This window comes from Leucoraja erinacea, chromosome 14 (genome assembly GCF_028641065.1).
Source record: "Leucoraja erinacea ecotype New England chromosome 14, Leri_hhj_1, whole genome shotgun sequence".
NCBI lineage: Eukaryota > Metazoa > Chordata > Chondrichthyes > Rajiformes > Rajidae > Leucoraja > Leucoraja erinaceus.
The window spans coordinates 10,305,133-10,408,149 of NC_073390.1; the positions used below are offsets into that span (position 1 = coordinate 10,305,133).

The 103,017-nt window shown below is 43.0% G+C and overlaps 1 protein-coding gene and 1 pseudogene across 2 annotated transcripts; both read left to right on the forward strand.

Annotated features, from left to right (window-relative positions):
* The first annotated feature begins 31,376 nt into the window (after positions 1-31,376).
* meltf (melanotransferrin) lies at positions 31,377-100,625 on the forward strand. 2 transcript variants are annotated; one of them, XM_055645576.1, is made up of 16 exons: positions 31,377-31,751; positions 39,584-39,741; positions 45,643-45,742; positions 46,338-46,523; positions 49,374-49,530; positions 50,006-50,073; positions 54,085-54,272; positions 60,680-60,854; positions 68,908-69,059; positions 75,011-75,107; positions 79,925-80,119; positions 81,843-81,999; positions 90,903-90,967; positions 93,553-93,740; positions 97,051-97,240; positions 99,803-100,625. In XM_055645576.1, the coding sequence occupies exons 1-16, from the start codon at positions 31,703-31,705 to the stop codon at positions 99,865-99,867; spliced, it is 2,190 nt and encodes a 729-aa protein (XP_055501551.1). In that variant the 5' UTR covers positions 31,377-31,702; the 3' UTR covers positions 99,868-100,625. The 2 variants fall into 2 exon arrangements, with proteins under 2 accessions (XP_055501551.1, XP_055501552.1); XM_055645577.1 differs by having other exon boundaries at positions 39,587-39,741.
* LOC129703841 (U1 spliceosomal RNA) lies at positions 64,782-64,911 on the forward strand (annotated as a pseudogene).
* Positions 100,626-103,017: the final 2,392 nt, after the last annotated feature.

Genomic DNA, 103,017 nt, shown 5'->3' on the forward strand with positions numbered 1-103,017 from the left:
TGTAAGAGCAGTGAACTTAGCCAAGGCAGTATACAAGAGTTGACATATTTCTGACACTACACTGTCTCCTTTAAGTTTCAAGTTCTTAAGAATCTAACTTGGCCTTAAAACGCTGTTGTCCTGGCGGCCGCACTGGGTCGGTGATCGATGATGGCAAGGCTCATCCTGGCCTGACGATGCTGTCAACGATGTACAGGAAGGAACTGCAGATGCTGGTTTAAATCGAAGATGGAGAGAGAAAAGCAGGAGTACCTCAGCGGGTCAGGCAGCATCTCTGAAGAGAAGGAATGGGCGACGTTTCGGATCGAGACTCTTCTTCAGACTAAAGACGTCACCCATTCCTTCTCTCCAGAGATGCTGCCTGACCCGCTGTGTTCCTCCAGCTTTTTGTGTCTATCTTCGATACTGTCAATGACATCCACCACTGCTCTGCCACCTCTGTGCCGCTGCAGGTCGCATCCAATCTGCATGCTTGTGTAACCTCCGTGGGTCCTCCAGCGACGCCTGATCGATGTGATTCCCCGGCTGCTGCAGGGCCACTCCACCAACTAAAACTTGGCCCGCGAACATGCCGTCTACTTGCCTCGCACCACCATTCATCCGCGCATTGGGGCGTCTTCTGCTGATGACTTTGGACCTCTCGGAGTGCCGATAATGCATTCACTCTTCATAGTCGATTTTTTTTGTTTGTTCGAACAAAGGCAAGATTTTGATTAGCATTTTTCAAAAAATATGAGCAGCAAGCCAACATAAACAGCTGTGGCCATGATAAATAATATCGGAGTTCCTCACTTTTATAAAGACTATATCAGGTGAATGTCAGCAACTTTCTGTTTCACAATAGATTCAGGTAGGCTGGATGATAGGGAGAAGATTAATTAATAAAAGGCATCCCAAAGTTCTGGAAAAATGCAGCATTCAGAGGAAGAAGAAAAAAGGGCTTTTAACTCAAGTCAAAAGTAAATACACCAGATTATAGAAATCTGCAAAAAAACAAAATGTTGGAAATATTTAGCAGCCGGGCAGGATCAGAACAGAAAAGAACAATAAACATTTCAAACCGGTGACATTTAGTGTCATAGAGTCACAGAGCATGGAAAGAGATCCATCAACCCAACAAGCCCACACCATCCAACATGTCCCATCTACACTAGTCCCACCTGCCTGTCTTTGGCCCATATTCCTCTGTCACACACCAGGGGAAATCATGCTTGATTAATCTGGAATTTTTTGACGATGTAACGAGGAAAATGGACAAGGGAGAGCCAGTGGATGTAGTGTTCCTGAACTTTCAGAAAGCATTTGATAAGGTCCCACATAGGAGATTAGTGGGAAAAATTAGAACACATGTTATTGGGGGTAGAGTACTGACATGGATAGAGAAGTTGTTGCAGACAGGAAACAAAGAGTAGGGATTAACGGGTCCCTTTCAGAATGGCAGGTAGTGACTAGTGGGGTACCAGAAGGCTCGGTGCTGGGACCACAGCTATTTACAATATACATTAATGATTTAGATGAAGGGATTAAAAGTAACATTAGCACATTTTCAGATGACACAAAGCTGGGTGGCAGTGTGAACTGTGAGGATGATGCTATGAGGTTGTAGGGTGACTTGGACAGGTGGGTGAGTGGGCAGATGCAATTTAATGTGGATAAACGTGAGGTGGATAAACGTGGCAAAAACAGGAAGGCACATTATTATCTGAATAGTGTCAAGTTGGGAAAAGTGGAAGTACAACGAGATCTGGGTTACTTGTTCATCAGTCACTGAATAAGCATGCAGGTACAGCGGGCAATGAAGAAAGATAATGGCATGTTGGCCTTCATAACAAGAGGAATTGAGTACAGGAGCAAAGACGTCCTTTTGCAGTTGTACATGGCCCAGGTGAGATCACACCTGGCATATCGTGTGCAGTTTTGGTCTCCAAATTTAAGGAAGGACATTCTTGCTCTTGAAATGAAATGAAAGAAATGATTCAATTTATTGTCATTGTCAGTGTACAGTACAGAGACAACGAAATGCATTTTTAGCATCTCCCTTGAAAGGGAGACACAGGGCGTTAATTGCCTGCGCGGGCCGTAACAGGGAGTGCATCGTAGGGAGTGAGCGTAGGATGTGGATTCCTGGGCGGGACTGTCATCTGTTGAGAGAATGGAGCGACTGGGTTTGTATACACTAGAATTTAGGATGAGAGGGGATTTTATTGAAACATACACGATTATTAAGGGATTGGGCACGCTAGAGGCAGGAAACATGTTCCCAATGATGGGGAGTCCAGAACCAGGGGCCACAGTTTAAGAATAAGGGGTAGGTCATTTAGAACGGAGATGAGGAAAAACGTTTTCACCCAGAGAGTTATGAATCTGTGGAATTCTCTGCAGTGGAGGCCAATTCTCTGGATGCTTTCAAGAGAGAGTTAAATAGAGCTCTTAAAGATAGTGGAGTCAAGGGATATGGGGAGAAGGCAGGAATGGGGTACTGATTGTGGATGATCAGCCATGATCACAGTGAATGGCAGTGCTGACTCAAAGGGCTGAATGGCCTACTCCTGCACCTATTGTCTATATAACTATCCTATCCGTTTACCTGTCTAAATGTTTCTTAAATGTTGTGATTGTACCGGCTTCAACTACATCCTGCGGCAGCTCATTCTATATACCCACCACCCTTTGTGTAAAAATAGTTACCCTTCAGGTTCTTATGAAATCTTTCCCCTCTCACCTTAAACCTGTCCTCTGGTTCTCGATTCCTCTACCTTGAGCAAGAGACTCTGAATTTGCCTGATCTATTGCTCTCACAAGTTTGTACACATCAATAAGTTCACCCCTCATCCTCCTGCACTCCAAGGAATAGAGTCTTAGCCTGCTCAATTGCTCCGTATAGATCAGGCCCTTAAGTCCTGGAAGCATCCTCGTAAATCTTCTCTGCACTCTTTCCAGCTTGACAATATCTTTCCTATAACATGGTGCCCAAAACTGAACATAATGCGCTAAATGTGGCCTCACCAACGTTTTATACAACTGCAATACGACCTCCCAACTGCTATGTACCATGTATTTACATCCCCAGAGATGCTGCCTGACATGCTGAGTTACTCCAGCTTTTTTTGACTGATGGCCAAAGGGCCAAAAGCCTTTTTGACCATCCAGTCTATCTGTGATGACATTTTCAAGAAATGATGTACCTGCTCTCGTAGATTTCTCTGCTCTACAACACTCCCCAATGCTCTACCATTCACTGTGTAGGTTCTATCCTGTTGGACTTCCCAAAATGCAACACCTCACTTTTCTCTGTATTAAATTCCATCAACCATTACTCAGCCCACCTGCCAAACCGATCAAGATCCTGCTGCAATTTCTGAAGACCATCTTTACTGTCTACAATACCACCCACTTTTGTCTCATCCGCAAACTTGCTAATCATGCCATGTACGTTCTCATCCAAATCATGGACATAGAAAACAAACAGCAATGTGCCCGGCACTGAACCCTGAGGCACACCACAAGTTATAGGCCTCCAGTCTGAAAAGCAATCTTTCACTATCACCCTCTATATCCTTCCATGAATCCAATTTTCTATCTGTTCAGCTATCTCTCCTTGGATCCCATGCACTATAACCTTCCAGAGCAGCCTACTTTGCGGAACCTTGTCGAATGCCTTGCTGAAATCAATAATTTTGATGAGAAGCAAATCAATGTATCAGTATTCTATAAACACTTTGTTCCTACTGCGTCAGAAATTTAGCTTCACCTTAGTGGCAGCGAAAGTTCCAGAAACAATAATCCAGGGCTGCCAACGTTGGGTGAGAGTTGAGAGTGAGAAATTGCGAGGGAGCATAGCGACCGGGGGGAGGGGGGGGGTGTTGAAGGGTTACGGGCCGTATCCGGCCCGTGTGTCGTATGTTGCTGAACCCTGTCCTAGATGCCTGGCCTCATTATGACCCCCCCCCATGTTTTACAACCAATTCACCTGGTTAGTTCTATTTCCGACTGCTTCATGTTGTCAGCGGCTGCACATCCAACCAAGAAAGAGAAGAGATGCGACGTCACTCACAGCCGCCAACTGACGCTCTTCCACAGACCGCACAGATCGCTCTGATGTGGTGCAAATGAGACAAACTGTGCAGGGACTGAAGACAGCGTGAGAATTATGTCATCAGCGTGTGAATTGGCTGAAATGCGAGACTCTCACGCTCAAAGCGTGAGAGTTGGCAGCCCTGTCTAAGGCCAAGATGTGACAACAGACACACAGGGAGACACATACACAAAGGAAGACACACACACACTCACACACACACACACACAGGGACACACACACACACACACAGGGAGACACACACACACACAGGGAGACACACACACACACACAGGGACACACACACACACACACACACACACAGGCAGACACACACACACAGGGAGACACACACACACACACACAGGGAGACACACACACACACACACACACACAGGGAGACCCACACACACACACACACAGAGAGACACACACACACACACACACACACACACACAGAGACACACACACACACACACACACACACACACACACACACACACACAGGGAGACACACACACAGACACAGACACACACACACACACACATAGGGAGACACACACACACACACACACACAGACAGACACACACACACAGAGAGAGACACACACACACACACACACACACACAGAGGAGACACACACACACACAGGGAGACACACACACACAGGGAGACACACACACAGGGAGACACACACACAGGGAGACACACAGACACACACACACAGGGACACACACACACACACACACACACACACACACACACAGACAGAGAGAGAGAGACACACACACACGCAGGGAGACACACACACGCAGGGACACACACACGCACACATAGGGAGACACACACACAGGGAGACACACACAGGGAGACACACAGGGAGGCAGACACACACAAGCGCACACACACACACCTTTCCTTCCCCCTCCCTCAATCCTCCCCTTCCTCCCTCCTGCCCCTATCCCCGCTCTTTCTCCCCCTCCCTCCCTCTTTCCTCACCCTCCCCCTTTCTTCCCTTTCTCCTTTCCTGCCTTCATCCCCTTTCTACATTCCCTCCCCTTGTCTCTCTTTGCCTCCACCCCTCTCCCTCCCCCTCTCTCTCTCTCCCCCCCCCCCCCCCCCTCTCTTTCCCGGCCGTCTGGCAGGCACGGTGCAGCGTGGATTGGTGGCGCTGGCGCTGCCGTGTGAGTTGAAGGGCGGGAGGGAGGGAGGCTGCAGTGGCGGCCGGCTGCGCAGCGCTCACAGTCGGCGCACAGATGCGCTGACACCCGGCGGCTGCACATCCTACCAAGAGAGAAGAGACGCAACACCACTCCCAGTCGTCAACCGACTGTGCAGATCGCTGTCATGTGGCGCAAAGCGACAAACTGTGCAGCAAAGATCATATAGCTCTGCTATAGGATCCTTGCTGTGCAGGGACTGAAGACAGCGTGAGAATTCTGTCTTCAGCGTGAGGGCGTGAGAATTGGCTGAAATGAGTGAGTCTCACGCTCAAAGCGTGAGAGTTGGCAACCCTGTAATCACAGAGAGAATTATCAGTCACTAGGATAATTGTGGATTGGTTAGGGAAAACAGGCTTGGATGTATTAAAGGCAAATTGTATTTAACTGGCTTGGTAGTGTTATTTTTTGATCAAGTATTGGAAAGAATGTGTAGGATAGCGTTAGTGTACTGGGGTGATTGCTGGTCAGCACAGATTCGGTGGGCTGAAGGGCCTGTTTCCATGCTGTATCTATATAACCATATAACAATTACAACACGGAAACAGGCCATCTCGACCCTTCTAGTCCGTGCCGAACACGTATTCTCCCCTAGTCCCATATACCTGCGCTCAGACCATAACCCTCCATTCCTTTCCCGTCCATATAACTATCCAATTTATTTTTAAATGATAAAAACGAACCTGCCTCCACCACCTTCACTGGAAGCTCATTCCACACAGCCACCACTCTCTGAATAAAGAAGTTTCCCCCTCATGTTACCCCTAAACCTCTGTCCCGTAATTCTCAAGTCATGTCCCCTTGTTTGAATCTTCCCTACTCTCAGTGGGAAAAGCTTATCCACGTCAACTCTGTCTATCCCTCTCATCATTTTAAAGACCTCTATCAAGTCCCCCCTTAACCTTCTGCGCTCCAAAGAATAAAGCCCTAACTTGTTCAACCTTTCTCTGTAACTTAGTTGCTGAAACCCAGGCAACATTCTAGTAAATCTCCTCTGTACTCTCTCTATTTTGTTGACATCCTTCCTATAATTGGGCGACCAAAATTGTACACCATACTCCAGAATTGGCCTCACCAATGCCTTGTACAATTTTAACATTACATCTCAACTTCTATACTCAATGCTCTGATTTATAAAGGCCAGCACACCAAAAGCTTTCTTTACCACCCTATCTACATGAGATTCCACTTTCAGGGAACTGTGCACAGTTATTCCCAGATCCGTCTGTTCACCTGCATTCTTCAATTCCTACCATTTACCATGCACTTCCTATTTTGATTTGTCCTGCCAAGATGTAGCACCTCACACTTATCAGCATTAAACTCCATCTGCCATCTTTCAGCCCACTCTTCCAACTGGCATAAATCTCTCTGTAGACTTTGAAAATCTACTTCATTATCCACAACCCCACCTATCTTAGTATCATCTGCATACTTACTAATACAATTTACTACACCGTCATCCAGATCATTGATGTACATGACAAACAACAGTGGACCCAACACAGATCCCTGTGAAAAGTTACAGTGTTAATCCCACTAGTCACTGGCCTCCAACCTGACAAACAACCATCCACCATTACTCTCTGGCATCTCCCATTCAGCCACTGTTGAATCCATCTTGCTACTCCACCATTAATACCCAACCATTGAACCTTCTTAACCAACCTTCCGTGAGGAACCTTGTCAAAGGCCTTACTGGTCCATATATACAACATCCACTGCTTTACCCTCATCAATTTCCCGAGTAACCGCTTCAAAAAATTCAGAAGATTAGTCAAACATGACCTTCCAGGCACAAATCCATGTTGACTGTTCCTAATCAGACCCTGTTTATCCAGATGCTTATATATATTATCTCTAAGTATCCTTTCCATTAATTTGCCCACCACTGCCGTCAAACTAACAGGTCTATAATTGCTTGGTTTACTCTTAGACCCCTTTTTAAACAATGGAACAACATGCGCAGTACGCCAATCCTCCGATACTATTAGCTAGCATTTAGTCTCAAACTTCCAACCTACCCGTTTACATATGTTAGACTACAATTGTACCCTGGTAGAACCAGTCAACAGGCCTGTCAGCGCATCTCATCCTTGCCAATCAAGGTTATTATACCATCTAAGCTAGTTACATTTGCCTATATTTAATGTCTAAAGTCTAAACAGAGAACAAAATAGTAGAATTGTTTTCGGTAGTGGAGTGAACTGTACAGTGAGTTTCCAGGGGTCAGTCCTGTAACCACAGGTTTTTTTTAGTATAAATGATTTGGACTTGAGTGCAAGATTTTCAGATCTACAGATAGCAAAAAAGGTACAGTGAACAGTGAGAAGAATTGTATAGACTTAAGGAAGATGGTGGAATAGAAAGAAAAGTTACAGATGTGATAGTGAAGTGTTAATTTTGGAAGGAAGAATGAGAAGAGGCAACATAAACTAAAAGTTATATTTTTGAATGGAGAATAAAACATCGAAATCTGATGGCATATATGCATACTTCACAGAAAGTGCAGGGCAGGTTGAGAAAGTGCTTAAAAAAGCAATGAAATCCTAGGCTTTACAAATAGTTATCACCCAAAACTGGAATACACAGTCATGTTCTGGGCACCACACTTATTTACCTAACATAGATCAGAAGGAGACCATTTAGCCCATCAGGTCCATGAGACCTCCTACAGAGCAATTTCACCTGTCTCATTCTCCTCCCTTTATTTCGCCACAAACTTGCAATTATATAGTCTACGGGGAATTTACAGCAAGTAAACAAGCTCCTAACAATGGGGTGTGGGAGAAAACCAGAGCCCCTGCTGAAACCACAGTGAAGATATGAAAGCTTTGGGAAGGTGGAAAAGAGGTTATGAAAATTATTTCAGGGATGAGGATCTTGAGTCGTGTGGATAATTTGAGGTATTTAAAATCATGAGATATATAGATGGAGAAGATGAATATAAACTGTATCCCTTGGTGGAGAGATCAAAGTTTAGCAGAGAGGTAAAAAAACTAGAGCTCTATAAAATCAGGGTGATTGGCAAAACACCAGAGCTATGAGGATGATGTAGAAGGATGAGCCAGATTCTTCCAACAAAGAGCTTGTTCAGAAATGGCTTCTTACATGCTGTAACCATTCTGTGTTTGTCAGCATAAGCCCACCCCTCGGTGGACACATTGATAAAAACAAAAAAACAATTTTGTTTATAAGAAGAGAGGTGCTGGGCAGAATGTTAGAATCTAAACCCATTTTTTCTTTTATATAGGGTATGTGTGTATAGAGGTTGGGAGGTCATGTTGCAGTTGTATAAGAAGTTGGTGCGGCCACATTTAAAGTATTGTATTCAGTTCTGGGCACCATGTCATAGGAAAGATGTTGTCATGCTAGAAAGGGTACAGAGAAAATTTACAAGGATGTTGCCAGAACTAAAGGTTATGAGCTCTAGGGAGAGGTTGAGTAGGTAGGGACTATATTCGTTGGGAACACAGGAGGATGAGGGGTGATCTGATTAAGTGTATAAAATCATGAGTAGAATAGACCAGGTAGATGCACAGAGTCTCTTGCCAAGAGAAAGGTGAATCGAGGACCAGAGGACAAAGGTTTAAGGTGAAAGGGAAAAGATTTAATAGGAATCTGAGGGGTAACTTTTTCGCACTAAGGGTGGTGGAAAAAGCTGCCAGAGGAGGTCGTTGAGGCAGGGACTATCCCAACTTTTAAGAAACAGACAGGTACATGGATAGGACAGGTTTGGAGTCAAACAGGGACAGGTGGGACTAGTATAGCTGGGACATGTTGGCTGTTGTGGGCAAGTTGTGCTGAAGGGCCCGTTTCCACCCTGTGTCACTCAATGACTCTATGACCATTATTACATAAAGTCATTTTGTACAGATTTAATCAACCGTTAGCAATTGTTCTGTTCACTTGACGTCTAACAAATAGAATAGTTTTGCAATTTAGGTCCGGCTTCGTACTAACAAATATTTTCTCAGCTAAGTAATAGGGTTACCCAGTATATGTTTTTGGGTACTTGGGTGTAGTCAGCTGACAACTTATCATGTTTCATGTATGAGTTATAACAAACTTTAACATGCGATGCGGCATTCATTCTCACCTTGAAATTAAAATGCTTTGATTTTTGCTCACTGTAATTGTACATACTATTAGGTGATTTCTAATCACTCTCCACAGGCAAGATGACCAGCTTTTCCTGTTTATTTATTTTTTTCCCTTAAAGGTGAAATAACTTTAAATTATAGAACCCAAAGCACAATGAAGGCTTAAGAGGGAGGCCTCAAGTGGGACACAGTAACTGAGCTGGAAAAATATTCAAATTGGAAGAAATAAGGCATTTAGGTAGGTGAGAAAGAGTTATTTACGCTGATTGTAAGTGCAGTTTCTGGTCTTAAAGCGTTAGGAAAAATTTCCTTTACATACATTATTTCAGAGACAGTACATTGTTTTTAAAAGTCAAACAATAACAAAAAATATTTTTATATTACAGATTTCATGCTCCATTCCAGCCATAGGCATTAATCTTGTAATGTTAGTGAGCCGGAATGACTAATCTCAATCCTGTATGTATTAATGTACAACCTTCAGTCAGAGAGAATAGGGAAAACAGGTCACTGAGCTATCACAATGGATTGCTTTGTTATTTAAAGAAGATATTGCTGTTATCACCTGCAGTTTCCTTATATCACATTTCTGTGTGAAACAGCTGAGGAAAATTTAATTAAGATTAAAGAATATTCTTTGTTCTTTCTCTTGTTCCTTGTTATTTTATAAAATTATCAAGAAAGACCAGGGATGCTGGAAAATTGACGATTAACCATGGGGGCACACACTCACCACCTCCCACACAAGCAGGGGAGGGGGAGGAGGGAGTGGGGGTAGAGCGGGTGAGAGGGCGAGGGGAGGGTGGGTGTTTAGGGGGTGAGTGTGGGGGGGAGGGGGGTAAAGGGATGGGGAGGGAGATGGGAGGGAGAGGGGGAGAGAGGAGGGGGGAAGGGGGAGAAGGGGGAGATAATGGGGGGGAGAGAGAGGAGGGGGAGGGGGGTGAGGGGAGGAGGGGGTAGAGAGGGGAGGGGGGGGGGGGAGAGAGAGTAGGGGGGAGGAGAGAGGGAGGAGGGGGGAGAGGGGTGGGGAAAGGAGGAAGGGGGAGAGGAGGAGAAGGGGGAGAGCAGCAGGGGGGTTAAAGGAGGAGGGGGGGGAGAGGGTGACGGGAGCCGTGCGGGTGAACGGGCTGCGAGTGAGCATGCTGCGGTGCCCACGGTGAACGGGCTGCGGGGCCCACGGTGAACGGGTTGCGGGGCCCACGGTGAGCCGGCGGTGGAGATTCGAGGGAGGCCGCGGGTGGGCGCGATCTGAGGACAGTTAAAAGCAGCAAAGGGCCGGCCGATCATGGCTTCCGCGAGGGGAAAGCCCACCCACCTGCGTGAGAGCCGGTTGAGTACGAGTCAACTGCGAGTTGGGGGGGGGGGTTAACGTGTCTCGCAGCTCGTGCAAAAACAGTGCCCAGCAGGCTGCGCTTTGAAAACTGTGCACAGCTGGCCGTGAGGAGCAGAGCCATTGTGACGTCATCAGATCGTTAGCTTTAAAAAGTATCTCAGATTAGTGAACAATTTTAATTAAAAAACTCAAGAAATAATGAATCAAATTTTCAGATGAGGAGATTTTTGAGATCATGAGGCAAATCTCTATCTAAATATGTAAAAATTTCACCGTTAGCGCGTTGTTTTTTCAAGCAGATGTGAATCTTAGACACAGAAATAAATACACACACAAATCCACACACAAATACATCCACATCCAAGATCAGCGTTTTATAAGTATACTAGACTAAGTGGGACCCGTTGGGTCCCATGTTCACACGGGAGGGCTGGTATCCCGACGCAATATTCCACCTCTCAAACAATTCCAATATTAGTGGCCAGTGGGGGGGCTTTCTGGAGCGCTGGTATGGGTTCTTGGGGTGGCAGCTCAGTCCCTCAAGCCTGATCTGCTGGCAGCTCACTCACGGCTGGTGGGCTGGCAGTTGACTCATGGCCATTTCGTTGAAATTCCATTTCAAGCAGGGTGCAAGGCCACCAAATTCAAATCCATTTTCCTACCATTTCAAGCAGGGTGCAAGGCCACCAAATTCAAGTGCAGTTTCCTACCACTTCAAGCAGGTTGCAAGGTCGCCGAATTCAAGTAGTTTCATACCTCTTCAAGTTATGTTCGGTGGGCGGCGCGACTCTCGTCAGCAGCGGCCTCTGCAGTCCGTCTGTCTTTTTATTATTTTCTGTTTCATTTAAATGTAGTTTTTAATTATTTTTTGTCGGGGGGTATGGGGGGGGGGGGGGGGGGGGGGGGGGGGGGGGGGGGGGGGGGAGGGGGGGGGAAACTCTAAATTCTTTCCCCTTCACGGGAGACCCGACCTTTTCTTTGTCGGGTCTCCATTGTCGTTGGGGCTGCTACGTGGAGCGGCCTCCAGCAGGAATGACCTGGGGCTCCAGTCACGGAGCTGCGGACGACTCACCTTCACGGAGCTGGCCGAGTCCGGAGCGGTTGGAGCTGTGGTGGAGCGCTGCTGTGGCCCGACCCCCGGAGATTCGGAAGCTCCTACCGCAGGTCTGTGGACAGAAATACCGGGAGCCCGCGGGTCCCTGGTGGGAGACCGCTTTTCGGGGCTTCTGCAACGGCGACTTCTCCCGCCCGAATGCGGGGTTGAAGATTACCTGGAGCGGGGCCTTACATCCCTGCCCCGCGCGGCTTGGAATTGCCGCGGGACTTTGTGAGCGCCCGCCGGGGCTCTAACACCAAGAGCCCGCCGGGGCTCCAACACCAAGACCCGGTGCTTGGCCTTGCATCACCCGGCGTGGCTTTAATGGCTGCGGGACATTTAACATCGTCCGCTGGGGGATTTGACTCTGTCTTTGACTCTGACATGGGGGGGAGAGGGGAGTGCAGGGGAGAGATATGTTTTTTTTTTGCCTTCCTTCACAGCGAGGAGAAGATGCGCTGTGAAGGATGTTTGTGTAAATTGTGTTGTGTCTTGGGTCTTTTTCGTTTTGTATGTATGACTGCAGAAACGACATTTCGTTTGGACCTTAACGGGATCCAAACGACAAATAAATTGTCTTGTATTGTATTGTATTGTAAGCAGGGTGCAAGGCCATCAAATTCAAGTGCAGTTTCATACCACTTCAAGCTGGATCCAAGGCCACCAAATTCAAGTGCAGTTTCATACCACTTTCAGCAGGGTGCAAGGCCACCAAATTCAGTACAGTTTCATGCCACTTCAAGCAGGATGCAAGGCCGTCAAATTCAAGTGCAGTTTCATACCATTTCATGCAGGGTGAAACCACCATAAAACCCACACAAAACACCAAACTCACAGTTCAGTAGACATTCAGTGTGTTCAGTTGATTCACAGCTCAGACAGAGTCGTGACCTCTCCCTCCCCATCATGCAGAGCCTGAGCCACACCCACACTTCTGGGTTTTATAACCTCTCCCCCTCCCACCGGAAAAGGTGTGGCCTTCAAGGCGTGATTGACAGGAGATAGATTCTCAACATTTTTTTTAAACACTAATAACACTTTTATTTTTCATGGATCGGAAGAATTCTCTGCACTTGCTCAACAGAGGGGGACTGAGTAAGATGGCCAAAAATCACAGCCGTAAGTGGTAGCGTTTTATCTAAAATCAATGTACTGTGCAAACAGGAAATAAGTGCATTTGCAGTAGTGCCCTTTAACTTCAAGTCAAAGCACCCAAACCGCCATTTGCAGTAATTAGTGCCTTTCAACTTCAAGCCAAAGCACCCAAGCCACCATTTGCAGTAAGTAGTGCCTTTCAATACAATTCAGTCAAACAATAACAAAAAAGATTTTTATATTATAGATTTCATGCTCCATTCCAGCCATAGGCATTGATCTTGGAATGTTAGTGAGCCGGAATGACTAATCTCAATCCTGTATGTATTAATGTATCACCTTCAGTCAGAGAGAATAGGGAAAACAGGTCACTGAGCTATCACAATGGATTGCTTTGTTATTTAAAGAAGATATCGCTGTTATCACCTGCAGTTTCCTTATACCACATTTCTGTGTGAAACAGCTGAGGAAAATTTAATTAAGATTAAAGAATATTCTTTGTTCTTTCTCTTGTTCCTTCATATTTTATAAAATTATCAAGAAAGACCGGTTATGCTGGAAAATTGACGATTAACTCTAGTGCACTATATTTAGTGCCTTTATGTCCTACACGACCAGTGAGACCCGTTGGGTCCCATCCCCTCAACGCGCGGTCGTGGGGGGGGGGGCATGGGGGCACACGTTCACCACCTCCCACACAAGCAGGGGAGGGGGAGGAGGGAGTGGGGGGAGAGCGGGTGAGAGGGCGAGGGGGGAGGGTGGGTGTTTAGGGGGCGAGTGGGGGGGAGAGGGGGGTAAAGGGATGGGGTGGGAGGTGGGAGGGGAGAGGGGGAGAGAGGAGGGGGAGAGAGGGGGGAAGGGGGAGATAATGGGGAAAGGGGGAGAGAGAGGAGAGGGAGGGGGGGTGAGGGAGGAGGGGGGAGAGGGGAGGGGGAGGAGAGAGAGAGTAGGGGGGAGGAGAGAGGAGGGGGGGAGAGGGGTGGGGAAAGGAGGAAGGGGGAGAGGAGGAGAAGGGGGAGAGCAGCAGGGGGGTTAAAGGAGGAGGGGGGGAGAGGGTGACGGGAGCCGTGCGGGTGAACGGGCTGCGAGTGAGCATGCTGCGGTGCCCACGGTGAACGGGCTGCGGGGCCCACGGTGAGCTGGCGGTGGAGATTCGAGGGAGGCCGCGGGTGGGCGCGATCTGAGGACAGTTAAAAGCAGCAAAGGGCCGACCGATCATGGCTTCCGCGAGGGGAAGCCCACCCACCTGCGTGAGAGCCGGTTGAGTACGAGTCAACTGCGAGTTGGGGGGGGTTAACGTATCTCGCAGCTCGTGCAAAAACAGTGCCCAGCAGGCTGCGTTTTGAAAACTGTGCACAGCTGGCCGTGAGGAGCAGAGCCATTGTGACGTCATCAGATCGTTAGCTATAAAAAGTATCTCAGATTAGTGAACAATTTTAATTAAAAAACTCAAGAAATAATGAATCAAATTTTCAGATGAGGAGATTTTTGAGATCATGAGGTAAATCTCCATCTAAATATGTAAAAATTTCACCGTTAGCGCGTTGTTTTTTCGAGCAGATGTGAATCTTAGACACAGAAATAAATACACACACAAATCCACACACAAATACATCCACATCCAAGATCAGAGTTTTATAAGTATACTAGACTTAGTGGGACCCGTTGGGTCCCATGTTCACACGGGAGGGCTGGTATCCCGACGCAATATTCCACCTCTCCACCAATTCCAATATTAGTGGCCAGTGGGGGGGCTTTCTGGAGCGCTGGTATGGGTTCTTGGGGTGGCAGCTCAGTCCCTCAAGCCTGATCTGCTCGCAGCTCACTCACGGCTGGTGGGCTGGCAGTTGACTCATGGCCATTTCGTTGAAATTCCATTTCAAGCAGGGTGCAAGGCCACCAAATTCAAATCCATTTTCCTACCATTTCAAGCAGGGTGCAAGGCCACCAAATTCAAGTGCAGTTTCCTACCACTTCAAGCAGGTTGCAAGGTCACCGAATTCAAGTACAGTTTCATACCTCTTCAAGTTATGTTCGGTGGGCGGCGCGACTCTCGTCAGCAGCGGCCTCTGCAGTCCGTCTGTCTTTTTATTATTTTCTGTTTCGTTTAAATGTAGTTTTTAATTATTTTTTGTCGGGGTATGTGTGTGGGGGAAACTCTAAATTCTTTCCCCTGCACGGGATACCCGACCTTTTCTTTGTCGGGTCTCCGTTGTTGTTGGGGCTGCTACGTGGAGCGGCCTCCGGCAGGAACGACCTGGGGCTCCAGTCGCGGAGCTGCGGACGACTCACCTTCACGGAGCTGGCCGAGTCCGGAGCGGGTGGAGCTGTGGTGGAGCGCTGCTGTGGCCCGACCCCCGGAGATTCGGAAGCTCCTACCACAGGTCTGTGGACAGAAATACCGGGAGCCCGCGGGTCCCTGGTGGGAGACCGCTTTTCAGTGCTTCCGCAACAGCGACTTCTCCCGCCCGAGTTGCGGGGTTGAAGATTACCTGGAGCGGGGCCTTACATCCCTGCCCCGCGCGGCTTGGAATTGCCGCGGGACTTTGTGAGCGCCCGCCGGGGCTCTAACACCAAGAGCCCGCCGGGGCTCCAACACCAAGACCCGGTGCTTGGCCTTGCATCACCCGGCGTGGCTTTAATGGCTGCGGGACATTTAACATCGCCCGCTGGGGGCTTTGACTCTGTCTTTGACTCTGACATGGGGGGGAGAGGGGAATGCAGCGGAAAGATATGTTTTTTTTTTTTGCCTTCCTTCACAGCGAGGAGAAGATGCGCTGTGAAGGATGTTTGTGTAAATTGTGTTGTGTCTTGGGTCTTTTTCGTTTTGTATGTATGACTGCAGAAACAACATTTCGTTTGGACCTTAACGGGATCCAAACGACAAATAAATTGTCGTGTATTGTATTGTATTGTAAGCAGGGTGCAAGGCCACCAAATTCAAGTGCAGTTTCATACCACTTTCAGCAGGGTGCAAGGCCAGCAAATTCAGTACAGTTTCATGCCACTTCAAGCAGGATGCAAGGCCGTCAAATTCCAGTGCAATTTCATACCATTTCATGCAGGGTGAAACCACCATAAAACCCACACAAAACACCAAACTCACAGTTCAGTAGACATTCAGTGTGTTCAGTTGATTCACAGCTCAGACAGAGTCGTGACCTCTCCCTCCCCATCATGCAGAGCCTGAGCCACACCCACACTTCTGGGTTTTATAACCTCTCCCCCTCCCACCGGAAAAGGTGTGGCCTTCAAGGCGTGATTGACAGGAGATAGATTCTCAACATTTTTTTTAAACACTAATAACACTTTTATTTTTCATGGATCGGAAGCATTCTCTGCACTTGCTCAACAGGGACTGAGTAAGATGGCCAAAAATCACAGCCGTAAGTGGTAGCGTTTTATCTAAAATCAATGTACTGTGCAAACAGGAAATAAGTGCATTTGCAGTAGTGCCCTTTAACTTCAAGTCAAAGCACCCAAACCGCCATTTGCAGTAATTAGTGCCTTTCAACTTCAAGCCAAAGCACCCAAGCCACCATTTGCAGTAAGTCGTGCCTTTCAAGCCAAAGCACCCGCCATCATTTGCAGTAAGTAGTGCCTTTCAACTTCAAGCCAAAACTCCCAAGCCACCATTTGCAGTGTAGTGCCATTCAGCTTCAAGCCAAAGCACCCAAGCCGCCATTTGCAGTAAGTAGTGCCTTTCAATACAATTCAGTCAAACAACAACAAAAAAGATTTTTATATTATAGATTTCATGCTCCATTCCAGCCATAGGCATTGATCTTGGAATGTTAGTGAGCCGGAATGACTAATCTCAATCCTGTATGTATTAATGTATCACCTTCAGTCAGAGAGAATAGGGAAAACAGGTCACTGAGCTATCACAATGGATTGCTTTGTTATTTAAAGAAGATATCGCTGTTATCACCTGCAGTTTCCTTATACCACATTTCTGTGTGAAACAGCTGAGGAAAATTTAATTAAGATTAAAGAATATTCTTTGTTCTTTCTCTTGTTCCTTCATATTTTATAAAATTATCAAGAAAGACCGGTGATGCTGGAAAATTGACGATTAACTCTGGTGCACTATATTTAGTGCCTTTATGTCCTACACGACCAGTGAGACCCGTTGGGTCCCATCCCCTCAACCGCCTCGGGGGGCGGTGGGGGGGGGGGGGGGGGGGGGGCATGGGGGCACACACTCACCACCTCCCACACAAGCAGGGGAGGGGGGAGGAGGGAGTGGGGGGAGAGCGGGGTGAGAGGGCGAGGGGAGGGTGGGTGTTTAGGGGGACGAGGGGGGGGGGAGAGGGGGGTAAAGGGATGGAAAGGGAGGTGATAGGGAGAGGAGGGGGGAGAGAGGAGGGGGAGAAGGGGAGATAGTGGGAAAAAGGGGGAGAGAGAGAGGAGGGGGAGGGGGGTGGGGAAAGGAGGAAGGGGGAGAGGAGGAGAAGGGGGAGAGCAGCAGGGGGGCTTAAAGGAAGAGGGGGGAGAGGGTGACGGGAACCGTGCGGGCGAACGGGCTGCGGGGCCCACGGTGAACGGGTTGCGGGGCCCACGGTGAGCTGGCGGTGGAGATTCGAGGGAGGCCGCGGGTGGGCGCGATCTGAGGACAGTTAAAAGCAGCAAAGGGCCGGCCGATCATGGCTTCCGCGAGGGGAAGCCCACCCACCTGCGTGAGAGCCGGTTGAGTACGAGTCAACTGCGAGTTTGGGGGGGGGGGGGGGGGGTAACGTGTCTCGCACCTCGTGCAAAAAAACAGTGCCCAGCAGGCTGCGCTTTGAAAACTGTGCACAGCTGGCCGTGAGGAGCAGAGCCATTGTGACGTCATCAGATCGTTAGCTTTAAAAAGTATCTCAGATTAGTGAACAATTGCAGTAAGTAGTGCCTTTTAACTTCAAGCCAAAGCACCCAAGCCACCATTTGCAGTAAGTAGTGCCTTTCAACTTCAAGCCAAAGCACCCAAACAACCATTTGCAGTAAGTAGTGCCTTTTAACTTCAAGCCAAAGCACCCAAGCCACCATTTGCAGTAAGTAGTGCCATTTGCAGTAAGTAGTGCCCTTTAACGCAAGCCAAATCACCCAAACAATCATTTGCAGGCAGTACCTTTTCACTTCAAACAAACCATATTTTCATTTTCAAACGACATTAAGGGGACTCACAGTTGAGTAGACATTTGTTAGTGTTGCTCAGAGCTCAGAGAGACGTGACCCTCCAGAGATGCTGCCGGTCCCGCTGAGTTACTCCTGCATTTTGTGTCTATCTTCAAATGACGTCACGCGCTCCAGACGGCCAGACGGCTGAGTCGCGCGTCAGTCACTACCAGCCTGTCGCGTAAATGACGGTCAAGTGGGACAGGCTCTTAAGGTGCCACAATATTGAATTTCTCACCTACGTCCAACTGCCTCTCCTCTTATACCCATAAAACCCATTTTTAAGCAAGTTTCCTCCGTGGCTTAGTATCTACTACCACTCCTCTATATGCTTATTTCCCATCCCCTAGTCATCTACTCTTTTATACCGATTTTTTTCCTCTTATCGTCTTCCCTTCCCCCGTCCCTTTACACCCATATCCTCCCTTTGATTTACATTTCACTTCTCCTCTTCACTTCCTATCTGACAGACTTTATCTCCTTTTCACATCCTGAAATTTGTCACTTTTTCCACCCACCTGCCAATCACTAGTACCTAAACATTCTCTACCACAACTACATGGAACTCCTTGTGATCTCAAACTTAGGACACTCTCGTGGTTATGCTGATGCATCCAGTTCAACCTCCTTGTCGATTCCTCTGATGATACATGAATTAAACAAAAATGAGTTAAAGCGTTGCTTTATAATCATGACTTATTTTGATGTATTTTTAATATGAATTGTACAGGGCAGCATTAATTCTTTGGAATGCCAGAGGTTGTGGAGTGGCCTGATAGGTATATAAAATTATGAGAGGCATTGTTAAGTTGGACAGTCAGAACCTTTTACCCAGAATAGAAAATCAGATGCTCGAGGGCTTAGTTTTAAGGTGAGAGGGGCAAACGTTTAAAGGAGATGTGCAGGGCAGGTTTGTTGCATGGGGGGGGAGGGGGGGTGCATTAAATACATTTAAGAGACTTTTGAATAGGGATATTGAAATGCAGGGAATGGACAGACATGGATTATGTTCAAGCAGATAATGTTTGATCTTGGCATCAATTTCAGTATAAACATTGTGGGCCCAGCCTATTCCTATGCTGGTCTGTTCTGTTCTATGTTCTATGTAAGTGCTGACACAAAACTTCAAATTTAAATAAATTAAAAACCAATTCAAAAGCATGACGGACAGTAATCTACTCCATCACTGGGATTCAGATCTTTATCTTCCTAAGTGGATGAAACTTTTGAATTTCCACCATAGGTCCCCACCGCTATTCTTTTTTTTCTGCCTCTTTAAAATCTACCTTTTCCTCATAGCTTTTGGCATTCTATCCAAATCCAAATATCCCCATTTCTGACTTGATGTCAAGTTTTGTTTGATGGTTAGCATTAGTGATCATTTAGCAGTACTAGTTAAATAAAGTTTTTGTTCCTGGAAACAGATGATCTGCATTTGTGAAAAATCTATAGATCACTAAAAGTCTTAGAAGGGCTTCATTATTTTCCTGTTAAGAACAATTATATCTTAATTATTGTAGTTCATCTTTATGAATTTCTTATTGTCGTTTGGCACTCAATCCAGAATTTGAACCAAAATTAAAACACAACTATCGATCACTGCTCACATTGCTTGGTATCAGAAAGGCAGGATGGCTCATTGACAGAACTTAAAATGGATATACTGAGCCGCAAATGAAAGATACTCATAAATTCAAGCAAAATAGTACAAGCAAACAAATTTGTCATCATTCAGCAATAATATTGCAAAAGCTGCAATGAATGTTTTCAAGTGTGAGTGACTACATAACTCTTAAATATTGCAGACAGACACAAAATGCTGAAGTAACTCAGTGGGTCAGGCAGCATCTCTGGAGAAAAAGGAATAGGTATAGCATGCCAAACAATTCATTTTCTGGAAAATATATCTTACCAAATATCTCTCTGCATCTGTAATGGTCACCATAAAATTACCCATGAAGCTCAGAAATGTAATTTATGTAAGAACGGCTCCGGCTTAACCCTTAGCTGCCCCCTTAAAAAGTTTAGCCACTCATTTTTCGGGGTAATTAGGATTAGGCGTTAAATGATGACTTTGCCAATGATATCCCATTAATGAATAAGAAATTTTGAAAGTACTAGTATCTGACATTTGTGCATGATAAAATCTTTCTTTCCATTTTCTTTTCCTTTGCATCCTTTTCTGAGGCCAGATATTCAAAAACAAAAGTCTGGATAGGTACATTGATGCTTAAATCAAAATAAGAGATTGCTTCACATGATCTTCCCTCCCAGCTGTTTCTCTCTGTAATATAGAATATTTGTCCTGACAATATTCCATGTTCAATGGTAAATATGGAAACATTGTTTCAGTAAAGTGTAGACAGAAGCATAAAACAATAAATCAATGGAGTGTCAAAAGTCAAAGTCAAAAAACGGAAAAGTGTGAAAAAATAGAAAATGGGAAGGATGAAAAACAGCTCAACTATAAATTGGAACATGTTTGAAATTAAAGATTTAGCTCAGAAATAATGAATACAATGTTCATATTTCTTTTCCCAGAAGAACAATTACATTTGGAGGTAACATTTCCTCGGATCAGCAGAAGTTGAAAGAAAAGTTACACAAGGATAGAACGGCATATAGATCAATTACAGATATGGATTGAAAAATGGCAGATGAAATTTAATCTGGGCAGATGTGAAGTGTCGTGCTTTGGGAGGTCAAATGTATGGGGAAAGTGTACAATTAAGCCACATGCCTTATCAACATTGATATATAAGTGTTAAGAGGGTGCAGATTGGGTGCAATTTTTATAAAAAAACTCTGAAAAGTGGCAAGAAGGAAATAGATGGGTCCCTTCTTCAGATGATCGGGCATGGTATGGGGCTTGCCTTCATCAGTAGGGTTTCGGGGACCTATTTGAGTATAATAGTCTTGGGTGCAAGTCTATAACACTTTGAAAGCGGCAAGAAGGTAGATGGGTAAGGCACTTTGCTTGCCTTCATCAGTAGGGGACTTGAGTATAATAGTCAGGAAGTCATATTGCGGCTTTATAAAACTTTGGTAAGGCTGCATTGGAAGTCTAATGGTTACTCCGTTGCAGGAAGAATATGGAGGCTTTGGATAAGGTACAGAAGAGGTTTAACAGGATGCTGCCTGGATTGAAGGGTATTGGCTATAAGGAGAGGTTGGACGCACCTGTATTGTTTTCTCTGAAGTGTCAGAGGCTGAGGGGAGACCTGATAGAAATATATAAACCAACAACAGGCATAGAAAGGGTAGATAGTTAGGGGCCTGTCCCACGGGCGACCGAATCCGTGAATTCTGGCGAGGTTGCCCTCGACTCATACTCGCAGCATGGTCGACACGAGGTCGTAGGAGGTCTTCATAACTCTCCTTCATGCTCGAGAGTGGTCTCCGCATACTCGAGGCCTCAGTTAGGTCACGGCATTTTTTTCAATATGTTAAAAAATGCCCGCGAGTAAAAAAAGGTCGCCATGGAAAAAATCGATACTTTTTTTACTCGTAGGTTTAGTCGTAGTAGGTCGGCATTTTAGTCGTAGGTAATCGAGGGTAGTCGAAGGTAGTCGTAGATAGTCTTCATCATAGTCGAAGGGAGGTCGAAGGAGATCAAAGGAGGTCGCCTACACTCTCCACTATTCGGTGTCCAATTTTCCCGAAGTTAGTCGTAGCTAGTCGAAGCTAGTCTTCAACATAGTCGAAGGAAGTCGAAGGAGGTGTTCAACGTCATTATTTTAAACTATTCTAAACTCGCTAATTAGGTCGCCCAAGTGGGACAGCCCCTTTAGAACCTTTTTTCCCTGGGTGGAAATATCAAAGACTAGAGGACATAGATTCAAATCTAAGAATGGGAAAGTTTAAAGGATATGTGCAGGGCAAATATTTTCACACAGAATGGTAGCTGCCGGAAAATGGCTGCCAGGGAGGGTGGTGGACGCAGATACGATAGTGGCGTTTTAGATGTGTGGAGAACGATGAGATATGGATCGCATGCAGGCAGAGGAGATTAGTTTAGCTTGACATTATGTTTGGCACAGACATTGAGGGCCAAAGTATCTGTTCTTGTGTTGTACTGTTACATGTTCTATGTTCTAATTGTTCTTGCAGCTGTCACTATGCTTTTCTGCAACAACATACAAAGCCAGCATCAGAGGTTGTCAGACAACAGAGGAAAGTTAAAGTGACAACAGATAGCTCAAAATCACTATTGTGGATGGAATGGAGATGTTGGGATCATATGAATTGCAAGAGTTTCCTCTTTGTCCGGGGGAACAATAACTTCAGTTTAGTTACATCAGCTTATTCAAAGTGTCTTAAATTTCAATTCTGACACTTCATTCCATCACTTCTATTCCTTCATTATATCCCAATTCATCAGTCTACTACTATCTTGGCTGCTAATGCACTCTCTTTCCTTATAATTCTTCAGCATGTTGCTTAACTAAAACAATATCCTGTCATGATTTATTTTGTATATTTTTTAATCACTTTTCAAATTAGTTTAATTAAATCACATGAGCCCAATTTTTCAAATTTGTAAAATAGTCTGACTCTGATATATGAATTTGCCTGTCCTCTCTGCGTTGGAGTATAGGGTGTCTTGGATAATGCCAGTGCATTCCAATTAAACCTTGAGTTTTCAAAATAGTGTGGTACAAAGTCAATCATTAATTCTCCTTAGCAATGGATTTACAATAAAGACAAATATCTGTTTAAAGTTTTTCCTTTTGTGTTTTGATAGTTTTTGTTGGTATTTAGAAATGAATAAAACTCATGGTTGTAAAATAGTAAGAGCAACATATTGTAATTTTAATTTGAGACTGTAAACTCATCCCATCTAATATAATTGGGATTAAAGTATACTGTCAGTGTTTTCATCACTTTTCACTTTATCTTTAAAGAGCGTTATTATTAAACTTAGATGTGGAGCTTTGCACAAAAGCTTATTCTGTTCAGTATGTCATCATATCATTTGCGTTTTAATTGCTTGGCTCGCAACCAGTTTCTGCAAAAACAAAAGCCTCATTCTTTCTGTAGTTAAACCTATTGAAGCAGTCGAAAAGCTATCCTTGACTACCTTAATTCATGGTTAGTTTAGAGATACAAGTCTTTCGGCTCTCCGAGTCCATGCCGACCAATGATCACTCGCCCACTAGTTCTATCCTACACACTAGGGACAATTTATAGAAGCCAATTAACCTACAAACCTGCATGTTTTTGGAACATGGGAGAAAACCAGAGCACCCGGAGAAAACTAGTGCAGACACAGGGAGAACATACAAACTGTACAGACAGCACCTATAGGCAGGATCAAACCCGGTTCACTGGCGCTGTAAGGCAGCAACTTTACCACTGTACCACTGTGCTGACCTGTGTGTCCCATAAAATAATCAAAAATGCCATTCTGGTTATCTAAACCAAGAAAGTTACATAAAGAATATGCAAGGCACATTCTATACAGATGAATTGTAACATAGTTAACTACATTTCTTTTTTTAACTGCATGTTCTTTTTTTCATGTTTCCTGAGTTTCATTCTTGTTCAAGAGAAATAAGGCTGTCCTTCTCATATTTGCTCAATTGGTCAGGAGATTAATTTGACCATTGTGCAAGACATTAGAAGGTAAGGCTGATTTTTTTCTCCACCTCAAGCTAAATGATGAGTTTGACCATAGATAAGTTAAAAATCCAAGAGCAGATTCCAAAGTACAGCAGTAAAACACCTGTTGCTATATTTACCAATGGTTTAACTTGGGTTTATCTATTCCTAAAATATGTATTATAACACTATTTTCAATTACCATAAATCAGTTTGAAACAAATTTCAATGAAATAAATGTGGATAATGCAAATTTATATATAAACACTATTCAAAGTACAATAAAAATTGTGAATTTAATACTGTGATGAATGCCTTAGAACATATTCTTGCATTGCAAATTCAAAAATGCCGATTATAAAAGTGTACAAAATTAACAAAAATATTTCTAGGACGGATGCCTTGACAGGAATAATTAAAATGTCCAACAGATGAATCTTAACCCCTTATCCTAAATACTTGTCAATTTAACCCAGTTTAATTCCAAAGACTTAATGATAACTTAATTCATCTTTCTGAGTTGAATTAGTTAATCTGGTGGGTTTTATTAGGATTAACGCAACTGAATTCTCATCAGGATTCAGAAAGTTTACACAATCAATTAATTAAATTTGAAATGACAGATACATGGCAATTGTGCTTATTTTTGCTGTACTAAATGTGTTGAATGCTAAAAAACAACTGTTGGAGGAAATCAATGTCCTGAATGCAGGGTTTCAACGCGAAACATCAACAACCCTACCCTCCCTCCCCTTCCTGCTACGGATGCAGATTGATCCTCTGAGTTCAAGTCAAGTTTATGGCCTTATGTACAAGTACAGTGAGGTAGAGAAACAATAAAAATTTTGCTTGCAAAATGTTGTTGCATACTTAGAGAAGCTCGCAAAATCATGAATTATACATAAATTATACGTAACATTCTGCAGGATGGAAAAAAGAAAGAAAAGATTTGTAATGTCTAAACATTTGTGCAATAAACGGTGACACAGTGGTGCAGCGGTGCAGTTGCTGCCTGAGACCTGGGTTCCAGCCTGACTACGGGTGCTGTCTCTAAGGAGTTTGTACGTTCTCCATGTGACCGCGTGGGTTTTGTCCGGGTTCTCCGGTTTGCATTTTGCTTCAGTTTCCAACATCTGCAGTATCATAGTTCAGTCTTTAGTACTAATAGCCTCTCAAGCCCTTGCAATAAATGCAAGACCAGCCAAAATCCAGTTCAAAACAACATTAATGACTTCTTCTCTGACCCCTCTCTGACATTCCTCATATGGTTTGGTGGTAAATATTGTTTGATAATTTCGCCTATGAAATAATGAAGGATATTTTAGGTAATTAAAATTGAGATGTGATTTTGATTGCTAAAAGCAAGTTGATGGTTGCCATCAAACACAATGGTGCAGAAACAAAGAACTGCAGATGCTGGTTTATACCAAAGATAGACACAAAGTGCTGGAGTGGGCCAGGCAGCATCCCTGGAGAATAGGGAAGGAGAAAAAGGACGCCCATCCTTTTTCTCCAGAGATGCTGCCTGACCTGAGTTACAAAAGTGCATTTTACTGTTGCTAGAATATCAGGAGCATGTAAAGGCAAAGGATTCTTTGGATCACAAAGAAATTCCTCCTGGTAGCGGACAATTCTGCGAGAGTCTGCACGGAGGGACAATATCCAGGAAGATGGATCTTGGGGATGAACGCTATCCTCTGCATCTCTGGCTTTCAACACCAGTGCAATCTCAAGCATACTCAGCACAGATATGAGACCCATGCATGCAGCAGAATAGTAGTGTAAAAATGTCCTCTCAAGAGGTGATTTTCCTGCCCTTGTTGGTCCAGGGAGGGCATTAGTCATCAAGAAGGATGTAGAAACCATTATTATGTGCTACATGATGCGATATCTAGCAAACCGGTGCTGGGGAAAGAGAAACAACCTGATCCAGAGTCTGCGGATTATAATACAGAGCTTGAGGATACAAAAATGCTGTCAAAGGATGTTCCTGCTCAAAATCTGCTGCTTCATCTTCCAGATGAGTGGCAAAGGCAGACATTGGCCATATGATATAGAGAATGATTAGCAATATCTCTGCAAAATAAAGTTCCACAAATCTCCAAGTGATCCTCTCCACACCACTGTTTTTAACCACCATCCATGCTCATCACCAAACACATGGGACTTGGTGTCAGCACTCATCTCTGCAACTGCATCCTCGACTTCCTGACCAACAGACCCCCAATCAGTGAGGATAGGGGGCACGGGCACATAGGGCTCTACAAGGATGCATTCTCAGCTCCTTTCTTTACCCCTTGTAGACCCATGACTGTGCAGCCAAGTACAAATCCAATTCAATGTACAAATTCACAGACAACACCACTGTTGTGGGCTGGATTACAAATAATGATGAGATGGAGTACAGGAAGGAGATTGTGAACCTTGTAACCCGGTTTCTAGAGAAGAGCCTTTCACTCAATGTCAGCAAGAAAAGAAAATAGTGGTCGACTTGAGGAAGTGAAGCAATACGCATTCCCCGTTTGTATTGACGGGGCCCAAGTAGAGATGGTTGAAAGCTTTGATTTCCTAGTAGTACATAACACCAACAACTTCTCCTGACCCACCCATAATGAAGCAATGGCCAAGAAAGCACACCAATGCCTCTACTTCCTTGGAAGGCTGAGGTGGTTTGCCATGTCCCCAACAACTCTCACCAACTTCTATAGATATGCCGTAGAAAGTATTTCATCGGGATGCATCGCAGCATAGTTTGTGAACAGCTCCATCCAAGACCACAAGAAATTGCAGAGAATTGTGGACGCAGCCCAGACCATCACACACACCAACCTCCTTTCCATTGACTCACACTGCCTCAACAAGGCCACAAGCATAATCAAGGACGGGTTGCACCCTAGCTACTCCCTCTTCTCCCCTCTCCCATCAGACAAGAAGTATAGAAGTGTGAAAACGCAAACCTCAAGATTCAGGGACAGTTTCTTCCCAGCTGTTAACAGGCAACGTAACCATCCAACAACTAGAGAGGAGTCCTGAGCTACTATCAACCTCAGACTATCTTTGCTTGGACTTCACTGCACTTGCACTAAACATTATTCATGTTATTCCCTTTATCATGTATTTACATTGTGGATGGCTCGATGGTAATCATGTATTGTCTTTTCACTGACTGGTTAGCGCCCCAGCAACCCTCCCAGGTGAAATAAAGGAGCATGTCCACCTCTTCCAACCTTGTCTATTGCATTCAGTGCTCCTGATGTGGCCTCTTTTACATCGGCAAGACTAAGGTTAGCCTATCCAACTGTTTGGTCAAACACTTCCACGTGGTCCATCAAGACCTGCTGGAAATCTCGGTTGCCAACGATTTTAACTCCCCTTCCCATTCCCCTACTGACATTTCTATCCTTGTCCTCCTTCATTACCAGGGTGAGGCCAATTCAAACTGGAAGAATAGCACTTCATGTTCTGCTTGGGCAATCTACAATGCAATAATATAAAAATGTAATTCTCCAATTTCAAGTAATACCCCTACCCTTTCCTCTGCTAACCTCCCATCCTCACCCCAGTGTGCACATATTTCTCTCACTATCTCCCACTATCCCATCTCTCTTCTCCATCTGCTCATCTCCTGTTCCTTCGTCCCCTATTATCTTTTTAGCCCCCCTCTTTCCTCTCCCCCCTGTCCCATTCCACCTATATCATTCCTCAAGCTTTTCATTTCACTCCTCCTCTTCTATCCTTTTGAAATCTTATTGTTTCATTTTCATCTCTAGCCTTTGTCACTTACTCCACCCATCTTCCAATCACCCCCCTCTCTCCTCACATGCATCCACTTATCAGATGCCAGGATTTACCTCACCGTCACCTCTCTTTTCCAGCTTTTTGTTACACCTATTCCATCAGTCTAAAGAAGGCTCTCAACCCAAAACATCATCTAACCATTTCCTCCAAGGAAATACCTATGTCTTACTTGTATGGGTATCTGGTTCCGATAAATGTTTTACTTATTTACCCTTCTTTGCTTAATTTTTTTTCCCCCCTCCCAGACATTAAGATTGATTGATGATTTCAATTTATCGATGAATTTTAGATAACTCCATAGATGTTTTAATACATTGGGTAAAAAGAGTTTTGAAACTAATTCAATATGTGTGTTTTGTGGTAAAATGAAGATGATTATAATATACAGTATATGAAACTGGAGTGTTTACCATAAGTAATTTTTGAAGAGATAATAGAACAATTTTCATTTTTATGCACATTGTTAGCTTAGGTAAATTATGGGTTAGATGCTGGTGTATATGCTAAAGATAGCCAACAGGACCAAGCTCCACCTTCTCCCGCCCATACCTCCCCCCTCCCCCACCCCCTCGCCCCAACAATAACCTTCAAAGAGGTTAAGGACATGTGCAGACACTTACAATTTGGGAATTCCAAGTGCCCCTCTCAAAGCTGTCAGATAAGGATTCCAGGAAAATATCCCTCATTAGGTATAAAAGTAAAGGTTGTCCTACCTTTCTCTAATATTTGATTTCCCCTCTTTGGGGGAATATGTACGAGTGTACTTTTCATATCACCTGTATGTTCTTTTCAGGAAGGCTGCTGCTTAACTCTGCTCCCCTGATAATTTTATGCTAGGACTAAGAGATTATATGATTTCAGTTTACTAAAGGCCTTCTCAAATTTACAATGGGGCATGGTTTTAACCTTATCAATGTGCATTGGATTTTGACCTGAGTTTAAGCGTTAAAAGGTTATTTTCTTCATGCTAACGCTAGCAGAAAAAGTTGCTGTGAGTAATAGGTGAGGACAGCCCATGAAATGGACGTTGAAAAGATAAAGACTAGCATTCATATACTGTCTTTTTGGATTAAAGATATTACATGTATTTTGCACTCGTGAAGTAGTCTGAAGAGTAGTCGTGTTATGATATAGGATAAAATTCACATATAACAAATTCCCACAAACAGCAATGTAATAAAGATTAGATAAACTATGCTTGTGATTGTTACTTCACCTGGGATAACTTCTCCATTTTTCTTTGGAATAGAACAGTGGGATTTTTTAATTCATGCAAATGAGGGCAGCTCCAATAGTGTAGTGAACACTGGAGGGTTAACCCAGAAATGTATGCTGACGAATGTCTATGAAGTGCGATTTGAATTTGTAACATCTGTCTCAAACCTGAGACTGCGAGCATCTGAATCAGATACAGTGGACTACTAGGAAATTTGTGCTAGTAATAAAACAACATCACCTGACGAGACATCCTCTGTGCCATTTAGCTGTCTGAGCTTTAAGCACTGGTAATTTCTCCACAGTTTTTCTACTCTTTACCTCCTTCTCCTCTAACGTGGGGATACATGGAGAAAAAGATGGGTAAAAATCAAAAATGGATGGCACAATTGTGCAGTGTTCCCATTATGACTACAAAGGCTTCCTCCGCATCTGCCTGTTCCTTTTGTGTCCTAAAAGTCAATTGGTAAATTGGTTGATTATTGTACATTATTCAGTGTCGGAGGGTGGTAGGAGAATCAGGTGTTTGATAGACCCTCTGTACGACTTTGGTCAGAGCACATATGGAGTATTGCATGCAGTTCTGCTCACCCCATTACAGAAAAGATGTGGAGGGTGTGGTGAGGGTGCAGTGTACGAGTGTACGAGTATGCTACCTGGATCAGCCACAGGGACAGGGTCGGTTAGACGGATTGCTTTCTCTGGAATGTCAGTGCCTGGGTAGAATGGATGTGGAGAGGATGTTTCCACTAGAGGGGGAGTCTAGGACCAGAGGTCACAGCCACAGAATTAAAGCAACTTCCTTTAGGAAGGAGATGAGGAGGAATTTCTTTAGTCAGAGAGTGGTGAATCTGTGGAATTCATTGCCACAGAAGGCTGTGGAGGCTATCAATGGATATTTTTAAGGCAGAGATAGACATATTCTTGATTTGTATGGTGTCAGGGATTATGGGGAGAAGGCAGGAGAATGGGGTTGAGAGGGAAAGATAGATCAGCCAGGACTGAATGGTGGAGTAGACTTGATGGGCCGAATGGCCTAATTCTGCTCCTATCATTTATGAACGTATGAGGGGAGTGATAGAAGTATATACAATTATGAGAGGCATAGAATATGTAGACAGTTAGAAACTTTTTCCCAGCGTATAAATGTCCAAAATTAGATGTCCAAAACTATAAAGTGAGTGGGGGAAAGATTTTTTACAGAGTGGTGGAGGCCTGGAATGCAACGCCAGGGGTGGTGGTGGAGGCAGATACAATAGTGGGGTTTAAGAGGCTTTTAGATAGGTCCATAGAAGTGGAATAAAGTGATATAGATCATGTACAGGCACATGAGATCAGTTTAATTTGGCATCCTGTTCGGCACAAACATTGTGCTGTGAAGGGCCCATTCCTGTGCTGTACTGTTCTCTGTTCCAAAGCTCATACTGATTGGTTGATTTCTATCAATTGCCCACAATGTCAATGGGTGGTAGTGGAAGGAGGTACAGGAAAATAAACGGGAGATAAGAATTGATGAGAATACTGTCACGACTGCCATGGGTCAAATAGTCCATATTATATTATAGGACAATTTGAGAAATACCAAATTGGCACTTTTGTTCTGTGAGGAAAACTGGAGACTTTACTGAATTGGCTGCATCGAGGCCATTAGGTCATGTGATAGGAACAGAATTAGGCCATTTGGCCCATCAAGTCCACTGCCATTCAATCATGGCTGATCTATCTCTCCCTCCTTGCCCCATTCTCCTGCCATCCTCCCCATAACCCCATGGCACCGGTACTGTCAATACAACAGTGCAAATCATATTTAGTCAAGTGCTTATGCAGTTAAATCCCCTTTGGAAGGCTCAATTGGTTCTGCTATCTAATTTCCCTCTATTAGATTAGAATATTTAGTTCCCCATCAGAGAACTTTATCAATATCAACAGTGAAGATTGTGGTAAGCTATTCTATTTCACTTTTACAAATAAAACAGATCAAATTGGTTTAAAGGAGGAAAGACCTCTTGGGTATTTGCTAACTCTATCAACCTTTCGGGTACTGGTGAAGTTAAGTCAAGGGATTTGAGTGGTCAGCTGATTTCTGAAGCTTTCCGATTTTTGTTGAGACAGCTTATCTTGAAATGAAATAATTTAAAAAAAGTTGTTTTTCAGTCTGCCTCACAATATATTAGGAATCTGACCATGAGCTCATCGGAGTATGCAACGTTTGCAGGTAGTCCCTGGAAGTGGTCTATGGGTGTGTCTGAACTTTTGCAGCCAACGTCGCTCAGAAAAAATAAATAGAAAGTCCTCATCGCAGCATGAGTGTTTGGCATGTTTGGGAAAGACCAAAAAGCAGTGAGGATTTCATTTCCATCATTAAGATTTTGAACGTGTGAAGCAATGAATGGTTTTGAAAGTTGTTTAAAATCTTGAAATTTACATTTTGTGTTTATAAAAAAAGTGAATAATTTTCATTAAATGATGTCTCTTTCTACAAATTTAAAACATTTGTAATTCTCACTTTATCAATAATGTGTGGATAATTTCAATTATGAGACTATTTAACTCATCCATCACAACATGTATGTATTTCTTTTTCAATAAACATATTTTCTTGCCGTTATATGCACAGCAACATTTCCAACGGATTAAGGAGTGCCCCTTTAAAAAAAAACCAGTGAAACACAAAGTATGCAGTGTATCAGGTTCAGAAAGACGCGCGGGATCGTTGAGCACAGAGCTGAACGTCCTTGTTTCATGCACAATCTGGTCTTGAAAATACATCTTTGGGCTTTGGCGTTAAATTAGGAGGAAAGTTATTTAACTTTTCCAGGTTCATCACATAAAACTCCAAAGACCTATTGCAATTGACAATATGATTTGGGGAAAGTCCGAATCTTAACTCCCGATAAACGCCTCTTCTTACAATCATTAACCGGACAAATACGAAGTGGGGCACTGTGAACTGTATAAAAGGGAGCTGAGAAAATCAAGGTGGAATCGTCCTCAACCCTGGTCACACCATGCGGTTTTCCACTACTGTGTGCATTTTAGTCGGCATCTTCACTTTAGGTAAGTACAATAAAGTCTTTCAGTTATAGCCAAACTCAAAGTTGTAACGTGAGGCTAAAAGGCAGAAAAGGCTACCAACCAAGTCGATAATGCTCAGTCTGTTTGGACAGGGCTAATGCGGAGGAATCCAAGGAAAAAGTTTCAAAATAATTAGAGCGCAGTACCTTATGTTGTAACAAGCAGAAACTAATTTAAAGTATTCTTGAATATTTGTCATTTATTTTTTGTTGAAAGAATGTAAGATTTATATAACTGAATGCCCTTTTGGACTTTTATATGACCAATATAACCTTAACTACGTGGGATGTTGCTCCTCCAAGACTATCATTAGGGTAAATTGGGATTCAAATTCAATTAACATTACCATATAACCATATAACAATTACAGCACGGAAACAGGCCATCTCGGCCCTACAAGTCCGTGCCCAACAATTTTTTTTTTTTTTTCCCCTTAGTCCCACCTGCCTGCACTCATACCATAACCCTCCATTCCCTTCTCATCCATATGCCTATCCAATTTATTTTTAAATGATACCAATGAACCTGCCTCCCACTTCCACTGGAAGCTCATTCCACACTGCTACCACTCTCTGAGTAAAGAAGTTCCCCCTCATATTAACCCTAAACTTCTGTCCCTTAATTCTGAAGTCATGTCCTCTTGTTACAATAAATTCAGATTTGAATTCAGCGTGCCAAATCCAAACTCTGAATCTGCAGAAGGAGAAAGGTATGGTGACTCTGCACTAACCTACCGCAAAGTCTGACACATACTCAGTCACTAGAGGGGTGGCTGACACTGATTACACTTGTATCTAGACTGGCAAAGAGTGATGCATTAAGATCAGTCAACTAACATGTGCTACAATACACTGTATGTGGAATTAAAAGAGCTTCAACACATCCTACCTGTCAGCTAATAGATTACTTCTCAAAATCCTTTTGTTTGATGGACCCAGAACCTATGTACAATCCTACTACAACTTGTCCAGTCATGGCTTGCTAAATACCCAGTGACTCGGACTGAAAGGAAAAAAACTGAAGTACACCAAGTTTAGGCAGGCAGGATCATTCAAATCCCTCGATGAGTGTTAAAAGTGTAGAGGGATATCAGGGCGTGCAAAGAGGGCATGAGATCAAAGGAAAATCCCAAGAGATTCTACAGGTACATTAAGTGTAAAAGCGTGGCTAGGGAGAGAATGGGTCCCTTAAACATCAGCATAACTATCTATGTGTGAAGCCACAGGAGATGGGCATGATTTTTAAATAATATTTCTTATCAGTCTTTCCTGTGGAGAAGATCGTGGAAGTTAAGAAATTGAGGCAAATGAATTGTGATGTCTTAGACCAGAAGCAAATTACCAAAGAGCAGGTAATGGTGTCTTGAAGTGCATTAAGGTGTATAAGGTGTATAAGGGGGGGAGGGGGGGAGAGGGACTGGAAGCAAACAAAAGACCAGGATAAGTCATGGCCGTCAACAGATGACCTCAGACCAGATAGGGATGTCCCCTGATAGGCCAATTGTTGGCTAGGGACGGTGATTCCAAGAGAGAAACATCATTGCGGAATGTGGACTGTTAGTGGAGAAAGGTGGGGAAGGGGAGAAAAGACAAGGGGAGGGAAGACTGTTGTGAAAAATCACAGCAGGATCATGATCAGCTAGGTAAGTGCATCAAGGGATGGCAAATGGTATTCAGTTTAGCTAAGTGTGACGTGTTGCATTTTGGGAAGTCAAACCAGGATAGGACTTTCATTGTGAATGGTAGTGCCCTGAGAAGTGTTGTACAACCGAGAGAGCTAGAAGAACAAGTACATAACTCCCTGAGAATGGCGTCAACAAAGTAGACAGGTGGTGAAGGCGGTGCTTGGCATACTTTGTTTCATCAGTCAGTGCATTAGTATGTTGCAGTTATACAAGACTTTAGTGAGGCTGCACCTGGAATATTATGTACAGTTTTGGTTACCTTGGTAATGAAAAGACGTCATCAGGCTGGAATGAGTGCAAAGACAATGTTTCAGGACTCAAGAGTCTGAGTTATAAGGAGAGGTTAGGCGGCCTAAGATTTTATTCCCTGAAGCAAAGAAGACTGAGGGGGACTCGGATAAGGCGAATGCACACTGTCTTTTCCCCAGGAAATGGAAATTTAAAAAAATGAAATGGCATAGGTTTATGGCGAGAGTGAAAGATTTAATAGGGACGATGGGTAACTCCTTCACACAGATGATGGTGTGTATATAGAGCGAGCTTCTGAGAAAGTGGTTGGGACAGGTAAAATAAAACCTGTAAAAGAAAAAATAAAGACAGGTACATGGATAGGAAAGTTTTAGAGGGATAGAGTGGCTGTGGAGAGGATGTTTCCACTAGTGGGAGAGTCTAGGACAGGAGGTCATAGCCTCAGAATTAAAGGATGTTATTTTAGGAAGGAGATGAGGAGAAATGTCTTTAGTCAGAGCATTTTGAATCTGGAATTCTTTGCCACAGAAGGCTGCAGGCCCAGTCAGTGGATATTTTTAAGGCAGAGAGAGATAGATTCTTGATTAGTACAGGTGTCAGAGGTTATGGGGAGAAGGCAGGAGAATGAAGTGAGGAGGGAGAGATATATCAGCCATGATTGAATGGCGGAGTAAACGTGATGGGCTGAATGGCCTAATTCTATTGCTTATGATATGGGCCAAACATAGGTAAATGTGACTAATGTGCATGGGCATCTCCGTCAGCATAGGCAAGTTGAGCCGCAGGGCTTGTTTCCATGGTGTTTGGCTCTATGACACTCGCAAAGACATACAAAGGTGGCCTTGGCACCAACCTGGTTGCCCATCTTGTTTGTCAGCCTTTGAAATACAAAGCTACTATTGTTAAACCCAATCATTCACCTCTCGAGATAATGAATGGTGTGTCAATGGTACTTCCAAGCAGCATTGTCCAATAACCTGCTTACTCATGCACAGTTTCGGTTTTATCCGGAACACGGCTCTAGACAACAGAAATTGGTTCAAATATGGAGTGTAGAACTAAATTCCAGAGGGGAGGTGAAAATGGTTACCTGTGGAACTAAGAGAGCATTTGACCAAATTTTCATCAAGAAGCCAAAATGAAATTTCAGACGTTGTGCGATCGAAGGGAAAATTATCTGGTGGTCTGAGTCATACCATACAAAGTAAGTTGGTTTGGTTGTTGGAGGATAATTATCTCAGACGCAGACCATCACTGCAAGAATTCTCCAGGATAACCTGTGTCCAATATGCTCAGTCATGTTCAGCTATTTCATTAATGACCCTTTCATCCATAATCAGAAATGGGGATTGCACAATGTTCAGTTCCTATCAAAATTGCACAGCAAATGAAGCTGTTCATGCCTGCATATAACAAGATATAGATAAAAAGATTACAAGATCAAATCTAGATAATGTGCAGGCAAGGACTGGTAAGTGTGTATGTATCAGAAATACTGGGCAATGACCATCTCCAACAAGAATCAATGGCATTAACATTGCCAAGTCCCTCACCACCAATGTATCATTATTGACCAAAATCTCAAATCAACAAATCATATGAATATTACAGAAGATAGATACAAAGTGCTAGAGCATCTCAGTTGGCCAGGCAGCATCTTTGGAGAAAAGAAGCAGATGACATTTTGGGTTGGAACCCTTCTTCAGACACTTATTCGGTATAAACCAGCATATCTCCTACCTAGCAATATGAATATTCCTGCATATTCTTATACCTTCGGTACAAACCATCAACTGCAGTTTCTTCCTACACATGCGATTATTATATCTGTAGGAGCATGTCACGAGTGTGGTATTTTGCAGTGAGTGATTCGCCTCCCAATGCACAAAAACTTTTTACACCTTACAAAATACAAGGAATACTTTAGACTTGCCATGAAGAATGTAACATCAATAACGTGGAAGGTTGACACCTAACAGAGCAACATGACTTTCTTGATTGACACCCCATCCATAACCGAGACATTAATTTCATCAACCACCATTGCATCGTGGCCACAGAGCACACTAACCACTAGGTACACTTCTGAAGATGGGTCTCGACCCGAAACGTCACCCATTCCTACTCTCCAGAGATGCTGCCTGTCCTGCTGAGTTACTCCAGCTTTTTTTGTGTCTATCTTTGGTTTAAACCAGCTTCTGCAGTTCCTTCTTACACACTAGATTGACTTCAGTGACTCTGCAAGACTACTTCAATAACAACTCCCAAATCAGTCACTTTTACCAGTAAAAGAACTGGCACTGCATATGCACCGTAACAAAGATTTCCCTCCAATGTCCACAATATCCGTACTTAGAAATATATTGCCATTCCTTTATTTTGACAGTGACAACATCCTGGAGCTCCGTACCCTACTGCACAGTAGAAGTACCTTTACTGGAAGGACTGCATATGTCACAGAGCTCTGTCATTTTCCATGATTTTAGTTTGGTTTAGTTTAGAGTGCTAGAGCATCTTCAGTTGGCCAGGCAGCATCCTTGGAGAAAAGAAGCAGATGGAAACCTGTTCTTTGGCCCACCAAGTCCGCACAGATTAATGGTCATCTGTACACTAGTTCTATGCTACACACGAGGGACACATTTTCAAAGCCAATTAACCTACAAACATGCACGTCTTTGGAATGTGGGAGGAAACGGGAACATCCAGAGAAAACCCACATGGTCACAGGGAGAAAGCTCCAACTACGTACTGACAGCACCATTGGTCAGGTTTGTAAGGCAGCAACTCAAATGCTGCGCTACTGTACCATCCTCCGCTGTACCACTGTGCCACCCTTATTATGATATTAATGTTGACCTTGTCAATAGCACCCATATCCCAGGAAGATTTTGTTTCAAATAAAAGCTCTCCCAAACTCAAATTAGATGAAATATCAACATAATGCAAATAGGATAGTACATGTTGGCTGATTTACAATGCTAATTTTACACCTAGTTATCAATTTGAAATTGTATCTCAAATTAACACTGATGCGAGGTTGGCTCTTGTTACATTACTTATCGTTACAATACATTCAAGGTTTTTGTTCCTTATGTATGGAGAAACATTTCTTATCTGCTGTTTTTCCTATTAAATTTACAAGATCATGAGCTCTCATGAAGGGATAGGGCTGTGAATACATGCCTATTATTACAACATGTTCATGGAACATGATATGGGTGGGAAACAGGAGTCAAAACATTTGTGAGGTGAGTCATGTCATGTAATGAGAGCTTGCACGTGTGACACTTTAATGCAAAATTGTTCCTGCTGTTCAAATGGAATTTCAATCAGAATAAACAAGTTAATGAAAAAATGATGACATCTCATACAAATATGTTTAATTGCACGTGGTAATATCTAACATAATTTAACCAAATTCATATGGTTAAACATTAAGAGCAGGTTATATTTGTTACATTTGCCAGGTATAACTGATATGAATCAATGAACCATATAGATTTGTTTAATGGATTATATAGGATTTAGCTCGTTGTCTTGAAATCTTCCTAATTTGTATTCCAGAAGACTCAATGGAGTAAAGGAAGGTGGCTCGATCACCATAAAGTAATTCTCTTTCCAAACCACACTGTTCAATTATTAAGACAAAATCATTTAAATGGAATGTTGGGATCAATGGTTAAGCATTTGATTTTTGACTTAAAACTAGTTTTGGTTGTTCAAGGTTGTTGCAGAATTCTCTGAAGAGCACAGATTTAAAGAATGAGATGCTTGTAAACATTAAGTCTGATGCAGAAATGGATGGACAAATCCACAGCAGAAGTAACATATATATACTCACCAAGCCGTACCCAATACTAGTACGCCAACAATTTAAAAGCCATCAAGTGGATAGAATTTAAAGCGCACAATTTGCTATGAGGGGGTCAAGAATTTAGAGCACTAGAAATTCAGACATACAGTGGCTTGCAAAAGTATTCATACCCCTTGAACTTTTCCACATTTTGTCACGTTACAACCACAAACGTAAATGTATTTTTTTGGGATTTTATGTGATAGACCAACACAAAGTGGCGCATAATTGTGAAGTGGAAGGAAAATGATACATGGTTTTCAAATTTTTTTACAAATAAAAAAACTGAAAAGTGTGGCGTGCAAAAGTATTCAGCCCCCTTTATTCTGATACCCCTAAATAAAATCCAGTGCAACCAATTGCCTTCAGAAGTCACATAATTAGTAAATAGAGTCCACTTGTGTGTAATCTAATCTCAGTATAAATACAGCTGTTCTGTGAAGGCCTCAGAGGTTTGTTAGAGAACATTAGTGAACAAACAGCATCATGAAGCCCAAGGAACACACCAGACAGGTCAGGGATTAAGTTGTGGAGAAGTTTAAAGCAGGGTTAGGTTATAAAAAAATATCCCAAGCTTTGAACATCTCAATCCATCATCCGACTGTTCAATCCATCATCCGAAAATGGAAAGAGTATGGCACAACTGCAAACCTACCAAGACATGGCCGTCCACCTAAACTGACAGGCCGGGCAAGGAGAGCATTGATCAGAGAAGCAGCCAAGCCAAGCCATGGTAACTCTGGAGAAGTTGCAGAGATCCACAGCTCAGGTGGGAGAATCTGTCCACAGGACAACTATTAGTCGTGCACTCCACAAATCGGGCCTTTATGGAAGAGTGGCAAGAAGAAAGCCATTGTTGAAAAAAAGCCACAAGCCATGTGGGGGACACAGCAAACATGTGGAGGAAGGTGCTCTGGTCAGATGAGACCAAAATTGAAGTTTTTGGCCTAAATGCAAAAAGCTATGTGTGGCGGAAAACTAACACTGCACATCACCCTGAACACACCGTCCCCACTGTGAAACGTGATGGCAGCATCATGCTGTGGGGACGCTTTTCTTCAGCAGGGACACGGAAGCTGGTCAGAGTTGATGGGAAGATGGATGGAGCCAAATACAGGGCAATCTTGCAAGAAAACCTGTTAGAGACTGGGGCGGAGGTTCACCTTCCAGCAGGACAACGACCCTAAACATACAGCCAGAGCTGGAATGGTTTAGATCAAAGCATATTCATGTGTTAGAATGGCCCAGTTAAAGTCCAGACCTAAATCCAATTGAGAATCTCTGGCAAGACTTGAAAATTGCTGTTCACAGATGCACTCCATCCAATCTGACGTAGCTTGAGCTATTTTGCAAAGAAGAATGGGCAAAAATTTAAGTCTCTAGATGTGCAAAGCTGGTAGAGACATACCCCAAAAGACTTGCAGCCTTCCACTTCACAATTATGCACCACTTTGTGTTGGTCTATCACATAAAATCCCAATAAAATACATTTACGTTTGTGGTTGTAACGTGACAAAATGTGGAAAAGGTCAAGGGGTATGAATACTTTTGCGAGCCACTGTATTTTTAAGTTTCTGCAGCCACTTTGATACTTTCAGAATCACACGCCAAGATCAGTTATTAAGTTGTCCATATCCTTGTATATCATTAACTTGCTTGAAATCTGAACTTTGGATCATCTGATAATGCCATTTGTGGCTTCACAAGCCTACGTCTTATTTAATCATTGCTTTATATCTGTAACTTGACAAGTAAAGGAAATCATGGCGAACATGCCACGTACAATAACTGTTTCGGAGCTCTGCCATTTAAAGAGCTGAACACAAAGCCTTTCCTCACATCCAGCGGATTTAAAATAATGAATTAAATATGTAGAATTATTTAATTGTTCCCTCCAAAACAGTGGATCTTTCTGCATTCGAGGTCTTGCATTGAAGCATTGTCATTATAAAGAATTACTTTCAGTAGGCACAGAACCCCATTTAGTGATGTTAGTGTGTATTGATCAATTATCTTTCATCTTTCCAGCAGCAAATGGGTTAACAAAGCTTCGATGGTGTGTTACTTCTGGTCCTGAGATGAAAAAGTGCAACCAAATGAAGGAAGCCTTTGAATCTGCAAAAATTCAACCCTTGATATCCTGTGTCACTGGAAATTCAGCGATGGATTGTGCAAAAAAGATAGTGGTATGATTATCCTTTCCCCATTCCTAAAACTTCTGTGCAAATGGAATGACCTTGCATCTGGATGTATTTCATTAAAGTAGTTTGCTTCTCTGAATTTTAGTTATATCATTTCTTATAATTACTTTTCTTACTTGAAAAGTAAGTTCCTTCCATTGTTGACATGTGGAGAAGGAAACAAAGTTAATGATTCATGCTGATGACCTTGCATCAGAATTGGGAGAATGTTGGGGGGAAAAAAAGTTATAAATGTCAAAGAGAGAAAGGAGAGTTGAAGAGAACAAACAATAAAGTCAGTGATAGGGTGGACACAGAAAGAGATTGAATGACCTAACAGGCGGTGTGCTCTGAAAGATGATTATAATGGCCAGTGAATAACTAAAGGTATACCTGGCAGTGTTGTGCTTGGATAGGCTGAATGAAATCTGAAATTACCGGAAAAGGTGAGAGGAAAATTGCTGTCTGCTGGAATTGTGAGATGCAAGATTAGAATAGGTGATTACTTAAATGTTGAGCCCATGCTGCAATATGCCTCGTCAGAAGATAAAATGCTGTTCTTTGAGTTTCTTTGGAACAATGTTGAAGGGCAAAAACATATAGATCATAATGAGAGTGTGATGGAGAATTAAAGTGACTGGTTTAAATCGGCCTTATGAACTAAATGGAAGAGGAGTAGGGTTGGATTGGGAGTTGAGGTGCTCAGGGTGGTGTCTAATCAGAGAGAGAGTAGCAGGATAATTTGGGGATCTGTGTACCCAGGATACAGTGCATACATTCTTGTTTCTGCAAAATACACAAAGTGCTGTAAAGCTGCATAAACTCTCGCAGACATGAATCCACAACCATTAGCTGCTGGGTTAAAACCCGGATATTAAACCTGAGGTAAACAACCTGAGGAATTGAGGAATCTGCCTCTAGGAGGAAGTTTGGTTATCTGTCCCAGTCGGACCACTAGAAGTGACAGGGTGCAAACAATATGGCATCATATTCAAGATTTTAAAAGATGAAATCTCACTCAAACCAAAGCTCCATTTTGGGGGGGGTTTAAATCTCGCTACAAATATTTTCATGCCGTGTGTGTGAATGGCCATCAATTCCTTGCGTTCTCATCCTTCTCCCTTATTTCATTCTCAATAGTTCGTAAAAAATCAGAAAATAACCCATTTGTTGTACAAAATCTGCACTAAGACTAGCTGGCTCAATGGGCATTCCTTTTGCAGCACCTGGTGGAAATAAACAGGATGACTTACATTTTCCAGCCAACCACGTTATTCACATCTCTAACCACAAACCAGAAAACGACCTAAAATTATTTCCGATTGCAAACAGCGTCGGACAACTAATAACTCAGTTGCCCAGACAACCCTCAACTCGGCTGAACAACTGAACATCAGAATCGTATATAGGAGGTTACTAATTTCATCGAACAATTCAATTCATTCATTTACAGGATTACAGGGAAAGCCAGCATCCCTAGGTGGTAATGAGCCATTTTGTTTGTGCTGGTGCAGTCTGTGCAATAATGGCACTACTACATTCATGCTAGATATAGAGTTACATGATCATAAATTAGGTAAATGGCAGAATAATGAGACATTTCCAAGACGGGTGACTTGGAAGAGAGCTTGGAGATGGTAATATTATGTGCTTAATTGCCTTTTAGTTCTAGATGTTAGAGCACAGCAAGAGGGTGTATGTGTGGAATTGGTATTTTTAAAGTGGAGAGTGATTAGATTCTGGAATAGTAGGACGTCAAAGGTTATAGGGAGAAGGCAGGAGAATGGGGTTGAGAAAGAAAAATAGCTCAGCCATGATCGAATGATGGAGCGGACTCAATGGACCTAGTGACCTAATTCTGCTCCTATGTCATGGTCTAATGCACTGTTGATGCTGAACAGGCAAAGGGGTATACAACAAAGTGAAATACTTGTCTCAATATGCTTCAGTGACCATGTTAAGTAGGCCATAGTCTAGGTTATTTCAGCTGGAGCAGTCCTTTGCAACATCTGTTAAGCCTAATTCTGCACAGTTTCAAGTTTAAGGAGGACTTCCCTGAAGATGTCCCTGGCCAACATTCGAAATGCAAGTTGTTTACTTACTGACTTTCCACAACAATGGCAACCATCTTAACTTAATCTAATAACTTTGGCTTGACTTGATTCTCTTCACCCATGCACCAAGTACCCAGCCTTTACAGTTCCACAAAGCACCGAACCAGCAAATGCCACACTGATTACCTGACCACATCACCCACCCAACAACTAATTCCTCACTTAGCCCAACTCTCCCCTCATTGGCAGTCCCAGACTGTCCCCACCACCACTGATGGAGGAGTTGGACCTCAGTTCATGCTGCCCAATCTTCTCCCTCTTCCTTGGGATATCCACCGGAATTTCCTGATTTTTTCTGCATGCTCTGGACTGGTATGGCAAACAAAGTAAAGGTTTGATCTCACAAAACACTGATTTAGAAGCTGTTCACCAGTGATTTTAGTCGAGTGACTATTTTATGAGTTTCTGAAGTCATTGCTAACATCTGTTATTGTTACACATTATATTAAGACAATAAATTCAGAATATTATTTTGCTGTGATCCTTGAGGAATAACTCTTCCCGTTTTGATTGTCATGCAGACTTTTGCTGTATCATTTTAAAGCTAGGAATACATTCTCACTTGCACTTGTTTGAAGTAATATACTCGGAGAAAAGAAAATGTTTGGTAATGATCATGTTGGCTCCTTATTTATTTGGCCTGGCTTAAAAATAGATTGAAAGAGTACAATCAAAATCCATTTGACATCGAATGTCAATACAGTATAACATAAATTTTAACTTTCGTGCGATCTGCTGTTCAAAACTGATCAGTAACTCGGTAACCTAGGCATCGACCCCTCCCTCTGCAACTGGATACTGGACTTTCTAACCAACAGACCCCAGTCTGTGAGGTTAGACAAGCACACCTCTTCAACCCTCATCCTGAACACCGGCTTTCCACAGGGCTGTGTGCTGAGCCCCCTCCTCTACTCCCTCTTCACCTATGACTGCAGACCTGTACATGGTACTAACACCATCATCAAGTATGCAGATGATACAACGGTGATTGGCCTCATCAGCAACAACGATGAGTCGGCCTACAGGGAGGAGGTCCAGCACTTAGCAGCATGGTGCGCTGACAACAACCTGGCCCTTAACTCCAAGAAGACCAAGGAGCTCATTGTAGATTTCAGGAAGTCCAGAGGCGGCACGCACACCCCCATCCACATTAACGGGACGGATGTGGAACGTGTTTCTAGCTTCAGGTTCCTGGGAGTCAACATCTCCGATGACCTCTCTTGGACCCACAATACCTCTACTCTGATCAAGAAGGCTCTTCAGCGTCTCTTCTTCCTGAGGAGACTGAAGAAGGTCCATCTGTCTCCTCCTCAGATCCTGGTGAACTTCTACCGCTGCACCATCGAGAGCATCCTTACCAACTGCATCACAGTATGGTATGGCAACTGTTCTGTCTTCGACCGGAAGGCATTGCAGAGGGTGGTGAAAATTGCCCAACGCATCACCGGTTCCTCGCTCCCCTCCATTGAGTCTGTCCAAAGCAAGCTCTGTCTGCGGAGGGCGCTCAGCATCGCCAAGGACTGCTCTCACCCCAACCATGGACTGTTTACCCTCCTACCATCCGGGAGGCGCTACAGGTCTCTCCGTTGCCGAACCAGCAGGTCGAGGAACAACTTCTTTCCGGCGGCTGTCACTCTACTCAACAACGTACCTCGGTGGCCAATGCCAATCACCACCCCCCCCCCCCCCCCCCCCCCGGACACTTATTATTATTTGTTCAAATCGTTTGCTATGTCGCTCTTCCAGGGTGATGCTAAATGCATTTCGTTGTCTCTGTACTGTACACTGACAATGACAATTACAATTGAATCTGAATCTGAATCTGAAAATAGACATTCTGAATATTTTCAATCCTATCATGCCGAATTAGTTAAATGCCCAATACTGGTTGATGAATTAAAACAATGCTGGGTATGCTCAGGAGGTCAGGCAGCATCTATAGACGGAGAGTATGCGTGGAAAAATGAATTAAACAATAATTGAAAAGCAAAAGATTACAGATATTGGAAATCTGAATAAAATAAAAATGCTGGGGGTGCTTAACAGTGCTCAGACAGCAACTATGGAGAGAAACTTCTCTAGTTAATTGCATTACTGTGGTAACTTTCTTTGATGTATAATTAATTATGTTTAATCTGTGATGCAAAATATTACATTCCTAAATTGGATGGTTGGATATGCAATTTGAATGAGCATCGTTTGTTGTGTATCTTAATATATAGGCAGCCTTAGCACTGTTCCTGGACTTCCTGATCCATAGACCATTATCAGGATAAGTAACATAACATTCACCATGATATTTCTCAGTACCGGTGCCCAACAAGGCTACAATCATAGCTTTTTGCTCACAACTGTGCAGTCAAATTCTGTGCTGACTCCAAGTTTGCAGATGGCAGACCTATAATGGTGAGATGGAGAAAAGTGATAGAGAGCCGAGTAGTATGTGTCAAGACAAAACCCTCTCAATCTTAGCAAAATAAAGGAGTAGTCATGAACTTGAGGAAGTGGGTTGGAGTACATGCCACAGTGTGTATCGAAGGTGGTGAAGTGGTGATGGTCAAGAGCTTCATGTTGCGAGGCTTAAACATCACCATCAATGCACACTAATGCTATGGTCAAGAAAGCACACCAATGTCTTTACTTCCTCAGAGGGCTAAGGAAATTCAGCATGTCTCCAGTCACTCTTACCAATGTCTACAGGTGAACCACAGAAAGCATCTTACCTGGATTCACCATCGCTCCCATTGACTCCATCTATTCTTCACACTGCCTTGGGAGAGCAGCCAACTTAATCAAGGACCATTCATATCCCAATCACATTCTTTTCTCCTCTCTCGCATCAGACCGACGATACAAAAGCTTGAAAGTACCTATCACAAGATTGAAGAACCGCTATAATCTTCTCCGCTATAGTCAGACTTTTGATCGGAACTCTCACACTGGGGATGAATTTCTCAACCTCCCAAACCACCTCTTTGTGTACCTTGCACTTTAAAAAAATCTGAACATTGTCAGTAGCTGTAATACAATATTCTACGCTGTTTATTTTCACTTTTGCACTACCTGATGTAACCATGTGTGACATGATTTGCCAGGATAACATGTAAAACATTTTTTAATACGTTTTTCTCAGGAGGCGTGATAATAATAAACCAAGACGATTTTCAATACCCTGGACGATTCTAAGTGTACTAATCCTTCTGAAAAATACTTGAGAAAATATAATCCAGTTTTAAATGGTTCCTCTGCCAATTGCCTTTATCTTGTAGTCATAATCTGTTACATATTATCCATTGAATATTAATCAATCGATTTCAACTGTAGCTCAGCTGAATATTTAACAGTTAAGCGAAGATTATGGTTATGTTGCACTGTCCAGAGATTTTAACAGAAATGTAGGGTGGAATGTAAGTGTGTGAGTTAATTTATTTCAGGTGAGATGTTAAACTCAAGTTCTGCCTGCCGTTTAGGTGAAGTTTAAAAATCTCACAGTACTGTGCCATTTCAGTAAAGAACAGAATGTGCCTTCCCAAAGTATGTGGCAACATTTAACCTTCATCCAACGGCTAGGAGAGATTATTTGAATATTAACACATTTGTTGTTTGTGTGATCTAGTGCACAAATGGTTACATTTCCCATATTGCAGCGATGAATACATTTCAAAAGTACATAACATTTTGTGATTTTTATGTGTGTGAATGCAGATTCTTTCAATAATGAGACTCTACTGCTATTTCTCACTATTCAAAATAAAACCTTTCGACTGGTAAATTTCTTCAATCGTTTAAACAGATCAAAGAAGCAGATGCGGTGTCTTTAGATGCCGAGAAGCTTTACCAGGCTACAAGGGGACATGAACTAAAGCCAGTGGTTGGAGAGCAGTATGATCCAGGTATTGCATTTATAAAGTTACAAAGATACTTAACATTAATAGGGTGCACAGTCAATACATCCATCCTAGACTTAACTTTTATGAAGTTAAAGGAGAGACTTTGTCATTTGAAAAATCACGTCAGTTGTAAATTTGTGTCAGAGTCCATGTAGCATTGGGAGCTACAGAATTAGGTGTGGGAGAAGGCATCTGGGGGAGATTAGATTTGAGGAGGTGGAAAATATAAAAGGAACATAATGTGATGTTTTTTTTACTGCACTAATAATCCAGAAATCTTAATTTATTTACTTGGTTGCATGTTGTCATGGAAAAGCTGAATCAAATATTTAAATTAACATCCACCTCCTTGCTTATTGCTTACCTGCTTCCTTCCACTGCTATTAAAATTGGCAGTTGCATTTGGGATTATTGATTGGGTGTTAACAATATCTGCCACATTTTAGTTGGAAATTCAAGAGTTAACTATTGTGCTTAGTACAGTTTTTGATGTGGCATCGCAATTTTATTAAAGTTCCAGTAACTCCATATTAAAAGTTTATCAGATTTGCCGTGACTCATGTTGATGTTAATTTTTTTTTCTTTCTCATTCCTTTAGAAGCTGGAACCTTTTATTTTGTCGTAGCCATTGTTAGAAAATCAGACGAGGCAACCACTATCAGCAATCTGAAAATGAAAAAGTCCTGCCACGGTGGATACGATAGCGTGGCAGGATGGAAGGTTCCTATCGGTTATCTGATTTACAATAGGAAAATACCGGTGACGGGTTGTAAGATTCCTCAAGGTAAAGCTTGGGTCTTAAAGTTGTATTTAAATGCTATTGCATCTCACTTTCTGTGAGTTAGTGTTAGGGTAATTTATGATCAGTATCTGGCTCGTCAATCACCTCAAACTCATTTGTTTCTACCCCAGCCTCTTATTGGTCACTGCCAATCTCCATCAACCTTCCTCCTTCACCCTATTTCTGTCTTGCTATCTGCTTTTCTTTCATCAATGGTTTTACCCATTTGTTTGCCTGTAATCCCATTCATATCCATCTTTCATTCTCGATCCCTGCACCCCCTTTCTTTTTGTTTAATTTCTGGCATTTTCATTTTGGCTTTTTTTTTCATTTAACTAGTCCTTTTGAATTGCATTCTTTTAATTTTGATAGACATTGTCACTGAGTAATCAGAGTGCATTAGCTGGATAACTGGGCATTGTATTCTAACTGTCAGAATTTGCAGGTCCAATCATTTGTTTAATCTTGGTGATCTCTTGGCCCACAGTGAAAATGACTGGGAATCCATCACAAAGCAGATAAGAAATATTCAATTCAATAGCCTGCAAAGATTACTCACGAGGAGTGACGGCTAGATTTAAATGTACTCATAAAGATTAGTGGTGAGATATGGTCTAAAATATCAGGAGCCTTTACACTGTTTAATAGTTTTTAAACTTTTACAATAGTTGTTTGAATAACTAAGCAATTATTAATTGACTTGATAAGTGTGAAGGCAAGGCTTTGAGTGATATGTTGATGAACATGAATGCTAGAACATAAGGCTAATATTGTTGAGATGATGCTGAAAGTTGCAGTAGTGAGAAGGGTGCACACCTTTCCTCTCTGTTACATTAAAGCAAAGAAAACCATTTCAAGGTGTTTAAGAGACAACAGAGGAGGAGAGCCAGAAGAAGCGGCTAACTGTTGCAATCATATAATCATTATCGCTGTTAGTTTCGATGCATGAAAGGTGTAAGCCTTGCAGTAGATGTTACTACTTTTCAATTAACTATCTACAGTGAAGAGCTCATTAAAGTGGGTGTGAGGCACAGTGACCAAAATACCTTTCGAAAAGGACATCGCCCATTGATCTCACTACCTGAGATCTCACTTTCCCATCCTTTGTAAGACATAAGAAATGGGTGCGTGGGGTGAGCAGACATGGAGGATCCCAATGAGAGAGACACTTATCATGTGTGAACCAAACTATGGTGGTAGCACAATTCTTGCTGCAAAATGCCATGCGTGGTGGGGAAAAGAGCAAAGGAAAACAAAGAAAGAACAAGAGGATAGTATAGACTCAAAGTACTGTTTTAGATCTTAAAAGCAGAAATTGCTTTAAATTAGAGTGAAAGTTTAGAGATACAACAGGGAAACAGGCCCCACTGAATCTGCCCCGACCATCGATCACCCTACACTAGATTTATCCTACACACTCGGGACAATTTACAGAAGCCAATTAACCTACAAACTTGAACGACTGGAATGTGGGAGGAAACCAGAGCACTCAGCCAAAACCCAATATTCAAGGTTAATGTCTAAGATTAATGACCTATATCAGAAGCGAAGGAGGTCAGTGATTTAACAGTCTGGAAATTTTATGGAACACTCTTGAAGTCATTTACATAAACAACATTCAGCTTATTTTGCTTCACACTGATGAGTGTGTGATTTTCAAGTTGCATTTTATTTTCCATCTCAAGGATTCAATTGAATATTTTATAAAGCTGCTTAAGTAAGTGTACTGGACTTCTGATTGTGACTGTCAGGTAATCTGTGGCTGCAATGTGCCTGACTGCTGACTGAGTTAGCAAGCTGGGCCTTGGGTGAACTTTGAATCACCCATTGGTCATCAGTGCGGAGCTAAGGCTGCATGATGCAGATGAGATGCAATTCCTAGTCCCCCTGGGTGAGTGTCAAGAAACCCTTGGAGACATTTCCAAGTTGTGTCCTTTTCTTAAGGTGCACACGTGTCTAACAGCCACTTCTCTCCACATGACCACATCAAGTCAAGTCAAGAGAGCCAAGAGTGTTTTATGTCATATGTCCCAGATAGAACACTTAACTTCTTACTTGAACATCATCAACATTTAGACAGGTACATGGAATAAGACAGTTTGGAGGGATATAGATCAATTGCGGGCAAGTGGGACTAGTGTAGCTAGGACGTTGGCTGGTGTGGGCAAGTTGGGTCGAAGGTCCTGTTTCCACACTGTATCACTCTATGACTATTTTCCATGAGAACTGTATATTTAAAATATATAGTACAGTCTTTTTAAATGCATGAGCATCCCAACTAACATAGACCAAATCTCATCACTAGTTTCCTTTCACCTTTTCCTCTGTCCCCCATATTTCACAACCTCCCCTTGTATTTCTCCTCTACCCCAGTGATTCTCCTCGAGTAAGTGGTACTTCACGCACTCAAGTATGCCCTATATAGGGAGACCAGACCTTAATAGAAATCTGCTGTAACGCATCACTTTCCATTTATGCCATGCTTCAACCACATTATATTTATTTTGCATTTGGAAATGTCCAGTTTTTACCAGTTTCTGATTCATTGCAGGAGCTTTAAATTGATTTAATGTAAATGAGGAAGTATAGCTGGAAACAAACATGCAGATTGGTCAACCGGTTCACTGTTTTTTGTTTTACAGCCATGTGATAAAAGCTTTGGGGTATTTGAAAGACCAGCGGTGTTTTTCAGTAGATTAAAAAATAAAATCTGCCCGGAGTCAATGCAATAGTCTGATTTATAAATCATTAACTTAAAATCAGTGTTTTTTAAGGCGGACTGTCAAGTAATCTGGATTAATCTGATCTCCATGTTATGTTATTCGTTTATTTATTTTCTTTCTTTCTTCCTAGCTGTGAGTAATTTCTTCACAAAAAGTTGTGTCCCTGGAGCACAAGGTGTGGATTACCCATCAAGTCTTTGCCAATTGTGTATCGGTGATGAACAGGACAAGTACAAATGTACAGGGGATTCCAGGGAGAGATATTATGGTGACAGTGGAGCATTCAGGTACATAATGTCCACAACTGTCATTTTCCTGTTATATTTTATAGCCGTACGTAGCACATATAGAATAAAAGCTAACTTCTTATCTTGCCTAAGGAGTGAATGTATGGTGTAGTACTAATGCTTACAGTCCGCATTCTCAGATTGATATCTAGTCTAATTAGTTGGTGCTGTCTTACCCAACTCTCCTCTGTAATGAACTGACCTTGTCCTTCAACCTGAGAATATAATGTTCTTCCCTTCCTCCCTTCCACTAAAACCAATAACGAGTGTGTGCAATATTCTGCTCTTTTAGCCTCTGTTCCCACTTATCAGCAATGGGAATACAATGTAACAATAAAGGGGCATTTCATGAGCTTTCGTTACTGGTTGCTGAAGGAGAAAATGAATCATATTGCAAGGGTTATCTGCCTCAATCCTAATACTTTACCATCAAACATGTCTTGACTATTTCATTGTTCCCCTTGTTTCACTTCAGGTGCCTAGCTGAAAATACAGGTGATGTCGCCTTTGTTAAACATTCCACTGTCTCGGATAATACAGATGGTGAGTGATGGGGTAGCACCTTAATTACACTGTGAGTTGCTTTACTCATGTGAATTGCATGAGCAGTTCTATGCTTGTGTTGCACAAAGAATTGTATCATGTTTTGAAAATGCAAATAGATTAATTGATCACTAGATAGACACAAAATGCTGGAGAAACCCGGCGGGTCAGGCAGCATCTCTGGAGAATATGGACAGGTGACATTTTGGGTCGGGACCCTTCTTCAGACCCACTGAGTTACTCCAGCAATTTGTGTCTATCTTTGGTATAAACCAGCATCTGCAATTTCTTTTCATTACATATTGATTAATTGATAGTTCTGCACTTGTGTTCTCTCAATTGCTATTAACTTTGAAGAAATTTCTGATCTGTTCTCTATTGTTCATTGATGGGCTTCACTTGAAGGTGATATAGAATGATCTAATCAATGAAGAATTGCTCCATGATTACAGTCGCTGCCCTTTGTTGAATCTCTTGGTTTGGTTCAAGCTGATTACTATTGCCCGAGTGTTAATATCTGAAGATGCATCCATAACTGAGATTCCCTTCACACAGAAATGCCTCTGAACTAGAGCCCAGGGACATGGGGAGTGAGAGCGTGTGATTTACCTTTGGCCTTGGGGGAATTTTAAGTTCACTTTGACTTTCAGAAGAAACTGACTGTAGCTTCAGATGGTTTATTTATTCAGCACAATTTAGAGATAGATTGCCAAGTCATTATACCAAGATGAATATTTATAACAGTGAGGTCTTGTGTTACTGTTGATTATGTGAAAAATGTGAATGCTTTTGGCATTACTGTCTATTTCAAGTATTTTCTCCGTTAAGGTATCTCAATTACTGCTGAACAGGAAATTCTATCAGCTGAGTTTTCCTTTATGTAGATTGGTCCCACAATTGATTTCTTCTCTTTCTCACCTTCAGACTCCTTTCTCTGCCTCTTAAGAGTAGCCACCATGTTTAGGGATTTTCTCATCACAACTCTTGACATAAAGCAATGGGCTGCCTCCTTGATTGGACCCTTTGCCACTTTTCAGCATACTGCTTTGTTTTATTTTCAAGTGTGATACTTTCCATCTAACCATTTTACTCAGTGGTTTTTATCCCGCACTAAATATACCTTAAGATAGAAAAGTGGAAGCAGAACAAGGGCGTTTTGTTATCTGAGCGTATCCTGCCACTCATCAGTCTGAAGGGAGTCTGAAGAAGGGTCTCAATCCGAAATATCATCCATTCCTTCTCTCCAGAGATGCTGCCTGTCCCGCTGAGTTACTCCAACATTTTGTGCCTATCTGCCGATCCAAAGATTCACTACTCGCAGGGTGAAGACATGTCTTCTCAGTTCAGTGTTTAGACTTGAGAGATACAGCATGGAAACAGGCCGTTCGGCCCAGTGATCACCCCGTACACTAACACTATCCTGCACACTAGGGACAATTTAACCAAAGCCAGTTAACTTACAACAGAGTGTGCGGGTGTGGGAGGAAACCGGAGCACCTGGAGAAAACCCACTCGGTCACAGGGAGAACGTACAAACTCTGTATAGACAACACCCTTAGTCAGGATTAACTTATATGTTCCACATGTTATGTCTTAAAATAAACCCTATCGTTAGTGAAACGTAATTTCCCTCTCATAAATCCATGCAGATTCTGCTCAATCCTATTATAGCTCGTAAGATGTTTTGTTACTACATCTTTAATGTAGATTCCAGCAGCTACCCAGCAGATTTTAGGCCAATAGTTAGTAGTTCTCTCTAGCTATTATGAGCCATTGAGTCATTCAGTACAGAAGTATGCCCTTTGGCCCAACTCACCCGTGCTAACCAAACGCCCATCAGTCCGACCATATTTGCTGCTGATAATTGTACTGATACATCTTTTCATACCATTTCCTTTTACATACCAACAGAAGCTCTTGTGATCTGTTTTTATTTTTCATTGTCAGTTTACTGACAAACTCTATCCTACCTTTTTCATGGTCTTCTCTTGCTGAGTTCCATAATGCTTCCATTCTTCAGACTTAGTTCAGAGATAATGCATGGAAGCAGGTGCTTTGGCCCTCCAAGTCCACGCTGGCTATCAATCACCTGTTCACACTAGTTCTATGATATCCTGCTTTGACATCCACTCCCTACATACACACTATTGGCCCTACAAACCTGTACGTCTTTGTGGATGTGGGAGGAAACCCACGCAGTCACAGAGAGAACATGCAAACTCCACATACTACAGCAGCTGCAGTCAAGATCAAACCTGGCACTGTGCACGAAGGCAGGACTGTGCCCTCCCCCACCCAGATCTACAGTTATTTCTGACTACTCTCTGTGGAAGATAGATAGATATACTTTTAAAAATGTGTGTCTGTGTGTGTACGCGAGTGAGAGAGAAAGCGGCTACTGCATTACTCTGACTAAGGTTAAGTTCATGACTTGGGGTGCAAAGTGCAATTTGATACTGAACCTTGATGTGCCCAATGGATTTAGCAAGCAGTAAAGGTACGATTAAAGGTTGTCTTGTGTTATGCTCCAGAATAAGTATGCACTCCAAGCGGGATTTGAACCGGCTACCCTCCGGTCGCCAGCCGAACTCTTAGCCCATTGTGCTATCTGTCGCCCATATTTTTTAGAGATACAGTGCGGAAAAAGGCCCTTCAGCCCTCCCAGCCTGCGTTGAGCAGCGGTCCCTGCACACTAGCACCATCCTACACACTAGCCCAACTAACCCACTAACCTGTACGTCTTCGGAATGTGGGAGGAAACCGGAGCTCGGGGAAAACCCATGCAGACATGGGGCAAACGAACAAACTGTACAGACAGCACACGTAATCAGGATTGAACCTGGGTCTCTAGCGCTGTTAGGCAGCAACTATACAGCTGCCCCATTTATATGTTTATTGTTGAAATACTTTTCTCTACACTCGTATAAGAAAAGCATTTGGGAGCTCTCTCTCTTATCTGCAATGTTGGCCTGTGAAGTGTGATGTTTGTCACTAGTATCTGAAGGATTGTTTCGATTGCAAGTGCTTGAAAGAATGGCATTCTGCCAGCTTGCTCAGGGTTGGCCTTAGCACAGTTTGAAGCTCCTATATAGGATGGCGATGATATAAGGCCACCAGTAGCATATGCAAAGTCTTGGAACAGTGCCTGACTGAGAGGCATGGCACACTGTGGTACTGAGAAATGACTGTTTGTAATTGTGAGTCCCTGACAGCTGTGTGTTTGTTCAAAATTTACTTGTTCTATTCCCGTCTTTGTTTTTTTTCCATTTACGTACTGGTGTCTTACAACAGATTTCTAATTGATGCAATCTCTTGGCTGAAGTGGCACAACTCTTGAACTCAAGTCGCAGACATTCGTTCACTATAGACTAGGTTACTTGTATTATTTATTGGTTGGACTAAAGTTAGACACTTGGTGTGAAGGAGTGCAAGACGTTGAATTGCATATAAACCACAACGATCACTGCACTCAGCTCTAGATTTTGGACTACTAGGTGGATTGACCTGCATGAACTGGGCTTTAATGGTAATGAACAGATGAGAAATTGTTTTTGTTTTCCACAGAGAAGAATCCACCATACTACAATTCCCACAGAGGAGGATGCTCTTGGAGTGTACAAGATATTCTCACTCCCTGAATGATAGTCAAATGCAGCAGAATCTGTAGATATCTCCACCTTTTTCTCAAGGGAGACAATGCAATACTGATTTCCTACAATGAAGCATGTACATCAGCCCTAGCCCACATGATGTCAGGCTATCAAAGTGCTTGGATTCCTTTGTTTTCTCCAAACCATCAACAATTGAAACCTTGTAATTAATCACCTCCAACATATTGCTAGTAGTGCTAAAAAACTGTGGTTTGTTGTACTGCGGACTTGTTAATTGGATCAGAATCTCATTGTTCTCTGTTGTTCACTGTGCTAAATCTTAGGTACTTGGGGAATTAAATTAAGTGGAACATCACATCATTATCATTTGCTCAAAGTCTACCATTAAATTGTTTTTCAGGAGCTAATGTCTCTCCATGGGCAAAGGACCTGAAATCTACTGACTATCAACTTCTGTGTCGAGATGGAAGCCGTGCTGAAGTTTCGGACTGGAAGGCATGCCATCTCGCCAGGGTGCCCACACGTGCAGTTGTAGTGAGAATGGATACTGATGGCACAGCCATCTTCAATGTACTAGATGCAGGTCAGGTACGGAGATGTTTTTGCCAGCTAAGTCAATTTGTCAGTTTTCATCTTTAAAAAAAAATGTATGTTTAAATGCAGCTTGCTTTGGATGAAAAATAGGATGGATGAAAAATAGTATAAAATATTTATATACGCATTTAGAGTTTAAAGATTTACAGCATGAAAACAGGCCCTTCTCCCCATTGAGCACATCAGCCATCAATCGTTTTAGTCTTTAGTGCGGAAACAGGCTCCTCGGCCCACCTAGTCCGTGCCCACCAGCGATCACCCGTACACTAACAATATCCTACACGCTAGAGTCAAATTATGATTCTACCAAAGCTAATTAACCCACAGCCAAAGCACCCAGAGAAAACCTACGCAGTCATAGGGAGAACGTACAAACTCAGTACAGACAGCACCCAGTCAGGATCAAACCCAGGTCTCTGGCACTATAAGGCAACAAATCTACCACTGCACCACTATGCCGCCCTAAATCACCCATTCAAACAATCACTCATTCTATGTTATCTGACTATCCATAGTTGGGTAATATGAAGATAAAGACTTATGAAACTCTTATTAATCCACTGCAGCTTTTCTGGAGAATTATTAACTATTGGTGATTATTAGAATGGTTTGCCATTTTAATAGAAATGGCATTTGTGAAAAAAATTCTTCTGTTTGACTAGACGGCGGAGGAATTGCTTTAAGAGAACTATTGGCAATTAGCAGTGCCATGCAATTATGAATATAGCAGATCAGAATTTCTTCCCTGCTGTTATCAGACTCTTAAACTGACCTCTTGTATGGTAGGGATGAAACCCTGATCTTCCAATCTACCTCATTTCAGCTCCTGCACTTAAAAAAAAAAAACTCTTCCTTTACTCTATTGTAAACGTGTTCTGCACACGGTTTCCTTTCACTTTGTACTACCTGTGGTACTTGAGTGGATTTTGACTGTGATCACATGTGGTGTTTTTATTTGGATAGTAGGCAAGACAAAGGTTTCACTGTACCTTGGGCACTGTGACAATAAAACGGGACCAATATATCAGCACAATTAATAGTTTGTTTGAAGTCTCAATGTCATGCAATTACGATGCTTCATTTCTGTACTTTTAAATCGGGCTCTGCCAAACCACAATATTGAACCAGCTGCATCGGGTAAGAACTGTTCTCATTGCATTCTATTACCCATGCTTAATGCCACGTGTCCACACAAGTATTATTAACCTATGTGGAACAGCACTGTCCATGTTGAAGCCTGACCTACTCTGATGCATCCATGCTCTTGGCCATTCTGTGGAACAGCTCAGAGTTATTCTACCTCAAAGCTCTTTGGGTCCATGGTTTCACTTTAACCTTTGACTCATTTGGTATCTCAAGAAAAAAAAAAAACATTTTCCTATCTTTGTCAGCCTCACTCTTACACACTCTTACAAACATTTCTGTTAAAATGGCAAACCATTCTAATACCTCCTTCTAAACCTACATCGCTCTTTCTTACTGAGTACCAGTGCAAACAATTTTCATCAAATCTGCTCATAAAGATTTGGCAAAATGATCTCCACCTCGCGGATACAGAGCTCCAGATCTCGGGCTCCTGCTCTTTCCTCACTCTGCATCTGCCTATTGTCTCCTAGAGTGCTATCATTTCCTCAGGAGATCTTCTTTCCACAATATCCAGCTTGATAGTCTTCAAACACTGCAATGTAAGGGGTGGCACAGTGGCACAGCTGGAGGAACTGCAGCCTCACAGCACCAGAACCCGGTGTTTGACACTGAGGAAGTGAAATATAGAGCTAGTGTGAAATGGGTGATTGATGGTTGGCATGGACTCAGTGGGCCGAAGGGTCTATTTCCCTGCTGTATCTCGAAAGTAAACTAAACTATACATACTGCTTCTCATTCCTCCCCGAGGTGCACAAACTATACTGTTGAACCCATGGTTTCAGCCTGCCTTTTTCTTGTAGAACTTATTTCTTTCTGCCTTTACTCTGTACTACTTCCTCTTTTCAGTCCCTTCCACTGCCACTTTGCCAGTTATCATTCACTTTGTGCATCTATGCAGCTACACCATGTGGCAGTAGAGTTGCTGCCTTAAAGCCCTGTCCCACGGTACGAGTTCATTCCAAAAGCTCTCTCTCGATTTTGCCCTGATTCGAACTCAGAGATTTACGGTAATGGCCACTCGTCGGTACTTGGGGCTCTCGTGAACATGTTGAAAAATGTCCGCGAGTCTTCCTGTGCTTGCCTGCCGTTAGCGAGTCTTCCCGAGTTAGCGTTACGAGTCGCTAAGAGACGTCCCCGAGCTCCGACCTACCCGCTACGTTCATTCTCCGTGCTTACCATGAGTTTGATTTTTTTAAACTCGGGAGAGCTCTTGGAATGAACTCGTACCGTGGGACAGGGCTATGACAGAAACCGGCCAGAGACCCTATCTTGAATACGGGTGCTGCCTGTGCGGAGTTTATACGTTCTCCCTGTGACTGAGGGTTTTCTCCAGGTGCTTCGGTTTCCTCCCACAAACCAAAGACATGCAGGTTTGTAGGTTAATTGACTTCTGTAAAATGCCCCTAATTTGCCGGACGTGGAACTAGTGTCTGGGTGATTAATGGTCAGCGTGGTCTTGGTGGGCAAAGAGCCCGTTTCCAGGCTGTATCTCCAAATTAAATAAAACATCTCACATCAGGATCATTTGCGGGTGCCTATTTTATTTCAGACTCTTAACCTTTGTAGTTTTTTGATTTTTCTTAATGAACCAACTGACCTATCTCTCATTGATACAAATTAATTCCGAACAAATTTGATGGGTCTCTGTCTTCCAAGAAGTGGTAGTGCAGTACACAATTAGACAATAGACAATAGGTGCAGGAGTAGGCCCTTCGAGCCAGCACCGCCATTCAATATGATCATGGCTGATCATCCCCAATCAGTACCCCATTCCTGCCTTCTCCCCATATCCCCTATTTTTAAGAGCCCTATCTAGCTCTCTCTTGAAAGCATCCAGAGAACCTTCCTCCACCGCCCTCTGAGGCAGAGAATTCCACAGACTCGCCACTCTCTGTGAGAAAAAGTATTTCCTCGTCTCCGTTCTAAATGGCTTACTCCTTATTCTTACATAGCAACATAGAAATTAGGTGCAGGAGTAGGCCATTTGGCCCTTCGAGCCTGCACCGCCATTCAATATGATCATGGCTGATCATCCAACTCAGTATCCCGTACCTGCCTTCTCTCCATACCCTCTGATCCCCTTAGCCACAAGGGCCACATCTAACTCCCTCTTAAATATAGCCGATGAACTGGCCTCAACTACCCTCTGTGGCAGAGAGTTCCAGAGATTCACCACTCTCTGTGTGAAAAAAGTTTTTCTCATCTCGGTTTTAAAGGATTTCCCCCTTATCCTTAAGCTGTGACCCCTTGTCCTGGACTTCCCCAACATCCGGAACAATCTTCCTGCATCTAGCCTGTCCAACCCCTTAATAATTTTGTAAGTTTCTATAAGATCCCCTCTCAATCTCCTAAATTCTAGAGATTATAAACCAAGTCTATCCAGTCTTTCTTCATAAGACAGTCCTGACATCCCAGGAATCAGTCTGGTGAACCTTCTCTGCACTCCCTCTATGGCAATAATGTCCTTCCTCAGATTTGGAGACCAAAACTGTACGCAATACTCCAGGTGTGGTCTCACCAAGACCCTGTACAACAGCAGTAGAACCTCCTTGCTCCTATACTCAAATCCTTTTGCTATGAAAGCTAACATACCATTCGCTTTCTTCACTGCCTGCTGCACCTACATGCCTACTTTCAATGACTGGTGTACCATGACACCCAGGTCTCGCTGCATCTCCCCTTTCCCTAATCGGCCACCATTTAGATAATAGTCTGCTTTCCTGTTTTTGCCACCAAAATGGATAACCTCACATTTATCCACATTATACTGCATCTGCCATGCATTTGCCCACTCACCCAGCCTATCCAAGTCACCTTGCAGCTCCTAGCATCCTCCTCACAGCTAACACTGCCCCCCAGCTTAGTGTCATCTGCAAACTTGGGAGATATTGCCTTCAATTCCCTCATCCAGATCATTAATATATTTGTAAATAGCTGGGGTCCCAGCACTGAGCCTTGCGGTACCCCACTAGGTACTGCCCGCCATTGTGAAAAGGACCCGTTTACTCCTACTCTTTGCTTCCTGTTTGCCAGCCAGTTCTCTATCCACATCAATACTGAACCCCCAATGCCGTGTGCTTTAAGTTTGTATACTAATCTCTTATGTGGGACCTTGTCGAAAGCCTTCTGGAAGTCCAGATACACCACATCCACTGGTTCTCCCCTATCCACGCTACTACAGGTGCACAACCTTTTATCCGAAAGCCTTGGGACAGTCCACTTTTCGTAATTCGGAATTTTTCGGCTTTCGGAATGGAAGATTTTTAGCGTAGATTTTAACGGCTGGCTCAGTGGTAGAGTGCTCGGCTCATATCCGCAAGGTCGCGAGTTTGCGCCTCGATCCCGGTAGTTACTCGATCGCGAGTTTGAGTTTTCAATGTAGTTTTTTCTTGCAGAATAGAATAGAGAGGGTTAGGCTGGGATCATTCTCTGCGAGATGATCTTAGTGCGGGAGACAAGTGTAGGAGAGGTGTGCTGACTGTGTGGGCAGAACTTTGGAAGTGATTGCCCACCATTCTCAAAAGCCGCTGTGTCTCCCTGTCCCTGGGATAGCAGGGGGTGATCAAACAGCACAATACCCCCCTCCCCCTCCAACTCCAGAGGAATCCGCTCCCCGATGGGCCGCTACGGCGACAAGTGGCAGTTCGCCCACAGCCCGAGCTGCGCCACCCCAAGAACAAGACGTACCTTGCACACCATCAGCTTCTGCCCCTATGGGGAGCGTGTTCTTCTGGAGTTGGAGCGGGGCTGGGCTGGAGTTGCTGATCTGGGATCTCCGTGCTTGCAGTGGGCCTGGAGGTCGGTGTCCCAATGAGGGGGCGCAGCTCGGGCTGTGGGCAAACTGCCAATTGTCGCCGTAGCGGCCCATCGGGGAGCGGCTTCTGGTGGTCCTGACGTCTCCGGCCAGTTTGCAGTTTTCCTCTGGAGTTGGAACGGGGCTGGGCTGCTGCTGGCTGTGGGTCTCTGGGATCTCTGTGCTTGCAGTGGGCCTGGGGGTCGGTGTCCCGTTGGTCCTGACGTCTCTGGTGACTGGCACTGACCTGCTGGCATCGCCGACGTGAAGACAGTGCAAAGCCCCCGCGCCGGTGCAATGGGCGGGGAGCTGGAGAGGGGAGGGAAGGGGTCACACACATGGCCGGGAAGCAGAGGGGTGTAGGTGGGGTTAAACTGAAGGGAGCGACAATTTGCTGCTGCCTGCCCGCTGAGTTAAAAAGTTCCCACGCAAGACTCACGATACACTGTGTATCGTGAGTCTACCGTGGGAACTTTTTAACTCAGCTGGCAGGCAGCAGCAGATTGTCAATTATTAACCCTCCCGCGCAATATACCCTCACCTTCTCTTTTATGAATGGGGATTTAGTTCCCCTTTCTTCGAGGACTGACCGGAGGTTCCGCTGTCACCTCTGCGGGCCGCCCTCGGTGAACGTCTTCAAGGACCTTTCTTCAAGGACCGAAATGTCCGCTATTCGGAGCTTTTCGTTATTTGGAATTTTGGATAAAAGGTTGTGCACCTGTAGTTACATCCTCGAAAAATTCTATAAGATTCGTCAGACATGATTTACCTTTCGTAAATCCATGCTGACTTTGTCCAATGATTTCACCACTTTCCAAATGTGCTGCTATCCCATCTTTAATAACTGACTCTAGCTGTTTCCCCACTACCGATGTTAGACTAACTGGTCTGTAATTCCCCCTTTTCTCTCTCCCTCCCTTCTTAAAATGTGGGGTTACATTTGCTACCCGCCAATCCTCAGGAACTACTCCAGAATTCTTAAACTGTGGCCCCTGGTTCTGGACTCCCCCACCATCGGGAACATGTTTCCTGCCTCTAACGTGTCCAAACCCTTAACAATCTTATATGTTTCTATGAGAAACCCTCTCATCCTTCTAAACTCCAGAGTGTACAAGCCTAGCTGCTCCATTCTCTCTGCATATGACAGTCCTGCCATCCCGGGAATTAACCTTGTAAACCTACGCTGCACTCCCTCAATTGCAAGAAAGTCCTTCCTCAAATTAGGGGACCAAAACTGCACACAATACTCCAGGTGTGGTCACACTAGGGCTCTGTACAACTGCAGAAGGACCTCTTTGCTCCTATATTCGATTCCTCTTGTTATAAAGGCCAACATGCCATTCGCTTTCTTCACTGCCTGCTGTACCTGCATGCTTACTTTCATAGACTGATGAACAAATATCTAAATAAAGATACTGTAATTGTTTCAAATTCTCCAATTAAAAAAATCTTTTGTTTACAGAAACAATTTGGCATAAATTCCGCTGGATTTAAGATGTTTGATTCCACTTCATATAATGGCAAAGATTTGCTGTTCAAGGATGCCACCAAACAATTATCTCTTGTCAGAAACCAAACTTATCAGGCCTGGCTGGGGACAGAGTATCTACAATCTTTGCAAGGACTTGATTGCTACAGTAAGTGATAGCTTTCAACTCAAGAAAATCATTAACACACTTGAAATGGTTTCACATAGTGATAGCTGAACTGTGATATCCATTATGGCACGTGGGAACATTATTGCTTAAATTCTTCTGGTATGGTCAAAACTAACTAAGAGCTTGCAAATATTTGCTCATACGATTTTAAATCATGTATTGGTTGGCATCTGTGCTGACGAGGGATTGGCTTTGTTGTATAGTAGTTATAATGCTTTTTTTCATTTGTTTTAATAAGCATTATATAAGCTGTATGTTATTAGTCACAGAAATGTGCTGCATCCTTGGATGATGCAAAGTTATTGTGGAAAACATTCTCTCATTTCACTACTGCCCCCGGGAAGAAGATATAGGAGCTTGAAAACTGTAATGTCCAGGTTCAGGAGCAGCTTCTTCCCAACAACCATCAGGCTATTCAACACTTTAACTTCCAACTAGGCTCCAAACTAGACTTGGGGGCATTGTTTTTGTCTTTGCGCTATTATAGTTTGTTGTTTTTTATATACTAAACTTTTTTGGTGTTTATTACGGTATTTACAAAGCCATCCTTTTTCTCCAGATATGCTTCCTGACCTGCTGTTACTCCAGCACTTTGTATTTATCTTTGATATAAACCAGCATCTACAGTTCCTTTCTACACATGTTTACATTCAGCTGTGCTGCTGAAAGTAAGAATGTCATTGTTCCATTTGAAGGGACACATGACAATTAAACACTCTTGACGATCCACAATGTTGGAGTGTCTTCTTTTGTTTGGAAGAATTGCAAATTTTCAGCAGGTTATCAACCAGTTTAAAACTGCATTTTCTGTTTTTACAATGGCAGCCTCAAATTCTAACTTTAGTTTAGAGATACAGCGTGGAAACAGGCCCTTCTGCCCACCGGGTCCATGCTGGCCAGCGATCCCCGCACATTAACACTATCCGACACCCACTAGGGACAATTTTTACATTTACTGAGCCAATTAATCTGCAAACCTATACATCTTTGGAATGTGGGAGGAAACCGAAGATGTCGGAGAAAACTCATGCAGGTCACGGGGAGAACGTACAAACTCCATACAGACAGCGCCCGTAGTCAGGATCGAACCCAGGTCTCCAGCGCTGCATTTGCTGTCAGGCAGCAACTCTACCGCTGCGCCACCGTGACTGCTAAGTCGCGCATTAATTGCGATGATGCGCCATGTACAGTATATAACACAGACACACATTTTTAGTGAGCAGTAATACAGACACACGTTTCTAGTGAGCACCATTTCCCGGAACCATGGAATACAGGGCATAAATACTTCTATAGCATTCCCCAGATCGTTTAGTTTCATCCATTCAAAGTAGTATAAGACTTTTATGCTTTTCCCATTTAAGTTCAGACATGGATCTGAAATGTCTTGTTTGGCTAAACTATATTATAGAACCATTTGTTGGCTACTAAAACTATACTCGGAAAATTTAAAACTAAAACTGAAGGTTCTAGTAATTTGACATGAAAATAGAAAAGTTTAGTCTATTATTGTCACATCTCACATAGACAATAGGTGCAGTAGGAGGCCATTCGGCCCTTCGAACCAACACTGCCATTCAATGGGATCATGGCTGATCATCCGCAATCAGTACCCCGTTCCTGCCTTCTCCCCAAATCCCTTGATTCTGCTAACCCTAAGAGCTCTATCTAACCCTCTTTTGAATGCATCCAGTGGATCTGCCTTCTGAGGCAGAGAATTCCACAAATTCACAACTCTCTGTGTGAAAAAGTTTTTCCTCATCCCAGTTCTAAATGGCCTACCCCTTACTCTTAAACTGTGGCCCCTGGTTCTGGACTCCCCTAACATCGGGAACCTGTTTCCCGCATCTAGCGTGTCCAATCCCTTAATAATTTCATATGTTTCTGTCAGATCTCCTCTCATCCTTCTAAATTCCAGTGAATGCAAGCCCAGTCGCTCGTCGAGGTACCGTACCGATGATACAGTGTACATGAATACCATCAAGCCGTCCCCCAATAACACATAAAGGGTAAAGGGTACAACATTCCATGCTTCCGGTAGGAGGCGCGGCTCTGGCCAGCAGCGGCCTCTGCAGTCTGTCCGCGTTTTTATTATTTTCTGTCTGTGTTTTAATGTAGTTTTTGTTATTTTTTGTTGGGGTGTGTGTGTGTGGGGGTGGGGGTGGGGGGGGGGGGGGGGAACTTTTTAAATCTCTCCCTGCACTGGAGACCCGACCTTTTTCTCGTCGGGTTTCCGTTGTCGTTGGGGCCGCAACGAGGAGCGGCCTCCAACAGGAAGAAGCCGGGGACTCTGGTGCTACTCACCATCGCCGTCGCGGGGCTGGCCGAGTCTGGAGCGGTGGAGGAGCGCTGCTGCCGCTGCTGCCGCTGCTGCCGCTGCCGCTGCCACTGCCGATGCCGCTGCTGCTGCTGCCGAGTCAGAGGCTGCTGCTGCTGGTCTGCGGACGGCGGCGCTGGGAGCCCGCGGATCCCTGGAAGGAGACCGCTTTTCGGGGCTCCTGCAACGGCGAATTCTCCCGCCCGTGTTGCGGGGTTGAAGAGCTCCTGGAGCGGGGCCTCACTACACCGCCCCGCGCGGCTGGAATGGCCGCGGGATTTTGCAAGCGCACACCGGGGGCTCCAACACCAAGACCCGGTGTGCGACCTCGCACCACCCGGCGTGGCTTCAATGGCCGCGGGACAATCGTCATCGCCAGCCGGGGGCTTTGACTTTGACATCGGGGGGGGGAGAGTGCAGTGGAGAGAAGTTTTTTTTGGCCTTCCATCACAGCTATGTGATGGATGTTTATGTAAAATGTAATTATGTTGTGTCTGGGTCTATTTGTGTGTAATGTATGGCTGCAGAAACGGCATTTCGTTTGGACCTCTAGGGGTCCAAATGACAATTTTACTTCGGAGCCACGTGAGTGATTCCGTGAAGATCCCAGCCCCAGTGCGCATGTGCGACATAATCGCACAGCTGTGCAGAACGCGGCCAGCGGGAGTCGGCAGCTCCCGCATCCAAGGAACGCGAGGTAAGTACTTACCTTAATCGGGCCTTGTGGTTTTTGCTCCAGGGGGAGCAAAGTAGAGAGGCAGCGGCCCCCGTTTCGACTCCAGCGAAGGAGCCGACAGTGGAGGGGGAAAGGCGCTAACCGGACCGCAAACGCTGCGGACCGCTGCAAGAAGCTGCGCTGATGCTGGTCCACTGAACAGCTGTTTGGTGAACAGCAGCGGACTGGCGGGAAATTTAAAAACCCGACCGGCAGCCCAGCAGACTCCTGACAAGGAGAATCGCCGCCCGGGAACCGCTACAATGCCGCCTGAAAAACGGCAGGCAGCCTCTACATACAGGTAAGACAAAAATCTTCCCAATTTAACAGGTTCTACAGGAGCCAACTTCCTCCAAAACTGGAACAGGTTGGAGACAGCAAAAATAAGTATGCCTGTCTCCCCAAGCCAGAGGAGGTCATGGAGTTCACCTCCAGGAAAAAAGGGGCACTGGCTGAATGCCAAGGGAGCTGACACTCCTACCCCAGTGCTATTGCACTAGCCATCTCCCTTGACGAGGGATTGATCCAACAGCGGAGTTTGAGCTATGCCTCCTCCAATTTATAGCACACCCTTTTGCTCCCTCTTTTGAGGCTAGCTAAGGAGGCCAGGGCTGGGCTGGCTTAAACGCTGGGCAGGCGGACGAGAACAGCAGTATGCCAGGGGAGCAGGATCAGGAAGAGCTACTGGGTGTCGTGGGCCACTACATGGCTCCTCCACGCGACCATCTTCCCAACAAAGCCCTGCAGGAGCAGGCCTTTCTAGAGGAAATCCGCAGGCAGCTGGGTCAGCAGACTCGCAGACAAGCAGCGAATTCTGAAGCTCCTAACAGAAGGGTCAAGATGTTACCGCCTTTGCTCGTTTTTTCCACGGATCATACTCACCTGGCAGGCGAGACGCCATGATCACCAAGGTGGTTCTCCCAGGATGAGACTATCCCGTTGCACTACCGGGGTGCTGACGCCTAAGATGTTCCCAAATTTGGAATACTCGACTGAACAATGGTGCATATAGCCCGCAACCCCAAATATACGGGGCTATGCAAACCGCTGCTGCGGGAAGAGAGGCAGCTAAACCTGTGCGCCTCATGAGGGCAGGCCATGGAACGAGCAGGACATCGCATCCAACACCCAGCTGGCAGCACCCCTCGGCATCCACCAGCAATATCAAACAAGGACTGGTGAAAGCCTGGCGACCGCTTCACATTACCCCCAAAGTTCTTTTTTAGACAGGGGCCCAGAGCGGAGCCGTGGGAAAATGCGCCGCCCCACCGACAGCACCAGCATACCAGCAAACTAGGCCTTCATGAAAAAACAATAAACATGGAGGTAGGTAGTCTGGTTCCTCCCAGTTTACACTAAATAAGGGTGTTTCTACTAACTGCGGGGGGGGGGGGGGGGCATTTACACTTGTTGATAAAGCATGGGATGCTGTCACAAATAACTAAAATATACTCAACAGTATTAGAGGATAAAAACGAATTCAAATTGGGCATATTACCGCCAGTTCAGCAATGCGCCCAAAGGGCATTTTCTCCCTCTAAGAAAAGAGAAGTGAGAAGGTCAAGCTGAACTAGAAAGGCTCATTACTAAACGGATCATGGGAGTAAACATGAACCATTGGAATTTGTATCGAATATATTCACAAAAACTACAAAAGATGGTGAATGTAGCATCATCATTGATCTAATATCACTAAATAAATCTGTTGAGTATATACACTTTAAGATGGAGACGGGTTTTTGTCACTGCCAGACATCTGATCTCCCAAGGATACCTATGGGGAGCATTGATATGGAAGATGCTAACTATCTTATACCCATACACTAGGATCATTATAGATACCTAAAAATTTTTACCTGGATAATGGATATCCCGGTTAGGGCAACCATGGGAGCATAGAGCATTCCCTATGGTCTAACCTCAGCCCTAAACTATTATAAATATTAAAAACGGCCATGAAAATATTAAGAAAACAAGCATAATCATGGCATATATTGGATGATATCCTCATATTAGGGGAAACAAAGGAATTAGCTGTGGCAGCAGTTCTAGCTACGAAACAGCTCCCTAAAGCTCTGAGGTTTATCCCACGCCCAGATAAACCAGAATTGAAGCGTTAACTACCATGGATTATCTGGGCTTCAATAATAATTCCGTCCATATGACTGTTACTTTGCCAAGGCACTTGGGTCACTATAATCAAATCATGAATGTACCCACTGAAGCTATATCACAATTAAGGTGGTGGTTAGACATATATTTGGCATAGTTTTCAGCCCTATTATCATCACCAATCCCAACTTGGTTATTAAAAACCGATGCCAGTACTTTAGGCTGGGGAGCAACTAAACTCCATATCCAGCACAGGTAACAGATGGACCAATTCACAAACATCGTTACTACACATACCGGGCATCAACTACTTGGGATTGGTGATCGCCCATTGGGCTAAAAAGCATATGCATTTCAAATGCAGCACGTACATATGTGGTTACGGATTGATATACTATGGTGGTGGCTTATATCAACCATATGGGGAGCATAATAATCATTGTTGTACAACAAATTGGTCAAACAAATCTGGCAATGGTGTGTCAAAAGACATTTTAACTATCAGCTGCCTATGTCCTAGGAAGCTAGAACACAGTGGGAGACACCATGTCACGGGGTAAAATTTATGATTACATTGAATAGATGTCAAACCCAAAATATCTGCTAAAGGTATTAAGCAGTTTGAAAGCCAGATATCAATTTGGTTGCACAAGATGGAATCACCAGTAACCTATGTATGTGACTTAGGAACCAGATTAGAGGCAGCAGCGATAGATGCCTACACGCTGGAAGGGGGAATTTCTGCTTTGCCTTCCTCCCTTCTGCCTCATCAGACGGGCACTTCGCAATACAGATGGGAGTCTCCGAGATATTGAACGTGCCCGACCGGCCTACACAGCCATGGTTCCCAGTTCATCACGACACGGTGGGCGAGTCACCTATGGATTTCCCTAGTGGACCATGGTTGCTGACTCAACCCAGTATCAGGCACAAGCCACCCATGCCAGGGAAACATCAAACTCCTGGGTGCAGGGTTTGAATAGACCTTACCAGGGACTGGGATTATCTAAGGAACCATTACCACCATGTCGGCATCCCTGCGAACAGTCACTAAAAGCTAACATGGGTAAAATACTGCCACGACGCAGGGACAACATACCGAACTATTCAACCACTGACGTATTGGAGTTCCTGGAACATCTACACCATGACTAAAAGGTGAGTTACAGTGCCGTAAATACAGCACGGAGCGCCTTATCTGCTTATCTAAAACAGCATGACAGCAGAGCATGGGATCCCATCCACTGAAGGTAAACTTATGAAGGGCAACTATAATAATAAGCCCCAAAAACCCAGGTATACCCATGTATGGGATATTGGTGTGATATTGACATATCTCAGAGAATGGCACCAGCCAGATCCCTCAGCTTGCTTAATCTATGTTAAAAACGCTCATGCTTATGGCTCTCGTACACGCTCACAGAGTCCGGTCACTCCATAAAACTAGACTGGATAACATGGAGATTACCCCAGACGCATCACGTTCATATTCTAGGTCTGGTAAAATCTAACTCGCAGGTATATGGGACTAGGCGGGATTATGAGTTCGGCACGAACTAGTAGGGTCGAGATCGCCTGTGTTTTCCGTGCTGTAATCGTTATATGGCTATATAGACCAGGAACGCCCTATTCACTGGTGGGATTCCGGGCCTACCCACCAGAGTCCAGGTTGAGTGTGGTGACCCATCTACTACTATATATAGACACAACCCACAATCTTAGAGGGAGAGGAAAGCCTATGGGTCAACCACAGAAACCCCAAGACGGTGTACGAGCCAAACCACTCCAAGGTGGCTCAAACAGGTACTGAAAGCTGCCGGAATAGATAATAATACATTTAATCCCATTCCACTAGGGCAGCATTGGTATCAGCGGCTGAACGAATGGACATCCCGGTTGACCACATTCTCAATACGGCAGAATGGTCAAGGGAACGACGTTCAGAACATTTTTTATTATAAACCGTTGATAAACCTGATTTAATTGCAGAAAGAATATTACAAACTGCAATATTAATTCAAGCTCAGGGGAGCTCTTTATGTTGTTATTGTTAACAAATACCTTTCTGTTTCTTGTGAAAGCAGATCCACTGGTTGATTACGATAACACTTCCTCCCTCAAAAACTTCGGCAGTGAGTGAAATAAAAACTGTTACACGGTTTGAAATCACAGACCTTTGAGGTCTTCACGGAATCACTCACGTGACTCCGAAGTAAAATAGTAAGATTAAACGAGTACTTACCAGTATGAAGTTTGATCTGTATTTTATGAGGAGTTACGGTGAGGTATTACGTGCCCGCCGCTCCCACCCTCATTATATAGATCAAACTAATAAACTGATGTCTCATGATCTTTACTATCTTACTTCAAATATTGTGTCTATCCTGTGATTTCACACCGCTGCTTCGAAGTATGCCGCACATGCGCACTGGGGCTGGGGTCTTCACGTAATACCTCACCGTAACTCCTCATAAAATACAGATCAAACTTCATACTGGTAAGTACTCGTTTAATCTTACTATTAAATTGACTCTTGACTCTTGAAGGTATAACATTGAAGTCAGATTAAAGATAGTTCATTGGTCTCCAATGAGTTTAATGGAAGGTCAGGACCGTTCTCTAGTTGACAAGGTAAATGGGAACACTCGGCAATTCAGGCAGTTACTGTGGAAAGAGAAACCAAGCCAATGTTCTAGAGCAAAGATCTTTTTATCAGAACTGAGGAAATGAGAAAATACATACATTGCTTTTAAGTTTCAGTGAGGGATTGATAGGAGACATCTTTGATTTGGTGAGGCCAGAGATTTATGTGTTCTTAAATGCAAATTATGACAGTGAGATTGCCCTGTATGTATAGGTAATAAGGGTGTGTTGCTTTCTTAACTCAGGCCTGCCAGAGACTCTGCGCTGGTGCACGCAGTCCAGAGGGGAAATACTGAAATGTGGAGCTATGGCTGAAGCGTTCAACAGTAAAAACCTGACACCAACGATTCAATGTGTGTCTGGTGACAATCCCAGTGACTGCATGAAAAAAATTAAGGTAGGATCCATACTGGCACGATGCCTACAATAGTCATTGCTCAAGGTGGATGGGTGCATGTGTACACATTCTTGAAAAACATTAAAACAAAGATAACCTGAATCAGTATCTCGAGGCTTGCATGTTTGTTTTTATTGGATTCCTCACTACAGACCATTGCAGAGAAATGAATGGTTCGTCATACATCATTATCTTGAGTGAAAACATTTCACAAGTTTATTTGGGTTGCTCAAAAGGGCGTGAAGAAAAAAGAACTAAGCCTTCCCTGAAACAATGCAACTCATTAATTTTGTGTGACCAATTTGTTTTAAACCAAATCAAGGAACATACAATGCCATTAAACAGAATGGGTTGTGCAATTCACTGAGACATAAATGTCTAGAAACCTACCTTTTAATAGTTTTGCGTTTACATTGCAAATGTGAATATCATTATTGCTTTTAGTGCTTCTTTGTGTTGGAATGGAACTGTGGAAAGAAAAACAGAGTTAATGGACCAGTCAAATACCTTTCATCAAAACTGGAAAGTCGCAAGTTAACTAAGTTGCAAAGAGGCGAGGGAGGGTGGGCAACATAAATGGAATTTCTGAGATAGGGTTGCCAAGGTGATGCAAGAAACTGTTTATAAATAATACTAGAACAGGTCCAGGGGCCAAGGAAGATTGGCAAATGGTGTTATACTTGGACAGTACATAATGTTTTAAGGAGTCCACCTGAACAAGCTGGTATGGTCGGATCCCTTCCTTCTCCCTATTCAATTCACAATCTTTCTCGCGAGCCCTTGTGTCCATCTCCTCTGTGCTCTCTTCACCCTACTTCCACTACTGGATCTCCTCATCTCCTGAATCCCCAATCTCCCCAATTTGTTTCCTCTGACCCCTGCTCCCATCCCTCAATTTCCCCACTTTGCTCCATTCACCCATTGGAGCTCCTCATTACACCCATAATCTCCTCACCCTGCTTCCACTCCCAGATCTTATCAACCAGCGGCATAGTGGCACACCGATAGAGTTGCTGCCTTAAAGCGCCAGAGACCTGGGTTCCATCATGACCTCAAGTGCTGTCGGTACGGAGTTTGTACATTCTCCCTGTGACCACTTGGGTTTTCTCTGGGTGCTCCGGTTTCCTTCCACATAATAGACATGCCATTTTGTAGGTTAATTGGCTTGAGAAATTGTCGCTAGTGTGTAGAATGGAACTAGTGTATCATTAGTCGGTGCGGACTTGGGCTGAAATGGCCATTTCCACGCTGTATCTCTAAACTAAACTAAACTAATCTTTTAACTCAGTTCTGGCCGTTCCACTTTGATTGCTCACACACCCTGATTTGGCCCTCTAGATCCATGCCAACATCTCATCCTTGCCCGTCTCTCTGACCCAATTTCCCCATTCAGCTTCTGTAACCTGATCTCATCACTTATGTTCTCCAGTGCTCACTGCACTCTTTCTTTCCTGCAATCCCCTCTCAATTTTTACCCACTGATCTCTGCACATTGCTCCCACCCACCAGTGGCCTCTACCTGCTCCTGCCCTTCCCCCCCAAGATTATTGCAACGCTGCACCCAATACCCAATCTCACCCGCCCCGCACCCCTCTCCACTCACAATATTATCACTTCCATTCCTCGCTCTTTTTCCCCCCCCCCCCAGATCTTCTTATCCCTCTCCATTCCCTTAAACCTCTTCAGCCAGTCCTTGCCCTTTTCCCTTGTATCCTCACCCACGTTCTCTCCATTTCTCAATCTCACACTCCCCAACTCAGTTATCACCTACAAACACATTGCCCAAAGCAGCCCTATTCCTATCCCTATCTCCTGCCATCTACCTGTTGCAGTCACTGAAAAAGAATGAGGGGAGGACATGAAATGTTGTGACATTGAGTGCATCTGCTTTTTGTGGAAGAGGGATGATGTTTGTGATCTTCAAACATATGCAGACAGACGTTTTATAGTTTCCCTGTAAAATCCCCTCCCCAAATACCAACAGCCTTCATTGGATCTGTTGAATTATTGAGGATTGGTCACAAGCTTAGACTGGTTGTTTGGATACCTCATTCATTGGTTCTTCTTGGAAAGTGGGATTATCTTCTCATACAATTTCAGTTATTAAACGGTTTGATAGGGAGAACACTGATGTGCCTTCCCGAGCCCCCATTCGCCCTGACGGTATTACAGTCACAGAAGTCGACGTCAGAAGATCCTTCAGGGGTCTAAACCCTCAGAAAGTGCCTGGACCTGATGGTATACCCGGTCGTGTTCTCAAGACCTGTGCAGACTAACTGGCGGGAGTTTTTGCGGACATTTCCAACATCTCACTACTGAGGTCTGAGGTTCCCACCTACATTAAGAGGGCATCAATAATACCGGTGCCCAAGAAGAGTAAGGTGACGTGCCTCAATGACTAACGTCCAGTGGCACTAACGTCGGTGGTGATGAAGTGCTTTGAGAGGTTTGTTATGGTGCACATCAACTCCTACCTCGACAAGAATCTCGACCAACTACAGTTCGCATACCGCCACAACAGGTCAACGGAGGATGCAATTTCACTGGCTCTCCACTCCGCATTGGACCACTTGGACAATAAAAATACTTAGTCAGGCTGTTGTTTATAGACTACAGCTCGGCGTTTAATACCATCATCCCTTCCAAGCTGGTTACCAAGCTCACGGAACTGGGCCTCTGCGCATCCCTCTGCAATTAGATCCACGACTTCCTCATCCACAGAATGTTCGAATTGGCAGGAAACACTTCATCCTCAGTAACAATTAGTACGGGAGCACCTCAAAGCTGCGTGCTCAGCCCCCTGCTTTACTCACTCTATACCCATGACTGCGTAGCTGGACCTAATGCGAACTCCATCATCAAGTTCACCGACGACACCACTTATGTTGGACGAATCACAGATGGGGACAGAGTATAGAAGTGAAATCGACCGACTGACCAAATGGTGCCAGCACAACAATCTGGCTTCCAACATCAGTAAGACCAAGGAACTGATTGTGGACTTTGGTAGGGGAAGGATGAGGACCCACAATCCTGTTTATATTAACAGGACGATGGTGGAGAGTCAATAACTTTAAATTCCTGGGCGTGCATATTTCCGAAGATCTTTCCTGGACCCAAGAAAGTATAAATTATATAGATGCAATTATAAAGAAGGCACATCAGCGACTCTACTTCCTGAGAAGATTATGGAGATTCGGCATGTCGAAGAGGATACTCCTAAACTTCTACAGGTGCACGGTAGAGAGCATTCTGACTGGTTGCACCGTGGCCTGGTTCAGCAACTTGAACGTCCAGGAGCGAAAAAGACAACAAAATGTTGTGACCACTGCCCAGTCCATCACTGGCTTTGACCTCCCCACCGTCGAAGGGATCTATCGTAGTCGCTGCCTCAAAGACAGCCAAAATCATCAAGTACCCACCATCCTGGCCACACATTCATCTCACCATTGCCATTAGGAAGAAGTTACAGGAGCCTGAAAACTGTAATGTCCAGGCCAGGGTCGTCTCAGAGTAGGAGGAGCCATCTTGGGGAACGGCTGCTAACCAGCAGCCGTCCGATTAATTCACTTTTTTTTTGCAGTTTTAGTGAGTCCTGTGCCCTGTTTGTGGGAGAGATAGTCTTTTTAATGTGGGGGGTAGGGGGTAATAATATTTCTAGGTCCCTACCTGGTCGGTGAGGCAGCTTTTTCTCCGGGCTGCCCGTCGACCCGCCCTCGTGGTCTACCGTTTCCATGGAGCACCCAGCACCTCGGCTTCGGCGGCGGCACAGCGCTGGAGCGCTATCGCAGAGCGGGCGATGCCTTGCCTGGGTCGCCGCGCTGGATCAACGGGCTGGAGCCAGTGAGCTGCGACCGCCGAGATCAACACCTCCGGGCTGCGGGTCTGCGGAGCGGGCGGCGCCGACTTTAACATCGGGAACCTGGGAGCTCCAAACCGGCGCGGTTTCAGGAGCCACGGTCCCCAGTTAGGAAGCGGCCGTTCCAGGTGGCCCAGCCGCTGAATGGACTCTCCCGACGCCGGGGCAACAGCACCCGGCCAGAACGGCCAGGAACATCGGGCCTCCGTAGAGGCAATAGCGGAGGCCTCAATAGGCCTGACTTTGGGAGAACTGGGGATGGGGACTGGACATTGTGCCTTCCCCCACAGTGGTATCCATTGTGGGGGGATGATTTTTTGTGTGTAATGTGAATATGTTAGTCTGTGTCCAAGATGGCTGTCGGAAGGGAGAGTGGACGCTAGCGCGCTTTAGCTGCCGCTGCTCTCTCTTCACATTGTGTTTTTGATTTTTTGCCTTTGGAGCGAATTCTGTCTTTAATTTGTGTATTGGTGATGTCCTTATTATTTATTTTACTCCGACTATATGTTTTTTCTCTCTTGTTAATTTTCTGTAAGGTGTCTTTGTGACTTTGAAAGGCGCCCACAAAATATTATTATGTCTTAACAGCATTATAGGCCCCCAGGCGAAGCAGTGCACTGGGGCCCCTACACTTCCAGTTTCTTTATGCCGAATCAAATATGCCGTCATGCACTTGCGATGTTCTTCTCCGTTTTCATGTTCTACAATAACATTCTACAGTACATAGATTAGCATGGGGCCCCTATGCTCGTGGGGCCCCGGGCAACTACCCAGCGTGCCCATGCGTTAAGACGGACCTGCGTCCAAGTTCAGGAACAGCTTCTAGCCTTCAGCCATCAGGCTATTAAACACAACAACGAATAAGCTCTGAGCTCTGAACTGCAAAATACTATATTATTATTGCACTATATTTGTTATTTATTGAACTTTTTCTTCTTTTTTTTCCTCTTCCCCTGTTATGTACTATGTTTACATATTCACATATTCTGTTGCGCTACAGCAAGCAAGAATTTCATTGTCCCATCTTGGACATATGACAATAAAACACTCTTGACTTTCCGATTTTCCCCATGGCAATTACCACCCCCTGCACTGGTCACATCTCTGATCTGCACCCTTTGATCCATACTCCGTCATCCTTGCATGGTGGCCAAGCTGACATAGGCCATGTGCTAATTAGGCCCACAGGCCATGGGGGAAGAGCAGGCTGCAAGTGGGATGGACATAGGCCTCTTTCCTGGGCTACTTCTGAAAACTCACTAATCAAAGCATTTTACTGTTTATAAATATTTTTGAATATTAAAGGTGCCTAAACAAGTAAAAAATATTTATTGTCTTGAAAATAAAAATATAAAATTTAATGTTCTGTTGAAAGTACACGACAGCACTGTAAAGTAACAAGAAGGTAAGTATAAAGCAAAATAAATACAAATCTTAACTTTAACAGTTTAATGAGGGAATTAGCAAGCCTATACAACTCAATAAGGCTGTTGCTTCTATGGCATCAATGGCTGGTGCAAAGTGGAAGGGCCAGTTTCAAAGTCAATGATCTGGAACTAATGTTGAGTACTGTAAAATAACAATAAACCTACGTACAAAGGAAAAGGAAAATAAACAAAAATCACGTTGAAATCAAATTAATCAGCCTACAAATAATCAATGAAGAACTAAAACTGGATGAGAACAAACATGGGTTTCCAAGTTCTGGGTTGTGGTGCACAGTCACAGATGTAGGCTGTAGTTGCTGAAACAAGAACATAGAACAGCAACAGGCCATTTGGCCCACAATGTCTATGCTAAACGTGAAGTTAAACTAATGGCCTGTATGTATATTAAATCATGTGTAAAAAAGAACCACCAATAGACATCTTGAACCAACTAGTTGGCTGTATCAGATCTCCCTGCTAATAATTGAATATTTAGTTTCCTTGTTGACGACCACCCCTCAATGCTTCTTTTTCTGCCTAATACTCCAGCAGGAAGACATAAATTATGTTCCTACAATGCCTTTTCTTTAATTATGTAAAATGTAATTTTAATCAATATAATCTCTTAATGTAAATAGACAATTGTGTTTATTACTTCCTCACAGAATAAAGAAATTGATGCGGTCACTTTGGATGCAGGACAGATTTACACAGCTGGAAAGCAATATGGATTAGTGCCTGCTGCTGCAGAAAGTTACACAGGTAGGAAATACAATAGTCTAGTGTAGAGAGAGAGATACAGCGCGGAAACAGGCTGTTCGGCCCACGGAGTCCGCACTGGCCAGCGATCCCCGCACATTAACACTCTTCTACACACATTAGGGATAATTTACACTTATACCAAGCCAATGAACCTACAAACCTTTACGTCTTTGGATTGTGGGAGGAAACCGAAGATCTTGGTTACAACACATGAAGTCACGGGGAAAACGTACACGCTCTGTACAGACAGCACCCGTAGTCTGGATCGAACCCTGGTCTACACTGTAAGGCAGCAACTCTACTGCTGCGCCACACTGCCGCCCTTATAATCTACCGCGCCGCCACAATCATTCATCAATCGTGTCGTTTCAATAAAAATTACACTTAAAGTGCATTGGCATTAGAATTAAGGTTGACTAACATACTCCTGAAACTTTGATGCAATTTTGAAATTGTAATTCACAGAAATCGCAAATAGGCTATTGAGTCCTCTTAGAAAGCTGAATATTGCTTCATCTTATCCTATAATTATTACAAAACACACAATAAAGAGTCCTTTTCCCTATCTTTCTCTGAGCAATTTTTTATGCTCTGACCATTTAGAAATTAATTTCCATTGATAAACGACAATTTTTTGTGCTGTAACCATTTAGAAATTAAATTCCATTACTAAACGGACCACATTTCATGTGAATCTAAGTAGAATTTCAGTATTACTTTCTGGGCAACATAAAGTATTTTGTGTGTAACCATTCAAACGTAGGAGTAAGCTGTATTCTATCTAGTGGGAGAGAATGGAAAATTAAGGGCCTGTCCCACTTAGGCGATTTTTTAGGCGACTGCCGGCAACTACGACAATGGAATTCACCGAAGTCAGCACCGGTGACAATGTACGTAATCTGGAGCCAACCTGCACCATCCTTGCGACACCCTACAACAGCACCCACTTCAGGAGAAGACAAGCTACGACAAGCCCACGGTTGCCGACCGCCGCTGAAAAGTTTTGAACATTTCAAAATCCAGCGGCGACCAGTAAAATGGTACGACTCTTTGGGCGACTGAGGCGACTACTCACAACCACACTAGCAACACCCTGGTGACTGTGTCATGACAGCCTAGTCACCGGCAGTCTCCTAAACAAATCGCCTAAGTGGGACAGGCCCTATGGCTATATTAGAATTCTGTGATAGGTTCAGCATTATTCAAAGAACAGTTTTTCAGTTGAAGCATTAAAATAGTAGTTTACACTTCCATTAAAATGTATAGCAACAGTGGCAATTTTTAGAGTTGCACAAACGGATCATTTGCATTAGCGTGGGCAGATTCAGTTTCCATTTCTCACATATTTTATGCTCTGCATGGAATCACGTAGAGGTTGAACGAGTGCACTCCACGTTGAGATACTTTATGAAGTGGCCAGCTGTGTACAGGCCAGCCTTTATCACAAAGCAAGAACAATTATTGACCTGGGCTAAATTAGTGTAAAGATAAAACTCAGTTACCAAACTGGTTATGGTCTTACTCAGTACATCTTGTTCAAACATTTGGACATTTTGCCAACAATATTGGCAGAAAGCCACAGATTGTAAATTGCTAATTTTTTAGACTATTATCCTGTGTTAAAGGTTGTCCAGTTCAGGCCACAATGTGACATTCGTGAGCGTGAAAGTCATTGTAATCACTGAGTTGGCAAGTTCAAAGTCCAGCCCTTGAGGGTCAGAGGCAGATGCTGACTGGGCATTCGAACAAGACTAATTACTTCTCACTTGGAAAATAGAATTAGTATTTCTGGGGAGAAGGGGGAGGAGACAGAAGAGAAGATAGTATTTCCATTTAACCCACTAAAAATATGCAATGGATTTCCACAAAAGCATATCACAGTTCTGTTTTTTTTGGCCACTATGTCTCTTTTTTTACGTTGGCGCGTTAAGGGCCTGTCCCACTTGGGAGACCTCCACCGTGACCTCTGGCGACATTAAGCCACTAAAAAAAAAATCAAGGTCGCGGTGACCAACGACCCCCTACGACCTTCCTCGACTATGTTGAAGACCTCCCTCGACTATGAAGAAGATCTCCTTCGACTATGAAGAAGATCTCCTTCGACTATGTTGAAGACTGGCATAGACCATATACGTTTTACTCGATGGTCTCTGGCAAATTGGTCGGAGAATGAGAACGACCCCCTTCCAACTCAACGGACCACACCGAAAACCAACAACGACCTGTGATGAGTGTCTGCAGCTCAAATGATCACCTGATAAAATGATGTCATGTCTGCATTTTTTTTCTCACGAAAAAATGCCTCCCAGGTTGTTTTAAAAAAAAAAATCATTCTGAACCATGCAAGCAAGGAAGGAACTAGTTTGGAGGATGTTAGTAAAAAATACTACTGCTGTTTGCAGTAGCCCTTTTGCTTCAACAGCCTTTTAAGAAAGGCAGAAGGGGAAGAGCAAGGGTGAAGAGGAAGCACAAGAAGAGGTCACAATGGGTGAATGGAGATGATGTGATGGACTGTCCCAGTACACCAGATGACTGGAAGAGAGTGGCGCTGGGCTTTGACAAAAGGTGGAACTTTAAACACACATGTGGGCAGTGGATGACAAACATGCCATTCTTGTCCCTGTCCCTGTCCCCCTCATTTTCCTTTTCGTACAGGATGGCATTCTGCTGGAACCATTTCTCAAGGTCCCCCTCCTGCTGCCTGGTGAAGGTGTAGGGCATAACCTTCCTCCAGCCCTCTCTCACCACCATTGGGCCATCTGCCTCTGATACTGTGTCAGACACAGGAGAAAGGCCTGCTTTGCTGCCTTCAAATGAGGCAGTGAAGGATGGGGTGGTGGTGGTGGGGACATATTACTACCACCCTGGTCTCCTCCTCCATGGGTCTCTCATGCAGGGCTACCTCCTCCTGTATGATCACATCCTGTGGCATCACCTCCTGCCACTCCTCCTGGGTGGGCAACACCTGCATGGCTGTTTTTATTTAGGGTTGTGTGACAAAGACCTCCTACGACCTCGTGGTGACCTTGCCGCGACTATGGGTCACGGGCAAAGTCGCGGTGGAGGTCGCCCAAGTAGGACAAAGACTTTAGTCAGCTGTGTGTAGTTAAAACGTTATGCAAACAGGTGTTTCTTGTAAACCAGCAAATCCAGGTTGGAAATCAGGTGTGTGGAAATGGATTCCAAAAATAGGCATTTTCGTCATGAATTAGCATTTCTGTAGAGATTGTGACCTTCAAAGTTAAACCGAGTAACTTCACGAGAATAGCCCATTGAACCTTTCCTTTCTGAAAGTGCCCACAATTACCTGCAGTATCTGTTCTGATTGTAAGTTGTGCAAATCTAGCACCATACTAAGTTATAAAGACACCAACCAAACACTACCTTAGAAAAATAAGTCTGAATGCTTAACTCTCCTCATTCCCTCCAGTTGAATATAATCTTAAATTGTGCTTTTAAATAAAACTGAAAGGGTTAGATAGCCGACACATCACTATTTGCTTTGTGGCTGATCCACTGGATGCATTCGCAAGAGAGTTAGATAGAGCTCTTAGGGCTAGCGGAATCAAGGGAATGGGGAGAAGGCAGGAATGGGGTATTGATTGTGAATAATCAGCCATGATCACATTGAATGGTGGTGCTGGCTTGAAGGACCTACTCATGTACCTATTCCCTATGTATCTGTGATATCTATAATAATTGGAAACAGGGAAACGCCATTCGGCCTCTTATACTGTACCTGCTGCACCTTTCATTAATATCATGTTTGATCTTTCATTTATGCATCACTTTCCTACACTTATCCCAAATCGCTTGATTCTCTTAGTATCTAAAATCTATCAATCTCTGACTTGAGCATGGAACTTCTGCACTCCTCTTGGTAGAGAATTCTAAAGATTGCTACCTTCTGTGTGACGAGGTTGCTTCACAATTTTGTCCTGATGGCCAACCTTTTATTTTACGACTGTGACGTTGTTATAAACACCCCAGCTAGGGAGAAATGTCAGCTTTGCGTCTACCACCCGACGACGTGAGAATTTTGCATGTAGATAGATAGATATAGATATGCCATTTATTGTCACTATACATGTACAATGAGATTAAAAGCAGCTCCTACTCAGTGCATACATATAATTTAGTACAATAAACAAGAAACAGAAAACAAAACAAAAGGGGGGGGTGGATAGGTGCACAATTCTGCGGCGCTATATACATATCTATAAAGGCAAAATGGTGAAGGATGAATGGGTAGTATTCTTAGGCAGATGTTTAAAGATTATATTAAATATTTAATTTTAAAAAAAAATTAAAAATTACAGTTACAATACACATTACAGTTCCAAATTTCAGTACGTGGATAGAATAGATGGAAGTCCGGGTGTTGGGCTGTGAAGTCAGTGCATGTGTGAATTAAGAGTAGTTATGACTTTCGGAAAACAACTATTCCTGAGTCTATTTGTCCTAGATTTGATGCACCTAAAGCGCCTTCCAGAGGGCAGCAGGTCGAACAGTCCAAACGCAGGATGGGAGCTGGCCTTGATGATATTCTTTGCCCTGCTAAGGCAGCGGGAGGTGTAAATATCCATCAGGGAGGGGAGAGGGCAATCAATGATCTTCTGTGCATAGAATAGTGGCCTATTCCATTTAACCTTATCTTATGTTACAAACCTGCCATCCCAAGAATCGTCCTGTGACCTATCAATGCCTTCACTATCACAATTACATCTTCCCTTAAGTAGGGAGTCCAGACTTACACACTAGAACTTCACTGCCAATTTCATGCAGAATGATATTGATATATTAATTTCATGCCTTAGATGATAATGATGGAGCATCATATTATGCCGTGGCGGTAGTAAAAAAGTCAAGTCACAATTCGTTCACAATCAATCAGCTGAAAGGAAAGAAGTCTTGTCATACTGGGCTGAACAGGACAGTTGGCTGGAACATCCCCATTGGGACACTGATTGAGAGAGGTGATATCAAGGCTGATAAATGCAAGATTAGTAAAGGTAAGAATTTTTTTTTGTCATAAACGTATTTGCCTTTCTGTTCCCAACAACAACTTTGATCGATTTGTTAATCTGGTTAACATTCCTTGATTGTTGGCTACTAGCTGTTGGAAATTAATACAAACCAGTGAGGACTAAGTAGGCAAAATCACATTCATTCCAATGTATCTTTACACAGGCCACTGCAAATACGTAATTGAAATATCAGTGTTAGTTAATTATTACATAAGTAAATTAAAAGTTGCAGAGGCTGGAAACCTGCATCAAAAGTTGTAAATATTAGAAATCTGATCTACCATTTGCTTGTTATTTTAATCTCCCATTTTAGAGCTCATTATGTACATTATAAGCTGGAGAACAGCATTCATTTTCCATCTGGGCACAATGCAGTTCTCCAGACTCAATACTGAATTCAAATATAACAGATAACCAGCCTTGTGTTTAAGAAAGAATTGAAGATGCTGGTAAAATCAAAGGTAGACACAAAATGCCTGAGAAACTCAGCAGGTGAAGCAGCATCTATTGAAAGAAGGAATTGGCGATGTTTCAGATCGAGACCCTTCTTCAGACTGATGTCAGGGGAGGGGGTAGGACAAAGAAAGAATGTAGGCAGAGGCAGTGGGACTAGTGGAAGAAGGGGGGAGAACTGGGAAGTGGGGGGGGAAATGAAGAGAGAGAGCAAGGGCTACCTGAAGTTCTTTCTTTGAACACAAAGTGCTGGAGTAACTCAACGGATCAGGCGTTTACATCTTTCCATTATCTGTCCACATATATGTTCCTCTATCTCCTACTAGTTATTACGGCCTGCATTTTAACATGTTGAACTGCACTATCTTTCTATTTCTTGCCTCACCAGCTCATGACAAGGATATTATTTCTAACCTGGAGGATCTGATTTTTAAGCTACTGTCTGACTCCTTAAATTCTCTTTGTAGGACATCATGTCTCTTCCTACCTATGTCATTGATACCAACGTGGAGCACAGCCTTTGGCTGCTCACCCTCCTCACTTAGTATGGCCTGTGCCCGCTCAAGGATACCCTTGACCTTGGCTCTAGGGAAGCAGCTAAATCACAGCCACGGAAACACCTTATTGTGACTCAGTATTATTACAATACTTAAAGTTTAAAACATAAATCCTTAAAATTGGAACTCTTCCTGCTTCCCACATAATCTAAAATGGATCCTATTAAACAACAAATGTAAAAACAATGCATTGTGATCTGTAGGGAACGTTTCAGACCACAGATGCTTCCACTGCAGAAGTTGACGAATTGGGTGCTGGTGCATCCCAGCATCCATCAGGCCAGGTTTTCTAATCGATACACCTATGCTGGCCACTTGTGGGAGAAATTTTGGACTAATATTTGCTGCAATGTAAGAACACAAGATGTAGGAGCAAGAGGAAGCCAATCTCTCAAGCCTGTTCTGTCATTCATTAAGCTCACGAGTCATGACAGTTCTGATTTTGGTCTAAGCTATATATTCCTCAAAATGCATTACTACTCTTTGATTAAAATCTGATCATATTAAATTTAACTATATTCAATAATTAAGTCCGCACATCTCTCTGGGGTAGAGAGTTCCAAAGATTAATGACCTCGTGCGAGGACATTTCTATTCATCTCTCCTTGTACAGAATCACTGCCTGCTTGTTTGTGGCCCGTAACGTCACTGTAACAAATTTGGTGATGATGAACAATGTCATTGTCTCTCCTGTACAGCGGTTAGTGAGTTCTTCTCTGCGAGCTGTGTGCCAGGCGCCAATGAGAAGGGCGATCCATCAAATCTTTGTGATTTGTGCATCGGGGATGAGAAAGGGCAATCAAAGTGTGCCTTTACTGCGGAGGAACAATACAGCGGCTATACAGGAGCATTCAGGTAATCTTGTCAACTAATTATGCTATGTTTTGTTCCGGATAGATGGTAATCTAGAAAAGGGCAATTTGAGTGATAATTCTTCAAACTGCATCCTAACAGGATGAACGACATATTTTCAACTGGCTCTCCAGATGTAAAGGAGAGCCAGCACAGACTTGATGGATTCACGAGAACTAAATCATGAAAATCTGAAAAATGAATCGTATTGGGGGGTAGAATAGGGTCAATATACTGACTTCAACATGACAAGATACAAGATACAATTTAATTGTCATTTGGACCCCTTGAGGTCCAAACGAAATGCCGTTTCTGCAGCCATACATTACAAACAAATAGATCCAAGACACAACATAATTTACATAAACATCCATCACATCGCTGTGATGGAAGGCCAAAAAAACTTCTCTCCACTGCACTTTCCCCCCCCGATGTCAGAGTCAAAGTCAAAGCCCCCGGCTGGCGATGGCGATTGTCCCGCAGCCATTAAAGCCACGCCGGGTGGTGCGAGGTCGCACACCGGGTCTTGGTGTTCGAGCCCCCGGCGTGCGCTCGCAGAGTCCCGCGGCCATTCCAAGCCGCGCGGGGCGGTGATGTCAGGCCCCGCTCTAGGAGCTCATTCGACCCCGCAACTCAGGCGGGAGAAGTCGCCGTTGCGAGAGCCCTGAAAAGCGGTCTCCCTCCAGGGACCCGCGGGCTCCCGGTGCCTCCGTCCACCAGACCTGCAGTTGAAGCCTCCGGAGGTTGGGCCGCAGCAGCAGCAGCAGCAGCGCTCCTCCACCGCTCCACCCACTCCGGACTCAGCCAGCCCCGCGACGGTGACGGTGAGTCGTCGGCACCAGAGTCCCCGGTCTCCTCCTGTTGGAGGCCGCTCCTCGTTGCAGCCCCAACGACAACGGAGACCCGACAAGAAAAGGACGGGTCTCCCGTGCAGGGAGAGATTTAAAAGTTTCTGTATCGACAAGATTGTATCATCCATTCAGGTGGCAACTAGTAATTCAGTGGCCAACATGTAATTTCAATATGTGCCGCTCTTGTGCACCAGAAGTGATGAACTTAGACCATGTCGGCGACAAGGCTGGGCAAGAAGATTATTAATTTAGCTTTAAAACTAGGCAGTTGTACATGGAACAGAATGGTGAAAACCATCGCAGTAATTAGGACAGGAATTAGATGTAAGCAGCAAAACATTTTTTCAAAAACAAAATCTTAGCGACAAACTAAAAGTTACTAATTGCTTGTCAGCATTTTTTGTTGTTGAGGTCATTGCTGTATTTGAGCTTTGTTATCATTAACGCTGCACTAATAACCTTGCCTTGTATTCACCTCACTGAGATCTGAACAACTTTTCAATGTTTAGTTGAGCTTTAGACCAGGATAGAAGTTTATTACAATAGGTATGTTAGAGAGAGGTTTTATTGTAATAACAAGAATAGATTTCTAATAAAATTAACCTAAGAGGAAATTGGTTCCTGGAAATCTGTGGGGTAATGGGAATCTGAGATTTCTCTGAGAGCCAGCATAGACATGATGGGTTGAATGGCCTCCGAGATCATGAAAATGTGAATCATATGAAAGTCATTTTTATTTTTGGTGGGGGAGTAGGGTGAATATGCTGACTTGAACATGACATTTATGTTACTCTGGTTCATTAGCCATAACATCTTTGGAGTGTATATTGGGAAAAGGAGAATAGGAGAAGCAATTTATTTATGCAAATAGTATGTGAAGATCAATGTAACAAGGTTGCTCAAGTGCTTGTGATGGGCAGAATTATCTCTCTACCAATGGAATGACATGAGTCGGGTCAAAGTTCAATTGTAGAGAAATTAAATAAATCACTTTTTTTGGAAGTCATATTTTGCTAATCTCACAACGTGATGTTTAACAGTTTTACATAGGTAGAGAATGAAAGATGCATCTTAGAGTTAGTAGTCAAGCTGATCAAAAGAGGTAAAAACGTGCCTGCAGTTGGTAAAAACAAATGTAATTGCAGTTGAACACCAACTGCGAGGTAAAGAATTTATAGCTGCACTTGAACATGACATTTATGCTTTATACGACTTGATAAGATTCGGCTGTGTGAGAATCTGAGGTTATAAAATCTGCTTGTTAAACAATGAAATGTCAGCATCTGCACAATTTATTCATGGCGTTAATTATGAAATGGACTGGAAATGGGGGAAATATAATTTATATGCAAAGAATAAGAGCATGTAATGTTAAGCTCACAAATGGTGGTCGCAAAAAATCCCCTATTCATTGTAGAAGCACAGATTTGTGGTAAGTGACACCTTCATTTGTCACTGATAGAGAGTTTGAAAAATTCAATCTAAATGTCCATTTGGACAAGGATAAGATCACCTGGCAAAGGTAATGTACATATGATGATGTACTCCAATTACTACAATAAGTGTCTCATTTTAGATTTGATAAAAGAATAAATGAGGAGAACGAAACAACAGCATATTAATGAATTGGGATGTTTAAACTCAGTGTGAAACGAGAAACCTATTACACGCAGGAATAACAGGACACCTTGACATTTTGTAACTTCATAGCATAGCAAACTCTCCATTGCTTTTGTCACTTTTATAGGAATCTTTCAGAATACAGATGCAATCCAATGAGAAGCAAAAAATTCCAAGGGGACGACTCAATGTCGATGGTTAAATAAAGAAGTCAAAAGTAATGTCAAACTGAAAAATATTGTGTGATATCAGAGGGCAGGTTTGAAGTTCAGACCATACAGAAACAACTAATAACAACTAAAACAATTACTAATTAAATGTAGGAATTGATAGGGTGAATGCACAGAGTATTTTACCCAATGTTGGGGAATCAAGAACAAGAACATAGGTTTGAGGTGGGAGTGGAAAGATTTAATAGGAATCTAAGGCACAACTTTTTCACTCAGAGGGTGGTAGGTATATGAGATGAGGTGCCAGATGAAGCAACAATAACATTTAAACGACGGGTATGCGAATAGGATACGTACCAAATTTGGGCAAATGACAATAGCTTAGAAGGGGATTTTAGTCGGCATGGACTCATTGGGCTGAAGGACTTGTTTCCATGCTGTATGGCTCAATAACAGATGATGGATGCAGACAGTGAATCTGGAATAAGAGGCTGCAGAGGGTTTACTTCATTTCCATATCCTATTGCTCAAAGCTGATTAATACCATGGAAAGGGTGATGTGGTAGTGGTGCTTGCAGTGCTGCTGCCTCACGGATCTTGCACCCTGGGTTCAGTCAGGTGCTGCCCGTGTGGAGTTTGCCCAGTGGATGCTCCAGTTGTGCCAATGCAAACAGTCCCAATGACCGTGGAGGTGATTGGTAAAACCTGGGGAGGAGTTAATGGAAATGTGAAGTGAATAAAATGGGTTAGTGTAGTACTCTTATAAATATGAGTGGTCAATGATCAACACAATGGTCCAATAGGGCTGTGTACATATCGGGGGGTAAAAGGTAGCCCAAAGCAGGAGAGAGTCTGGATAATAGCCTTATTGTTGGTTCACCAGGGATTCCTAACAATGATCGAAATTACTAAGTGCTCCAGATCCTGGTTAATATCCTGATAACCAGTATTTCTGCAGCTCACATATACAGAAGCTCATTCAGATAGCCAAGGATTGCTTCCAGAATTTGAGTTCTGTGGCTATGGCTTGAAAATAAGAATGATGCAAACATTAGGTTAAAAATTATGTGAGTAAAAGGCAGATCTTCAGACATTTTACAAATTAATATGCAAGAAAAAAAATTATTTGTCATGTCCATTAACATTCCGATCATTTAAAGATTACGTGATATAACATCAGCAACCTTCTTAATGTAGCAAGTGGGATTTTTGCTCTTCAGTGAAATATATTGATATTGGACTAAATAATATTTGTAAACTGCTCTTTCTTGCAAACTGACCAGGTTTAAACTGTGGCATTATGAAAGTCACTTTCTGGTCTCAGACATGGGCTGAGTCACAGCTCCACCGCAATCCTAATTATCTCACTTCTGCATTGTAGTGTTAATTATGGTGCAACAACAAATTTAGAATAGGAGAAAAAGCAAGCTAGAAATGTGAAGACCAAAAACAAGAGTTTCCAAAGTTATTTAAAAAAAAGTTAACAAAGTGAGCATTGGACTTGCCCAAAATAATGTTGGGAAATTAGGAATGGAAGTATTGGAATATGGCAGATGAATTGAATAGATAATTTACATTGGTTTTTTACCATAAGTTACAGAAATAGTGCAATCAGGGAATCAAAGGGAGGCACTCAGGGAAAATTACCATTATCTGGGAGGTAGACAAAAATGCTGGAGAAACTCAGTGGATGAGGCAGCATCTATGGAGCGAAGAAATAGGTGACGTTTCAGGTCAAGATCCTTCTTCAGACTGATGTGAGGGTGGGGTGGGGGGGGGTGTCAGGAAGAAGAAAGGAAGAGGCGGAGACAGTGGGCTGTGGGAGAGCTGGGAAGGGGAGGGGAAGGAGGGAAAAAGCAAGGACTACCTAAAATTGGAGAAGTCATTGTTCATGCCGCTGGGGTGTAAACTACCCAAGCGAAATAGGAGGTGCTGCTCCTCCAGTTTGCGGTGAGACTCACTCTGGCCATGGAGGAGGCCCAGAGTGAGTCCCTGGGAGGTGGTGCTCAGCAAATTGTTGGATCTGCAGACTGACAGGTGCCGGATGCTAAAGGAACTCGTCTTACAGACTTAAAACAAATGTGTGGCGAGCTCGTTGATAATTGATCATTTAGTGAAAAGTTTTCAAAATTTAATAGATCCAGTTTCCATAAGATTAGGTAAATAGAAAATACAATGGGCAGTCAAGAGACTTTTAGATAGACACGTGAAAGTGCAAGGAATAGAGGGATAGGGATCATGTGCAGGCGGAAGAGATCAGTTTAACGGCATCATGTTCGGCACAAACATTGTGGGCCAATTGGCCTGTTCCTGTCTGGTACATTTCTATGTTAACTCTTTTAGTTTAAAAGAAAAAGCAGAAAGTAGGAAACCATAGTCTGTCATGAAGAAAATATTAGAAGTTTTTATTAAAGATATTATAGCAAGCCACTTAGAAACAAAAAGGTTAATAGGCAAACATAGAAACATAGAAAATAGGTGCAGGAGTAGGCCATTCAGCCCTTCGAGCCTGCACCGACCGCCATTCAATATGATCATGGCTGATCATACAATTCAGTATCCTGTACCTGCCTTCTCTCCATACCCCCTGATCCCTTTAGCCACAAGGGCCACATCTAACTCCCTCTTAAATATAGCCAATGAACTGGCCTCAACTACCTTCTGTGGCAGAGAATTCCACAGATTCACCATTCTCTGTGTGAAAAATTTTTTTCTCATCTCGGTCCTAAAAGACTTCCCCCTTATCCTTAAACTGTGACCCCTTGTTCTGGACTTCCCCAACATCGGGAACAATCATCCTGCATCTAGCCTGTCCAACCCCTTATGAATTTTGTACGTTTCTATAAGATCCCCTCTCAATCTTCTAAATTCTAGCGAATACAAGCCGAGTCTATCCAGTCTTTCTTTATATGAAAGTTAACATAGCTTTGTGAAATTAAAGTTACATTGATTGGAGTTATACAAAAGACATTGGGTAATATGCTGCATCAAAGGTTAATGCAGAAAATGAAAGCTCATTGAGTCATGCTAGTGACCATGGTGATTACATTCCAAATAGAAAACGCAGCCTAGGCACAAGTATGTTTTCCTATTGGGAAGATGTAATGAGTGGTGTGAACCATAGCTGGGATCTCAGCCTTTTACAATTTACAGATACTGACCGGATTATAAATACACAATTTATGGATGCCGTATATGTGAACAAGCCCCCCCAAAATATTAAATACAAGGAGAATTTAGGGAAAAAATACATTTACATATAACCGTCCCACTGTAATAGACACCTTTGTTTCAAGAACACAGGCTGTCAGTTTCACCATGGCAGGCTATGTGAGAGAGTTGCTTTGGAAATTGACAAGCAATCACTTCTATTGATACATGCATCAATACTCCTAAATAATGTAACATGCACTGATATTGAAACCAGCCTTTGGCTCTGATTCTGGATCATTGTAATCAGGCAATGAATGTCAACAAATTAATGTTCATGGCCCTCATCAATATTGTTTGTGGTGCAGTGGTAGACTTGCTGCTTCATAGCACCAGAAATCCAGGTTCGATCCTGACTACGGGTGCTGTCGGTGTGGAGTTTGTACGTTCTCCCTGTGACCGCCTTGGTTTTCTCTGGGAGCTCTGGTTTCGTCCCACATTCCAAAGATGTGCAGGTTAATTGATTTCTGTAAATTGCCCCTAATGTGCAGGATGCAGATGTGGGATAACAGAACTAGTGTATGGTGATCAATGGTCGGCATGAGTTTGATAGCCTAATGGGCCTTTTTACAAGCTGTTCTCTAAATTAAAACTAAATATTGTGGAAGTATGGTTACCGTACAAAGTGATTTTGTATAAATGAACAAAGTCAACTTATGCTGTCTTCATGACTCGGGGCAGCTTATATATAAATGTGGAAACAAGGAACTGCAGATGCTGGTTTATAAAAGACACAGAGAATCTCAATGCAGAAGGGCCCCAACCCCCATTGTCACCTATCCATGTTCTCCAGAGATGCTGCCTGACCCGCTGAATTCCTCCAACACTTTGCGCCTTCCTGCATATAAAGGTTTGGTTTAGTTTAGTTTAGAGACACAGCACGGAAACAGGCTCTTTGGCCCACCGTGTCCGCACTGACCAGCGATCCCCGCACATTAACGCCATCCTACACACACTAGGGACAATTTACACATACACCAAGCCAATTAACCTACATACCTGTACGTCTTTGGAGTATGGGAGGAAACCGAAGATCTCTGAGAAAACCCATGTAGTCATGGGAAGAACGTACACACTCTGTACCGACAGCACCCGTAGTCTGGATTGAACCCGGGTCTCCGGCGCTGCAAGCGCTGTAAGGCAGCAACTCTACCGCTGCACCACCGTGGCCGTTGGACAAAAGGACTGAAGTTATTGTTGCTTATTTTGCTGACGGCATAAATGTACAGAGGAATGTAAATTGTGAAGAGTACATAGAGGCTTAAAAAAAAGATAAAGATTAGTGAAGCAAATGGGAAACATGCAAATGTGGATGATTAAGTGGGGATTAGTGAAATTGTTTGTATTGACAAAAAAGCGAGTATATTATCTAAATAGCAATGTTACACAATTTTGAGATTTTAAAAATCAAGTCTGCAATTTATCCCATCAGATAAAGCATAAAAATAAGTTTAATTTGACACCTAATTCACTTTCATATCTCAAGTATTTAAAAAGTTATGGCCATTTGCATACTCGGAAATTAGCATCTTGTTCCCTATTGATTTTCTATGGACATAACAAAAAAGCTGTGATCGTGGACAGTCAAAAGCACATGACTTTCTTAAAAATTAAGAGAACTGAATGAAATTTTCAGTTATCATAGATTGAAGCATTCTGAAACAAATATAAAATAATATTACTTGGATGACCTGAAATTGAAGCATATAATTAGTTAGTTACCCAATTGTAGCTAATTTCAAACTTCAATTACTAGATCTAAACATTTATCCATTTCTTAAGAAATGATTAACATTTTTAAATAAGTGTCCAAAGTGTCCAAATAATATTCACAAATAATTCACAATAAAACATGATTTTTAAATCTTATTTTCATTAATTTATAGGCCAAATGGAAGGAATTTAGTGTTCAATTGCTGTAAATTAAAGTCCATTTAAATTAGTGGGATCCTGTGAACGCGCTGGTTGAGAACGTTCACATTGCGGTAGATTTGTGCCCTCAAATGCCCAGAAAAATACTGCGGGATATAATAGGGCCCAAATTAGCTACTCGCAACATTAAACTTTGTATAAAGGGATCTTAAGAAGCCCTTTTTAACGTAAAAATAAACAGCCTACCTTCCGTTTTCCCCTGTATGAGATCGCACCCGTTGTCGGCGGTCGCGGGTTTAGAGGTTAATTTTTAACCTGCTATAACAAGTATAGAAAGCCCTTAAAACTAAAAATAGCTCCAGCTACGGAATCTTCCAGCGATTTTTCGTTAATAATGAACTAGGCTGAAAAACCTCGATTTGAACAGCCTAGGGAAAATGGCGTTTTAAACCCGCCCCCCTCTAAACGGCGCCAAAATCGCGCACACGGGCTGGAACAGATTTTCAGCGATCTTCAGGTAGGCTTTGCAACATACCTAATCTAAGTGTGAGATTGCAGAGCTCTGAGATAGAAAGATTAGTGTGTTTTGGTGCATGACATGCAGAAAGATGAGGTGCCGCCCCATGTAATTGTGAAAATTAGTAAAATGTTATGATTTTGTTTAGGAAATTTAATATAAAAAGAAGAACGGTTTAAGCTTCAGTTATATTGGGCATTGGTGAGACTACATCTGGGGAACTATGGATAGGAAACATAGAAACTGAAAATAGGTGTAGGAGTAGGCCATTTGAGCCTGATCTTCCAAATCCAGTACCCCGTTCCTGCTTTTCCCCCTTATTCCTTGATTCATTTAGCCCTAAGAGCTATGACCTGCTTATTTAGAGAAGGTGCATTAGAAGCAGTCTGGAAAAGGTCGACAAGACCAATACTTGCAACAAAGGGATTGATTAATGAAGAAAGAACGACAGGATAGTTTTATATCCACTGGCGAGAAGAGAGGGAGATAGAGAGAGATAAATGGGTCCCTGATAAATGAATGGTGAAGGTTTGCAGATCCAGAGACTGTGATGATCACATAGGGATCAACTATGATTTTATTAAATGGCTAATGGGATCTGAGGGGTCAAATTGTACTCCTGTTCCTAATTTATATTTTGAGATGTATTTTTCTTGCAATCAATAGGTGTCTTGTAGAAGTGGGAGATGTAGCATTTGTCAAACATACAACAGTTGAAGACAACACTTATGGTAAGTTCAGTTGACTATTTTGTTTGTTTCAGCTTTCATGATTTCCAAGCCCTCATCTTGAATGCTAAATTTCTTTTAATTGTTCTACACTTTTTTTCCAGTTTCTCTCTCCACTGTCAATCTACTCTCTCAGTATCCTGGACAAAGGAAGTTTTGATCTATAAACTTAATTCAGAGTTTAAATACTAATTACATAGTTCAATTGAGCTGTCAAAGTGCCTGCCACTCCTATCTTAAAGTTGCTATCACTGTTAGTTACCTCTTCTGAACTTCTCCAACCTTATTCTTAAATCAGTTTCTTTCCAGCTGTTATCAGGCAACTGAACCATCTTCTCACCAATTGGAGAGTGGTCCCGACTACCGTCTACCTCATTGGAGACACTCGGAATATCTTTAATTGGCCATTACTGGACGTTAATTTGTCATAACATCATTCCCTTTATCCTGTTTCTGTACATTGTGGATGGCTTGATTTTAATCATGCAGAGTCTTTCCACTGACTGAATAGCACACAATAAAAAAGCCTTTCACTGTACCTCGGTACACATGCCAATAATAAACTAAACATATCGAAATTAACATGAATCACAGCACGTCATTTTTCTGGACTCATCTTTTCAATAATCTGAGCAGTTTGTAATAACTAGAATTTGCAAGTCTATTGAAGGTTGCATTAAAGCTAGTTAGGCTGTTTGAGGCCTTTTGAACTTCACTTTTGACCATTTCTAACTTGGCATTTGTGACCTAGGCAAACCACACCACATGACATGAAAATCCTTACTAAAACCACGTAGAATCTAAACCAAGAACAATAAAATCACATAAAAGGGCAGGAGGAAGAGAGTGAGAAATGAAAGACACTGGAAAGAAGTTTAGAAACAGAATATCTGCAATAATTGTAGATATTCTTTTTCTAGATTCAAGATTATTGAATCATGAATCTTAAATCATGAATCTTAAATCTTGAATCTAGAAAAATAATATCTACAATATTAATACTGAAAGAATACGATCCATGGTTAAGAAATTGAATTTTCAAAGCCAGTTGGATTGTTTGGTAATAATTATAACATGGCCAAGGCATTCAAAATAAAGGTAACCTGTAATGTGCCCTAGCCTTTTCTCATGTGCATTTCGGTAAGTACTCCAAATTCAAGCCCTTGTACAGATTTCATTGTAAAATGTATTTGTTGGCCGCGATGTTAGTGTAATGAAGTAACTGAAGCAAGTTGAACATTAACATCTGGATTACCACATGTGAACTGCAGAAGCTGCTGCCAAGTTTGTTCCATAATAGTATTCAAATACTCTGCTTCCACATCACCATCATGCTTAAGTCCAAGGCTTTACATAAGCACTATTAGCTGAAGGGATTTCTCTACTGTAATCAATAACACGTTTCTGAAGATGTTACTTGTTTTTCAGATATCTGGCATGGGGAATAATCAGCCAGATAGCAGCTTGCTGCATCACTTTCAATGTGGACCTCCTCTTTCATTCACCCCCTTCTCTACTAAACAAAGTGCTGTCACAAAGTTTCTCAGAATAATATACAGTGCACAAAGATCCCTTGTAACCCATATATGTTTGGTAATTTCACAATGCATTTCACCTGCTCCCACTGCCCAGAATTTTCCAAAATCCTTTGATGAATTTAAAATTTTCCAAATATGAATCCTTTTCCTTTCAAAAGCAAATTTTGATACATCCACTTTTTTTCTGGCAGGAAAAGAAATATTCTAAAATTCTCAAAATCAGACACAATGTGCTGGAGTAACTCAGCAGGTCAGGCAGCATCACTGGAGAATGTGGATAGGACATGTTTCCAATCAGGATCCTTCTTCAGACTGATTGTGGTAGGAGGGGAGAAACTTAGAAAGAGAAGTTGGGTGGGGCAAAGCTTGGCTAGTGATAGGTGGATATGGGTGAGAGGGGGTGGTTGATTGTGCAATGGTAGGACAAAGACTAGAGATGAAAAGACACGGTTGTGAGATAAGGTCATAAGGGATAGGAGCAGAATTAGGCCATTAGGCCCATCGTCTACTCCGCCATTCAATCATGGCTGATCTATAACTACCTCCTAACCCCATTCTCCTGCCTTCCCCTGATGTGAAACGAGAAGCTAGAAAAAGGAATATAGGTGGAAGGGGACGCGGACTGGGATGAGGGCTACAGAGGTGGTTATGTACTCCTATTTTCAGCATTCTTTTGATCTGTTATTCTTCTCAAAATTCACTTTGGAACTGACTGCATTGAACCATCTTCCACCCATCTGCATATACCATTAATCTACAGTTTCCTGTATTCTTCCTTGCATTTTGCCATGTTTCGAGAACACATCAAATATCTGCATAATTTCAAACCAATAATAGTCTAACTATTTGCTGTCAGTAAATTTAAAGTTCTCCTAGCCATGAAGTTGTATCTATTTTAATATCATTAATATTTTTATGGTTATTTTGTCTGCACAAATCTGGAAATCTATGCAATGTTTTAAACATGCTCTCTTTGGATAACAATTTCCATTTCAAAGTTGTGCTTATGTTATCCAGATTTAGATTTATGAATGTAAATTTCTGCATTAGGAAGAAATCAGGAACCCTGGGCAGCAAATCTAAACGCCAGTGATTACCAGTTGCTGTGCCTGAATGGAGCTCGGGCAGAAGTGGAACAGTGGAGGGACTGTAACTGGGCCAAAGTTCCATCTCATGCAGTGATGGTCCATCCTACCACACCCATCCTTACTATCTTCGGGTTACTTGATGCAGGACAGGTAAGCAATATCCGGATGTCAACTGGATTTGTGAAATAAACTAACAGAGGGCCAGTGGTCTAGTTACAGCCTCCCAGCACCAGACTCTGGTTCGATCCTGACTGTGGGTATGTTTGTGTGTTCTGCATGTTTGAGTGTTCTGCATGTATGTTTGAGTTTGCATGTTCTCCCTGTGATTGCGCGAGTTTTCTCTGTGTGCTCCAGTTTAATTCCCGTATCCCAAAGACGTGAAGCTTTGTAGGTTGAATGGCTCTAAGTTGTCTCTAGTGTGTAGGATGCAGAAGTGGGATAGCATAGAGACCAAAACATTCAACTAAACCATTGTCATTTTAAATCCAAAGACTGAGTCACATGACTTGTGTCTGCTCTCTATGCAACTGCAGATCAACCATCCCCTTAAAGCCTCACAATTTGGGATATACTGACACAAGTGGTGTACAAATTGATGTCTTCGGTGTTGATACTAACCAAGATTTTAATAAAAGAGACGGGTCCGGCAGCTTCTGTGAAAAGGAAAACTTAAATCAATAATTCAGACCGTTCATCAGAGCATCACTGGCAGCTCCTGCAGATCCACCTCCACCTTCACCTCACTCAATCCCACACCCAAACCTTTACTGGAAATTCTGTTGCAGCTCTATCCAAGCTCATTGTTAATCATTTAGACCCACCTCCTGCTCAGTTGAAGACCACGTCATGTTAAAAACACTTTCAAGCTGCCATCATCTACTTCTATTTATCCCACTGTTTACATATTTATAATCTACTGTACATTGTCTTTTCCTCTCCTGCATCAGCAAACCTGTCATTGGCCTCTCTTATTCTTCTTGAAAGTCTATTTTATCACTGTGTTCCAGTTTCTGTCAGTCATATATATTTGCTGTATCAAATGGTGCCTTATCCTTTCTTATGTTCTATAGTGACAGTTCTGCAGAATTTGCCAAAGTCAATTTCATCCTCCTTCAGTTAGTCTTCTGATTCTGCCCTTCAAAATTTAAATAAGGCATCCCTAACAATCACTACTTGTCATTTCACTGCACATCTCGTATGTGTAGGTGACGGATAAACTTGACTTGACTACTTTTTCTCTCTTCACTTTTGAGTTGCGGTTCTCAAGGATCCATTCTTGGATCTTTTTCTTAAGACTTGGGAAATCTAGCAGAAGACATGCGACTAACTTTCACTTAAGTTTTATTGACCTTGTACTGTACCTACATTTGTCTAATTCTTTTCTGTCTCTGCTATCACATTGCATGTTCTACTGCCTGAAGCTCAATATTAGGAATATTGGTTTCATCCCTGTCATGAACTTAACTAGGGTACACAAAAATGCTGGAGAAACTCAGCGGGTGCAGCAGCATCTATGGAGCGAAGGAAATGGGTAACGTTTCGGGCCGAAACCCTTCTTCAGACTGATAGGGGGTGGCGGGGAGAAGGAAGGAGAAAGGAGGAGGAGGAGCCCGAGGGCTGGGGGATGGGAGGAGACAGCTCGAGGGCTAAGGAAGGGGAGGAGACAGCAAGGGCTAACAAAATTGGGAGAATTCAATGTTCATGCCGGATGCAGGCTCCCCAAGCGGAATATGAGGTGCTGTTCCTCCAATTTCCTGTGTTGCTCACTCTGGCAATGGAGGAGACCCAGGACTGAGAGGTCGGATTGGGAATGGGAGGGGGAGTTGAAGTGCTGAGCCACCGGGAGGTCAGGTAGGTTCTTGCGGACCGAGCGGAGGTGTTCGGCGAAACGATCGCCCAACCTCCGCTTAGTCTCACCGATGTAGATCAGCTGACATCTAGAGCAGCGGATGCAGCAGATGAGGTTGGAGGAGATACAGGTGAACCTCTGTCGCACCTGGAATGACTGCTTGGGTCCTTGAATGGAGTCGAGGTGGGAAGTAAAGGGACAGGTGTTGCATTTTAACTAGTCTGGTTCCAACTCAGAACATACCTCCCAGCTATCTAGTATTGTTTCAAACCCAGAACTTAGCAGTAAGCATATTCTATATATTACCATTTTGGTAACTTTGGCTGTCATTGCTCCCTAATCAATAAATGCTGCTGAAATTATTGTATAAGCATTTATTTGTTTCAGACTGAATTACTTCAGTGTTTTCCTTGCCTGCTGTACATCTGTAATAAGCTTCAATATATCCCAAACCCATCAGTAAATATTTTATTTTAAACAAAGTCCCACTCACTATGATCTCCATTGTAACAAGTTTAGATTCATCATTCACATTTGAGGTTAATTCTACCACTCACACACTGACTGGTGTGCAGGTGATGAGTCAAATCTTGGATGGAGTCATTGGGAACTTGGGGAAAATAAAAAATGAGATTGTGATAGGATGGATGCTTGATAGTCAGAGCACACTTGATGGGCTGAAGGGCCTGTTTCCTTATTGTATAACTTTGAGTCGTCTCGGAACCTACAAAACCATGGAAGCAATACATCCTTGACCCCAAGGACTGTTTCACTGTTCATACATTGTTGGAACTTGTGCCTGGAAACAGTTGCTGCTAAATACATAATCTAGGATTGTTGTGGCATTTTATGTTTTGTTATGTTATCTTAGATTTGAATATAACAGGTACCTTGTTGCTGCAACATCAGTAGAATAAAATTGATATGGGGGGGGGGGGGGGGGGGGAAGGGGAAAGGGGACAAGGAGGAGGTGCAGAGAAGTTGTTGTAGTGATTTAAAAGGCAAGCTGGATAGATAAAACCTGTGATAAAGAGCAGAGGCAATGCTGACGCATAAATGTGAAAACTATGCATTTTGTTAGATTTTAAATCAAATCTGTTATGATTAAAATCTTGATTAATTTGCTTGGGACTACAGGGTTGTAATGACAACCTTTGATCGTGCTGTTTTCATATGGCCCTCCCCTTTGGAAGCACAAAATTGCAAATCAACCCAAGTGCCACAAAGCAAGTTCCAGTGCAGGAGAGATCCTTTGTATCAGCACTTACTGATGGGTTCTTGCATTCTTGGTCTCAGGACAATGTATCTATGCTAACTTTACAGTGGCAGCTTTAGAGGTGCTGGTATTGAGATTGGATGGTGAACACTGTCCAGCTAAGCCATTGATACAGACAGTGAAGATGCCATTGTTCCAATCAAAGAAACATAGAAAGCCCTAGATATATTGGCCAATATTTTTTTCACACCTAGCTGAACTAAACCTGTTAGTGGTCCTTCATTACACTGTGTGTAATGGGTGACAATTCTTGAGCAACTGGGAATCTCTCCTCTTCAAAGTTACCCATTGTATGTGATTTGAGGCACTATATAATCCCACATCTTGTCTTCTAGAAATTCTTTGGATCTCCTAGTGACCCCAGTAACTTTCAGATGTTTAATTCATCGGCCTATGATGGAAATGATCTGCTCTTTAAAGATTCTACTGTTAGAATTATATCGACACAAGGAAAAAATACTTATGAAGATTGGCTTGGAAAAAGCTACCTGGAAGCAATTAAAAAAATTGAATGTTCGGGTGCAGGTCAGTGATATACTTACTAATATTTATGCAACGCAGAAACGGCCCACACTTTTCAACAACACGTGGCATTTCATTGGTTTGTCCCTTATTAATTCTCGCAAAGGGATTCTGGATTAGTTCCACAAGTATTGACTGGTCACCCTTGCAGACAGTGGTTCTACAGCGACATGTGCAAATGTTCAGCATAAGTCAATTTTGCTGTTGTGCATGTTTAGTTCAAATGGAATAGGAGTAAAATTAGGCCATTCAGCCCATCAAGTCTACTGCGCCATTCAATCATGGCTGATCTATCTCCCCTGCCTAACCCCATTCTCCTGCCTTCTCCCCATAACGTCTGATACCCGTACCTGGACACCCAGTTGGATGAATATCAACAGGATTTTTGTTATTGGTTTCCAAACTGACTAATATCCATACAATCTGACATGGTTACTGGGAGTAGGAATTTCACTATTCCTTGTTCCCCTTCAACCCAACCCTAGATTCACAAGGCAACTGCCCTGTAGACTTCGATGTTACTTGGATCATTTAGCAGTGTGTTTGGGATCATTGTCTTGCTGTGGAGTGAACGGCCGGCCAATGAGTTTGTTTGAACTTGAGCAGATAGGATGTATCTATACACTTCAGAATTCATTATAGAAAAACATAGAAATTAGGTGCAGGAGTAGGCCAATCGGCCCTTCGCGCCTCCACCGCCATTCAATATGATCATGGCTGATCATCCAACTCAGTATCCCGTACCTGCCTTCTCTCCATACCCCCTGATCCCCTTAGCCACAAGGGCCACATCTAACTCCCTCTTAAATATAGCCAATGAACTGGCCTCAATAACCCTCTGTGGCAGAGAGTTCCAGAGATTCACTACTCTCTGTGTGAAAAAAGTTCTTCTCAACTCAGTTTTAAAGGATTTCCCCTTATCCTTAAGCTGTGACCCCTTGTCCTGGACTTCCCTAACATCGGTGAACAATCTTCCTGCATCTAGCCTGTCCAACCCCTTAAGAATTTTGTAAGTTTCTATAAGATCCCCTCTCAATCTTCTAAATTCTAGAGAGTATAAACCAAGTCTATCCAGTCTTTCTTCATAAGACAGTCCTGACATCCCAGGAATCAGTCTGGTGAACCGTCTCTGCACTCCCTCTATGGCAATAATGTCCTTCCTCAGATTTGGAGACCACAACTGTACGCAATACTCCAGGTGTGGTCTCACCTAGACCCTCTACAACTGCAGTAGAACCTCCCTGCTCCTATACTCACAATCCTTTTGCAATGAAAGCTAACATACCTTTAATTGCTTTCTTTACTGCCTGCTGCACCTGCAGAGCTTCAATGACTGGTGTACCATGACACCCAGGTCTCGCTATATCTCCCCCTCTTCCCAATCGGCCACCATTTAGATAATAGTTTGGGACCGGGTCTGCAGCGATTATCCGTTACTACCATCACTAGGCTTGTATCTCAATGAACAGCCTAGTAAAAAAGTGAGCCAGTACCTTCAGCAGCCAAACATGCCCAGGGGCAGATAACACCACGACCAGGTGTTTTTAACAGATATAAGGTGGTATGCTTTGGATATTGGGCAGTTCCTTCTCTCCTCCATCCATTGCTGTTGCCATCACTCTGATATAAGTTCATCTTCGTCTCATCTGTCCACAAGACCTTTTCCAGAACAGTGGGTGCTCTTTTTTGCAGCTAACCAGTGGTTTGTATCTTGCAGTGTAGCCTCTGTATTTCTGTTCATGCAGTCTTCTGCGGACAGTGGTCATTGACACACCCACACCTGACTCCTCGAGTGTTTCAGATCTGTCGGACAACTGTTTGGGGATTTTTCTTTATTATAGAGAGAATTCTTCAGTCATCAGCTGTGGAGGTCTTCCTTGGCCTGCCAGACCCTTCGTGATTAGTAAGCTCACCAGTGCTCTCTTTCTTCTTAATGATGTTCCCAACTTGATTTTGGTAAGCATAAGTTTGGGCTGATGTCTCGAACAGTTTTATTCTTGTTTCTCAGTCTCATAATGGCTTCTTTGACTTTCGTTGGCAAAACTTTGGTCCTCATGTTGATAAACAGCAATAAAAGTTTCCAGATGTGATGGAAAGACTGGAGGAAAGACTAGGTGCTGAGAGCTCTCTTATACCTGCATTAAGGAGGCAATTAAAAACACCTGAGCAATTACAAACACCTGTGAAGCCATGTGTCCCAAACATTATGGTGCCCTGAAATGGGGGGGACTATGTATAAACACAGCTGTAATTTCAACATGGTGAAACCAAAATGTGTAAAAACGGCCTTTATTAAAATCTGACAATGTGCACTTTAACCACATGTGAATTTTATTCTATTACAATTCTCAAATTGCGGCGTACAGAGGCAAATAAATAACTGATGTGTCCCAAACATTATAGAGGGCACTGTAGCTGATATTTTGTGTTCCAGAGCAGACTTTTTACATTATACTCAGATTGTAAATTATGGTCTTTGGGAAGAGATGTAACAGTTATAGAGATCATTTAAATTTTTATCTCTATTTTATTAATTACTAATTGGAGATTCCCCTCAAATTTCAGCAATTCCATCGCCCGTGTTGTTGCTGCTTCTACTCATTTCAATGTTGCACAGTTTGTGTGTGTAAGTTGCCTGCCTTGACCTGCCACCATGACCAAATCAGATGCACAGATGAGACGTCCTTGTTGAACCGAACTGCTCAAGGAGAGGAACTGGAAAACAGAAAATACTCTGCATCAGACAGAATTTAAACTGCTACAGCGCTGCAAAAAAATGGATGCTAAAATAATAAAAGGACAGTAGTTTTTCTGAGTTTACTGATGTTGCAACAGTCACAGAGCAGCCGATTTAAGAGAAATTTGTAAATTTAAGCATGTTATTTTGTTTTTGCAAGGTACAGTAAAGTGATCTGGGTTGATTTGTGAGTTGAGACAGAAGGTCATTGTTTGTTGTAACTTATTAGTTGCACATTTTGTTCTTTGTACCTGTTGGCAGTGTTTCTGTAAAAGGAAATACAACAGCAGTAGGTACATTCCTCATTATTGCTGTAGAAGTAATACTTTTATACTGTTTACATTTAATGGAACTACTTATGGATCAAAATAATTTATATAAAATGCTTTAAATGTAGCTAAGCTCTTTAGCATTTATTGTAAAGTCTGTTCGAAATTTTTCTGCTTGCGTTAACGATGACTTCAGTGACTTCTCGGTATGTATGCAGCTGTTTGTGCTAAACAATGATGCCAAGTTAAGCTAATCTCTTCTGTCCGCATGTGATCCATATCCAAGTACCTATCCGAAAACCTCTTTAATGCACCTATTGTATATACCTCTGCTACCACTGAATAAATAGGTTTAAGGTCAACCCTACCTCCCCACCCAAAAGTAGTTTGAGTCATTGTGTTTGCTGCTCTTCTAAACACTCTAACCTTCTCTCACAGGATTAGTTGGGAAGGGTGGGTCTGTGGGTGGTGGGGAGATGACCCTCCAGTTACCAGGATGTGTAGGAAAGAACTGCAGACGCTGGTTTACACGGTAGACACAAAATACTGGAGTAACTCAGCGGGTCAGGCATCATTTCTGGAGAGGAATGGGTGACGTGCCTGACGAAGGATCTCGACCTGAAACGTCACCCGTTCCTTCTCTCCAGAGCTGCTGCCTGACTCCAGCACTTTGTGCTTCTCCCACGGTCAGTCCTGTCCAGCGGTTGGGGCATGGGAGGGAAGGAGGATGATCCTGTCTTCATGGTTCGGCTCCTGACCCAGGACGGATGCAGGGGAGAGATCCTGTGCCTGGGAGGGAACAGGATCCGTTCAGCGGAGTGACAATATCCTGTCCTGGAGGGGGAAAGGGGAGAGATAGAATCCTGCCCTCAGAGGCTGGTGGGAGATGGGTAGTGGTGCTTTATGGTCAAATGTGCAACTGCACAGTGAAATTCCTTCTTTGCATACACTTCAGTAAAGCATTGCCATACCCGAGCACAATCCCTGATTAGAAAATGTGCATGAACATCCAGAGACTGCATACAAGAGGCGCCACATTTTGCTACCATTCCAAAGTCCAGTCCAATCCGTGCTCTGGGCCCGATCCCGGTGAGCATCAGGTTGCTGCATGATGTCCAGCCATCGAGTGATCCAATGTCACCTCTCTTTACCCTTCCACCTTTGTGTCCTGGGGGCACCTCCCGCAGCCGGCCCTGAGGGCGGGGTAAGGCAAGAACCCTGGTTATATGGTTTTTGACGGTCTCGAAAAATGGGTAGTTAATATAGTGAAAAGGTGCAGGATGAAGTGGAAAATTAGCACATATGCAGCAGGATAAATATATTCCTATGGTGCCATAAAATTCCATGAACAATAAATTCAGCTGTTCTATTAAAAGCCATCATTTTCCAAATGAACTGCAGGTTCATCTTTAACTCAAGGAGGTAAATCCAGAGAAATGCCTGAGGTAGGCAATGATTATATTGCCAGGGAATCCTGTACAGAGAGGCTTGGACATATCTAAGAACAACGGGAAAGGAGTTTATATGATCTGTGAATTTATTTAGTGATGCTGAAGTTAGAAGCCACATTACTATGTATGTAACTCCAGTGCTTTTTTTGTGGACAAAAATATGCCAGTACGCATATCAATTAAAAATTAAGCAAAATTTATCAACAATTTTTTGCCATCAATATATCCCTTCTGTTTTGATGTTTGTTTTCACCAATCAACATCTACTAATAAAACATCAACTAATAAAAATGCATAAAAATCAAATTAAAATTCTAAACATTTGAGAATCTAGTTTAACTTTGTAGAGGTGCTGCTGTGCCGGATGGCATGCATCGTCACAGAAAACGCACTGTTTGATGTGCTATCAACAACTATGCTTCAGTTTCATCAGTGCCCAATAACAATTTTAACATTCATAACCATATAACCATATAACATATAACAATTACAGCACGGAAACAGGCCATCTCGACCCTTCTAGTCCGTGCCGAACACATAATCTCCCCTAGTCCCATATACCTGCGCTCAGGCCATAACCCTCCATTCCCTTCCCATCCATATAACTATCCAATTTATTTTTAAATGATAAAAACGAACCTGTCTCCACCACCTTCACTGGAAGCTCATTCCACACAGCCACCACTCTCTGAGTAAAGAAGTTCCCCCTCATGTTACCCCTAAACTTCAGTCCCTTAATTCTCATGTCATGTCCCCTTGTTTGAATCTTCCCTACTCTCAGTGGGAAAAGCTTTTCCACGTCAACTCTGTCTATCCCTCTCATCATTTTAAAAACCTCTATCAAGTCCCCCCTTAACCTTCTGCGCTCCAAAGAATAAAGCCCTAACTTGTTCAACCTTTCTCTGTAACTTAGTTGCTGAAACCCAGGCAACATTCTAGTAAATCTCCTCTGTACTCTCTATTTTGTTGACATCCTTCCTATAATTAGGCGACCAAAATTGTACACCATACTCCAGAATTGCCCTCACCAATGCCTTGTACAATTTTAACATTACATCCCAACTTCTATACTCAATGCTCTGATTTATAAAGGCCAGCACACCAAAAGCTTTCTTTACCACCCTATCTACATGAGATTCCACTTTCAGGGAACTGTGCACAGTTATTCCCAGATCCCTCTGTTCACCTACTACCTTTCTGTGACTAATGACTGAAAATATTTATTTCTCACCAGTTTGCTCCACAGGGTCTCAAAGTGTATACAGCATTTAACAACTATTAGATTGATGTAAAGACCATGCCAAGGTATAACAGACTTTCTAA

Bases quoted from the DNA above. Each gene is read 5' to 3' on its own strand.
- meltf (XM_055645576.1), top strand. From the start codon at position 31,703: ATGCGGTTTTCCACTACTGTGTGCATTTTAGTCGGCATCTTCACTTTA. The intron at 54,273-60,679 runs GTACGGAGATGT...TTTTGTTTACAG, and splicing joins ATGTACTAGATGCAGGTCAG to AAACAATTTGGCATAAATTC. The intron at 90,968-93,552 runs GTAAGTTCAGTT...TTTCTGCATTAG, and splicing joins AGTTGAAGACAACACTTATG to GAAGAAATCAGGAACCCTGG.